This window comes from Halichoerus grypus, chromosome 3 (assembly GCF_964656455.1).
Source record: "Halichoerus grypus chromosome 3, mHalGry1.hap1.1, whole genome shotgun sequence".
NCBI lineage: Eukaryota > Metazoa > Chordata > Mammalia > Carnivora > Phocidae > Halichoerus > Halichoerus grypus.
Window position 1 is genome coordinate 116,095,076 of NC_135714.1, and position 144,179 is coordinate 116,239,254.

Genomic DNA, 144,179 nt, shown 5'->3' on the forward strand with positions numbered 1-144,179 from the left:
ATAGTTTAGTTTTTTTCTTCATAGAGTAATGTGCATTTTCTTACATATGCTCTATAAATGGATATATGCCTTCTATTTTTGCAAGAATGTAGAAAACAAATTAAACAGCACAGATTGGGAGAGAGTAGTTACTAGTACACTACAGAAGTTAAAAGCAAGACTATTAAACCGTCACAGAAGTTCTGCAGAAGCTAGATGGCATTTGAAGAGATCCTTACCTATCCATCCCATGTTACAATAGCAATCTTGAAAAAGTTACATTTTGTGTCTTCTCCTCTTTTCATGCCTTCTCTTCCTTCATCTTAACAGCAAATTCAAAATGAGAGTAATGACTCATTTAGATAAAGGCAATGTCTGAAACAAAGATGTAAAATTTCTATAAAGACTGGACTGAGCAATTGTGAGCAAAAGCTAAAGCAAAAACTAAAGGTAATATTTATTTTAGTGCATGAGATAAATGTTAGACAAGACAGGCACTGTATTTTGATTATAATAAGTACTGATATGTGGTAGAGAGAGCCTTCCATGTTGTTTATTTCCTTCAAATGAGTTATTTATTTCTTTATTTTTTTAAGATTTTATTTATTTATTTATTTATTTAATTATTTACTTATTTACTTTGAGAGAGAGAGAGAATGATATAAAGTATGGTGATTAACATAACATAATAAAAACATTAAAAACATAATTTAATCACCAGTTATATTCCATGGCATTTATAAAAATTGATTTAAATATCTGTTTATGCAGTTTAGCTTATTTGGAGTATTCTTGTGTGTGTGTGTGTGTGTATGTGTATGTGTGTGATTTAAATTGAAAGAAGTTGGCATTTTGTATATCTGTATGGTTAGCAAATTTACAATAATTTTTGGACATGTTATAAATGGATTTCTTAGAGCAGAACTGTCTAATACTATTTTATATCTGTTAGTGATATAAACCTGCTACATAATTCTTTTTCATTCAATTAGATACAAGCTGTGAATTCAATGTTCCGTCCATATGTGTAAATTATATATGGAGTGTATTTTTTCAATTAAATAATTACTATTTACTGGAAGAACATGAGTAAATGGTAAATGATGACGTGCATAAAATATAAAAACTAATTTAATGGGGCACCTGGGTGGCTCAGTTGATTAAGCGACTGCCTTTGGCTCAGGTCATGATCCTGGAGTGCCTGGATCGAGTCCCGCATCGGGCTCCCTGCTCGGCGAGGATCCTGCTTCTTCCTCCAACACTCGCCCCTCTCATGTACTCTCTCTCTCTCTCTCTCATTCTCACTCTCTCAAATAAATAAATAAATCTTTAAAAAAATGGTAAAAAGGATAAATTTCTGTAGTGCACTTGGATCATCTGTGCTTATGTGGATACTAGTGTGAATTTATTTATTTTATATTACCTAATATCTTCCAGTTGAGTCTCACTCATTTCCCTTAGTTACTGAGCAGCAACCTCTTTCCTCACTGACTCTGTTACTGAAGGTCTGAGTACTGAAGGTCTAGTGTACTTCATGTTCAGTCCTTTTAGCGCTGTCAAGCCCTGGTGCTCTTCAATCCGCTTTGACCCAAAAGAGTGCTGACCTGGAGTAAACAGACTCACTAGTAACCCTCTCTCCATTTCAGTCACATCTTCCATTTGATCCCTGCTCTAGGCTCTATGTCTCATAACCTATGTTGTGCCATCACCGTCTCCTTACCACAGAAACTCCATGGCCAGTCCAGTGATTATTAAATCTCAGTGATATTCTGTATCTGTGACCAGAGAACAACTGGGAAATTCCTTTCATTTTTTTTTACTGGAATTGATCTCTCTGAGACATGAGGTGCCATTTCCTGTCATTTAATTGATCACATTGCCAACATCTGCTTCCTCGAGCTAAAGTGGTCTATCAAACTCTGTAAGCTGGTGTTCCGGAGTCTTTCTTAAAGAGGGGACAGAGCAAAATTTTTCTCTTTCTTTGACTTTCAGTTATATCATCTGAGATTTTTCTTTTCTCCTTTCTACCATGTTTCAATCCACTTAGGAACTTATACATCTTTGTGTATAATAGAAAGCTATTAAATCTCACAAATATATTAAATATGTATCAGAAATATTCAAATGGTATTTATTTAATGTTATTATTCAATAATCATGTTTCTTTTATTAAATTGGGAATTTAGAAAAATCATGTTTGAAAATGTGTATTTAATATTCTCATAAAGAGATTAGTCATATTTATATATTTGTTTCATGATTATTTTATATTTTACACACAAATTTTACTAAACATTTATTTGTTAATATTACAGTTTATTGAAATTTATTGGATGAATACATTTAATTATCGCACATTTAGGAGAGAAAATTTTCAAAACAAGGGGAAACCCACTAAAAGAAAAAATAAAAGGTGCTTATTGGAAAGGAAAAAATGTTGATCAATTAATACAAAGGCAAGTTCTTCATGAGACTTTGACTTTAATCTATGGTAATGTACTCCCTTTCTAGAATTCAAGAAATGCTTATTTAAATTAAGTGAATAAATCAAGTTTTAATGCCAAACACAGCTAGTTTGGGGATTATTTAAATTTCTGGGTTATTCAGTTGCTATTTCTTTTATTAATGTAGATAAAATTAGATTATTCTCTAATTCCTTATTTGAATACTGAATATGGTATTAAGTAGCTATAGAACAGCTTTGAAACACGTTTTAGAAAATCTTCCCCATTTGGAATCAGATTAACTGTTATTTGGACCCATTTAAAGATTGCCATTAAAGAAGCTGTGTGATGACTGTGTGTGTGTGTGTGTATATGTATATGTATATAAATGTATATGTATATAAATGTGTATGTATATATGTGTGTGTGTGTGTATATATATATATATATGGAGGAACTGTGTATAAATGTATGTGGGTATTTATTTTCAGCCTTTGCATTAAACACTTAAGCAACCACTAGGCTTAATCCACAAAGATGTCTCCTGAAATTTTTAGTATCATTTTGTTTATGACAATCAACCTCAATGCTTTATTTTGGGTTGCAAAGGCCAGTTTAAAGTTATTTCTCGCAGCTTGACACAAACCACACATAGATTCATCCTCTCCAATGATTAGACAGTCCTATCTATGGCAGCAAAGTCCTCTCATGAAACACCTATTGCCTGAAAAATGGAATCCAACCAGGAAGCATGCTCAACTTGGGCTTTCCACAATGCCCTAATACAAACATATATATATATATGTTATATGTTATACAAACATATATATATGTGTGTGTGTGTGTGTGTATATATATATATATATATATATATATATATATATATATATGGGATATTGTCTTAATTTCCTCAACTAAGGGCATGCATTTATTTTTAATTGAGTGACTGCCTAGACCAGAATTTTTTGTTTATTTGTCTTATTTATGATAAGCCCTTAGAGAAGCATTAATATGCAGCTTTTGTGACTTGAGTTTAGAAATGTTATGCTTACGAACTAAGTGACAGCATCAATTGTCACACACAGTGACCATATATCAAGGAATTACACTAGCATTAGGTAGAACAGCAGGTCCATTTGTTCAAATGCTCACTGAACATATGAGTGATTTTCTCTAACAAGGTCCCTAGGGAACCAACTTGCATCCATCACCGCCTGCATCCTGACTGGAAGATAACTATTTTAAACTCCTGCTAAAATATGTGATGTTTTAAGATTGAAATAAAGTATATGTCAGGAGCCAGAGAGAAATACACTGTTGGAATGCCTACCAGAGAAAATTTGATAAAAACCAGCAACCGCTCATCTAATCAGATTTTCATTGTTGTTCTTATGTTTTATATATTATAAATATATATTGATAAAAATAAGAAACAGAGACCTATAAGATTATTCTCACAGAAAATTAGACACCTGGGGTTTCCAAAAGTGTGCATACAATTTTTAATGTTCAAATGGATATAAAACACACACATGTATTACAATATCTAAAACTCTCAGTATTTTCTTGAATTCATTTATTTCTTCAACAAACTACTTTTCTTTCTTCATGGAACTTACACTCTAGTTAAGAAGAAAACCTTTAGTAGATGTATCTTATGGTAGCTACCTGAAGGTGACCCCCAGTGATTCACCCTTGTAAAACCCCCTCCCTTTGAATGTGGGGGCATCTGTGACTTGAGTCTAAATAATAGACTATGACAAAGGTGATGGGAGATCATCTTTGATTAGGTTGCATTATGTGAAAATTTATGTTAACATCCTGGAGCACAAAAGATTCTCCTTGCTGGCTTTAAAGAAGCAAACCACTGTGTTATGAAATATGGGGACTGTGGAGAGGACTCCATGCCAGGGGCTGCCCCTGCATCATCAAGGAAAACCGGATCTAATGCAGGTATCTGTATTGGATACAGTATTTGAAGTATTTGAAGGGACCTTTCAAAAACTTGAGATAGCAAATGCATGTTTTCTAAGCCACAGGGTTTGTGATACTTTGTTATTCAGCACAAAAACTAATGCAAGATGAATTTATTCACCTAGGATTAATGTTTGTGTATTGGTTTGAGCACCTTGGAGTGGCATTAATGTTCTGCCAGTTTGGCTATAAAACTTGGACTTGATGGCAGTCTATGGGGTTGAAAGGTTAAGACTTTTTTGAGATAATATAAAGGAGAGAGTTCAAAGATTTAAGGAGATGGCAAGTAGAATGTTCAAAATGCTCAGTTGTCCCTTAATCATAACTCTGAGAGTTACAGCTGGACACTTCCTTCATGGGGTATTGATGTATGTGTAGTTGAACATCCTTGGAAACCTCTGTGCTGGTTGCCTTCATAGGGAGATCATGGCAAAGGATGTTGCCATGGAAATAGGTGTACTTTTCTGAATGGGATTAGTGGGATTCAAGTATTACAGATGTTGGTGGTGGTGCTTAATATTCAGGGCTAATATGGAATCATTACCACAAAAATCAAATAAAGTATTTAGTAAATAAAGTATTTGGATGGATGGGCAACTTATTAAGAAATTTCTTGGCATATATTGATGGATACATTTTAGGCTTGATGATCAGATACTTAATATAAGTCGCTACAGAAAAGACATGGCTACTTGTTCCAAATGCAAACCTGTTTACATTCCCTGAATGTAATGTTTACATTCCCCGAGCCCCTCAATTAAAGGGAAATCTTAGTCTCTTTTGCAATGCAGCCACTAGTCTGTACTCAGACTCTCCCCCAAGCTTCCTCCAAAGTACTTGTAGCCATTTTACAGGTAACTGTTTTAGAGAAGATGCAATTTGATCCTTTATTGGGATTATTAGATACTGGCCCTGAATTGATACTAATCTCTAGTGATTAACATGTCACCACAATCTAGCAGTCATGGTGGTGAATTATGGAGGTGATGTGATAAAGGTGTTTTGATAATCTATTGCTGTATAACTCCAAAATATGGTGGCTTACAACAATAATAAGCACGGATTTTATTCACAGATCTTCAGTTTGGGCAAGGCCCAGCAGTATGTCATGTCTCCGTTTCATGCAGCATTAGCATGATAGGTAATGCAGCTCTACTGTGGCTGGAATGAACACTTCCAAGATTAGTCACTAACAAGGCTGGTAAACTGGTAGTGGCTGTCAACTAAGAGCTCAGAATGGGCAATCACCATAGGCCTCCATCCCTTTCCATGAGTCTCTCCACAGGGTTGCTTGGGCTTCCTCCCAGTATGGTGGCCGTGTTCTGTGACCCAGTATTATAAGATGATCTAAGAGAAGGAGATCGGAGATCACACTTTTCTGTCTACAGTGGATACAGGGAGAGTTCAGATCCATCCTTGACAGCTTCCCCATTTCAGAATTATATAGGAATAGTAATGAGTAGTAACCGACAGAATGCCTACCTTAGTCTCCTGAACCATTTTGGAATGATGAGTTAAGTGGAAAAAAAAAAAAAAAACACAACTCAATTTCTGCTCCTTTTACGTCCAAGCAAAAATGGTAAGCAAAAAAGAAATGTAACATCCCAAGAAGAATTATGGAAATTAGTGTCATAATCCAAGACTTTATGCAGGGACTATTATTTTTACAATATCCTCATTTTATAGTTTATTGCTTTAGATTCTGAGCAAGTAAACTGTGTCATAAAGAATATTTTGAGGTGTTCATATTTAAATCAGAAATAAATATTGGAAATTCAAGAATATTTTATGTTCAGCAGTGGGGATCTAGATTTATAAATGGAAAACACTTCCTATCTTAGTCTGTTTGGGCTGCTATAACAAAATACCACAGACTAAATAGCTTAAAAATAACAAAAATTTATTTCTCACAGTTCTGGAGGCTAGGAAGTCCAAGATCAAGGCACCAGGATGGTCACATTTTGGTGAGAGTTCTATTTCTGGTTCATAGCTGGCACCTTCTTGCTGGTCCTCACATGGTGAAAGGGGTTAAGGATCTCTCCTTTAAAGGTACTAAGCCCATTCATAGGAGCCCCACCATTGTAACCTGAGCACCTCACAAAGGCCCTGCCTCCTAATACCATCACATCAGGTATTAAGATTTTAACATGAATTTTGGTGGGACATAAACATTCAGACCATAGCACTTGCTAAACAAAATCTAAGACTGACAAAATAAGGGTTTATGTCAAACTCTTATGTAAAATATCTGACCCATATATTAACATAAGGGAATTAATTAATTATTTAATTCAGAAATGGTTATTCCTTGCATACATTGTGCTAGAAATACTGTGCAGAGCAAGAGAGAAAAATTCTTTGCCCTTGAGGAGTTTTTATTGTAGCTGGAAAGATAAAAAGTAAATACTCATTGCTAAATATTACATATTCTACCTGGCATCCTATTTTTAAAACACAATTCTCTAATTAAATAGCTTTTATTCTTTTAGATCTTTTGATTCAGTGGGGGGCGGGGGCATTGGAATAACATAAAAAATGGACCCAACTTATTTTAACACAAACAAAATAACTGTCCTACATGTAATTGGTTCAGAAATAAAATGTTATGGCCTGTTGACATTGTTCTTTATTAAAATACAGATACGTTGGGGCTCCTGGGTGACTCAGTCATTAAGCGTCTGCCTTCAGCTCAGGTCATGATCCGAGGGTCCTGGGATCAAGCCCCGCATTGGGCTCCCTGCTTGGTGGAAAGCCTGCTTCTCCCTCTTCCACTCCCCGCTTCTTGTGTCCCCTCTCTCGCTGTGTGTCTCTCTCATCATATAAATAAATAAAATCTTTTAAAAAATTTAAAAAAATACAGATACCTGCATTAGATCCGGTTTTCCTTGATGATATGCATTGGTTTTACTTGAATACTACTTACGATGGAATCAGCTAGAGGGTTACAAGACTTGTGCCTCAGGAGGCTAAAGATAGAAAAAATTAAGAGACTAAGCAAATAAATCCCTTAGCAAAATGGAAGCTGACCACACTCTTTCAAGGCATGCAGAATGAAACCTTTCTGAGCATGAGCTATAATTTGATGACACAGAATAGTACTATAATGTTCAACAGGGTTCTTCTGCACAAAAGTCATCAGATTGGTTTTTTATTTCCTCAGTTCTAGGATTACTAAAATCTTTCAAATTCAGATTTTCAAAGACTTGTTGTCTTTGAAAATGTATAGAAACAGTACTACCCCCCTCTAAAAACACCTTTCAGGTAGTTTATACATTATGAACAGTGCACTTATTAAAATAATGTCATAAATAGGACTAATCATTCTTATTACTTAGTTCATATCAATTTATTACACATGACTGACACTTAATAAAAGCAAGCATAAATATTAATGTTTACTTTATCCTTTCTCAAACTCCTTTTTTATTTAAATGTTTAATAATACATATGAGGTTTTTAAAATAGGAGAATGATTTTGAAACAAATTTTGGTATATATGGAAACAAACAATATAATAACAAATATCCTAATTAGTAGTTCAATGAATTGGTTTTTCATGTATATTTAGATTAATATGATTTTTTTTCAAAATCTGTCCTTTAAACATTCTTAATAACCATGTAAATACAATTTGATGGGCAACAATACAAATTTTAAACAATTTTTATACACACAGGAAAAATTTGAAATATATTCATACTTATCACTGATTGCATACAAATCTTCTAATACATCTTGCATTCTTCCTTGCTTTGAAAATAAAGTAATGGTGAATTACAATTATTATAGTGACTACTTTTCTTATATTTAAAAGCAGAATTCTAAATCAATGACAAGGCCTCAAATTGGTTAGTTTACATAATGTGCAGAAGTATAGAATGAAAAATCTGCAGCATAATTACTGGCAGTGGAATAATGAATAATTTGTGCATGTTCAAACAAGTCCATTAATGTGACACATAAATTCATGAACATTTATGAGCAATTAATATTCTGAAAGTTAGTGGAAATGGGTATCTTATATTATCTTCCCCGAAGTAGAGCTATTTATATACTTTGACCAAGTTAACTATTCCTGTCTTCACACCTTTGATTTTCCTAATTAATATGATTTTTATATTTTAAGTCATAAATGAACTTAGCATCCATAAGTTGAGATATTTCATTTTTGTTTGAAACCACAGGCAGTTGTTCATCAAGATTTAGTGCATCTCTATTACCCATTATACTACCAATGTTTTCCTACTAATGATTCTTAATATCTCCAAGGAAAATATTTAATCCGATTCTCAAGGTAAATAGTAATATATATATATATATATATATATATATATATATATATATATATATATATTTTTTTTTTTTTTTTTTTTTTTTTTTTTTTTTTAATACCATCTCAGGGCGCCTGGGTGGCTCAGTGGGTTAATCGTCTGCCTTCAGCTCATGTCATGATCCCAGGGTCCTGGGATGGAGCCCTGCTTCTGGCTCCCTGCTCAACAGGGAGTTTGCTTCTCCTTCTCCCTTTGCCGCTCCCCTTGCTGTTGCTCTCTCTCTCTCTCAAATAAATAAAATCTTTATAAAAATAAAAAATGCCATATCAAAGAATGTATACACTGAATTGTAGCAATAACAAAGTAAAATATGAAAAACCTTCGTCATTGCTTTAATTCACTGTGTCATTTCTTTAAGATAAAGTTTTTAAACAAAAATATTATTACAAAAGTTTCAGAATCTAGTATGCCTTGTTTGACAACCCTTAATTTTCATGCTTGCTTCTGTAAAATGCAATCATTTTTAAAATGAAGATTTGGAATTGAAAACATGCTTAGAATTGCTCTGATTCAATTTCAAAATAGTTTTCAAAAATATTTTTAATTATGTCATACATGGATTTAGGTGAAGAGCCCTCTAGGGTTTATAAGATTTCAAATGTATATGGATATCTAAAAGAATTTTAAGAGATTGGTTCCACTCTTTGACTAAACATGACAAAATTTGTATATAATAGATATAATTTCTTTGAAACCAATGATTAATCTTACTTCAAGATCCGTATGAGTTTTAATGTGAAAACTATCAGTTTACTGGAAATGACTTCTTCTATAATAAAATTTTCCATCATCATCTAGTTGTAGCAAAGTTACTTCCACTATGGAATGAAAGGCATTGGCTATACCACAGAATTTTTGTTTAAATTTCTAATTAAAAGTTGAGAAAGGTCTCAGTTGAAAAAAATTAGAAATCTCAATATAAAGTCATACTTTGTTTAGGAGAAAATAAGCTTATTTATTACAGAATATATGGATTTGCCCCTTGCTTTGTTCTGATAACAAAAGCACACAAACATACACACACATGAAGTATAGATGATTTTCATGAGCTCACATTTGTTGATGGAGTGGAGAGATAGGGATAGTAGAGACATAGGGTAAAATCTATAACATGGAATCACTATATAATATATCAAGGCCACATATGTTTTAAACAATAAACATGATATTTAAAAAGTTAATTTGGGAAATAAAAAGGAAAGCAGGAGACATTTTGTTGCAGGAATTGACACAGAACAATTCCTAAAGAGATGAAATATTATTTACGGTGTTTGTTTGCTGACTGTCTGGGTGGCTGGATGGATAAAGTGTACAAAAGGACAGAGAACATTCAAGATGAAGGACTGGTGACAGTATGAACCAAGGTAACAACAAAGAAATTTGACTGGTATAAGAGGTAACTAAAATGGCCTGACTAGAGAGGATAATCCTGTTCAAGAATTAAAAAAGAAAATTAGATTATATAAATTAAGGAGAATAATTTGTAAAGAACCATGGATATTCAAATAATAATAATAATAATTATAAAAGTTGACCCTTGTTCTGCATTGATGCCATATAGAGCAAAGATTTTTGAAGCAAAACTCAATAGATATATGAGGAACAAGACAAATGGCATTTGAAAATTTGGGAAATATGATTGAGATAATCAAGAAATAGAGTGAGATTGTAGTTTCGTCATGCCATTGAGCAAAGAAAAGAGTAGGAAAAGGTAAAATCTAATTCAGAGGATGAAGCAATAGATAAAAAGTAAAAGAAAACCAAATAAATGGAAAATGGAAGTTTTTAAATATTACAAGCACTAATGTAATATTTTAGACTATTAGACAACTTTTTGAATGCAAGAGGAAACACAGATGAACCATAAAAAATCAAGGAATCTTAGGGTGCGTGGCTAGCTCATTCGGTAGAACATGTGACTCTTGATCTTGGGATAGTGGGTTTGAGCCCATGTTGGAGGGTAGATTGTACTTAAAATAAGATTTTTTAAAAAAAGGAATCTTAAGTCACTGTTATCAATTCAATATCAAGGCATGTACTATTGGAGAGAAAGAGTAACATGATTGGAAAATATTAGGAATCTCTCAAAGTAAGGAAATATCCATAATGGAATAGCACTCACAAAATAAAATAAAAGCACTTTAGAATTAGATTGATCTTAAACATATTAAAGAAAGAAAAAAAAACTATTAAAACTATTAAAAATCCACCTCAAAGCTTGAAAGCAGAAATCCAAACAACATAAAAATTCTCTGCAGCTTGTCAAATCAGCCTCTATAAAAGAACATGGGGGGCGCCTGGGTGGCTCAGTCGTTAAGCGTCTGCCTTCGGCTCAGGTCATGATCCCAGGGTCCTGGGATCGAGCCCCGCATCGGGCTCCCGGCTCCGCGGGAAGCCTGCTTCTCCCTCTCCCATTCCCCCTGCTTGTGTTCCCTCTCTCGCTGTGTCTCTCTCTGTCAAATAAATAAATAAAATCTTTAAAAATAAATAAATAAATAAATAAATAAATAAATAAAAATAAAAGAACATGGCCTCTTGAAGAGCATGGCTTTTATAGCTATAAAAACATGTACTGAGGTAATAGACTGGGTAGATTTGTCCTTCCCATCTAGCTTATAACTTAAAAGCTTGTGAAAAATCCTGAATAACAATATCATCAATCTTGTGAGTATGAGCTGCTGAGTGCCGCTGAATATCCTATCAACGGAAAGACAGTTGAATAGGTGGCTGTCAAGCCAGCAGTATTTAGTGAGGGACAGGAACATAAGTTCTCATAGGAAATTATAGACAAGTTGGGAAAGTCAATTAAAGATGTATTTTTTCATTAAAAAAATATATATATTTACACTTGCATGAACATGTATGTCATTTATGAGTTTACCTTTTATTACATATCATACTAAATGTTTAAACTTAATGCAAAATGTTTATCAAGATTATTCTGTGTGTATGTGAATATTCACATTTGAAATAAATATTTGTCATATCTCTTTCATAATAGCTTGACATAAGATCTTATAATCATCAGTTACCTTTGTAGTTTTTTCTAGGGCCTCTGGGGAATATATATATATATATATATATATATATATATATATACACACACATACATATATATATTAAGTATCATAAATGTATATACACACACACACATATATATTAAGTATCATAAACATTTATGAGCTGCAATACTGCGACTGCCTGCTATAAGTGACAGAATGTTCTACACAGGTAACTTAAGTTATAATAGTTAAAGAATGTGACATTACTCAAATGGCTTCAAAAAATATTTTTTTCCACAAGATAATAATGATTTCGTGTATTTATTTTGTTGCCAGTAGGAGAAAACATTCTGTTTTAAAAAGGTAATTATGATATTAGGCTCATCCAGATAATCTCTTTTTCTTAAAGTCAGTTCTTCCATATAACATAACCTAATCACAAGAGTGATATCTCATCATATTCAGAAGTTCACCCACACCCAAAACATAGGGGATTATACAAGGTCAAGGTTAACTGGGAGGGAGGTTGGGGGGGTTATTTTAGATTTCTGCCTACCTGAGTCACTATTAATTAAACCTTTTAAGATGATATGATATATGCAATCAGGTATCTGGTTATTGAAGGAGAGCTCTCAACATCTGTAGATCATTTACAATGCAGATAATTCATGCATTAATAAACAAGTTTATGTGAAATAAGTGTGTTCTGTATCTGCACTAGAACTACCACAACAAAGTAACATATTGCATGAAACAAAGCCACTGGGGCTGTGACATTTTAAGTGTTTTTCTAACACAATAAATGGCATATGATTTATCTTTGAATGTATTATTGCAGTGGTGTGGGAGTGTTAAAGATTTCCTCTTTATATCCAGCCTTTTTATTTTTAAAAATTTATATAATGTTTTTAATTAAAATGTCAGATTATGGCTTTTAGAAACGTTGAAATATATACATCTTTGTAATTGTGTGGGCTTCCCACATACACTTCCCTGATTACATCCTTAGCAAGTTCAGAAGGTAGGGTTAATCATTGCCTTTGCCTCTTTACTGAGAACTCCACAATTCAGCATCTGTTGATGTAACTGATTTTTACAAGCACAGAATATAATTGACATTTTTGTCAAAATCAATGACAAAAAGTTTAGAAAAGTCTGTAATGATTTGCAGAGAAAAAATACAAAAAGGCAATTTTTTGGAGAGTTAAGGAGAATTTACTGTCTTATTTATTTATTAATATATTCTGTTTATGGTAATCAAATTTGAAGAACACATATTTAAATATTTTCACCTTTGTGCAAAGCCTTTTGGGACAGACTATAATATTCTAATACTTTTTTTCATTAAGAACAGTTTTTATAACCAATATTATATATTTAAAAGAAACTTAACTAGTAACTGTCTCATTAAAATAAGAAGAGATTTTTTTTGAAGTAAATGATTTCCTAAAAACTACTAGCCTATGATTTACAATTATTGACTCTATGTTATTTCTTCAATTCTAGATATATCCCTCAAAATAATTTAAAGATTTTATTTTATTTATTTATTTTAGAGAGAGAGAATGAGCGGTGGGGAGGGGCAGAGGGAGAAGGAGAAGCAGACTCCCCGCTGAGCAGGGAACGTGATGCGGGGCTCCATCCCAGCACCCTGAGATGGTGACCTGAGCGGAAGGCAGACACTTAATTGACTGAGCCACTCAGGCGCCTCTCAAAATAATTTAAAATAAAGTTTTAGATGTGATAATTTTCTCTGTTTTTTAAAACAAATCAAAGTGGGGCACCTGGGCGGCTCAGTCAGTTAAGCGGCTCAGGTCATGATCCCAGGGTCCTGGGATTGAGCCCCGCATTGGGCTCCTTGCTCTGCAGGAAGCCTGCTTCTCCCTCTCCCACTCCCCCTGCTTGTGTTCCCTCTCTCGCTGTGTCTCTCTCTGTCAAATAAATAAATAAAATATTTTAAAAATAAATAAATAAATAAAATAAAACAAATCAAAGCTAGGAAGATGGTATCTTACTCTGCAACATTCTGCGTTATTGAAAAGTAGTACCAACATGGCAGAATGGCAGAATTGTTAAAACACTGAACAGAACAGATATATGATATCATATAATAATAAATAATAATTTAGGAGGAAAGAAAGATTAACTTGGTATTGGTAGCCTGCAGATTTGAAAACCTCCTATTACTTTCAACAGAATATTCCAATGAGCAGCCATTCATTAGATCCGAAAGAAATAAACTTGAAAGAAAAAAATCAATATATTGCAAAACAATTTCAAATTAAAAGCAAAATTTTATTTTATTTTTAAAAGTAAAATTGTAAAAGGGTACAAAGATACAAATGTACTAAATCTATTTTATCCAGGGATATAGAAGTATCAGAGCTTCTATACCCTTTACATGGAAATTCAAGAAAGATTTTCATTTATATTTTCACACACACAGAGGAATGGTACTTCACTGAAGAGACTCATTGTTTCCCTGTAGCATCTAAGTGATATTACATAAAAATTCCAATGTGCTCTACTCAATAAACTACTTGATTTATAATTATTTGATTTTAAAATGAAACACAAGATATCCTAGTTAAGTGTTTTATTCATTTATCTTAATAAACTATAACAATAAAAATAAATGCAAGCACAGCACATTATATATTTCATGATTTCCCTTATTTTGCTTTGACAAATACAAAGAAATATTAGGAAACAGCCCATATTTGCAGCTGTAAATCAATTTCTTTTTTTAATGCAGGCAGCAAAACTTACATACAAGCTATCTTGCTTTTCGTGGAAGATTAGATTAAAAATAATAAGGTTTATTGTCTATTTCCATTTTTTTTTTTAAATCCTGATAATAAAGTTGGGAAGAAAATCCTTTATGTCTGATGGCAATTAAATTAGCATCTACAAAACTGTGTCTTTATGGTGGGGTCAGGATGTGTACATGTGTGTATTTCATAATGAGGTCTGAGATTCTTAACTTACAAGGAAGAGGAATTTAAACTGATAAGGAGTGGATAAAGAAACACTACTGATCCTTTTCAGGAAACTGTTAAAAGGGAAAAAAAAAAAAATCTTTTTTTTTTTTTTTTAAATCAGATAGCTTATTAATTCTCCCACATTCTAAAGAATTTATTTTTAGATTATCTCTTTCAGTACCTGGAAGTAGTTCAGAGTATCTGAATGTTTAAACTGTGATAACTCCTAACGGTAAGTGAGTTCTAAAAGTTTACCACCACCATGTAAATTTGCTTAACTACTGCTGAGGCTTATTTGCTCTGGATTTGTGGATAATAGAACCCACATTTTACTATGTGAAATGATTACATGGCAAGGTACAGGATGGCTGCACACATGAAATTTAAATAGCAAAACATAAAATATCATGAATTTCATATTCCCGATCAATAAGGGGAATTGCTTTTCAGTTAAGATTCAGTCAAGAAGTTGCTTTCTTATACACTGGAGATACTCACAATCTTACTCTGCAATTCAGCATGGGGAAAACCCAAAATCACTAGGGAGACATAGTTATATAGCCAAGCTGATCCTACAAAAAATAATAAAATCTGAAAGTCAAATAATAAAAGCTTAAATCACATATTATCAAAAGAAAGAAATATCTCTTTGGTGGTACTATTAATAATTGTTCTACTTGTAGAGATTGAAATAATATTCTTTTCTTTATACAAGTAAAGTAGTAGTTCTGTCTCAAGGAAACAAAAATCCAAAATAGGTTGATATAATGAAAATAGTATGGGATACCTAGGAGGAAAACTGCCAAGTGTGGACAAAGAAGGGTGAGTTTAGGTTGCACCAGAGTAGAACCAATCAAACCATTTCTTTTTGGCAGGGCATTGGAAATCAATATCAGAAATACATTATATATTATTCATAGTCATTTTGTAGAACCATGCTTAATTAACTGCTTGATGAAATGTATATATACATTTATCATCGATTTTGACCCCTGTCCTGTGCCCCAGAAACCTATCTTCAAACGCCAAATTAATATCTCTGCTTGAAGGCTCAATATACTTCTCACACAGTTTCAAACAGAACTTGTGCCATTTTTCTAGTTAGAAAGCCCTACTTTTCCTGCACCTACAACCAAAGGAGTGATGCCATGCTATATAATGGCAAACCTTTCCCCAATCTCTTCTTGCTACTGCCTTTATTTATGGTTGACTCTGCTGCCCACCAAGTACCTGTCATTGTCTGAAATTATTTTATCTCTTTACACATTAGTTATGCATATAATATTCATTCCCTTCTGAATCATATGTTCTTTTTTTTAAGAGTTTATTTATTTATTTGAGAGAGAGAGCATACGTGTGCATGAGAGAGAGAAAGAGAGAGAAAGAGAGAGAGAGCGCACAAGCGGGGGGAGTGACAGTCAGAGGGAGAGGGAGAAGCAGACTCCCCGCTGAGCAGGAAGCCCAGTGTGAGGATCGATCCCAAGACCGACCCTGGGATCATGACCTGAGCTGAAGGCAGACACTTAACTGAATGAGCCACCCAGGCGCCCCTGAATCATATGTTCTGCATTTATATTGCTTCCTTCACTGCGGCTCCTTTTTCTTGCAATTTGAGTGTTTTGGTGAAGACTTGCAACTTCTATTGGTGACAGAAGTTATTACAGTGACAGTGCTGACACTTAGAGAAAGGACAAAGGAGAAGCTAGTGCTGTGTGATAAAGTGCCATGTTTACTGTAGCTTTACGTGCTTTCAAAAATACGGTTAAGGAAAGAGGATAAAAATCAGCAGTTGATTACAGATGGGTAGGGTCATTTGTCAACATGAAAATCACAATAAAGTCTGGACAACAAATATAAGAATGGCATGGGAGAAATGGCTGGAGAATTCACGCAATTTGAAGAAGGAGGGACATTTACGAATATGGGGTCCTAGGAATGTGTCTGTATCAGCCAAATAGGAGAAAAAAATCACAGCATTTATTTGAATGAACAAAATGTATTCTACTAATGCACTGTTGACTAGGAAGAAACTAATGAGTATAAGACGAAAAAACAAACAAACACTAAAGTTATACTGCTGGCCGAGCTACCATCCCTACCTAAGGTTGAGGAAAGAAGAGACTAGGTTTAAATCATTAAAATTAAAATCATTAAATTATTAAATTTTAAATAGTTAAGATTTAAAGGGAGCGCCTATGGAGCTTGGCGTCAGAGCTCTGAGGAAAGGGCACTGCTCATCTGGAGCTGAAGTCTCTGAGCAGGGAGGGGAAGGCTTTTGTAGGGCCAAGACCCCATCTCTGAACAGGAGTGCTGGTTCCGCAAGTGTTGGGAAAATTGAAAACTATATGCTCTTGCCGCTCTTAAAAAGAACGCTTCTTCTGGAGCAAAGAAGTGTGGCTGGGTGGTAATCATAGGACCTGCAAGCAGAAATAAACCAGTAGGAAGCCACTGGGGAGGAACAGATCCCTTCTTACTCTTCCATTCTGCAGTGTCCCTCTAGCACCCCGTACTGGCAAAGTCTGACGTAGAACAACTGCCAAAGGAGAAAAGCGGATTGCAGAGTATCTGCCAGCATTACAAAGTTGAGTGTAGAAGCGTGGGTTTCAGTTACAGGGTCAGTGAAATAATAGTGGTACAACTCTGTCTGGAGGGACCTCGTATGCCGATCCACTTTCAGCTTGCATTTTTAGAATCTCCATTCCATGCTAAGTATGTATGTCACCACACCAATTATTTCCTGGTTGTTTTCTGTGGCCTAGATAGTTCGGTTACATGAACTTATTTACTCTGAAGATTTGACAGAGTTTAAAAAAAAAAAAAAAATGTCACTTGTTCCTTGAGAAAATAGAATGGAAAGGTGAAAGATTGGAGATAATACATTGATAAAGACAATTCTTCATTGTCGCTGTTCCTTATAAGGTAAGTTAAGGTATTTTTAGGGCTTTTTTTTTTCCCCCAAATGATGCACTTGGCAATTCCTTTTTTTCTTTTTCTTTTTTTTTTTTTACTTTGCGCTTTTTTTCTCCCAGACTTTTTACACTAAAAAACCACATAACTTTTTTATCGGAAAAGATAAATTTGTACAAGAAAGAGAGAACACAGCTAAAAGATAAATGACAGTTGGAAAATATTTATAATACATATAAAAGATGAACAGTATTCATAATAATATTTCGAGCCCATTTAAATAAAAAATGAGAAAGGAGACTATCTCAATATGAAAATATGCAAAGGACATAAGTAGGCAAGTTACCAGACACAAATGGTTGATCAAACATAAAAACTGACTTAGTCTCATGAGTAATTAAGGAATTGAAAACTCAAAAAAGATTCTGATTTTTATCCTTTCATTTCTCACTGGGTTCACAAATTATGTAATTATATAAACAGTCCTGAGTGTTCTACTAATGTGTGTGTATTATGTATTTCTGTGTAATCAGCTACTTGTGCAGCCTTAACATTAGAAGCAATATGTTAGGATGTTTTTTTTCACTTTTCTTTAATGGATGTTGTGTTTCTTACTACTCAGTTTTATAGCTAGAGAAAAATACTGACATGTGAAATACCTCCTACAGTTCTTTATAAGCAAGTGGTAAACAAAAAGATCAGTTCCCACCTTTAAAATTTTTAGTCCCTTATATGGACATGGAGGCAACTATTGATATAGAATGAGTACAAAAAATAAGAGAAAAATTATATACCTTCCAGGTTTTTAAGACCATGGCAATAAGGGGCATAAATGGTGAGACAGAGCCATAAGAAGAGACCAATAAATTACACTTTAAGTAAAATAATATAAAAATGATGATCACAATTATACTACTATATCACACAATACCATATACTATGTCACTGGAACAATAAATCATTCTTAGTTAAACCTATATTTTGCTCCACAACTGAAGTAAAAAAAAAATTGTCAGCTTATTCTCTCTTGCTGATTAACATTAAATAAATGGCAATAAAGGGCATATTTATTCAACATAAAGATGCCCAAGAGGTTTGATACATTTAGTCACTGACTTACTTAGAATTTAAGAAAGTGTTAACTAAAAAAAAAAAAAAAAGAAAATAAAAGAAAGTGTTAACTAGATTTTGAGGGGAAATTTCTTTTTTTTTTTTCTTTATTCATGAGAAACTGAGAGAGAGGTAGAGGCAGAGGGAAAGCAGGCTCCTCTTGGAGCAGGCAGCCTGCTGTGGGACCGATCCCAGGACCCTGGGATCAAGACCTGAGCCAAAGGCAGGCGCTCAACCAACTGAGCCACTCAGGCGCCCCAATTGAGGGGCAATTTCACACTAAAATAACATAGAATGTTGTTTCCCTTATCCCATTATATAAAATATATAAACTTATTATCATTTTAACATTCCATAGGAAATATATATTATTTTTTAAGAAAAAGACATTGGCTCTTTCTTATTAATCTAATACACCAAACTATTTTAAACTTAATAAAGATATTTGTGGTAAATAATTGGGAAAAATCACAACAAATTATGTATTTATGTATGTCTTCCTCCAGAAGTATATACATGACATTAATAATGCAGTGTCTTATCAAGACTTATTAATAAATTGGTAAAAGAAGAAAATCAGTATAAATTACCATCTTTCTAATTTTCATAAAATGAAAACAGAAAGTCCCAGATAATCAGTAGTCTATAAGCAATTACTACCCCCCGCCCCCACCATCCAGATGATTAATTTGAACTCTGATTTTTCCTTCTTAAAGCTGCTTCTGTGACAGCCAACTGCAACTTTCTTCCTCCAGATGTGATAATCGGCCATCTACACTAATCTACACATACATAAGATTGATGATTTTGTGTAGTTTTCATTCTGCATTCTGCCTCTCTCTTACACTTTCATGATATATTTTGAGATAAGAGCCTACCTTTGTACTTCTCCTCTTTTCACAGATAAATTGACAAGATGTGAAGGACAGGATGGACCAACAGGGACAAGACCTTCTCTTCTGAGATTAATTTGGTGGTAGCAAGTGTTTTTTTGTTACTGTGTCCATTGAACAAATGCTTCCCTTTTCAGAAACCTCAAATCTGAAAACCATTATCTTGAAATGTGCTTATCACAGACCTGAAGTATCATTTTCTTTATCTAACATCAACAGTTTTGCATTTTCTTAATTGGTCTGTAACCAGTGTGAAGAACGTATTTTATGGTAGTTCTGTTGAGATCAGAACAGATTAATTTTTCCTTAACAGTCTGGTTACAAAAGTTTTCATATAATTTCAAGGTCTTATTTCCTTTGCCATGCAGTCTGTCGCTTACATTGTTGACTTATTTATTTATTATTTTTTTTTTTTTGGCATTCTTATGGTCACACTAGCCTTGAAAAAGCAATGATTTGTAAAAATAAAAATCAAATAAAAATACTGTATATAGCCAGTCCAAATGTAATTAAATCCAAAAGTACAATTCCAGAATTACAAAATTATTCCAAAAGTTAGAGAGCGAATGTTCTCTTCATAAAATGATTTCTAGGCACACAGTAGACTCTATATAGTCTACACTTACAATATGATCCATTAGAAGATAACATCATTGGACTAATCAAAGTTAGGAATTCATATCATTGCATGGTCTTCTGTTTTGTTTATCTCATGCCCTTGACATCCTGTTTTATATCCTTTGCTCTCAGACTATTCAACAATGCCAACTGTGGAATACTCCATATCTGAAGTTTTCTAGGCTACTTCACCTGATATTTATTCATCCCCATTCCCAACATTCCACCAACTAGTCTCAGTATACACCAGTCATATTTACTTAATTTCTGAGGGCTGTGTATTAGGTTTAATAATAGCAAACAGGGTGCCGGGGTGGTTCAGTCAGTTAAGCGTCCAACTCTTGATTTTGGCTGAGGTCATGATCTCAGGGTTATGGGATCTAGTCCCGTATCCGGCTCTGCACTGGGCTTGGAGCCTGCTTGGGATTCTCTCTCTCTCCTTCTCCCTTCCCCTCCCCACCCTAATTAATTAAATAATGGCAAACAAATCAATAAAATAATCCATACAAATGTGTTTATTAATAAGCACTAACACTTTTCATCATGATAATGTTTTTATGCCATAGAAGTTGTTTGAATGGTTGAAAGTCTACTACACCTATTTTATCCCCTCTATTTCCAACTAGCTGACCTTACAGATTTGTTTGGAAGCCTCATCTGACCTCGTAAAGTGAATAAATCTCTGGGTATTCACTCTGTCACCCAGAGTGGACAATGGCATGGTTGGACATGTGAAAAACACCTTTATTCGCATATTTAAGCCAACAATGTGATGTTTCTATCTTTGTGATTTCAGATAGTTAAGTGCGCCTGAATCCACAGTCTCAAAAGCCTTTGTTGCATCTCAGTTTGAGCTGCAATCATAGAGTCCTTTTTTATTATATTCTTTTTAAGGTGCTCCCAGTGCACTCCAATGTGAATTTACTTACATGATATAAACTATACTTTAAGTCAGACTATCTCAGAATGCACTTTGAATTTTGGGAATTCCATTTTGCTAATTTACATCACTGACTGAATAAATCAGAGGGTGAAGTACTACATTTGTTTCAGAGAATATATTCTCATAAAGTTCCTGTGTCATAGAAAAGGAAACATAACACCACCACTAAAAAAAAGACAGGGTAGCAATACCATCATCAAATAATTTCACATACTGCCTTTTCTTTTCCCTAACCTAATTTGCTTGCTTGTTCTGTACACTTAACTTTTCCTCTTAAAGTTAAAATAATTGAATTTTGTTGGTAGTTTTAAAACAGTATAATAATCTTTGTGTTCTAATGTAATCTGTAACCCATTTGCATTTGATATAAAATTGATATATATAGTTTTTCAAATACTGTCTTAAAACCTGGTCTCCATTTTCCCCAGCCATTCTATGTTTTTTTATTCTTTCCTTTTTTGCTCTCATTTTCATAATTTTATTATTCAACTTTTCATTTTTCTGGCTTGGTAACCATATACTTGTCCTATTCTTTAAATGATTAACTAGAGATTAAAACATTCAATTTTACTTTATCAAAATCTAATAAAACTTGAATTTATTGCTATTTATCATCCTCTTGATTTTATATTGTTCAAATGAATTTTAATTCACTGTCTATTCTAAATGCAAAATATGGCATTTTAATATAGTCAAAAATGATTTAAATTTATTCATGTATTTGCGCTTCCTATAGCTGTATTTCTTCCTGCACTTTCAAGATGCTATCTAGAATTTTTTTTTTTTTTTTGCTTGAAGTCTATCCTTTAATGTTTCCTAAAGGAACACCACTTTTGTTGATACATTCAATAACTTTTTTGTCAGAAATATTTTTTTAATTTTCATTTTTGAAGGAAATTTTTATTGGATAGAGAGTGGTAAATTGGCATGAATTTCATTCATTTATTGGTTAAAGTGTGATATTTTACTTTAATTCTTATTGTTTTGAAGGTAATAATTTTTGATCTGTGTGTTTTAGAAAACTTATTTTAGATTTGAATTTTAACAGTTTTACCTTGGGCACCTCGGTATGAATTTCTGTTTTCATTGTTTTTAGGGGTTGTAAGAGTTTCTTCAATCTGTTGATTATTAAATGCTTCCCACTTGGGATATTTATTAGTCATTATATATTCAAATATTGCTTCTTCCCCACTCTTCTTTCATCTATGTTAGGGACTTTAGGCCTTCCAACTATATCTCTGTTTTTCTTACTTTTTTATTTTATATCTCTTTGTCTCTCTATGAGTCAATCTGTATGTTTTCTTCTGACTCATATTTCAAATCGCTAATTCCCTCTTAACTTGTTTAATCCGATATTAAGCTATCTTTTAAGATCTTAATTTATTTACTGTATTTTAATTTTAAAATATCCATTGTCAACTTTCATAGTTTATGGTTTTTGTTTTTGTTTTTGTTTTTTTTAAAGATTTTATTCATTTGAGACACAGAGATACAGAGAGAGAGAGCATGAGCTGGGGAGAGACAGAGGGAGAGGGAGAAGCAGGCTCCCCGCTGAGCTAGGAGCCCGACATGGGGCTCAATCCCAGGACCCCAGGATCACGACCCGAGCCGAAGGCAGACGCCCAACCATCTGAGCCACCCAGGTGCCCCAGTTTACAGTTTTTGTATAAAAAATTTAATCTTGTATTTCATCTCAGGTAGAGTGAGCTTGTTATTTTGCAATCTATGCCTGATAATTCCATCCATCACCTGGGTATCCTGTGGGCTTGTCTCTATTATTTGCTATTTTTTGTTTTATAATTACATTATTTATTTTCATTTATGACTAATAAGATTTTGAGTTTGGGATTTGGTGTGATCAATGTAATATAAAATTAGAGGTCTAAGATTATGTTGTTTCACTCCCAAGACAACCTATGTTTACTTCTGTTCTTTGATGTGTCCCCTTTGTCCCATGAAAAGTACTGCTTAGCTAGCCAACTTCTCAGAAATCCCTCCTCAGGGCGCCTGGGTGGCTCAGTTGGTTAAGCGACTGCCTTCGGCTCAGGTCATGATCCTGGAGTCCCTGGATCGAGTCCCGCATCGGGCTTCCTGCTCGGCAGGGAGTCTGCTTCATCCTCTGACCCTCCCCCCTCTCAGGTGTTCTCTCTCTCTCATTCTCTCTCTCTCAAATAAATAAATAAAATCTTAAAAAAAAAAAAAAAAAAAAGAAATCCCTCCTCAGCAGTCACCAGCAGGAGAGTGGTTCCAAATACTAGCCTTAACCTCGCTCATTTTTCTTCTCTTTTTAGGTAATCATTTTATTTTCTCCCCCAGTGCATTAAAAAAAATAAATAATAGCTCTTAACAACACAAGTCTTGCTTCCAGCAGATAATTTTCATATTTTGTCTAACTTTTATAGTTTTTATTCACTAGGAGAATTTATCCAAATTACCTTTAATGTAAATGACACCTTGATTTTATAAAAAAATGTATATATTTATGCATTTCATGGCCTTTTTAAAAATTAGCATATAGTATGACAACAGAATTAAATAAGCACCTAATTTATTGTGTTTACATTTAAATTAAATTAAATTAAATTAAAATTAAATGTGCATAGTTGTATGTGAGTTGTAGTGAAGAGAAAATTCAGTATCAAAACAAATAAAACCAAAAATGTTATTTGTGGTTTAGACTACTTGGAAATAGAAAAAATTAATAATGGTATTAACTTATTCTTGTTTTGTATTCTATTTGATTAGGGATGATAATGAATTTATATATTTGTCAAAACATATCAGAGCTATATTTTGTGGCCTTAATGGTGTTGGTAATCCAAAGATTCAAACTATCTAATGAAACAGTCAGTATTTTGTTTTTGAGGACTTACTGAAGAGGAATAAATACCTTATTTGAAGTGTGACAACCCCTAAAATATGAATGCATAGATTAATTTAATTTAATTTTATTATTTTTTTTAATTTTTTTTTTGAGAGCATCAAACACAGAAAGCTTTATTCATCCACACCATTCCAGAGAAAGGCAGGCTCCCTTTAGTATGCTGTCGTCTTGGGCTTCTGCCAGTTCTCTCTCAATCCGCTTCCGTTCATCCTGCTTCTTTTTCTCCTCGGCGGCTATCCTCCTCTCCTCTTCTGCCCGAGGTTTCAGGTAACTGTGGCGCTTGGCTCCATACGCCACGCTGAGGAACAGGGCGGAGTAGCGGCCGAGCTTGATGAGCGGGGAGACTGGCACCGGCGGCCCCGTCTTGACCGTAACCTTCACGCCGGAAGCACAATCTCCATAGATTAATTTTAAATCATTTATTTATCTTAATTATAAACATACAGTTAATCAATATTATTTATTTCAGAGGTCATAAATTAAAAAAGCACAAAAATTAAATTTTGACAATTTAAAGGAAATATAATGCTGATAAAGTAAACTGATTGAAATATAAAATAAAATAAAATATGCTGAGGCTATTTGTGAAAATGGGTAAACTAACTGTAATATTCTGTTTCCACTAATGAATTATGATTCCTATAATTAACATTTATTCCCCAAACCTAAAAGGATATTTTATCTTTAGTATACCTTAATATTTGAGTCTCTGATTGTGAGATTTTGCCCACTGAAAAAATTATAGCAATGCCAACTTTGGGAATAAATAAATTGGAATCAGTCATGAAAAAATAGGATAATGAACACTGACATAAAGACCGAGATGAGGCTTACTAATCACATCACTTAGCAACAGCTAATGAGGAGGCCATCATGCCAATTTATCCCCCAAATTATATAATTCAGCTGAAGCATCATAAGCAAATTAGAAATTTTAATGATTATCTGAAGAATAACACAGCAATGTAAAACGACCCAGTCCATCTTTGAATTGTAGTTTGGTTTAAAAAAAAAAAAAGACCCTAAAATTTTAAATGTTGGTAGCAAAATATTATCATATAAAGCTAGTCTGAAGACTTAAAGGGAATCAGGAGTCATGTGAACTCAATTTTTTTTTTTTTTTTTGGTCTTGTAAACACAAGTCCCCATAAATGACTGTTTTTCTCTGGTATATTTTAAAAAATTGTCTAGTATCTATAACATTATCCTTGTTAAAATCTTGGCTATACAATGTAATTTAGTAGTTTTTGCTAATATCCTGTCAAATTTAGTAGCTGTTGAGGAAGGAATTCTTAAACATTTTAAGGAACAATATTATGTATCCTTTCCTCTCACCTATTACATAAAGATCAAAAACATTTGTATATGTGTGTCTTTAAGGACATTAAAGCTCAGAACGTAAACCAAAAAGACACTTTTAAAGAAAAATTTTTCATCCATGTTACTGACCAACATTAAAAGTACATTTAGCCATTAAGTGCTAATGATGAATAAATTGGTATCACAACACATACTTTGAATTAGTGTAAGCGTAGAAATTAAAAAAAAAAAAAATGGGAGTAAATTTACATTTTCTTTTAATTATGTCCATGGAATTCATATTTACACTTTTGAAAAGTAAATAAGTAGCAGCAAATAAATTAAGTTTTTATGCCCTTAGAATATTTAATGTAACTTTGTGTCTATTTAGAAATAATGATCTACACACAGTGTAAGTGAATTTACATGTGTTGATTTACTTAAGATTAAGGTGCCAACTATTACCTAACTGATATTAAATTATATTATAATTTAAAATCTTCTTTTTTTTTTTTTAGAGATGGGAGAGAGATAGGGGAAGGGCAGAGGAAGAGGGAGAGAGAATTTTAAGCAGGCTCCACGCCCAGCACAGAGCCTGATGCAGGGCTCAATCTCACAACTCTGAGATCATGACCTGAGGTGAAATCAAGAGTTGGATACTTGGGGTGCCTGGGTGGCTCAGTCGTTAAGCGTCTGCCTTTGGCTCAGGTCATGATCCTGGGGTCCTGGGATCGAGCCCCGCATCGGGCTCCCTGCTCAGCGAGAAGCCTGCTTCTCCCTCTCCCACTCCCCCTGCTTGTGTTCCCTCTCTCGCTGTGTCTCTGTCAAATAAATAAATAAAATCTTAAAAAAAGAGTTGGATACTTAACCAACTGAGCCACCCAGGCACCCCTAATTTAAAATCTTATACGGAATTAACATTCAAACTGATGTGTATTGATAGAAATAGACCACTTTTGAAATTCTAAGAAAAAAGGCAAAAAACTAATGGAAGTCCACCCACTGAACCATAGTTTCAGGTTTTTATTTTTTTTAAACTTGTTTAATGATATATTTACACTGGAGAATAATTGTTTCCCAAAACACATGCTGGGTTTTAAACATAAGATTCTCATTAAATGTATACTATGCAAACTTTGAGGTCCACAGCAATAAAGTATTGATGATTCTACAGTTTTATAGGATATAAATGTTATTTTTGTATTTAGACATCTATTCTACATTTACATTTTTCTGCTTTTTAGCAAATCACTTTTCAGAAAAAAATAATGGGCACATGTACATTTTAAATTGCATTTTATTGTGAATGTTTCTTGTATAGAAATGTGATTATGATACAAAACTAAAGGGTGAGAAGAAATCAATATTGATAATAGACTGGATGTTAAAAATAATATTAATATGAAAATAGGAAGAGAGTGAGAAAGAGGATCAGGTAGTGTATAATACAGCTAAGAATATTAGAAAAAGTCAAATTGGGCAATCAGAAAAAGACAAATCAGCAAGAATCAGCATTTCATAGTTAACTGATTTTTTTAAAAGATTTTATTTATTTATTTATTTATTTATTTATGTATTTATTTATTTGAGAGAGAGCAAGCAAGAGATCATGAGCAAGGGAGAGGGGCAGAGGCAGAGGGAGAAGCAGACTCCCCACCGAGCAGGGAGCCCAATGCAGGGACTCATTCCCAGGACCCAGGGATCATGCTGAGCTGAAGGCAGACGCTTAACTGACTGAGCCACTAGGTGCCCATATTTAACTGATATTCTTGTCAAAATAAAAGAAGTTGTGGTTGAAGACATACTTTACTTTCACTGAACACTACATGTTGCATGACTAAAAAAGTGCCATTTTCCCCAAAGAGAAACAAATAATAGAAATGAAATATCTCTTCATATATATTATATATGATATAGTATATATGCATCATATATATAATATATATATACATATGAGATATATGTGTGTCTTTGTGTATCTATTTATGCCTCAATGAATATTTAGACATAGAAACTACATATTCCTTATGTGGAATATGCACATGATATGAGAGAGAATATGTGTAAGGGAGAAAGAGAGAGACAGAAAGAGAGAGGGTATGTTAGCAACTATTATCTCAATATACTAAACTAGAGAGAAGGAAAAGCTAATGTTTAAAACCCACTTCATAAAAGCACTTTACCCTATTTACATAAGTTCTTCTGCAAATTTCACTGGCCAGTTCTTCCCTGAAACACTGTACTGAAAAGGGCCACTATAGAATTCTGAGTAAAGTTCAGTTGTTGTGTTTTGTTTTTTTTTTTTTTTTTCCTGATTCAAAATCCATTAATTTCCTTTTTGCTCTGTGGGTTCTGCTGACCTTTATAATAATGTGAAAAGTATACCAATAATGAAGGGTAAAGAAAAAATGAGGTTCTAACCTAGAAAGAATGTCAACCAGCTTTTCTCAAGTGAAATCAAAGGACAGGGTTTAGGTGCCAATTAAATGCTTTTAAGAAGGGGTGTAACTCACAGGAATGACAATACTTTTTGCACCAAGTGTTTTTATCATTTTTATCATTACTTCAATTAAATTCAAATGAATCTTTAATTACATTCAAGTGAAACAAAAATTGTATGTGTATTATTTACTCATTTATTTACATATGCAATTGGCATTAACATATATTATAGTAATCATGGAAGTTATTATATTAGCAATATTATATAGATGAGGAAACTGAGAACCAAAAAATCTAAATCTAATGATTTCACCACAATATGACAATGAATCCTTAAATCAATATTCTTTGACTCCTACCTAATCAGTCTTCCCAAGGATAGTGATTCCTAAGATTTTCATCACATTTTGTATTTTATTGTGATATATCAGTCTGAATATAACTCATTGATCTAAAGTTAATTTATATGCGAATTTGAAAGATTGAATTGGATGAATTGAAAGATCCTAACTTACTAGTAATAGGCTAACATTAGAAAGCTATTTCTATGTATTAGACCTATTCAGACATTATATCTTTTAAAAATATCAATCACAATGTTAAGTACTTTATTCTTTCCCAAAGGATGAGGTGGAGGCTACGAGAACAGAAGTAATTTGCCTAAATTCACACATGGAGTCAAAGCCCTGTGTATTTGACCTCGGAGGACTTATTCTCTCAACTAAATAATAATAAATGACTAAAAAATTATACTAGCATAACATCCCATCAGATGGCTAGCAAAACTTCCTTTTATTCAAAAGAAGTTAGATGGGGGTGCCTGGGTGGCTCAGTCGTTAAGCATCTGCCTTCGGCTCAGGTCATGATCCCAGGGTCCTGGGATTGAGTCCCGCATCAGGCTCCCTGCTCCGCGGGAAGCCTGCTTCTCCCTCTCCCATTCGCCCTGTTTGTGTTCCTGCTCTCGCTGTCTCTCTCTCTGTCAAATAAAGAAATAAAATATTAAAAAAAAAGTTAGGTGGAAAACTTTAATACATAATGGCCACTTTCAATCTTGGGTACAAATAATGAAAATCACTTGTGCTTACTTGTGCTTAAACCATTAAAAACATTGCAGATAAATACTTCTTGAAGGTGGAAACATTTTTTAAAAAAAATAAAAAACTACCTAAGGGCACCAGTCTGTCTCAGTCCATAGAGCATGTGACTCTTGATTACAGGGTCATGTGTTCAGGGCCCACATTGGGCATATAACCTACTGAAGAAGAAGGAGGAGGAGGAGGAGAGAAAAAAATGTACCCATACCTATTAATCACAAGTAGAAATTACTGTGTTTTCTCAAAAATAAGAACTTCCTAAATTTTTTTCTAAAAACAACCTTAAGAACAAGCCTAATGTGTCCATCACGGTCTGAAACTCAATGTTGTAGATGAACTAGTGTTCCAAATATATCTTTCAATATGCTGTCAATCGGTTTCAGGGAAAAAAAAAAAATTACTGTATATGCAACAGCTGATCACTGATGAAAATTAACATATAAAATAATTTCAAATTTACTCTATGATTTAGTTGCTTTTAGAATAACCTGAATTATTTTAAGACAGGAATATGAGCTTAGCTATAACTAGATTTGACCTCTTTACCAAATGACCAAGTCCTTTCAAATGCATTGGCTTCACGGGAGTCTGCTTTGTTGTCATGTTGGATGAACTATTATAAGACTTACTGCTGAGAATCAAAGTAAACTACATTTGGACCTTTAAGTTGTACCAGTAACACTGTGCTACTTATCCTGAAGTTATTTTGGATCAGGGAGATATGTTACAATGTGCATTGAACCCTTATGAAGGCTCATTTTTCTACCCTTCATTCTTTTATCTCAGAGGTAATTGTGTAAGTTTCACTGTAGAAGTTCTTGAAAAGACATTTTACAAGTTTACTTTGGGCCATCTCAAAATTTATTAATGTTTGTTGTTTATTATTATTTTATTTTTTTAATAAGCCAACCAAACAGGTCATCGTGTGTAAGAGCATACACTCTCAAGATGTTTCTTGAGTTCAGAATTTGGGATCTACTAATTACTATGTAACCCAAGAAACTTAAATGTTCTCCTTATGCTTGTGTATATATGTATTTTTTTAATAAAATTAGTATAATGATAGAACAGATCTCCAAGAATTATTGAAGTGATTAGATTGGATTCTATGTGTAAATTACTCACGTGGCTAGCCAAAAAATGATATTCATAATAATATGTGTAATTATTATGCAAATTATATAAATTGAGAAACACAATATCATTGACAGTTCTATTGAGAGTTTATTCAATAATTATTTATATGTATATTGTTTATGAGTCAGACAATAGTACCAAACCAATGAGATTAAAGTCAAATGAGATTCAGTATCTACCTTTTTAAAAAATTCATTTTTATATTTAGTAATGGAAAAATTACAAAAAGGTTGATAATATTTTGACTGAGATAAGTTTTTTTTGAGTTAAGTTTATAAAGTACTATGTGAGTGCATTTGAGTATTTTCTTAGAAATAGAAAAATGTTTATTCAGGTTCTTTGCTCGTTTTTTAAATTGGAGTATTTGAGGTTTTATGTTATTGAGTTATATGAGTTCTTTATATATTGAGGATATTAATATCTTTCAGATATGTGATTTGCACATATCTTTTCCCACTCCATAGATTGCCTTTTCATTTGGTCAATATTTTCTTTGCTGTGTAGAAGCTTTTTAGTTTGATGTAGTTTGTTGATTTTGTAAATTTAATTCCTTGTGCTTTAGGTGCTGTATCTAAAAAATTATTGCCAAGACCCATGTCAAGAAGCTTTTTCCTTATGTTTTCTTCTAAGAGTTTTATGGTTTCAGATATTAGAGACGTTTACAATAGCCAAGATATGCATACAACCTAAGTGCGCACTGAAACAGATGAATGGAGAAAGAAAATGTGATATCTATATACCTATATAATTACATAGATATATATCATGTAACATATGTAATAAATGTGATATCATACACACACACACATACTATACAGCCATAAAAAAGAAGGAAGTCCTGCCATTTGTAGAAATGTAGATGAACCTTGAGGGCATTATGCAAATGAAATATGTCAGACAGAGAAAGACAAATACAGCATGATCTCATTTATATGTGAAATATTAAAAACAAAAAACAAAAAACAAAAACACAGAAAAGGAGATCAGACTTATGATTTCCGAAGATGGGAGGTGAAGTTGGGGAGTGAGGGAATTGGGGGAAGGTCGTCAAAAGGTACACACTTCCATTTATAAGATAAATAAGTACTAGGATGTAATGTATAGCATGGTAACTATAGTTAACACTGTTGTGTGGTACATTTGAAAGTTGCTAAGAGAATAGATTCTAAAAGTTCACATCAAAAGGAAAATAATTGTAACTATATGAGGTGATGGATATTAACTACACTCGCTATGGTAATCATTTCACTATATATATATGTCAAGTCATTATTATACCTTAAATGTATATAGTGTTGTATGTCTATTATATCTCAATAAAACTAGAATAAAATAAAAAGTAAAATAAAACTAATGGTAGTAACCAAAGTAAAAAATTAAGTACTATATAAATGCATAACAAAGTAACTAAGCTCCCATTCAGATGGAACAATTTAAAGATGTTTGTTACTCCCAACAGGGAACAATCATTGAAGGAAGTATAACAGGCAAATGACAGGTGAAGGGCAGAAACATTCTGAATATAATCAGGAGCCTCCTCAAAGACCATAAGCAAGGGACAAAGATGTGATGTAATGACTGAACAATGTGAAGCAGGTCAGCATTTATATGTATAATCAGGCATTGACTAATAAAGAATTTTGAGATTGATTACATCTGAAAATTGAAACTTATACTAATAACTTAGAAAATATTTTAAAGGAAAAATGACATGATCAGAATTGCCTTATAGAAATATTTCTGACCTCACTGTAAATAACAGTGTGGAATGGGAGAAAGTTAGAGCAGGTGAGCATTAAGATGCTGTTAGAATTATGGAAGGGAAATGCGGATGGGCCGAACCTGTAACATGGTTGATGGATTGTTAAGATATGAGTAATATTAAATTTAAAGTGGACTTCAATAATAATATTAGACCTAAAGTGGACTTTTAGTCAATAATAATATTCAGTTCTCTCGTTTTATACATAAGCAGACTGTCAGGGACATTCAGTGATTTCACCAAAGTTATATCAAATTAATGGCTAAGATAGCAGGATTGCAACCAAATGTTCTAATGTTGACATTAATGTTAAATTGCCTAATTTATCTGCAACTTCAACACAACAGAAATATGAAATAGCTACTGGATTTTAGAAGGTGAACCAGGACCTGAATTCTCTCAGGATCTCAGGGGAGATAAGGAAAATCAGTTTTACCTTGTGTTATTCAATGAGAGCAATTGAAAAGGCTTCTGTCAACTTGCACCCTGGAATTCAGACCGCTTTTCTTAGTTCTCTAATGCAGCGTGTTACAGGAACCCACAAAGGATCCTCTAAGAGGGGCTGCCCTGTAATAGGTGTGTAGATCTTGGAGAGTTTCCTGATTCTGATAAACCCAGAAAACTGGAGAGAGATTAACCTGTGTACCAAATTGTTCTTAGTTCATATATTTGAAAGAAAACTGCTTGGCTTGTGTCCATGGAGGCCTATGGACATAGAGGTGGCTAAAGACAGAGTTTGCAAAGTTAATCCATGCATACTCACAAGAGTAAAAATGATGTGTCCTCTACCATTTGCTTGTTAACCACTGCCCCCAAAGTCCAACAGTCTGATTTGTTTAAATAACAAGCAATGCTATTTATTTTCAGTATTTGCAAAGAACAATGAAAATTAAATAGTGACACTGCAGAATTTAAGGCCAATACATTAATTCATTTATAAAGGAGGTTTATATTAACTTTGGGAAAATTTAATGATCAACTGAGAAAGGTGCCATGGTTCTTCAGTATTATTAGAAGGAAATGATTAAATAAAGAAGTTGCTGTTATCACAACCTAGTTGTTCGGAAAACAGAGTGTACTGAACTTCTCCCCACTCTTATCTACAATACCATTCAAATTTCCACTCCCATTCTGAAACAACTGAACTTCGACAGAGACCATCTTCTGATTCTGACTCAAATCTGTTTTGCTACCATTTGCTAGTATAAAAAGGTAGAATTTTTTTTCTTGTGAAAAAGTGTCAGATTTTCCAAAGGAATGAAAAAGGAAAATCTAATTATAGCAGTTAAAATAGCTTACTGCATAGGAACAGGTGGGAGACTATGAACTGATTTCAGGAGAAGAGAGAATTTCCATGTGGCATTTTGTTCTTCTGAAAGTTCAAGTCTTTTTTTTCTCTGGTCTAGTACTAAAAAATGAGGAAGTTAAATATGACTCTCTAGGATGGGTGATTCCTTTGTGGAGGCAACTGTCTTATAACAGTTTTCGGGTGAATTTAGCCATGTCATTGGAAATGGATTAAGAAATGCACTTGGCATGAAAGAGTCACCAAGAAGAAAAGAGGCATATGGTCGCCAGTTCTTTCATTATCCCACTGAGCAGCATGGCAATGCATGTGCAGTCTGTTGGACATACAGTGGGTTTTCCATTCCTATAGATGAATAATGTTTTTCTTTTTACTTCCTTCATCTATATGTATGAGAGCAATCCCAGTAACAGGAAAAAAAAAAAAAAAAAAAAAAAAGCTTCTTGAGTACCAGGCATTTGGAGCTTAAGTCCCAACTGTATATAAAAGATGTCTGAAAAACAGTTTCTCATCATCTAGATAGTTGTGATTTCTCTAGCCAGGGGTGTGAAATCTTCCTGTGATATAATTTAGGTGTGGTCTCTTTCTAAGTTGAAGGAATAAACCTCTGATTCCTTGGTAATGCATAATCATTCTTTAAAATGCTGTTTGTCATATCACAAAAGAGTAACTTCTGACCTTCCTATAAGATAATATCTATAAGAACATATTATCTTTCCATACACACACACCTACACACACACACACATATATCTTATACACACACACATACACATACTCCTTTGGGTATTGTACCCTTTAACTTAGCATCAATGTACCTCACAGAGTTGTTTTGGAAAAATGCAATACTGAATATAAACACATTTGAAAATCTATGAAAGGATGTAATAAATAACAGGTGTTTTAAGTTTATATGACTTGATCTTTTAGAAACCTACATCTATCTTCTCTCTCCAGATTTTACCTTTTCTTATAAAAGTTGATGCCAATAAATAGCAACAGGAGAAAGAAGATGACCAAATTCATCAGAACCCTGAAGGTGCTTGTCTATGAGTTAAACAACTGGATGGTGTTCTTGCCCTAGACGCATATCAAGAATGTTTAATATAAAACTAATTTATAAAATCTCTATCTTGCAATACTGAAGCATCTAACTTGGAAAAGTTAATATATACTTTCGTATGTTCTACAATAAAATATGAAGAGAAAATTCTAAAGTAGGTAACGTTGGCTGGAGGGCAGGAGACATCTACCTAGATAGTACTCATCTGATCGTTAATTCTCTCATCTCTAAAACCTGGGACAAGCCTGGCTCAATTATTTCCAATGTGATTGACCAAAATTCATTAAACAAGCTCTCAAAAAATTTCAATTCCCTAGTCCCAAATTGAAACTAACTGAGCTATGATGTCTAAGAAGTGGCCTGTGATATCTATCTTTTCATGAAGATTTTCCATTGAATCCGATGTTTATTCATGAGTGGAAATGGCTGAGTGAGATCACTGAAGATTTCTCCCATTTCTAAGAAATATCTCTGAATCAGTATATGTTGTTCTGCAAGCCAAATGAATCACATAGTTGGCTTCTTTTTGCCAACATTAGAGACTTTTTTCAAATGAAATTACACTCAGTATCTCATGTTATTAAAAATATATAAGAGGAGATTTTTCTGGTTAAAGGGGGAAAGTGGAGGCCTCACCCCACTGTTAATTTGCATCTCCAAAGCACTCACAGAGAAAAGGGCACATAACTAGAAAACCCAGAGCAAAGCCCAATTTTAAATCTTTTTTCTAAGATCTAACTGTGTAATCAAAGGGAAAGAAAGATTAGGTTAATGAGGGAAGGATTTCTTTTTTTTTTTTCTTTTTTAATTCAGGGGAAAATACAGGTGTCCACTCACATTTCATTCTCACAATTAAATTATATTATTTTCAGATCCATATATCCTTCAAAATGGCACTTTAAATATTTAAATATTCTTAATATGTCACAGGATATTGTATTAAATTTAATTTTTAAGTAAATGTACTTGTAAAAAAATAAATAAAATAAAATAAATGTACTTGTGATTTGGTATTTTCTATTACCATGATGCACTAATTATAAATAACATTCACAACACACTCCAGTCCAACCTTCTTTTTAGCATTTATTTTCATGGTTTTGGTATAACATTTGAAAGAAATATACAATGTACTAAAAAATGTACTAAAAGTGTCATCATATAAGTATTTAGTGATATAATTGTTTATGTCATAGAGAAATCCCCCATATTTCCCTCATGTATTATGAGAAATAATACACTAAAATACATTCTAAACAGAATTTTTACATTTCAAAAATCCTTTAATATTTGGGACAGAAGGAAACATTCAAAGGACAGAAAACTAAGTCCTAAAATTATCTGGGAACTATTAAAATTGCTAAATGAAAAATGATCATTATTTAAAAACTACATATTAAGAGAATGTTTAACTGAGTTAAAAAATTCCAAATTTGGTACTGCTAAGTTTCCAAAGACCAGGAAAGAGACTGATGACCTTCAATCTGGTAATGTAGTTTATTCCCATTCATATAAAATCTGAAATCCAATAATTTCTAATCTGAAAACATAATGAAATATCTCTTTACATTAAATTAGAATACAAGCAGCAAAGTAATTTTATTATAAGTAAGAAGTCTTCATTTTTCTTTCAAATATTTTATGTTGGATTCAGGCAGTATTCTATTTTAGTCATTTAATCAAAAGTTCTGTAATTGAATAATATTGCCTATGTGTGGAAACAAAAGATAAATGAATATTCTGTCTTTTTTCTGTAGCAGTGTTGTATTGAAAGAAATTCACATAACCTTGAATTGAAAGAGATATATCTAACTATTACTCTTAAGTCAAATTCAGTAAGGTCATTTTAAATGACATTTTATGATGGTTTTTCTTGGTTAATAATTAATACCTAAATCTATGCTCATTTTAATAATCTTCAAATGATATCACTTGTTTGTTCCCATAGTCATTTTTATGACAAAAATAGGTAAAATTTCAAGGATAGCCATTAGAATTTCACATTTATTCACAGTAAACTTAGGAAAACCTAAAACAGAGTCTCTTGTTCATTGTACTACTTGGCTGTCATTTTTTGAGGGATGATAAACCTCATCTAACAGGTCCTTTCCTGCCTTGTGTAACTCTTAAGAATAACCAAAAATTATTAGAAAACACTATAGACTTGTATTCAATTTGACATTGCTCAAGCAGTATACATTTCACTGCTCAGGTGTCTCTCCATCTTGTGGTGACACACTGGCAGAACTACCAAATTTTAGTTGAGCTAATACTACTTAATTGTTTTACCTTGAAACTCTGTAGTTGGGACATTAATGTTGTGGATCTTACAGTTTATTTGGCTCCTTTACTTTCCACATTACCATTCCCTTTATAGGAAGTCTGGCTCCAGTCCCCAAGGACTGATGAGAAGTTCTTGTTTTCCACTAGCCTGTGTCTCATGGTGTCCCTATTGAAGTCTGCCTTCCTGTCTTCTTTGCTCTCCTAACCATTGCTTTCTGAGGTTACTCTGTGATAGGCTGCCCAGATTTTCCTTCAGGTATGAAAGACTTATTTATCCAAGTGTTATTGGCAGACAGAATTCAGTCATCAGCCTGCTTTGGGGTTTGCCTCGACTGAAGAGAATTATCTAGCCCAAACTCATGTTCCCTTTCTGGGGCAGCCCAAATTCAATAACCATGGATTCTAGGGAATTAAGAGGTGAGTATGGTTATGAAGGCTTCACCTCCTGCCTCAATTTTGGATAGCTTTCAAGGGTCATTCCAGCTCCCAAGTCCTGTGTTAGGTCAGTCACTGACATGGCATCACACATCAACTTCTTTCTCTAACCAATCCATTTTTAACCACAGGTGTTGACTCAAAGAGCATTCCCTAATAAGCATTCTAAATCCTAACATGTCACTATTTGCTGCCAGTTGAGTCTAACCTGTGATACTCTCCAAGATTCAAAGTGTAGTGTTTTTTGCCCCTCCATTCCATGGTATAAACCTGGTATCTAGAGAACTGGTCATAAATGTGTCTTCTTACAACTGCTCCAATATAGTCTAGAGGCTCTTATATCAATCGCATCTAAAGGGTATGTATGCAGACTATGACCCACCATAAATGTGAGGTAAATTAATGTGGAGCAATATCCCCCTTACATATGGTAAGACAGAGGTGTTGTACAAGTTTCAACTCTGTAATGCAATGCATTTTCCATTAAGTACTAAAAAACACCTCTTTCCCAATAGAATTCCTATATGCAAAAACATAGTGCAATAATTTTTTTTCCTGTACGTCCTCAACTTAAATATTTGTGTTCTGATATGACTATAGTTCAGTTAATTGAAAACTAAGAAATTTTGTATCTAAATAAAGCATAACTAAAAGTAGAAGCTGAGGTTTATGTAAAAGTTTTACGAGAGGGAGATGGGTGTGGGATGCAGTGGCTACCAGTGACAAGTTACTTGGGGTGTTCTGTAGACACACTGCTGGTTTTCATGTACTGAATTCCCACAATACATGAAACCTCTACATAGGGGAAAACTGCTTAACCTCTCTGGGCTTTACTTTTCTAATTTGTAAAATAGTCATAGTAGTACCTATCTCATAAGGTTATAGTGAGAAATACATATCAACCATATATAAAAATATATTTTTAAATTCTTAGGTGAGTCCTAGCCTAGATTGAATTTTCAGGCATTGCTATATTTTTTTTTAATTTCATTTCTGTAGAAAATTATCATCTTCCCACTGATGATTTCTCCAAAAGAGTTGGCGAGGGATATCCAGAGAGAGAAACCTGTGTTCTTCTAGGACACATTTCTTCATGTAATAAGAAATAGCACTTGTTCTTCTGCCTTTTCGACTTCTGACAAAGAGTTCCCATTATGTTTGAATTTTTTTTTTTAATTAGTCAAGATCCCTTGGAGGATGATAAGGAGTAGTTCACATATTTTAAATTCTTAATTTTTTACCTCATTAGGCAAACCTCAAAAATGTCCCCTTAATAGGACTAGATCCCAGCAGATAATCCATAAATAGACTACAACATTTTCCATATCACCTCTTCCACAATGGAAGCTTTCAGATTTCAGTTGAGATGTGTGCCTGAGTTCAGTGAGTTAAATAGTTTGATCCATCATTAGGTTTCAAGATTCTGTTATTTTAAACTTAGAGGTTATGGATAAATAGAAAAATGCAAGCTAGGTAGGTATTAGTTATTAAGGATGTAAATGACTTAAATTGCCCATTTTTATGAGCAATGTTTGCTTTTTTTTGCTTTAGATACAAGTATTTAATTTATTTGTTTGTTTTTTACCTTCTGTGCATTATTATATTTAGCCAGAAGAACTACTCCTAATTAAACTAATATCTGTTTCCTTCCCTGCATCCGGACTTATTATACAATTTATATGGAACTATGTGTTTGTATTTTGATTACATTACTACCTGTTATATAAGCTGTTTGTGGGGTACTGTAGCTGCACCAATTAATGAATAATGATTTGTTGTCATTTTTAGGGCAAAAATGATAAAATTAGCTCATTGTAGCCATAAAGATAGCCATAATTTTTTCACCAATCTCATGTGCTTTTCTTTTCTTTTTAACAACGTGATTTTCCCCTTTTTACATCAAAACTTGAAATCCAATTCCCTCCCCTTGGCAGGTCTTGTGACTTTGACCAATAGAGTATGGCTGAAGTGATGGCCTGAGACTCCAAGTCTAGGTTAGAGAAGGCCACTACTGCTTCCATTTGGTTCTCTAAGCGTGTTTGCTCTGGGGGAAGGTAGCTGCCATGATAAAGTCTAACTCTCCTAAGACTAAAATATTGGATGAGCCACTTATAGCAGTCAGTAGCCATAATCAAATTCCTGCCATGCGAGTGAGCCAAATTGGATATCCAGTTCCTCTCCAGTCTGCTAATGATTAGATCCCTGCTGAGATCTTTTTAAATCCTCATCCACAAAATCATTAGCAATATAAATGACTGTTTTAAGCACTTATTTTTAGGAAAATTCTTTTATACAGCAACAGTAACCAGAATAGCCTTGCTATCAGGCTTCAAGTAATGAATTACATATTTTTATTGGAAGTTTCTTAAATATACCACTAATATAATGGTAACAGTCTGCCAAATCTGCTCTATTTTGTTTAATGTTAATTCAGGGGTGAATTAAAAAGATTAACATTGAGTTGTCAGATCACCAATGTTCTTAAAATTTACATATAGGCTTGACACCACTGTTTCTAAACAAATGAAAGAGTCATGGTCTTTGAGCCACTGTTGGCACTGTAGGCTATGGCCATGAGCTTGCTGGTATAAAGTTTTAGAACAGTCATGAGTAATATTGCAGAGTTCTGGGAGCACCTGGGTAGTCAGTTAAGCGCCCAATTCTTGATTTCAGCTCAGATCATGATCTTAGGGTTTTGAGATCAAGCCGCAAGCTGGGCTCCATGCTCAGTGTAGAGTTTGCTTGTCCTTCTCCCTCTGCTCCTCCCCTACTCACTCTCTCTCTCTCTCTCTCTCAAATAAATATATAAATAAAATCTCTAAAAAAATATTGCAGAGAGTTCTGACAATAATAGAGTAGTCATTGACAAACTGCTGAAAGTATACTCTTCAACCCCAAATATACTTAGTTCCCTAAATTTTGTAGGATAGAGCAAGTGAAGGAAGGTAGGAATCCAGATCGGGCTCAGTCTTTGCTGTGACATCACTTTCCCATCAAATTTACTGAAGTGCTGCAGAACTGACACTTGTCAAATGAATATTTCATTCTGGTTTCATAAGGTGCTCTAGAAACCTAAGGAATCATCTGTTATATTTTTCAGTACCTTCCCTCAACAGAGTTTGAGTGCCTAAATACACAGAATTTTCAAATAGTTCATAATCTTGGTTACTGTCTTCTTCAACTGAGAGAGATGCAGACTAAGATGTCTCTTAATAACTGAGTTTGTAGGGTACTCATAAAGGCCTTACCTCAGAAGTCAGAAATAATTAGTCCTAGAATGTTCTGTGTAAAAAATCTTAAAAGCAAGACACAGACCTAATGGTTACTGAGCACCTTAAGTGTGTACCAGAAGGATGTTAAGAATATCTATAGGAATACAAAAATATCCAACAGCCCACAGGGTAAAATTCACATGTCTGGAACCACATTAGTGATTATCAAGATTGCAAAAAAGCAGGGATATACAACCTGTAATAAAAAGAAAAATCAATCAATCAAAACCAACCCTGACATTTATCAAGATAGATCATACCCTGGAACATAAAAATGTCTCAAAAAATTTAAAAGATTTTAAGTAATACAAAATATGTTCTCTGACCACAATGAAATTAAATTACAAGTCATTAAGAGAAATAGCAAATACTTGGAAAACTCATATGCTTTTATGAGTAAGATGTAGAACGAAGAAAAATTCAAACAGAAACTGAACTGAATGCTCAACATATATAAATTTGTGAGATGCCACTAAAACAATATTTGGGGTAATTACATAGACTTATATGTGTATATTAAAAAAGGGAAAAGGAAACAAATCAAGAAATCAGAAAAAGAAGAGCAAGTTAAACACAAAGTAGTCAGAAGAAAGGAACTAATAAAGACCAAAGCAGAAATCAATTGAAAAAAAAAATAGTGAAAATCAATGAAATCAAAAGCTAATTCTTTGAGAAAAAGAGTATTGTTAAACTCCTAGCACTTATGAGAAAAAAATAGAAGACTCAAAGGACTAATATTAGGACATCACTACAGATTATGTAGATAATAAAAGATAAGTAAATATTATGAACACCTTTATGTCAATAAACTCAAAAATTTAGATGAAATATATAAATTCCTTGAAAAACACAAATTACTATATTTCACTCAAGGAAAAAAACAAGCAACAAACAAACAAAAAAAAACAGACTACCTGAATAGCACAATAAATATGAAAGAACTTGAGTTTTAGTTAAAAAACTTTCAACAAAGAAAACTCCAGGAACAGATGGCTTCCCTGGTAAGTTTTAACACACATTTAAAGAAGAAATATTACCAATTCTACACAAAATGATCCAGAAAGTCAAAGAGAATAGAATACTTTCCAATTCATTCTAAGAAACCAACATTATCATGATGCGCAAAACAGAAAAGGCCATTCCCAGAAAAGAAAACAATAAGCATTGTGACGCCTGGGTGGCTCAGTTGATTAAGCGTCTGCCTTCAGATGAGGTCACAGTCCTGGGATCGGATCCCGTATGGGGCTCCTTGTTTGGAAGGGAGCCTGCTTCTCCCTCTGCCTGCTGCTCCCCTGCTCGTGCTCACACTCTCTCTCTCTCTGACAAATAAATAAATAAAATCTTGAAAAAAAAGAAAACAATAAGCACATATCTCTTATGAGTGTAGATACAAAAATAATATTATCATTTATTTATAATTGTTATACTGTAAATACTGTATCATTTATAATATTAATGATTTTAAAATGCTAATAATGAGGTTGTTCTTAAGCATTTATAGCATTTTGATTCAATCGAGAGATTGGACTATAATATATAGTTTGGATTTAAGGGAAAGAATGGGATAAAGAAATGGAAGAGATACTATGTACGATGGTTAATTTTATGTATCAACTTGGCTAGGCTATGGTGCCCGTTGTTTGGTCAAAGTCTAGTCTAGATGTTTCAGTGAAGTTATTTTATAGATAGATGGACTTTTGTAATCAGTAGGTTTTAAGTAAAGCAGACTACCTTTCATAATGTGGATGAGTATCTTCTAATTACTTGAAGGCCTTAAGAGCATCAACTCTTATTTGGTTTTTCACATGGCTGTGCTGCCACACAGATTTTGGACTTAACAGCTTCCACAATTGTGTGAGACATTTCTTTAAATAATTATCTATTTATTATTTATCTATCTATCATTTATCTATCTATATCTATCATCTATCTAATCTATCATCTATCTATCATCTATCATCTATCATCTATCTATTTATCATCATCTATCTATATCTATCTATCTATCTATCTATCATCTGTCTATTTATCTATCCATCCATCCATCCATCCATCCATCTACTTTTCTACCTCCTATTTCTGTTTTTTTCTGGAGAATCCTGACTGATACACTATGTTTCTTTCTTTGTGAGCTCTGCATCTCAATTAAACCAGATTCTTGATTTTTTTCCAACGGCCTCTGTATAATAATAGTTCATTAAAATAATCGCTATCAGGGCACCTGTGTGGCTCAGTCATTAAGCATCTGCTTTTGGCTCAGGTCATGATCCCGGGGTCCTGGGATGCCCCACATCAGGCTCCCTGCTCAGTGGGAAGCCTGCTTCACCCTCTCTTACTCCCCTTGCTTGTGTTCCTTCTCCTGCTGTGTGTCTCTCTGTCAAATAAATAAATAAAATCTTTAAAAAAATAAAATAAATAAAAATAAATAAAATAAAATAATTGTTATAATCCCTGGCACAGATTAGGAAAGATAAGTTATTCTTACCACATGTGGACTATTGTTGACATATATAATGATCTGTGTTGAGTCAATGCTTAGATACATTGGTGAAGCTATGACCATGGGAACTCTGACCCAAACTAAGAGCTGATATTTTGAAGGAAGTCTAATGCCACAGTAAATCTGAACTAGAACTGTGGTTGTTGGAATAGGCAAAATTATGTTGTCATAATAAACAATCCCCAAATATTGGTGATTTAAAAAATGTTTATGACTTATTTATACAAAGTCCACTGTGGGTTCAAAGGTACTCCATGTGATGACTCAACATTGGACCTCCTTATTAAAATGTTTCTTCACCATCAGAGACACAAAGGAAGAGTTGGTGAAGAGTTGGGCACTGGCAGTTATGTTTTCACTTGGAAGAGACACATATCATTCCAGCATATGTTTGGTTGTCCAAAGCAAGTCATATTGTCATGCTTAACCTCAAGTCAGTGGGGGCTATTTATCATTTCATATTCCGAATAATAGATTGGAAATGGGTATTAATGAATGTGAACAGTGGTAATATTTGCCACAAAGTAAGCAAAACAACAACAAGAAAGTTAAGGGTTGTCCAACTCTTCCAGAAAAAAACAAACAGACATGAGCCTCTTTTATGCAAGACCCTTTACATATAGTTCTTCTCAATCTCATGTCCCCAGTATAGTAAACCATCTTAAGATTCATGTAAATATATTATATCCAGAGCTCTTTATGGATGGTTAACTTCTCAACTTTCAAATTTTAGTTTACTCAGCATCTCTTGATATTGGAAACTGTTTTTGATGCTTCATTGTGATTAGGTGCTCCTTCTACATGAACTGTAACACATTGTACACTCAGTAATCACCTACTACTAGGGTCATGAAATGATTAGATGAAGGGCTCTGCAACCAGACTACATGGTTTAGAATCTTGCCTCTGACCATTTTATGTGACAAGAGCAAATTTCCTCATCAGTATAGTGCTCTTGTGAAGAGCAAATTAGTTAATACATGTAAGTTTCTCAAGAATATTCAGTGAATATTAGTTATTATGTTTATCATGTTTCCTTTCAGGATAAAGATAAAGATTTCTTACCCTTCTATCGGTGGTACAGAATGCATTACTGATATATAAAATATTTTAATACATTTTTAATAAATGCACAAAAGAATGAAGATACAATGTTTTTAATAAAGAACTTAAATTTAACCTGCTTTCTATAAGTAAGGGGAAAAATGAGATTTTGTTCCATTTTCCTCCCATTTTTTATTAGATTCTTCATGTTAGAATCTCAAGTAACCACTTGAAAGTCTCAATCACACTTAAAATAAATGACACAAAATATTTTATTGTTTTACCTTTATCAGGATATACAATGAATTTTGCATTTTTATTTCTTTAAGTTGCACTGTTTTGTGATATATATAAAGTTATCTGGTTCTCTTCAATAGGAAATAAATCAAATATGAGACACTAAAAGTTGCTTCATTCTTTTTTTTTATTATGTTATGTTAATCACCATACATTACATCATTAGTTTTTGATGTAGTGTTCCATGATTCATTGTTTGCATATAACACCCAGTGCTCCACGCAGTACATGCCCTTTTTAATACCCATCACCAGACTAACCCATCTCCCCCACCCCCTCCCCTCTAGAACCCTCAGTTTGTTTCTCAGAGTCCATAGTCGCTCATGGTTCACCTCCCCCTCCGATTCCACCCCCCTTCATTCTTCCCTTCCTGCTATCTTCTTCTTCTTCTTTTTTTTTTTAAACATATAATGTATTATTTGTTTCAGAGGTACAGGTCTGTGATTCAACAGTCTTACACAATTCACAGTTGCTTCATTCTTTTTTTTTTTTTTTTTAAAGATTTTATTTATTTATTTGACAGAGAGAGACACAGCAAGAGAGGAAACACAAGCAGGGGGAGTGGGAGAGGGACAGTTGCTTCATTCTTAAAAGGGAGTAGTGATAATCCATTTTGATGCATCGAAAGTAGACACTGGTGAGAATGGGAAATATGTTTAACTATTAATGAAAAAATGTATGCAATTATTAACTTTGGATGTCTACAAGAGAAGTTGTTAAGCTTGGAAGGAACAATTAAGTGAAAGAAGAGTTTGTGGCTATGACTCCAAGTTATGAATTAGACAAGACTCAGTTTTCTTAACCACTTTTGGTCAAGGACATGACTCTCTATGGAAACATGGGGAAAAATTGCTTAAAACAATCAACATCACTGCCCATGACAACTGTCTATGTGAACCAGCACCTCAACTGAATCTGCAGTTTACCAAAGCCAGCTACCAATCAGTGATGAGTGTTTTTGCTCCATTACTGCAGAAGACACTACAAATCAATTCTCATGGCATCTATGTGAGTCTGGGACTAAAGGCCTCAGCAACGCTAGTCAGAGATTAAGTAAGACCATTGCTGCACCAAGAAGTGGGGTAGAAGAGAGTAGAGCCACATCTCCAAAAATCCAGTTTAAACCAAAGTAATGCATATTAGAAAGGAGTGTATAAGGACGATGAGGAAAGGAAAAGAAGTAAAAAGGAATTTTTTTGTGTGTGTGGGATCAGAAAATATCCCCTACAAAACTGAAATCATACTGTGTATCACAATATACACACAAGCCTGATTCTATTGAAAACTATACTAAGATAATAATAAAATTAAAATTGTTAGGCTTTGGGACGCCTGGGTGGCTCAGTCGGTTGAGCGTCTGCCTTCGGCTCAGGTCATGATCCCAGGGTCCTGGGATCGAGTCCCGCATCAGGCTCCCTGCTCCGCGGGGAGCCTGCTTCTCCCTCTGCCTCTGTCTCTCTCTCTGTCTCTCATGAATAAATAAATAAAATCTTAAAAAAAAAAAATAAATAAATAAATAAATAAAATTGTTAGGCTTCTTTAAGTATCACTGTTCTCATAAAATACTATATAACATACTCTAAATTCAACAGAATATATTTTTGTTCAATTTTAAATCCATATTCTTAGTGATCTGTAATCATCATAAAGAAGGTATTAAAGTATTTTTCAAGTTATCAAAAACTTGCAATGGGGGCGCCTGGGTGGCTTAGTTGGTTGGGCGACTGCCTTCGGCTCAGGTAGTGATCCCAGAGTCCCAGGATCAAGTCCCACATTGGGCTCCCTCTTCAGCGGGGAGTCTGCTTCTCCTTCTGACCCTACCTCCTCTCTCTCTCTCAAATAAATAAAATAAAATCTTAAAAAAAAAAAAAAAACTTGCAATGAATTTAGGCTATTAGTGCTATGGTAATAGTGAGGGGTTATCGTTGTTTTTTTGTGTTTTTTTTTTTTAAGATTTTATTTATTTATTTGACACAGAGAGACACAGCGAGAGAGGGAGCACAAGCGGGGGGAGTGGGAGATGGAGGAGCAGCTTCCCGCGGAGGAGGGAGCCCGATGCGGAGCTCGATGCGGAGCTTGATCCCAGGACCCTGAGATCATGACCTGAGCCAAAGGCAGACACTTAACGACTGAGCCACCCAGGCGCCCCAAGGGGTTATCACTGTTAATGTGCTATTAAATCAATAGCTATTGTGAATAAGTAAACTCATGCTATACCTTGACATTGGCCTGAATAAATTGTGTTGGGTTTGTTTTATATTTTATAACTAACTTAACTACTATATTATATAATCCCTCTTAAACTTGTTTTAGTTTAAATATAAATTTTACTTAAAGCAGGAATAGTATTTTCTACTAATAAAAAAAAAGTGATATACATCACCTTTCTTTATCTGAAAAACAATAACAACAAAGTATACCACCATACTGGATTAATTAATTCATTGCATTTATAGAATTCATATTTTCCTTAATCGTAATACTGGAAATAATCATTTTGCTATCTTATCATACTACATTTATGTGGGAAAGATTGGGTCATTATTTAGTGTACTATTTTCTCTGGACAAATTCCAATTCAAGTGAATTTCCAGCTGCTAGGATAATGATTTTCTGACATCTTGCTCAATAGGAGTGCAGCTCTTACTAATAAACAAATATCACCTATATACAAGAAAAACACCTTGTTAAATGGAAAATACAATAAGCTTGGGTTAGCATCGTTTCTTTCCTCACACTCATTTTGTGTTTAAAAATGTATGTTACCTAATTATTCCTAACTAATTGCTTCTAATTGAAAACTTTTACATTAAGTAGAATAGTGTACACAATAGCTCCTTTGTCCCTGTGACAAACCAATATTTATGCTGCCAAGTAAAATTTGAGGGACCTGGTTTCTATTTCTGGTCCCATTACAAACCATGAGCATGACCTTGGACAAGATATCATTTGCTTCGGTGAAGACTTCATAAATAGTATATATAAATAGAAGGTGGGAAAAGGCAATGGAGTGTGAGAGTGTAAAAGTATTATGATTGCTTAATTTAAATTCAGCCATTGAGTACACTTGATCACTCTTGATATTCTTCAGTGAAACATTCTCTGACTTCCTAAAGAAGTGTTAATTACTATTCCTTTGTGCTTTATAAAAACATTATCCTGTATTGTAATTATGCCACCCCTCCACAAACACACACCATTGAACTATTCTCAAGAGTTGAGACTGTATGGAAAAGAATATGAGGAGGGGAGAGAAGGGAAGAAAATAAGGATAGCTTTCTTGGGAATTATTTTTTTATTTCTATTGGTAAATCCAAAATCATATGAAGAAAACATTAAAAGAACTGAATAATGAGTTCTGGTCTCCATATAAATTGGCACTGATTTTATCAATGTTTTCTAGCCAACAAGTATAAATTAGCTATATCTCCTTTCCCAGAGACACATAATTATCTGTCATCCATATCCATGATTTACCTTATTCTATTTTCAAGCTTTTCCCCATGACTGTAGTGTTTTCCTACTTAATATCTTTTATAAAATTGTTTTTGGAAATGCCACTTCCATTAAGCATGTGCAAGTAACACATTACCAATTATGGAAATACTAACTCATAAATCAAGAAAAAGTGAATCCTCCTATCCATATGCAGGTCTAACTTTAAATTGTTATTGTTTATATTTGGTCAATATTTGTATTGCTACTATTCCCCAGATAGGCCACTTTAACATTTATTGGTCAATCAATTAAAAAAAATTCCTAATGTATGAATTTAAAAACAACTAACAGGGTTGATATGATGGATGAGTTGGTTAGTATTCCACAAATATTCTTGCAGATTTCTTTCTCAAAATAAAGGCTTATTTTTCTCAAACTTGACACTAATTCTCCTAAAACATTTTTTGTATTCAATTAGCTTTTTTTGTGTGTATTAGTGCTGGGGATGGGGTTAACACAATTTTTAGTGTAGATACAAAAGTTAAGATCACTTTTTTCTACATTCTAATGGCTTATCAAAGAGTACGTATGTGAAAGGGAGTGGGATGGAGTGGGAAGAGCATTTGAGATTCATTTTAATAGATATGTTCCAAATGTTCCCTTTGCCAATGAATTACATTTTCCATATGTATGTGTGAATGTTCCAGAATCTCAAATGGGGGTGGTCAGGTGGATCCTGAGATTGTTTTGAAATATCCACTTCATCTTAATGCCCTTCGCCCACCAAACATCAGTGCACCAGTTGGCAAATTTTATCTCATACAGAACTTCATTCAAAATTGCAAATGAGAAACAACTGAGGGTTCTAGAGGGGAGAGGGGGGTGGGTTAGCCTGGTGATGGGTATTAAAGAGGGCACATACTGAATGGAGCACTGGGTGTTATACGCAAACATTGAATCATGGAACACTACATCAAAAACTAATGATGTAATGTATGGTGATTAACATAACATAATAAAAAATTGCAAATGAATGGGGTATATATAAATGCAGGGGCTTGACAAGCTTTCTACAATTTCTTTCATCAGTGTTTTATAGCTTTCAGAGTACAGATCTTTTACCTCTTTGATCAGGTTTATTCCTAGGTATCTTACAGTTTTGGTGCAATTGTAAATAGGATCAATTCCTTGATTTCTCTTTCTGCTGCTTCATTATTGGTGTATAGAAATGCAACAGATTTTTGTACATTGATCCTGTGCTTTTACTGAATTCATCTATTAGTTCTAGCAACTTTTTGTGAAGTCTTTTTGATATCTACATAGAGTATCACATCATCTGCAAATAGTGAAAGTTTTACTTCTTTCTTGATGATTTGGATGCCTTTTATTTCTTTTTGTTGTCTGATTGCTGAGGCTAGGACTTCCAGAAGGAGGTCAAATAACAGGGTGAGGGGCGCCTGGGTGGCTTAGTCATTAAGCGTCTGCCTTCGTCTCAGGTCATGATCCCAGGGTCCTGGGATCGAGCCCTGCATCGGGCTCCCTGCTTGGCAGGAAGCCTGCTTCTCCCTCTCCCACTCCCCCTGCTTGTGTTCCCTCTCTCGCTGTCTCTCTCTCTGTCAAATAAATAAATAAAATCTTTAAAAAAAAAATAAAAATAAAAAAATAACAGTGGTGAGAGTGGACATCCCTACCTTGTTCCTGACCTTAAAGGAAAAGCTCTGTTTTTCTCTATTAAGGATAATATTAGATGTGGATTTTCTGTATATGGCCTTTATTATGTTGAGGTATTTTCCCTCTATCCCTACTTTGTTGAGGGTTTTTAGCATGAATGAATATTGTGCTTTGTCAAATGCTTTTTTCTGCATCTATTGAAAGGATCATATGGTTCTTATCCTTTTTTTTTTTTTTATTAATGTGGTGTATCATGTTGACTGATTTGCAAATATCAAACAGCCCTTGCAACTGAGGAATAAAACCTATTTGAATAAAACCTATATAATCCTTTTAATGTGCAGTTGGATACGAATTGCTAATATTCTGTGACAATTTTTGAATCCATGTTCATCAGGAATATTGGTCAATAGTTATTTTTTTAGTGGAATCTTTGTCTGGTTTTAGAATCAGGGAAATGCTGGCCACATAGAATGAATTTGGAAGTTTTCCTTCTGTTTCTATTTTTTGGAATAGTTTGAGAAGAATAGGTATTAACTTTTCTTTAAATGTTTATCACAATTCCCCTGTGAAGCCATCTGGCCCTGGACTTTTGTTTGTTGGGACATTTTTGATTACTGATTCAATTTCTTTGCTGGTTATGGGTCTGTTCAAGTTTTTTATTTCTTCCTGTTTCAGTTTTGATAGTTCATATATTTCTAGGAATTTATAAATCTCTTCCAGGTTTTCCAATTTGTTGGCATAAAATTTTTCATATTTTCTTATAATAATGTGTATTTCTGTGGTGTTGATTGTTATTTCTCCTCTCTCATTTGTCATTTTATTTATTTGGATCCTTTCTCTTTTCTTTTTGATAAGTCTGGCTAGGGGGTTATCAATTTTATTTATTTATTTATTTTTTCAAAAAAACAGTTCTTGGTTTCATTGATCTGTTCTACTGTTATTTTAGTTTCTATATCATTTATTTCTGCTCTAATCTTTACTATTTCCCATCGTCTGCTAGCTTGAGACTTCCTTTGTTGTTCTTTTTCTAGCTCCTTTAGGTGTAAGGTTATGTTGTATATTTGAAATTTTTCTTGCTTCTTGGGGTAGGCCTGTATTGTTATATACTTCCCTCTTAAGACAACTTTTGCTGCATCCCAAAGGTTTTGGCCCATCGTGTTTTCATTTACTTCCAAGTATTTTTTTTTAATTTCTTCTTTGATTTCCTGGCTGATCTATTCATCCTTTAGTAGCATGTTGTTTAACCTCCAGGTATTTGAGGTCTTTAAAGTTTTTTTTTTTTCTTGTGATGGACTTCAAGTTTCATACTGCTGTGGCCAAAAATATGCATGGTATGATCTCAATCTTTTTGTATATGTTGAGGCCTGATTTTTGATACATAGTATGTGATCTGTTCTGGAGAACGTCCAATGTGTACTTGAAAATAATGTGTATTCTGCTGTTTTAGGATGAAAAGTTCTGAATATATCTGTTAAGTCCATCTGGTCCAATGTGTCACTCAAAGCCATTATTTCCTGTTGATTTTCTGCTTAGATAACTTGTCCATTGAAGCAAGTGGGGAGTTAAATCCCCTACTGTTATTGTATTATTATCAATGAGTTCATTTATGTTTGTTATTAATTGTTTTATATATTTGGGTGCTCCCAAGTTGGGGGCATAAATATTTTACAATTGTTAGATCTTCTTGATGGATAGACCCCTTAATTATGATATAGTACCCTTCTTCATCTCTTGTGACAGTCTTTGGTTTAAAATCTAGTTTGTCTGATATAAGTATTATGACTCTGGCTTTCTTTTGGCTTTCATTTGCATGATAAATGTTTCTCCATCCCCTCACTTTCAAACTGCAGATGTCTTCAGGTCTAAAATGAGTCTCTTGTAGGCAGCATATAGATAGGTCTTGTTTTCCCATCCATTCTGGCACCCTATCTACATTTATTATTTGTTTTGTCGTTGTTTCTGGAGATTTTCTCTGTTCCTTTCTAGTCTTTGTCACATTTGGTCCTTCCTTCCCCCTCAAAGAGTCCCCTTTAATATTTCTTGCAGGGCTGGTTTAGTGGTCATGAACACCTTTAGTTTTTGTTTGTCTGGAAAACTCCTTACCTATCCTTCTATTCCGAATGATAGCCTTGCTGGGTAGATATTCTTGGCTGCATATTTTTCCAGTTTAGCATATAGAATGTATCATTTCACGCTCATCAGGCTTGCCAAGTTTCTATAGAGAGATCTACTGCTAACATTATTGGTTTTCCCTTGTAAGTTAGGGACGTCTTTTGTCTTGCTGCTTTTAGTATTTTTTTATCACTATATTTTGAAAACTTAACTAAAATATGTCTTGGTGTTGGCCTGTTTTGTTTGTTTGTCTGTTTTTTGATGGGAGTTCTCTGTGCCTCCTGGATCTGGATGTCTATTTCCTTCCCCAGATTAGGGAAGTTTTCTGGTATTATTTCTTAAAATATTCTGCCCCCTTTCCTCTCTCTTCTTCTTCTGGGATTCCTGATACAAATGTTATTACATTTGATGGAGCCACTGAGTTCCCTAAATCTATTCTCATGATCTGTAGTTTTTCCTTCTCTTTTTTGTTAAGCTTCCTTATTTTCCATAATTCTATCTTCTATATCACTTATTCTTTCCTCTACTTCTTCCATCCTTGTGGTCATAACACCCAGTTTGTTTCGAATTTCAGCTATTATATTTTTCATTTCCACTTTCTTTTTTTCAACTCTTTTATCTCTGTGGTAAGGGTTTCCCTGATGTCTTCCATGCTTTTCTCAAGCCCAGCCACTATCCTTATGATCGTTGCTTTAAATTTTCCATCAGGCATATCACTTATATCTGTTTCACTCAGATCTCTGGCCTAGCACTTCAGGGAGTGTCTCTGGTGTGTGTTGCATGCACTCTGCTCCTGTGTTTTGGCTGCTTTATCCCTCAGGTCAGTCCTTTACAGAGGCTTTCCCTGCCTGCAGTGCTATGTTTGGACCTTAGCCAGAGTGTGGCAAGTTTTAACTAAGCATGCTCTGGTCTGCTTGTTCAATGAGACCTAATGCTACTTTCACTATAATTGAAGGCTTGCAGAACTCTATGGTCAGTAGATGTGGTGTGTGAAGATGTTTCTATTGGCCTTCTGGGAAGGGACCCATTGCACTGGTCCTTAGGCACACTTGCTAGAGAAGAGCAGCACCAACAAAGCACAGGGGGGCAGGCTTTGGTGTAAGCAGGTTAGGCAAGTGTGAGTACTATGCTGTTTACCAAAGGTGGTTCTGTGCTTATGCTGAGGGGTGGGAGAGGGAAATGGTGCCAGCCATTTCCTTTGTCCCAGAATGGGGTCTCAGTGCTGGTTGTTCTCACAGAAGCACTCCCAGAAGAGCAAGTAGTTCCGTGAGTCCCACACGCTTTCCTGATTGCTGTTTTCATGTTACCTCTCTCTGGTTGCTTACCTGCCAGGAGCAGTGCAGTGCACTTTGGGCCCTTCCCCAGCTGCGTGTGGACTTTTAAAACTGGGTGGCTCAGTTGGTTAAGCATCTACCTTTGGTTCAGGTCATGATCCCAGGGTCTGGGATTGAATCCCTCATCAGGCTCCTTGCTCAGTGGGGAGCCTGTTTCTCCCTCTGCCTGCCACTCCCTCTGCTTGTGCTCTCTCTTCCTCTCTATCTCTGACAAATAAATAAATACAATCTTAAAAAAATAAAAAAAAATAAAATGGCATGTAAAATTGATACTGTTATTAATTCTTAAAATTATCTGAATCATTTTACATTTGTCCAAAAAGACAAGACTTATTTAAAAGAATAAAGGATTTGGAAATAAATGGCTTGTGTTTGAATTCTGGCTCTGTCATTTACTAATTCCAGGAAATAAGTAAAACAATTTAAGCCTCTCAGTGTTGGTTTCCTCATCTGTATTATGATAATAATGTAGTCTCATATAATTCAAAAGGGACAGATAAAATATATTAGTACTAGCATTTTTAAGTAAACACTGTAGTTATGTTAGTGACTATCATTTTATATGCTACAGACCTGAGTGTGGTTGAAGAATTATATCCCCACTGGTATTATAATCCTTCTGGTATCTTTGGCCTTCATGCATCCAAGCCACTTACTGTATTGCTATAAATCAACGATGTCCTCAACGTTAGTTTTCTAAATTTCTGAACTGTAGGGTGATGGTTCCAGACCATGAATCGCAAAATGGGAAGATCTAACTCAACTCTCCTGCCACTGAGTGAGATTGTCCCTCAGAGAGAAGCATGTTATTGCATTCCTGCCCTTAGCTTTATTTTTTTAAATTTTATTTTATTATGTTATGTTAGTCACCATACAATACCTCATTAGTTTTTGATGTGGTGATCCACGCTTCATTGTTTTCATATAACACCCAGTACTCCATGCAGTACGTGCCCTCCTTAATACCCATCACCAGGCTAACCCATCCCCCCACCTCCCTCCCCTCTAACATCCTCAGTTTGTTTCTCAGAGTCCATAGTCTCTCATGGTTCTTCTTTCCCTCCGATTCCCCTCCTTCATTTTTCCTTTCCTTATCCTAATGACCTCCATGCTAATCCTTATGTTCCACAAGTAAATGAAACCATATGATAATTGACTTTCTCTGCTTGACTTATTTCACTTAACATAATCTCCTCCAGTCCCATCCATGTTGATGTAAAGGTTGGGTATTCATCCTTTCTGATGGCTGAGTAATATTCCATTGTATATATGGACCACATCTTCTTTATCCATTCATCTGTTGAAGGGCATCTAAGCTCTTTCCACAGTTTGGCTATTGTGGACATTGCTGCTATGAACATTGGGGTGCATATGGCTCTTCTTTTCACTACATCTGTATCTTTGGGGTAAATACCCAGTAGTGCAATTGCTGAGTCATAGGGTAGCTCTATTTTTAATTTTTTGAGGCACCTTAGTGTTAGAGCTATGGCTCAGAGATTTTGCCTGGGGAGAGTAGCAGGTCATTAAAGAGAAAACTTAAAATCTTTTCCCAAAGGAAGTGATTTTATTTACCATAGAGTGGAGCAGTTCAAACCTAATGGTTGTCTACAAAATACTGAAGGTTGTGGTGAAAGGCAACGGAGAAGAAATTGATAGATGTATTGATGATATAGGCTAAACTGGAGGTCATCTGGTTTGCAGAAGAGAACCAGTGAAATAGACAGCTAGGAGGAGATCTACTAGTGTTGAGAAAAAATCTCAGGAACTGACCCAAGGAACTACTTCTTCAAAGGAATCTGAGTTTTATCGGATTTGGTTGTAGAGCAATTTGTGCCCCAAAGTATTGTTAAAATCAATAAAGCAATCTGCCACCAATTTGTGGAGTTTAACAGCTGGTTGTGGTCAGGAAAAGAAAGAGTCAAGGTAAGGTCTTCCAAAACCACTTTCCTCCCAGGCTGACTGTAACACCTGAAGAGCAACATCAGAGGCTTAATACTCCCGGGAAATGGTGGGATAGATAAACCTCACTAATAATTCAGAAAGTAGATAAAAATAAACAAGCAAGTAAGAATAACAAGCCTTTGAGGTAGAGGTTCCAAGAGTTGCAACAATACATTATCTAAAACGTCTAACGGGGGCTGGGCGGGGGGGCGGGCGGGCAGGGAGGCGCCTGACTGGCTCAGTCAGTAGAGCATGCGACCTTTGATCTTGGAGTTGGGGGAGTTTAAGTCCCACATTGGGCATAAAGATTACTTTAAAATAAAATCTTAAAAAAGATTTTTTTTTTTTAAATGTCTAATGAAAAATCCTGAGACATTTAACAGAATGTTAAATGAGACATTAACAGAAAAGAGTTACCCATATACAGGGAAAAAAGCAGACAACAGACACTACCTGTGACAGTGACCAGATATCAAAGTTAACACACAGACTTCAAAGTAGCCATTATAAATATGTTCAAATAATTAAAGGAAACCCTGATTAAAGAGGTAAAGGAGAGTATGAGAACAATGGCACTTCAAAATAGAAAATATCAATAAAGAGAAAAAAGTTATGAAAAAGTGGAAAATCTACAGTTAAAACTAAAGGGGAAATTCACTAGAAGTGTTCAGCAATAGATGTAAACTGGCAAAAGAAAGAACTCGCAAACTTGAAAACAGATTAATAGAGATTATAGAATCTGAAGAACAATGAGATAAAAGAATTAAAAAAAGATAAATGAACAGAACTTCAGAGAAACAAGAGATACCATTAAACACACCAACATATATATGAGAGTACAGAGGAAGAAGAGAATGAAAGGAGAAAAGAAATTCAGAGAAAACACCCACATTTAATGAAAAACATTTATCTGTACATCCAGAAAGTTTGATGAACCCCAAGTAGGATAAAGACAAAGAGGTTCACAAAGAAACACATCATAGTAAAAATGCTGAAAGCCAACGAAAAGGAGAAATCTTGATAGCAAGAAAAAGAATCTACTATCATTATAAGGGAATCCCAATAATATTAATAACCAACTTCTCAGCAGAAATAATGGAAGTTGGTTGAGGGTCTGACTCTTGGTTTTAGCTCAGGTTGTGATTCCATGGTTGTGGGATCAAGTCTTTTTTGGAGTCTGCTTAAGATTCTCTCTCCCTCTCCTTCTGCCCCTCCTACTCATGCTCTCTCTTTCTCTCTCTCCTTCTTTTTAAAATAAATAAACCTTTAAAAAAATAAAATAAGACAAACTGACAAAATAAAAAACTATCAACCTAGAATCTAAATCCAGCCTTGTTATCTTTCAAAACTGAAGCTAAAATAAAGGCCCAGATTAACAAAAATTGAGTAAGAATTTGTTGCCAGCACACCCAACTACAAAAATACTACATACATTTCTTCAGACTGGAAACAAGTGACTCCAGACAGTAATTTGAATTCCCACACAAAACAAACAGCATCAGTAAAGGTAATTATATAATTATAAACACAATTAAATACATATTTCTTCTCCTTTTTTCTCTCAACTGATTTAAAAAGCAATTATATAAAACAAAACACAATTAAATACATATTTCTTCTCCTTTTTTCTTTCAAATGATTTAAAAAGCAATCATATAAAACAACTTGTATGTAACTTATTGTTGGGCCTATAACATATAGATATATATTTGCCAAAAATTACAAAAAAGAGGTGGGTGAGAGCAAAGCCATAATATTTCCTCAAAATATTAAAACTAGAAATACCATATGCTCCAATAATTCCACTACTGGAGATTTATCCAAAGAAAATGAAAACACTAATTCAGAAAGATATATGCACCCCTATATTTATTGCAGTATTATTTACAATAGTCAAGTCATGAAAGCAACTCATTGATAGATGATTGGATAAAGAAGCTGTCACACACACACACACACACACACACACACACACACACACAATGGAATATTATGCAGTCCTAAAAATGAATGGGGTTTATGCTATTTGTGACAACATAAATGGACCTAGAAGCTATTGCATTAAATAAAATATAAGTCAGACTGAGAAAGACAAATACCATATGGTTTTGCTTATATGTGGAATCTAAAGAACAAAATGAATAAACAAAGAAAAAGCAGAATCAGACCTATAATACAGAGATCACACTGAAGGTTGTCAGAGAGTAGAGGCATAGGGAATGGGCAAAATGGGTGAAGAGGAGTGAGAAGAGTGTCTAGTTATCAAATGAATAAATCATGGGAATAAAAGTCACAGCATAAGGAATATAATCAATGACATTGTAACAGCATTGTATAATGACAGATGATAGCTACATTTGTGGGGAGCATGTCATAACATATAAAGAAGTTGAAACACTATGTTCTACACCCAAAACTAATGTAACATTATGTGTCAACTCTACTCAAATTAATTTTTTTTTTTAAAGTGTGACTACATCAAACTAAAATCTTCTGCACAGCAAAAGAAACCATCAACCAAGTGAAAAACAACCTACACAATGGGGAAAAAAAATCTTCAAACCATGATCTGATAATGGTTTAATATTGAGAATATATAAAGAATTTATAGAGCTCAATAGCAAAAAACCCAAATAATCCAATTAAAAATGGGAAAAGGACCTGAAAAGACATTTCTCCAAAGAAGAGATACGAGTGCCTGAGTGACTCATTTGGCTAAGCATCTGACTCTTGGTTTCAGCTCAGGTCATGGTCTCATGGGTCATGAGATCGAGCCCTGCATCAGGCTCCACACTCAGTGGAGAGTCTGCTTGAGATTCTCTCCTTCTCCCTCTGCCCCCCAACCCCTGCTCTCTCTGTCACTCTCTCTAAAATAAATAAATCCTAAAAAAAAGGAAGAGATACAAAAGGCCAACTAAAAATAGGCTCAATATCCCTAGTCATTAGGGAAATGCAAATGAAAACCACAATGAAATATCCTCATACCTGTTAGAATGACCATCATCAAAAAGACAAGGTATAACAAATGCTGACATGGATGTAGAGAAATTTTTTGTTACTTATCTTTCTTATAAGAGTTTACGTATACTGAAGACAGAAGAACATGCCAGATGAAAAATACCTACGTATACCAGAGGACACTGCTCTCTATATAGCAGGTCCTGAATATATATTTTATTAAAGAAGTTATAAAAAACGACCCCTCAGGAATATATATCTTTATCATTATTTCTCCTATAATCACATTTCACAGCTAAAATTTGCTACCACTTAGAATTTTGGTGCTTTAAATATAATTTTATTAGTAAAATCCCTATGTGTGTGAACATCACTCTAACTTAGAAATGAATTGACATGCCAGAATTCCTAACCCAGTGCAAGCTGAAAATAAGAGTTCTGGCTTTTAATTAGTTAGTTATTTTATCAGTCTGGGAAATTGGTGAGCCTTTAATTTAAGATTCATTTTGTACTTTTAAATTATTTTAATTATTGCAAAGTATTCAGGTGCAATATGGTAGTCATTTATAAATAAATAAATAAAATTAAATAAAATACAAGATCATTATCATTATGTGTAATGTACTAATTACACAGAGCTCTATTCAGGCCAAATTTGATTACTGTGATTCTTCATTGCTATTTCCCTAGTTTTAAAAGCCAAGCATTATTACAACCAATTTCTTTTAATTTTATGATGGACTCCTTTTGTTTTACTCGTTCTCTCTGTTGCATGAAAAAACACAAAATTGTACCGTGAATAAAACTACATTTTTCTCCTACTTTGAGATAACTAGGAAGTGTCCTTGTTTGTCTTTGAATTTAAAATGTATAATCCAAAGTCTTGATGTGAAAAGTGAATGCCTAATACTACAGTATCAGCTTGTATAAGGCATCTTGTGGGAAGGAAGCATTATTTTGTATATGTAGTCCTGTTAACTGTAGAGTACAGAATGAAAATAATATTAAATATTTAAAGGAGAAAAAATGCTAAAGATTTAAAGATGGAAGTAACCAGCTAGATCGAGTATCAGAACCCAGAATAAACAATCCACATAAATTTAAAATAGCCTTGTATAGTACTGGTCTGTTTTGAAAGACCCAACATGGGTTAATAGTGGAAACTTAGTTAAATCCTCAGGGTATATTTAATACTGAGCTTATATAAACTTTATATGACAGTCTGAAAATTGTTTTTACTTTTAAAAAATAAGATAAAAACAATTGCTATCTGTTGACACATGCTATATGATAGCTTTTAACATTAGTTGATTTATATGTACTATCATCTAAATCTTACAACAACCCTCTGGGTACACATCAGTATCCCAGTTGGAGAAGAGAAAGCAGAAATATATATATAGTTTAAAGCAGTTTCTGAAGGTAGCAATGAACATGACAGGGCTTGGGTTTGAACCACAGCTACCTAACTACAAAGCCTAATTTCTCTCTATGAAAAGATTGTGAGCCAAAAGGTAGAATACAGGATGAGTTCTATTTAAGGATGTCTGGCTGGAATCTGTGGGAAAAGAAATAAGGATGGTCATAAAATTTTAGGGTATAAGATTAATGAGTTAACGTCACTTTTAAAGTGCATCCCCATCTAAGTCCTGTAATATAAAGACCGTAATATGATACCAGAACAAAATATCCTTCACCCTCTAATAGTAACAAAAGAATAACCTGATGGTCCAAACATGTTTGGAAACTTTTCATGAACACACAGTAATAGTAGTCCAGACAACTATCAAATTACTTTTCTTGAAGCCAAACGGAGAAAGAATTTTCATCCATAGGAAAAAAATAATATACCATTGAAAAGCATAGATAATTTAAAGGGGCAAATATTTCAATAATTTCTAATTGTTTTCAATTATTTCATTCGGGTACTTAGTAGCCCAATTATCCCTACTGTGTGTATAGTACAATTGTGATTCACTTTAAGAGATAATGTCCCTTTACATTTTTTTAATTTTTAATTTTATGCAAAGGGGTGATTTACATTTAAAATATTAAAGTCTTTAAAATTTCTCCTTCTAAATGTATAGTTAGTGTTGATCTTACCTTGATGAATGAAAATGTGGGCAGCAAATTAACCAGTATTCTCAAGTGTCGGTGCTGCTTTTTTGTGAAAGGCAAAGAAAACTAGTGTTTGTTAGCAATCATTAACCACAAATATGTATATTTATCCCCATGATGCTATAGATTCCTTTGGTGAAGGGGTCAAAACAGATAAGTCAATGAGAAGTAAAACGCAGCTTTTGACAACAGATATTGATCTCTTGATATGGACTGGTTCTGAAACATCTGGTACCAAAACTTTCTACTGGATTACACTTGCACCAGGGATCCAGGACGCTCAGGCTACAATCTATAGCGAGGCCTGCCAGAACACCCACAGCCACCATTTTTAGGTGCTTAGCATTATTATTGAATATCTTTCTTGGGAATTAGCCTCAAGGGGAATGAGGATGGAATGGGAAATTCTTTAGCATCACTTTAAACTTACTGGAACTACTAGCTAAGGTGTTTCAACAAATGGGTTTATTTACCCAAAGTTGTAGAGAACGTTCACCGTGCTAAGACTTTGCTGGTAATAGAGATTAAGAATAATTTATCTAGTAAATTCATTCAGTGGAATTTATCAAGCACCTGCTCTGTGTTGGTTGCTGGGGATATAGTCGTCAAAATGATAGACGCAATTTTTGCCCTGATAGAGTATACATGCTGGTTGTGGAGACATATAAACAAGTAACACAAGCATATATTTATATGATTGCCCGTTCTGAAGTGAATGTGCAGGAAATGTGTGAAGGAAAAGGACAAAATTGTGTGAGAAAGAACAGTGGGAGATATTTATAAATAAGGATTTAATAAGATCAGATTTACATTTCTGCAAAACTGATATGGCTGAATGAAAAGGATTGCAGAGGGACCAGAGTGACAGTGGGGACCAAGTAATAAAACTAATGTGGAAGTCTAGATGACATATGAGCATCTTCTGATTTAGTGTGGCAACAAGCAATAAAAACAAAAGTGGATGATAAACTATCACCAATGTTATATCAATAAGACCACCTTATGAATTTAATCATATGAGCTAAATTTTAATCTATAGAGAAAAGAAAAATATAATACAGAAGAGAGTCTAGTTTGGACAGTAGTTAAATGACCACTAAGAACCTTGTGCACCTAGAGCCACTTGGAGTCACATGCATGGTCTGTATTTTTATAGAGACCAAGCTATATTCTACCATGACTACCTACTAGAATATTTTGCTTAAACTAAAGCTGTGTCCCCAGAGTTAGATACCAACTCTTAATAATTTACTGCTGTTATATAACTCAGGATTATCCAAAACAAATATCTTTTAAAATCTATCCTTTCCATTTAATGGTATTCAGCAAATATTTATTAACTACCACAATTTATCAGGCACTGTGCTAAATGTTGGAAATCAATGATGATAAAATGAAAGCACATATTATCTTTATATCTCTCTCAGTTTAATGGTGAAACCAGACAAACAATACTAATAAAATGTAATGTGCATTGTTATTACTTAATCTGTAATGATACTTGGCGGAATAAAATAGTTTCAGGTAGCATAGGAAAGATGAAGAAAACGTAGACATGTAGAAGGCATGACAACTATCTCAAGTTGACAGGAAGTGTGAAAACAAGAGTAGCGATCTTCCATGGAGATGGAACAGAACTTAAAAAGATTCTAAGTGGACAGATAAATATGAAATGTTGGAGGAACTGAAAGTGATTCAGTAATGTCTGCAGCAAAATATGGTAGGTGGTTGGGAATGAATGAAGATTTTAAACAATGAAAGAGGTTATAGAACAGTGAAAGAGAGAGTCTAGTTAATTAAAAGCCACAGAAGCCACAATAGAGAGTTTGGGCCTGACCTAAAGGGAAAAAAAAAAAATACTACTGAAATATTTTAGAGAGAAATATCAGTACTTGCATTTCAGAAATATAACTGAAGCTCTAATGATGATAATAGACATTAGAAGATCAAAGTTGGAATCAGTAAAACTGATTAAGAGGCTGTTAGAAAAAAAAAAAAACATACAAAAGATGGTAGGTGTTATCCATTAGGATGTACAAAATTGGATGATGTTTAGAAAGATTTAAAGTAAAATCAAGAAGCCTTGATAAGAGGTTTGACTCCTTGGGTTGGTTGAACTACTGGGAGGGAAGAAAGTAATTCTCAGTCAAACATACCCCACAGTTTCTGCCATCTACTCTGTGGAGAGATGTGGATATGACAGTGGACTTGATTGGCTAGGGAGAAATAACATGAAGCAAATCAATGTATATTAAATACTTGATGTGTACCTTTTTTACACCCAACATATGAAAGATCATGATTTAGGCAGAATCAGACCTAAAAGACTACAAAACAGTATTCCTTCCAGCACACCAAACATTGATTCAACCAAATACTAGACGGCTATTTTTCAAGGGTGTTGTTTCATATTGGAGGATTTGATTATCAAAGGATATGATATTTATAGGAAGTTCACAGGAAGAGGGAAAAAAATATCAAGGAATTAGGAGTAAAATTGACTGCTAATAAAAACTGAAGATGAATGCTAAAATGTAGTTTTGAGTACTAGGGCAATTATGCAAATATAAGCAGTTCATAAAAGCTGATTACATTTAACTGCAAAATAAATTAAAGAATGCCAAATAGGTCAGGATTATTAATCTATCATCTTTTCAACCTCATGAAGTAACAAAGGTGAAAAGTTGAGGCTAAATCATTAAGTTCTAAATCTTAAAAGAGGAATTAATTAACAATATTGAGATTATTGTTTCTTTACTGAGTACAATGAAAACACTGAAGCCATTCTTTTTTTCATTTACCCATTAATTCACTAAAACATCTACAAGGTTAAACATATAAAATCTTTAAAATATGGATTGAGCATCAAGTAAGAATTAGTAAATTTAGTTTCTAACTTCATCTCCTGGATATTTGTGTGCTTAGGTCATCTGATTTAAGCCAGAAGGATATTAAAACCAAAGCTCAACAGGCAAGTGGTAGCACAAAAGAAAATCAAAGGAAAGAAATACTTAGAAATCATAGAGAAGGTGTAAAAAAGTTTCAGATCAAACAGGAAAAATTGCCTAAAATTTATACCTTTTGGTGGAGCCAGCAAAATCAAATCTTGTTGGAGGAAATTCCAGAGAAATGACATGCTTGAACTTCAAGATGCAGCAAAACACACCATTAATCATATTTTTAATTTTTTTTCAGTTCAAGTAGGTGCTAAAACAACTAAAAAGGATGATAAAGTGCATAAAGGCTGGAAATGAAACATATTTAGAGTAAGGTATTTAGATGAGTTTTTAGAAGAATGAGTAGCATCCATGGATGGGGTATGGGACCATTTATTCTCACCTTTAGCCCTCACATGTGCTTGCAGCTCTTCCAGAGTGCTTACTTACTATCTTATGCCTAAAGTTTTCCTCTTCTTTCCTAAAGACCTCTCTTACTTTCAGTCAACAGCTGGTCCAGTGTTCCGCTTCTTACATATTGTTATATGATATTGACACAGAAGAAATCAAGGTTATGTTCCAAAGTAATATCCTATTTTATCTGTTGGTACCACTGGTATATGGGTCCAGATACTATTTAGCGTGTTTTTAGGATCCTCATGCATTTGAAAACAATTAGAAAGTACCAGCATAATTATAACCATATGGCAAGAATTAGTTAATATTTTTCACCTCTAGATTAATATTCATATTCATATTTACTGAAGTGAATCATTTGGTGTGTCCTCAATTAGTTTAGCAAGGTCAATTACTTTAGATTTTCCTCATCAAAACTTATCCTTAATCAACTTATTCATTTTCTGTTTTTTTTTTTTCAATATACCTGAGATATCTGTGTTATGACTATAGGAGATTCTGTGCAGATAGTTTGCCAAATTCCAAATTTTCCACTTAATTTATGAAATACAGTAAGCTGAAAATAAACTATCAAAGCTCACTTTTCCTTTTTTTTTGAGAAGAGAAAAGAGAAGGGACAATTAATAAAACTGAATACACAGCTTTGCCTACATTGTGGAGATCACCAACTAATTTTATAATACTACATTACATAATTTTCTCCCTGAAAAATTAGTTATGTACAAAGTTTAGTGTACTTACCTAATGATTTTTTTTTAAAGATTTTATTTATTTATTTGACAGATAGAGACATAACGAGAGAGGGAACACAAGCAGGGGGCGCGGGAGTGGGAGAAGCAGGCTTCCAGCAGAGCAGGGAGCCCGATGTGGGGCTCCATCCCAGGACCCTGGGACCATGACCTGAGCCAAAGGCAGACGCTCAATGACTGAGCCACCCAGGCGCCCCTTGCCTAGTGATGTTTTACTATGATCTTTACAATGAACATTTAATTGGACAGAGAATTCTTACAATTCATATTATAGTGTTATTCACTGAATTGCAAAGTGCAAAGATAATAATTTTCCACTTCAAGAAAATTATTAAATGTAAGAATTTCTTATTTATTTAATGAAATTAACGTGATTGGGAATTTTGACCTCTTTGAGGAAACTAATTGATTATACTGTAATTAAATATCAAATAACAGCAAAGTTTGATTAACTGCTGTTTAAGATTTTTGTCCTCTATTGACTTGGTACCAAAAAAGTCTCATCTCTATCCCCTCAATGTTTTATTGTACAGTTTGCCTTTTTTTATGGATTTTTGAGAATTCTCTCTATATTTCAAATTTATTATGTATCAAGAATATCCATTGCAAATATATTATCTAAACTTGTGACTTGATTTTTTTACTTGATTTGCCTTTTGATAAACATGTTTTTAATCTTAACAAAGTCAATTTGATCAAATTTTATTTACACTTGTGTTTTTTTTTGTGTCTTGCTTAAGAAATCCTTTCCTATAGTAAGGTCAGAAGGGAGGGAAATCTGAAGGGGGAGAAATCAGAGAGGGAGAAGAACCTTGAAAGACTATGGACTCCGGGAAAAAAAAAACTGAGGGTTTCAGAGGGGATGGGGTTGGGGGGATGGGGTAGCAGGGTGATGGGTATTAAGGAGGGCACGTGTTGTGATGAGCACTGGGTGTTATATGCAGCTAATGAATCACTGAGCACTACATCAAAAACTAATGATGTGCTATACAGTGGCTAAATGAACATAATAATTAAAAAAAAGAAAGTATTTTTTTCTAAATTTCCTTTCACATTTTTTATAGTTTTGCCTTTCATAATTAAATCTTTAAAACATCTGGAATGAATTTTGGATATGAGAGTCCATGATGAAATATCATTTCTGCCAGAGTTAAGCAATCATTTTTCCATTATTCATTTAATGATTCCTCTTTTCCCAGCTAATGTGAAATGTCTACTCTGACAGAAACTGAGGATCCATTTTTTTTTTTTGGAATTTCTAGGCTATTTTCTTTTATTGATCCATTAACTTATTCTTCTGTGACTAAACTAAAATTATCACTTTAGTATTAATCCCACATTGATTTTATGATTTGGGCAAATCCATCTACCTCCAAATCATTTCTTGGTAATATTGCCTTAGCTAGACTTGGTTCTTTGAATGTCCAATTCAAATTTTGTTAATCAAATAATATGGGAAAAGATGATAACAGCTTTGTAATATAGCTTGATGTCTGGAATTGTAATGCCACCAGCTTTGGTTTTCTTTTTCAACTTTCCTTTGGCTATTCAGGGTCTTTTCTGGTTCCATACAAATTTTAGGATTATTTGTTCCAACAATCTGAAAAAAGTTGATGGTATTTTGATAGGAATTGTTTTGAATGTATAGATTGCTCTAGGTAGCATAAATATTTTAACAATATTTGTTCTTCCAATCTATGAGCATGGAACATTTTTCCATTTCTTTGTGGCTTCCTCAGTTTCTTTCATGAGTGCTCTATAGTTTTCTGAGTCCAGATCCTTTGCCTCTTTGAATAGGTTTATTCCTAGGTATCTTACGGTTTTTGGTACAATTGTAAATGGGATAGACTCCTTAATTTCTCTTTCTTCTGTCTCATTGTTAGTGTATAGCAATGCAACTGATTTCTGTGCATTGATTTTATATCCTGCCACTTTGCTGAATTCCTGGATGAGTGCTAGCAATTTTGGGTTGGAGTCTTTTGGGATTTCAACATAGAGTATCATGTCATCTGTGAAGAGGGGGAGTTTTGCTTCTTCTTTGCTAATTTGGATGCCTTTTATTTCTTTTTGTTGTCTGACTGCTGAGGCTAGGACTTCCAGTATTATGTTTTTTTTTTTAATTTTTTATTGTTATGTTAATCCCCATACATTACATCATTAGTTTTAGATATAGTGTTCCATGATTCATTGTTTGTGCATAACACCCAGTGCTCCATGCAGAACGTGCCCTCCTCAATACCCATCACCAGGCTAACCCATCCTCCCACCCCCCTCCCCTCTAGAACCCTCAGTTTGTTTTTCAGAGTCCATCGTCTCTCATGGTTCGTCTCCCCCTCCGATTTCCACCCCTTCATTCATTTTTGGGATGGGAGAAAAATAAGATGATTTATTTAAGATGGTCAAATGATATTTGTATTCTAAAAGGAATGATATAGTAAAAGGGAAAAATTATGATGTAAGAGAAAGAGATGGGGAGACAACCTAAAGAAATGTCCTTTAGCAATTAGCAGGAATGTGACCCTGTGAATAGCTGTTGGGGTTGGTCTTAACTAAGAACATAGAAGCTAATCCATTTGGAATGGGAGAAAAATGTGGAGCATTTGGGAGCAGAAATGGGAAATGATTTGATATAGTATTACAAGTTAATCTGTTATCCTCTGCTTGCTTCTATTTTCTCAATGAAATAGAAAGTAAAGTGGGAATTGGGAGTGTGGATTTTGAAGGAAGAATCAAAAAATGAAGAGGAGAAATGACAGGGGACAAAGATATGAAACAATTGTCTGGGTCCCTAGGGAAATGGAAAAGATAATGGGTTAGGAGAGTCTAAAATGTTATGTTGAGCTGCATGGGTGTAGCCACAGACCAAGTATTCAAGGGATGTCCCATAAAACTCTTACTTAAGGGTGCCTGGATGGCTCAGATGGTTAAGTGTCTGCCTTCAGCTTCAGGTCATGATCTCCGCGTCCGGGGATCAAGCCTCACATCTGGCTCCTCCTGCTCGGTGGGGAGTCTGCTTCTCCCTCTGCCTCTACCCGCAGCTCGTGCTCTCTCTCTCTTACAAATGAATAAATAAAATCTTTTAAAAAAATAAAAAAATAAATTTAAAAAACCTTCTTACTTTAAAAATGAAAGTCTGTACTTCAGAGAATGGGATAGATCCCTCCATGGTATTACTGTCAAGTAGAAATAAAACAAGATTACATCTATATTACTTCAGAAAGTCTCCCTTTTCCCAATAAATGCCAACATCTGCCAAGATCCAGCTAAGGGGGCGGAGCAAGTAAAATGTTTGTGAAACTTACTCCAATTCCCAGGTAGAATTAAATTCCCTTCCAAAGCAGCCCCATATCACTTTGTAGGGATTTCAAAATTGGCACTTATCGCATTAAATAAAAATAAATAAATAAATGGCTAATCAACTCTATCATTTTGTCTGACTCATTGGACAAAAGAATATTATAGAAGGAATGAGTTTTATTCATTGACACTAGAGAATAAACCAAAGAATAGGTCATGCTCATTCCCATTCAGAAAATGTGAAAGATGGAATGTTACATGACCTTTGGAAGTTCCTGGCAGCCATATGATTTTACATTTATATTTTGTAGAAAAATATACAGAATAGATTTCAAACTGTTTTTGAAATGGGTTGATAGATCTTTTTGTGGATTATTTTGAATGTTGCTCCAGTGGGCAGAATATATTAGCTTTCATCTTGGAAAGGAAATGGCAGCATATCTATTTCTGTAATTCCAATGAATGTAATCAGTTCATTGGGAGGAATAACAAGCTAAGACTTCAAACAAGCTTAACTTAAACTGCCTAGCCTCATGTTTAGTTGAAAAATTACCTAAAATGGTTTGTTCGGTTCCTGCTTAGAGATTTTACTCTGAAAAATAAATGTCTTGCTAACTTTTGCATTGAGTGCTGTTTTGTAACCCATTTCAAGACCAAATTTAGAGGGGTCAGTCGGTAGAGCATATGACTCCTTATTTTAGGGTCATAATTTTGAGCTCTATGCTGGTTATAGAGATTACTTAATAAAAAAAAAAAAAAAAGACCAAATTCAGAGACAGGTTTGCTTAATAGAGAGAGAAAGGAGAAGCATTTTATTTTCTTTATATAACTACTGTCCTCTCCATTTGTGAAAAAAGCTACCTATGCCTGCCAGTTATTTGCTGTTTACACATTTTGGATGACCCCCACTGGGATCCAAAATTTTTCACCTGCATACATTTTATTCATTTTCTCCAGAAACTACCATAACTTTACTCTCCAGAGACCTGGACAACAATCAGTTTCTGTAAAAGCCTATTTATATTGCTCCCTTACTCTGTCATAGGTATAAAACACTATAACGTACACTTTTAACCAAGGGCAAACATGTTCAGTTTGATTAACAGCAAATTCTTTTTTTTTTTTTTTATTTTAAGATTTTTTATTTATTTGACAGAGAGACACAGCGAGAAAGGGAACACAAGCAGGGGGAATGGGAGAGGGAGAAGCAGGCTTCCCACGGAGCAGGGAGCCCGATGTAGGGCTCGATCCCAGGACCCTGGGATCATGACCTGAGCTGAAGGCAGACGCTTAACGACTGAGCCACCCAGGTGCCCCTTAACAGCAAATTCTGACTGAAGAATTTATTGACAAGAATGCCACATATTCAGATCTCTCTTGCTCAAATTTTCAGTAATAAATATATCCATTATTATTTTCAGTATGATTCTGAAAACTTTTATGTTTTTCTTCCTGCTCAAAGAGTCATGCTTCTAAACAGGATATGTGTAAATCCCTGTTCTGGTTATTGTTAAGTTCACTGCAGATTGTACAAAAGGGAAGGCTTAAAAAATGATCTGATGATAATTGTTCTATGAAAGATAATATATTAAATTATTTTAATATCTCTATTCATAAGCATAAAAGTAATTTGAATATATCATTTCCATCACTTAATTACTTCTATAACAGAAATGCAGCAAAAGGAAATAAATAACAAATGCATGCTTATTTGAAGATATGTTTATCTAGTTTCTTAGATATTCACTATTGTAAATACAGGAAGTGAATCTCCACTGATCTTTTTCTTCTTCTAAACATTAATGGATTTAAAGCAGGTGAAGTTTAGAGTAGCTAAGTCAATATTTTTTTTTTTAAAGATTATCCTTAGTCTTTCTCATTTTCTAATAAAATATAAATCTGTAAAATTTTAATTTATTGACAATAAACAGAATATCATTAGAATAACAATGAGCACTTTTGTCCGTAGGAAGGACAAATAATTGATATGCATATCTGGGGAATATATGCTAGAGAACTCTCAAATTTCTTAATTTGAAAAAAATTGAGTCTCTCATTTTAGGATTAATATCTGATTGTAACAGGTAAGCATTTTTGCAGTGAAATCATAGATCTGGGGATTTTTGAGAAATGTTAAAAAGAGATGACAGTGATAATTCTTCCTCAATTGACATTCAGTAAGCATCAACAAGTGCTCCACTCTATTGAAATTGGCAAATAACTACAGGCATATGCTATTTCACTTTTATGTAGTCTTACATTATGATGAAGTTAAAAGCATCAGTAAAATGAAAAAGAAATGAAAAGAACAAGCAAAAGGAGGAGCAAAGGAATTGAAAAATCTGCAGCCTAGACAATTGACATGTGATAAAGATTTGTCTATTCCCTACCCTTACTGTTTATTAACTTCAAATAAGAACTCTTTCTTTATATCTGATAAATTTGAAGATTCGAGCATCAGTTTCTTGATATCACTGCTGATATGTAAAACACAAATTTTTAACACATAAAACTAATGTATCATGTGCTAACACAGGAAGAATCAGTACAATACTTCATAAATGTAAAATGCTTAAGTCGAATGAATCCCTAGTGTCCTTTGAACACTCAATTATCTGCTTAATCCAAATATATTGCTCAAGAATGTTCATAATAAGCAAAGTTATCCACTGTTATACTGAGATAATAAGTTGAGTAAAAATTGTGTATGTGTGTGAACTTTCCAATGATGGATCTCAACACCAGATATTCATATGCCTTTTGCTCATATTGCTAAGTTATATTAATGAATGAAATGCACATTTGCTGAGATAGATGTATACCACTCAAAGTTTGGCTACAGTTTTTGAGTAGTTGGATTTCTTAATAAACCCCAAAACTTTTCAATAAAGGAAAATGCCTCAATATATTTTTATCAAGATGTATATACATGCCTATCTGTGTGTACATACTGACATTCACACACACACACATATTTATATCCACTCAATTTAAAATGAATCTAACTTACTGATTTCTCTGTCAAATGATCAAATATATTATTGCTGGACACATAAAACTTTCCTTTTTCATTTTATTTCATAATCTATGAGTAAATTTTTCATTGTATATATATCATCTGTCATATTTATACCAAAGCCAAACTTCCTAGTGACTTTAAGTGACACTTTCCTTTTGTTAAAAATTGCATGACAGTTGTTCCTCCAAATCATGTATATTGCATTTTATTAGTGAACACTTTGCTGGGATTTAGATAGTAGATTTATGTTAAAGTTTCCATGAATATTATGTAATTGAATTTCAATCAAGGTGATTGATAGAATACCAGTTAGGACTAAACCAACCACATACTTAAATTTATTAAGCATTTATTAATTGAAAACCATTTGCATGGAAGAATGAGTTTAAAATACCCTGAATATTTTATGTTAAGAATGTAGTGATCCACTGATGAAAGAAATTGAAGATGACACAATGAAATGGAAAAACATTCCATGCTCATGGATTGGAAGAACAGATATTGTTAAAATGTCAATATTACCAAAAGTAATCTACACATTTAATGCAATCTCTATCAAAATTCCAATGGCATTTTTCACAGAGCTAAAACAATCTTAAAATTTGTATGGAACCAGAAAAGACCCAGAATAGCCAAAGCAATCTTGAAAAAGAAAATCAAAGCTGGAGGCATCATAATTCTGGACTTCAACCTGTACTACAAAGCTGTAGTGATCAAGACAGTATGGTACTGGACCAAAAACAGACACATGGATCAATGGAACAGAGTAGAAAACTCAGAAATGAACCCACAACTACATAGTCAACTAATCTCTGACGAGTAGGAAAGAATATCCAATGGAGAAAAGACAGTCTCTTCAACAAATGGTTTTGGGAAGATTGGACAGCAACATGCAGAAGAATGAAACTGGACCCCTTTCTTACACCATACACAAAAATAAATTCAAAATGAAGTAAAGACCTAAAGGAGAGACAGGAATCCATCAAAATCCTACAGAAGAACACAGACAGTAACCTCTTTGACCTCAACTGTAACAACTTCTTACTAGACATGTCACTGAAGACAAGGAAAACAAAAGCAGAAACGAACTATTGGGACTTCATCCAAATAAAAAGCTTCTGCACAGAGAAAGAAACAATCAAAAAACTAAAAAGTAGCCTACAGAATGGGAGAAGATATTTGCAAATGACATATCTGACAAAGGGTTAGTATCCAAAATTTATAAAAAACTTATCAAACTCAACACCCAAAAAACAAATAATCCAGTATAGAAATGGGCAAAAGACATGAATAGACATTTTTCCAAAGAAGGCCTACAGATGGCCAACAGACACATGAAAAAATGCTCAACATAATTTATCATCAGGGAAATACAAATCAAAACCACAATGAGATTACACCTCATATCTGTCAGAATGGCTAAAGTTAACTACACAGGAAACAACAGATGTTGGTGAGGATGTGAAGAGAGGGGAACCCTCCTACACTGTTGGTGGGAATGCAAACTGGTGCAGCCACTCTTGAGAACAGTATGGAGGTTCCTCAAAAAGTTGAAAATAGAACTACCCTATGACCCAGTAATGGACTGCTAGGTATTTACCCAAAGAATACAAAAATACTGATTTGAAGGGATACATGCACCCTGCTGTTTACAACAACATTACCAACAATAGCCCGAATTATGGAAAGAGCCCAACTGTCCATGGACTGATGAATGGATAAGGAAGAGGTGGCGTGTGTGTGTGTGTGTGCGTGTGTGTGTGTGTGCATTACACCATATAATGGAATATTATTCAGCCATAAAAAATGAAATCTTGCCATTTGCAACTACATGGATGGAGCTGGAGATTATTATGCTAAGTGAAATAAGTCAGAGGAAGAAAAATACCATATTATTTCACTCACATATGGAATTTAAGAAACAAAACAAATGAACATGGGGGATAAAAGAGAGGCTCACCAAGAAACAGACTATGAATATCACCCAGTATCTACCTCTTTACCCACAATTAGAATATCAACTAATTCAACTGATTAATGTATAATTTTAAGAACTGGAAATCTGTAAAATAATACTTTATCAATCATGGAAAGACATCTACTTTTTTACATTAACATCATAGAAATAATCACAGATACTAAAAGAGTTGGAATCTTTATTTCCATTAAGAATATTATTTCAAACAACATAAAACTAACTGACAAATTAAAGCTTTCAAAGGAATAAGAGGACTCTGAAATCAGAAATATTCTTCCCTTTTATTTCCATTTGTAGTTACCTTGACCAACACCTACTCTGAGTTCCCTGCTCTCAGGTCTAAAACCACTCTATCTATCTATCTATCTATCTATCTATCTATCTATCTATCTATCTATCATTATCTATCTATCATCTATCATCTATCTATCATCTATCTATCTCTGTCTCTTGAGATTATATTTATACATTGCTCTATCTTCAGTGGAATACTCTGAAATTTATCAAAATGAAAGAACAAGTAGGTGAATGAAGTATATTTATAACTGTTACATTCTTCAAGCTGTTCTGAAAAGGGTATATATTTGTAACAATAAACTTTTGTCTCTCAATCTCTATCCTCTGTGAAGATGAGTTATTAAAATACCTCCTAGTCAGAATTAGTAAGGGCAAAGAAATGTGATTGAAGAGACACATTTTAAGCTCTGGAATAAAGGACTAAATATATATATATATTACTCACGATTCATTCTATATTTTGCTTTTATTCATAATAGTTTGTATATTTACATACAATTTACTTCAAGCAATGAATTGAAAATAGAATAAAATATTGAAATACAGTGGTCAGTTATTCTTTGCATAATTTACCTAAATACCTTCTATTTATTGCCAAATCAAAGCAAAATGTCAGGAAGTTACCTTACATTTCACTGTTAATTAAAGGTGTACACAGAGCTAGCCTCAGGATCTCCTGATTTTTAATGACACCAACAGTTCTTGAAAGGGATAAGGAAGCATATTGTATTCTCAGTGTACTCAGGGTTATTATTCACAGTACACGTTATACAATATGCTCTGCTTTTATAGTGCTCTTTACATTAGCTCTTTCTGTGCTTTGGAACTCCTTTTTCACATCTATTTCACTATTTGTTTTATGTCCTAGAACAATCTGTAGTTCTTCTGAGTGAGCTAAGAAGGGATTATTTTTAAACCTATTTTGACTACCAGGAAAAGCAGAAAGAAATCAGTGTTAAAGAAAAAAAATCTGCATTTATTTATTGCTTTACATACATATGGAAGACAGTTTAAGAGACTATACATTTAATGAAGACTGTGATTTTTTTTCAGTATCATCTATCATGAATACTAAGTGTTCAATTCTGTGTCCAGTCTTTCTGAGAACCAGCAAGGTGCTACAAAAGTAACCAAGATGTGTGCCATACTTTTAAGGGATTATTTTAAATTAGAACTTTAGGAAGATTTAAAGTTACTTGAAGTGAAGAAACGAACAAAAACTTGTAAAGAATAAAAATTACCAATTACGAAGCATAATGTACCATGATGTATATTTTGCAAGTCTTGTGTTAACTATAATTCTTTAAGACCTCAACTAGGACAGAAATATTTAAAATTTTGGTCCTAGATAATTTCTTTTGTTTAACCACACCGCACATGTTGCTTATCCATTCTATGTTGGGAGCCAGTATTGAATTTTGACTATCTATAAAAGTTAGCACTATGAATGAACTTCACTGACACAGACTACCACAACATAAAAGCTCAAGAGCTAATCTCAGTCCTGCTTTAGTTCAGAAGAATGTCATCTATTTGGGAATAGCCTGGATGGGGAATGGAGAAGAGTATTATAAAAAATGCGTATGGTGTAGAATACCAACCTCCACAAACTCAGAAAATCTTCTTTCTGAGTTATTTTCCTGTGCTCTTCTAACAACTAGTTACCATAACAAACTACCACAAATTGGGTGGCTGGACATGAATTTTGGGGTACACTATTTAACCCTCTATAATTCACCCTCTGTTCCTCCACGATTCATATTCATTCCACATGCAAAACAAGTTCACTCCACCCCAACATTCTCAAAAGTCTTAATTCATTCCAGCATCAACTCTAAGTTCAAAATCTCATCTGAATATCATCAACTCAAAAAGTCTTGAAACACATCATCTAAATCAGTTATGGGTGAGATTCTAGGTATAATCCATTTGCAGTGTTTCTCTGGCTTGACATTCTTGAGAACTTGCCTGTTGCCCATATTTCTCAAGAGGATCCATGCCATTAGACACAAGGGTTCTCCACGGATCCTTTCTGGGCAACTTCATCTCTATTTCTGTCTCTGCTGAGATGATTTATTGGATCCATAAGTCACATAACTAATATCTCCAACAACAGATTGTCCTCCTCACTCTTGGCATCCTCTCCAAAATATGCTTTAGCATTTTTTAAAAGTAAAAATAAGCTGAGAATTTTCCGCAACATCAATTTCTGGTTCCATTTTGCTTAACAGATTCTTCCTTATTTGATCTCTTTCTACTCACATTTTACTATAACATCAAGGAGAAACCAGGCTACAACTTCAACACTTGGTTTGGAAATGTCCTCAGCTAAATATTCAAGTTCATTGCTTTTATGTTCTGCTTTCTGCCCAACAGTAGTATACCGTTCAGCCAAGATTTTTGCTGTTTTTTTTTTTTTCATAACAGATTGCTTTTTCACCAGTGTCCAATAGTGTGTTCTCCTTTACTTCATTTTTTTTTTCTCCTTTACTTCTGAGACCGCAACAGAAGCACCTTTTATGTCCATATTTCCACCAGTAGTCTCTTTAAGGAAACCTAGACTTTTTATATCATAAGCTTTAATATTTGCAGTCTACTCATTATTCAGTTTCAAAGAAACTTGCATATTTTTAAATATTTGATACAAAACCACCCCACTTCTGAGTAGCAAAATCTACATTAGTTTTCTAGACCTGCCATAACAGTGTATCACAAGTTAGGTGGCCTAAAACAACAAAAATTTATTCTCTCATGATTCTGTAGGATAAAATTCTGAAATCCAGGTGTCAGCAAAACAATGTTCCTTTTGAAGACTCTAGGAAGGAATCCTTTTTTGCCTCTTCCAGCTTCTGCAGCCCCAGGTAGTTTCTAGATTGTGGTAGCATAAGTCCAATCTCTGCCTACTTCTATCTTAAAATGACCTCTTCTCTGCATGTCTGTGTTCTCTCCTCTCTTATAAGGACTCAGTCATTGCACTCAGTATTCATGCTGAATCCAGTGTGATAGCATCTCAACTAAATATATCTTCAGGGCGCCTGGGTGGCTCAGTTGGTTAAGCGACTGCCTTCGGCTCAGGTCATGATCCTAGAGTCCCAGGATCGAGTCCCACATCGGGCTCCCTGCTCAGCAGGGAGTCTGCTTCTCCCTCTGACCCTCCCCCCTCTCATGTGCTCTCTCTCTCTCATTCTCTCTCTCAAATAAATAAATAAAATCTTAAAATATATATATATATATATATATATATATATATATCTTCAAAGACTCTATTTCTAAATAAAGTCACATCTCAAAGGGGAGTAGGAAGTACAAGCTTTCAGTTATGGAATGAATAAGTCACAGGAATGATGGGTATGGCATAGGGAATATAGTCAACTATAAGAGCAGTGTATGGTGATGGATGGTAGCTACACTTGTGATGCACATAGCGTAATGTACAGAGTTGCTGCATCACTATATTGTACATCTGAAACTAATATAATTCTGTGTGTCAATTATACTCCAAACAAATTAAAAACAGAACTATCATATAATCTGGCAATTCTACTTGTAGGTATTTTTTTAAATTTTATTATGTTATGTTAATCACCATACATTACATCATTAGTTTTTGATGTAGTGTTCCATGATTCATTGTTTGCATCTACTTGTAGGTATTTATTCAAAGAAAGTGAAAACACTAATTTGAAAAGACATATGTACCTCTGTGTTCATCACAGCATTATTTGCAATAGCCAAGGCATAGGAGCAATCCAAATGTCCATCAGTAAATAAATGGACGAAAAAGAGTATATATATATTGAATATCATTCAGCCATAAAAAAGAATAGAATCTTGCCATTTGTGACAACATGGATAGACCTAGAGGTACTATGTTAAGTTAAATAAGTCAGACAAAGACAAAGACTATATGATTTCACTTATATGTGGAATCTGAAAAACAAACAAAACATAAAACAGATTCATAAATATAGAGAAAAAGTTGATGGTTGCCAGAGGGAGGAGGTGTGAGGAGATGGACAAAATAGGTGAAAGGGTATTTAGAGGTACAGTCTTCCAGTTATAAAATCAATAAGGCACAGGGATGTAATGTACAGCACAGGGAATCTAGTCAATAATATTTTGACAACTTTGTATGGTGACAAACAGTAACAAGACTTATTGTGGTGACCATTTCATAATGTCTATGAATATCGAATCACTATGATGTACACCTGAAGCTAATACTCCCCGAGTGGCGGGCCCTCCCCTTCCCCCAGCCCCTGGCGGGGCGCGGGGCCGCCGTAGCCGCGGAACGTGGGCTCGCGCCCCGCCTTTGTCTCCCGGGTGCGAGCCGCCGCAGCCCTGCGCCCGTTGCTCGCTGCCAGAGCCGCTTTGTGCCGCCGCGCGGGGGACCCGGGCGTGGAGCCGGCGGGCACAGCCTCAGCATGGACGTGACCGTCTCGGAGCTCATGGAGCTCTTCCTGCAGAGCCCGCTGGTGACCTGGGTGAAAACTTTTGGCTCATTCGGCAGCGGCAACCAGGACAACCTGACAAGGTACATGGATTTAGCGGACGGCATCTTTTTGAACCAAATCATGTTGCAAATAGACCCCAGGCCAACAAATCAGCGCATCAACAAGCACGTTAACAACGATGTGAACCTCCGCATTCAGAACTTGACCATCTTGGTGAGAAACATTAAGACCTACTACCAGGACAAGAGAACGCTGCATATGGCAGAGATGGGAGAAGGTGTGTTGGGACGCTGGTTGGATGACATTTATTGGATGCACCAGTGCGCCGGGGTCTGAAGCCGTGGCTTTCCAGAAGGCCTTCCCTCACACGGGCTGCCGCCCTGGTCTTCATAATGGAAACGGAGGATGCTGCCGTTCTGCAGGCTTCACGGTGTCACCTGTTACTGGAGGAGGTGACGCACACGGACGGAGACATTTGTTTCTGTCTCCCCGGGAGAAAAACGGATCTCCTGTAGTTTGAGGTGATCACATTTCGGGGGTACCTCCTCTCCACGGGTGGCCCCCGCTCCCTGTCCTAGCATGCAGCTGACAATAAAGTGGTTCATGACCCGCGGGGGAAAAAAAAAAAATATAATAGAATGTTGTATGTCAATTATTCTTCAATAAAAAAAGAATAAAGCCTAAAAAAAAAAAAAGTCACAGCTGAGGTTCCAGCTGGATGAGGAGGGAAGGAAAGGAAGAACTAGCCAAAATACTATACCCTCTTCTCTAATGACAGTAATATTAAATAAAGTCAGATTCTGTTGGATTTGCCATGAAAACGCAATCTTCCAGTGTTCTTTTTCTGTTTTAATCCAATATGCACATTACTGCCTCTACACACCTGCAAGGACTGATAACTGGCAACCATCTAGAGAGGGACAGACTCAGAAGGCTCTAAAAAGTCATGGCATGTGTGGTGATGAGCACTGGGTGTTATACGCAACTAATGAATCGGTGAACACTACATCAAAAACTAAGGATGTACTATATGTTGGCTAACTGAACATAAAAATAAAAAAATAAAAAATAAATAAAAGTTGCGGCTTTGGATTTGGTCTCTTCTGAACGGAGTTGAGTTATTTTGAAGTATCACGTAAATATACGTTTCTACCCCAAATCAGCCTTTCCTTTTTCCTATTAGATATGAACCTTTATCTCCAGCACTAATTAAAAACATTTACTTAAAATTATTACATAGTTTAAGAATATTTGCACTGAGGCTAGAAAATCTAGTTTTGTCTAAAACCAGAAAGTACCTGTACAATTTTAAAATCATCAGACCTTAAACAGTTGTAGGAAATTAAAACATACACACACACAACATACATATATACTTTCTTCTAAGTTATACAACTTATACAAAGATGGTTGTGAAAACAATGTGAGCCTCTCCAAGTGAATTCCAAATGAGTGATTTACAAAAGCAGAAATTGTTTTATAAAGCTGGAAAGGAGGCTAGAAATGTTCTATTTCGACCCTATAGTTCAAGAAAATGAGAACAAAGATACTGAATTTCCCCAAATCACATTGCTAATTAGTGGCAAGGCTGGAGTTGTAAATACTTGGTTTTATAAACTAAATCACCTGATTTTTTTTCATTTGCCGAATAGGCGCTTTACTTGCTTCTGATAGTCTCATAAAAATGACAAGGACTTTAGCATTCTCGGCTTCTCTGCAATGTTCATGCTGGAGTCCTGTGAGACATAGGCTGATCTGCCTTTCTCCCTGAAAATCTCACTTCTGCAGCATAGTGAAAATCCTGCACAATGTGAGTCGATGCTGAGGTTCAGATTGTTCAACCAGACCCATCTATTAAAGAGATATGTAGATAAGAATGATCAACTCATTTCTTTGCCAAGGAAAACCAAACCATTATTTCTAAGTCCAATATTAAGGGACTATTTAATTATATACAAGAAGGGTAGCAGCAATAATAATATCAATTTTAATATATAGTTTTAAGGATAAAGTGCATCAACATATATGAAATTGCCTAACACATAGTAGGAAATCAGTGAATCTTAATGTACTCCTTACTTTTCAACAGATTATATAGACCACACAAAAAATGAAGTAACACAGGTGTTGAGCCTAAAAGATAATCAGGAATAAAGAGTAACTAAGAAATTATGAACTATTGATAGTATTCAGGCAAAAAAAAGAGAGAGAAATCTAAGACTTACAACATTAACACTTTCTCAAATATGTCCTATTTGGCACACTGGGTGCATAACTAATTTGATATTCACTGAAATTTATAGCTGGAATGAACCTTAATATGTACATCCTGTTGACATTTTGGCCTGGGTCATTTTTGTTGCTGTGGTGCTGTCCTTGCCCTGCAAATTGTTTAGCTGCAACTCTGGCCTCTACTCACTAGAGATCAGTAGCATTCCCACACGCTAAGGTGTGTTAACCAAAGATGTTGCCAAATGTGCCCTTGGGGGCGAAAGTACAATCAGTTGAGAACCACTAGTCTGAATTTGGCTGGTGTCTTCTACCTAGGCTATGCAGTGAGATGGAGAAGAGATTCCAGTGAACTAATGAATCACGTAGATTTAGCTTTGGTTTTTCCTCTGCTCTGTCTCTTCCTTTCTGTGTGACTTGGAATGAGTCATTTATCTACTATAGTCACACTTTCTTTATTTAAAATAGGAAAAAAAAATTAACCCACAGTAATCACTGAATTGTAGGTGGATAAAATAAGGTGGTGATTTTAAAGTTTGGAGGCAATCCACCTCCACACATACACGCATGTGTACACAGATACACTTGTGTATTACTGTCCTCTCTATTCTTAGTTAGGAGCTAGATTTCAAATCCAGTTGCCTTCATATTTAATTTGATCCATAGAAACAACACTCAAAGCTGTCAAAAGATGTTTCAGCCACCACCTCCCCAGGAATAACCTGGCAGTTCTTGCTAAAATGCAGATACTTAGGTCCATAGTCAGTTAATATAATTTCAAAGTCTGGAGTAGACTTTCAAGTATTATACTTCTTCAATTCAAAATTCTACACATCTCTTACCTGCCAAAGAATCTAATTGACATATAGTTTTTTACTAAGTCACTCTCCACTAAATTCCTTCAACATGTCTTTCTCCTCTACAGTATAAAATGCAAACCCTCTACCATGATAGAAGATCCTTCTATGATCTGTTCCCTTTTCTACTGATCAAGGGCATCTCCTCTATCTTTCTTTTCTTCATCTCCCTCTCCCTTTCTGACTTTCATCCTGCCATTCATAGATCACCCACCTGGAATATATATCCCGGTACTCAAACTTGACGCTCCTTTACAATATTAAACTATCTGTAATTCCCACACAGGTGATTCTCACAAATGCCATGCTTGGCAAATGTTGGTCTTCTATTGTCCACAACATAAAATCCTATCCATCTCTCTAATCTTACTTGAAGCACTCCACAGCTGGATACCCTTATCTGACTTCCATAGGGTTATCCCCATACACATTCCCCAATACTCCCGCTCCTCTTAAATACATTAGATATTGGTAGTGTAGAGTGTGCGTGTGTGTGTGTGTGTGTGTGTGTGTGTGTGCATGCGTGCGCACATCCCCATGGAACACAGGACAGCAGAATCAGTGTATTTCCACTCAATTGTAATTTGGTATATAGCACCATAATTGGCACATAGCAAAGATTTGATAAATATTTTTTGAAAGAATGAACGGTGCTGTAAGCAATAAAATACAACTGAGACAAGGTCATAGCTCAAAAAGCTTACAAAGTAGTAAATGAAATGACTATACCATAGACGAATCTGAAGTAGAATGTAATGAGTACTCCACCATCCCAATAGTATGTATGCAATATTATGGGAGCACAGAAATAGGACAGGTCACTTTTGTTCATTCATATTCCTGTTTCTGTTTCCAAATAGATCCAAAAGAGTTCTTTGTAAAGTAATTGTATTACCTCATTAATCTGTGAATGGCTGTTTTCTGAAGATGTGTTGCAAATCAACTGCCATTATAATATATTTTTATTTTTTTAAAGATTTTATTTATTTATTTGACAGAGAGAGACACAGCAGGGGGAGTGGGAGAGGGAGAAGCAGGCTTCCCACGGAGGAAGGAGCCCAATGTGGGGCCCGATTCCAGGACCCTGGGATCATGACCTGAGCCGAAGGCAGACGCTTAACGACTGAGCCACCCAGGCGCCCCTATAATATATTTTTAAAATACTGAGATCAGGATTATCTCAGCCACAGGAGTGGCCTTTTCCTAAAAGAGTTATTTTTTATACTTCTCCTACCACTGAAGTTTATTTTATATTGTGATAATATTGTGTCTTCTTGCTGTAATGGTCTGAATTATTCTTATTCCAAACTTTAACCTCTCTTACCTGAATACTACATAATCACAGCATAATCACAGCAGAACTAATCTTACATTTTCCCTAAAGCAAAAGCACTATATAAATCTGATCTCCCTCTTAGGCCAGTGCAACTTTTAATTAACAAGATTTACTTACCACCTACTCTCTGTTGAACAATGAGTTGATATAAAAGTAATTAGAGAGACAGCTTTTGAACAATTAGAGTGTATACCTATGCATAAGTTCTTCAAATGAAAGAAAATTACCTCCAGACTGATGTGGTTAATATCTCTAATTATCTCCATTTCAGATATGTTTTCAATTCTTATGCAAGTTTCCTTTTTCTGGTCTTTACTCAACTGAATCACCAGTTCTCTAGAGCAATCCTAATGTCTTCTAATCACATTTAAGAAACAACTCTTACCTGTTCTATATGAAGTTGAATGCTACAGAAATAAATGTGTGTTACTATTTACATAATGTAAATAAATGGGAAACACATTAAATTTATTTAAATAGCCTATACTATAATTTTATTTAATATATTCACCTAGCAGACTTTTTTTTATTTTCCTTAATGGATGATAGGCTTTGTTAAAGATGAATCATTCATCTTTATTCACTTATCAGAAAGTTACACATGACCCTTTTCAAATATTCCCAAGCAAAATAAGTGCCTCAAAAAAAAAAAAAAAAGAAGAAGAAGTAAGAAAAATAGTAGGTGTTTTGTTTCTGGCTGATATTCAAAAAGGAAAAATAACCATTTTATTGTATTTAATATAGTTATTGAGAAGCAACAAGGAGCATTCGCACTCACAGAAAGAGCTTTTAAGTGCTTGCTTCAAACTTTTTTTTTTTTTTTTTTTAAATCAAAGATGCTGGTCAATACTTTATAGCTTTTCTGAGCTTATGCATTCCGATCAAACTTTGGAATATAAAAGATTAAACTTCTCAGCTAATTACATGCCTGAAGGCACATTAACAATGCAAGTGTCAATGCTCTGTTAAAAATTCATTTTGCATTTTTAACACAGTCCTGATAGCAAAACTTTGAAGGCAACAAAGTGGAAAGAATTATATTCTTATTTTAAAAGATAGCCTAGGAACCTTGAGAAATTGGAACTTCATTATTTTGTATTATGGAAAATATCAGAGGTGGTATGAAATCAAAATGAATTTTTACATATTTAAAAATTTCATGGATCATTGAACTTTAGTGAGAAGGACCTTAAGAGTCTCTTGGTCCCACCTTTTCATTTCGCTATTGAGATTATCAAAGCATAGAAAGATTTTGACTTGTACAAGAGTAGACAGGGATAGGTCTAATACTCAGAACTATTAACTCTTAAACCAGAGGGCTTTCCACAGTATCGTTGCTTCATCGCACTGCAGAACCTATTCCTTAATATGTTTGAAATATATGCTGCCTGTTAGGGCTGAACTGTGTTCCCTGCAAAATTTATACGCTGAAGCTCTAACCCCCAATATCTCAGAATGTGACTGTAATCAGAAACAGGGCATTGGAAGAGGTGATTATATTAAAATGAGGTCTCTGAGTAGGGCCTAATCCAAACTCACTGGTGCCCTTATAGAAAAGTTTACACACAAGGAGATACGAGGGGTGCGGGCGCGCAGAGAGACCTTGTAAGGACAGATAAGGAAGTCATCTGCCAGCCAAGGAGGAGGACAGCCTCAGAAGAAACCAAACCTTGATCTCTGACTTCTAGTCTCCAGAACTATGAGAAAATAAGTATGTGTTGTTTAAGCCACCGACCCAGTCTGTAGTACTTTTTTAGGGCAGCCCTAGCAAACTGATTCACTCCCTAAATTATACAAAATAGAGTCTACATTATAAGATAGAATTCTACACACTAAGTTTTTTAAGTTCAACCTCTCCACAGAATTCTAAATTTGACTCAGCACATTCAAGCTGACCTGAATGGAGTTTACTGTCTTAGAAAAAAGGAAAGTATAGGTATACCTCATTTTATTTTGCCAGCTTTACTGTGCTTCCCAGATACTGTGCTTTTTACAAGCAAAGTTTCTAGCATCCCTGCACCAAGTCAGTCAACACTGTCTTTCCAACACCATTTGCTCATTTCATATCTCTGTGTCACATTCTGGTAATTCTCACACTATTTCAGACTTTTTTTTGTATTACTATTATATTTGTTTTTGTGATTTGTAATCCATGATTATGACTCGCTGAAAGTTGACATGATGGCTGGCATTTTTAGCAGTAAAGTATTTCGTAATTACTTTCTTTAGCCAAAATGCTAGTGCACACTTAATAGACTACAGTATAGTGTAAACATACCATCTTATATGCGCTGGGAAACCAAAAAAAAATGCATTGTGTGGGGAAACCTGGTCAGGTGGCAGCTGGCGGCAGGGGCGGTGAAAGAATTCACCCAAAGCAGAACAAAGGAGATTGAAGACAATTGAATACCCTGCAAGGGAGGGGCAGGAAGGACTGCAAGGGAGAGACTGTCAGACTGTTGGGGAGCCATAGTTATGGGGAAGAAGGAGGACGAATGGGAGCATATGGGATTTTCCTTCTTTTGGGACCTGTGCCTGGTTGCAAGTAGCCCTATTGGTCAGCTAGGGCCTTTGGATATTTTGAGGCAGGTCGCCTAATTTGCATTCAGCCTGGTGGTTGCTGCGGGCCCTTTTACCTTACTCGGTTCTCACTGCTCATGCCTGTTTGCCTAAAAACATTTGGCTTGGTTTACTGTGATATTTGCTTTGGTCTGGAACCACACCCCCAAGATGTCCTGTAGTTTCCAGTTTACATGGAAGAATGCTGTACATAAAAGAACCAACAAAATAAAACTTTATTTAGTGTGTGGGGAAGATCAAACTTGAAAACTACAAATACAGTTGCATATGAATCATAACTGACTACGTGACAAAAGTAGAAATCATCACGAGATAAAAATGATAAAATGAACTCCACCTATTTTCAACATCTTTGAATAATATCCAACTTTAAAAAATGTATGGTTTATCCAACTTTAAGAATGACTGATGCATATTTCTAAATTTCATATTGACATTGAACAAAGACGATGTTATCTAAGTTTTAGATTTTTTCAATAAAAATCCTTAAGGAGTATGACAGTTTTATTTTTTATGAAATTATGAAAGGAGCTAATAGAATAAAAGGAAATTTAGGCTTAAAGTCAGGAACCTATTGTTATCCTAGCCCTTAATTAGTATGATCATGAGCACTTGGCTTACTTTCTCTGAGCCTCAATTGCCATATATCTAAAAGAAGGATTATTCTAATCGATCTCAATATTTATTTTTTGTCATAAAATTCATTCTGTGCTGAAGATAACTGCGTCATTAGAAAAGCTGATTGTTCTGACTGGTTGAATAAAACAAAATCCATTAGTCCACCTTGGGAAAAAAAGAATCTTAGAAGAAAAAAGTAAACCTCTTTAAGTTCTATACTCCGTAATCTTCTTATGAATCAGAAAGAGAAAGGCTGAGAAATTGGCATGTGTTTAATTCTTTAAGACCTTTGCACTAATAATTTTTTCAAGACATTTCACGAGTTTGCTGTGACAGAGCCCAAGTGCACCTCAGCACTGTCTAGTCAGACTGCTGTTCACCAAACTGAGAAACGTATTTTGCACCTTTTTCCCCCCTACAGTTTCCTACAGATGTGACAGCAAGTGAAGGAAGACTTATAAACAGTTGCTGTAGAAAATCGCTGAGGGATAAAACAAAAGTAAATGTTTTCTTAAGCAGTTTCTCTGTACGCACTTAACTCCCCTAGCTAAAGTTTTACTTGGTCAAAATACTCGTAGTTATAAATAGATGTTGGTCTGGCACAGAGAAGTTGAGGAGAAAGCAACTGATTCTCAGTGGACGTAATTCAAAATGAGGAGAGATTTGGCCTAAGAGGCAGGAACCATGTCTTCATTTTGCAAGTAATTTAATAACCAGGAGTCCTTTAATTGATAGGAGCTGCAATTCAATATGTGTAAAGTAAGTAGTCCATTCTATTGTTCTGTAAATGATTGTTGAGGACACAGAGGAGCCACACACTTGTACTAGTTTCCTGAGATTACAAAAATGAAAGAAAGCTGCAATTCAGTAAAGTTTTATAATAGCGTGAGGACAGAGGCCATTGCAAGCCGTGGGAAGGACTGTTATGACAGAGGTAAGCATACTATGCTGCGGAAGTAAGTGGCAAGCATCTAACCCAGCCTGGAAGAAAATTATTTTTTTTTTTCCAGTGTCATTGGCTTTTTCACTGAATCTAGAACTATATGAATGGCCTATCTGAAAGAAACATCAGAGGAAAGCAGATCAGTGTGCACAAAAGCACTGCACAGAGTAACGGCTGGGAAAGACTGAGGTGATGCTGGGATTCGTATTTGTGTCCTCTAAGGTTTCATCCAAATCTAACATGGTATTTTAAACATTACCAAATATGTATTTAAAGCAAAGAAACAAAACCCCAGAAGTATTTAGTCTACGAATCCTTACTTAAAAGAAAGGAGAGGAGTTTGAGCAAAAGATGTCCCCAGCTACACGTTTAGAAAGCATGCGTTTTCTAGCCCCGGGCCCTTCTCAGGGGGAATACCCTGACTGCGCCAAATCTGTGTTCTGTGTTTACTTCCAACCGTTAAATATGGTTTAAATTTCCTGGTGAGGTAAATGGAAATAAATACTAGAAAGTACAGAAATCTCCCAGTCTTCTCTGATGTTCTACCAAGCCTCTGTCTGCGCCATGCTGCCCACACCTTGATCTTCTCTACTCTGCCTGCTTCGGTTGTCCCCACATAAACACTGGATGCGACCGTCCACACTTGGGAAGATTACAAAAACAACAGAATGTTCTAGTGCCGTGGAGAGTAGTATTTCTCAGTGAGGAAGTGAGTGAAGAGCACAGTTGAAGTGGTTGCCACTTACTTTGAGGCATGGATGACAACAGCACAAGGAAAGGGTATCTGGGAAGGCTAAGCCAACTCCATCAGAGCAGGTGTGACATGAAACCACCCATGCTTCTGCCTCAGTAGTTTTGCCAACACCTCATGACTTTCTGAGAGAGATTTGAGTTTGAGTTTGGAGAATACATCTACTTTTACAAGGATAGAGTATTAATTGTTTGTAAAACATGAGAAGTATTACTGGATGGGGTCCCCAGCTGAGAGGCACATTTTGTAAGGGGGGGAGGGGCAGAAGGAGCAGGAGAGAGAATCTCAAGCAGGCTCCCCGCTGAGCACAGACCCCCATGAGGGGCTCAATCCCATGACCCTGAGATCATGACCTTAGCAGAAATCAATAACCGACTGAACCACCCACCCAGGTGCCCCTGAGAGACACATATTTTAACGAGGCTTCTAACCTGGCATAAATGGAGGGAAGTTGTCCTGTTCAGATTCTCAACAGAAAGATTGAGTAGACAGATCGGGGAGAATTTTCTTACCTGTGTTTGCACATAAGGTCAACTAAACAAGTGTTTATTTCAAATGAAAACCATTATCAACGGTTAAACCTAATTGATACAGATGAAGGGTGCCTTCTTTCTGTGTCATGTGTGTGGGGTGAGGGGAGGGGGAGAGGGAGGAGGAACAGTCAAGTAGATGGCTGATTTTTAAATTATTAGCCAATTATCTCCCTCCCCAACTTATATATCCATGTCCCATTATAAAGATTCCTCCTAATTCTAAGTCCTAAATTAGGCTTTAATTCAAATCATTCTAAAAGTACTCATGCTTGATTTTGAAATAAGCATTTAAAATAATTTCCATGTAATGCTATTACTTTTCCTTTGTATAGTATATTAAAATTGTTTTTATTCTTAATTCAAATTTCTGATCACAGCGATTCAGTTACATAGTAAACATTGAATATATTATTTGGACGTCACATGTATGTTATTTTCCTTAAAAATCAGGGTGTGACTGACTCGCTATCTATACAGACAATAAAATAAGGATTATTATAAAGAAGGGGAACTATATTACTTGATTAATTTGAACATGATAACCATACAATAGGTCCACTGTGAATATAGCAAATATGTTTTCTTAAGCCCAGAATTATTTTCCTCTTCTGAAATTTATTTTGTCTCCTTAAACAGAAGGATAATGCATCACAGAGAATTTTAGATGTCCTTGGAACAAGACTGTTTTCTCAAATATTAACTTGTCTGCTTTACAAGAAGTTATTCTGTATGTACATTTGAGAATAACAGTGACCTTTTTCACAGTGGTACTTTACTACCCCTTCCTAGTTAATTCATTACCACCCCTTGCCTTTCTCTGATTCCTGTTTTTTTAAAAGGTTTCCACCCTTTAATTTGAAACCATGTCTTTTTGTTTAAGAAATTGTCTGAAGCACTGATCCACATTAACTTTTCAGCAGGTATGTGACTTCCAGTCTGAATTTGCTGTGTTCCTGATACTTGGGGGAAAAAAAAACAAAAACAAAGCAATAAATTTGACTAGAAATAATTTCCAATGTCGGCATAAACTTCTGAATTCTCAAGAGGTCAGAGTCATTTGTTTCACATAATATCCAGGTACATAATTCAACAAATGTTTCTAGAGCCCGTTATGTAGTGAGCTATTGTTTTGTTGTAAAGCACATATCCTACAAAGACGTGGCGCAAATACAATAGAATTATTTTTATTGGTCTCTTACACAGCACGTCGCGATGGCAGTTAGTCAAGGTGGATGCTTCCACACCAGATACCACACCTGTTGTCCTTACACAGGTGCGCTGGAGATGCTGCCCCCACTGTCCTAATTACACACCTGTCTGAAAAGGGAAAGGAAGGAAGTAGAAGGCAAACGATATCCTTATCGTTTGTTCTGTATCGTACGTTCTGTTTGTTCTGTATCTGTTTGTTCTGTATCATACGTTCTGTTTGTTCTGTATCGTACGTTCTGGGAGTATATACATCACGGTCATTTTCATTTTCTTTGTTATATTCATTTCTTTGTTATATTCATTTTCTTTGTTATAATTAGTAGCATGGCCACATCGAACTACAAAGAGACTTAGAAATAAAGCCTTCAACATCATCGCTCCATGCCCAGCTACAAAGAAGAAGTGGAATGAGTAATTGTGGAGCGCTGTCAGTCTCTGTTGCAGCACATAATCTCGTGTGGCCCAGTGATTATAGGCTTTGTAAAGAATTGCTAGAAACTTGAAAACAAGCTGAATTTTTAAGCTACCATTCTGAGTCTACTCGGGCTGCCATAAGAGGGTGCCATGGACTGGGTGGCTTATAAACAATGGAAATTCATTTCTCAGAGTTCTGGAGGCTGGGATGTCCAAAATCAAGGAGACAACATATCTGGTGTCTGATGACAACCTGCTTCCTGGCTCATACATGGCCTCCTTTGCCCTGTAACCTCACATGATGGAAGGGGTAAGAGCGCTCTCTTGGGCTTCCAATATGAGGGCACTAATCCCATTTATTAGGGCTCTATCTTCATGATTTAATCACCTGCCAAAGACCCCACTTCCTCATACCATCACCCTGGGGGTTAGGTTTCAATATATGAATTTTGCAGGTACACAAATATCCCATCCATAGCACTAGGAGAGCAGATTTTGATTAGTTGTTTACAGTGGAAGTTTCCAAATAGTCAACGTTAGTTAAATTAAAATATCACTAAAATAAAAATTAGCAGAAATAATCTTGAAATAATGTTTAATTTCTATGGACTGTATTGCTAAGATGTAATTGGAAAATTCGTGTAACTACAAGTCAAAATGTGGCTAAATCTTGAAATAGTATTTTTGTTCACTTATTTGAAAAAAAAAGTTTGTTTTGCTATATGCATTATTTCTATCTCATTTTTTCTTTTAGTAATGAATATTTTCTCATGAAGAAACAAGAAAGGAAATTATAGAATATATTAATTTTTCTCTGTATTTACCTTCAAACAAAAAAGAAGCTTGTACTTTTTTCTTTGTTTTTTTAAAGATTTTATTTATTTATTTGACAGAGAGAGACACAGCGAGGGAGGGAACACAAGCAAGGGGAGTGGGAGAGGGAGAAGCAGGCTTCCCACGGAGCAGGGAGCCCGATGCGGGACTCGATCCCAAGAGCCTGGGATCATGACCTGAGCCGAAGGCAAGACACTTAACCGACTGAGCCACCCATGGCATCCCGAAGCTTGTACTTTTTCAATTAAAAATGCTTTTTCTTAAAAAAATGTTTTTCTTGCAAACTGTACCAATATATAAGAAATATCTGATTATTTATTGATAATAAGCCTATCCTCACAGCAACACCAAAGATAGGAATAAGTTAAATGCATTTTTTCTCTAGAAAAATTACAGTTCAAAAATGAAATAATTATAATAAAATGTGTTTTAAGCAAGAATAGAGTTGAACCATAAGCAATAACTAACTATTAACTGCTCAGTCTTTTTCCTTTCCCTATATTTAACACAGGAAAAGGCTTCCTTCTCTGGTTTAATGCCAAGGTGTCAGGCAAGTAACTGGGACTGAACACATAGGCTTTCAACAAAAATTAAACAGAATTGTATTACTTTCCCAGGCCTGCTATAACACACACACACACACACACACACACACACACACACACACACACTTTGCATGACATAAAATAAATGTATTCTCTCATAGTTCTGGAAGCCAGAATTTCAAACCCAAATTGTTGGCAGCTCTGGTTCTTTCTGGAGACTCTGAGGCAGAATCTGTGTTCTGTTTTTCTCTTAGCAGCTGGCTGCCGACAACCCTTGGCATTCTTTGGCTTGTAGCTGCATGGCAGCCCTCACTGTCCTCATCTTCACATGGCTTTCCCTTCTGTGTCTTCTCCTTTTCTGGCTCTTATAAGGATACCCTTCATTGGACATCCTAATCCAGGATGGTCGCATTTAGGGATCCTTCCTTAATTACATCTGCAAAGATTCTCTCTCTAAATAATCTTACAATTCACAGGGACCAAAGGTTAAGACTTCGTCATATCTTTTCAGGGGACACTATTCAACCCACTACAGAGGGCAAGTTTAATTAAAATGAGATACCTCGAGTTTTTATCCTACCCTTATAAACCTAGCTGCAACACGTCTACCCTTATTAATTTAAAAGAATGGATGCAAAATTTCCCCAAGTTTTAATGCATACCGAGATTTAGGTTGACATCCATCTGAAAACCAGATTTAACTATCCACAGCCTCTCCCACATTTACCGTCTCTATTCCCTCAGGCTTTGCCTTTAATTCCTCACTTTGACATAAATAAACAAACTATGCTCTCAGAATACACTTTGGCCTATCATTTTTTCCCCCTCATCCCTTTGTACTTACACTTCCAAGGATTTCACATATCATTGGCACTTCCTTAAATTCTCATGTGTCTCTCAGTCCATCCACTGAGACTTTCACCTCGCCATTTCACTTAAGCTACTACTGCCAAAATTAGCAGTGTCCTTCAAATTGCCCAATCCATGGATTACTTTAAGTGCTGATTTTACTTGACCCACTGATGCTTATGACCTCCTTCTCTAATCTTTCCTTTCTTGGTTTCAAGGATACTACTCTTCTGGTTTCTTCATGTTTTCCTCCTCAGTCTCTCTGTGGATTTCCTTCCTCTTTTCCCTTCTTACCTGCTATTCTCCACTAACAGTTTTTTTTGCACTCAGCTTTTGTTATTTATACTCATGGCTACCACTACCACTCATATGCTGTCCATTTACAAATATTTAGCTCCAGCCCAATCTTATAGTCTAAGATTCAGGTCTACTGTTGACCTTTCCCTGGATAAATTCCAGGCAACTGAAAACACTCTGTTAAAAACTGTACTCAATAATTATCCTCTGCTAACCAATCCTCCTCTTACATTTACTATCTAGTTAATAATTATATCATTCCAGGTATGAACAGGAAAGCAACCCAGTTAGGGTACATATACATAAAAAATAAGTATTTTATCTCTTTATATATCTACATCTTTCTATCTATCTCTCTATATTACCCATTATCTATATCTGTATCTATCAACTTATCTTTTTATCTGTAATTTATTATAAGAAACATATATATGGGGGGCATCTAGGTGGCTCAGTCAGTTAAGCATCTTCATTTCGTCTCAAGTCATGATCTTACAGTTGTAGGCTGGTGCCCTGTATGGAGCACTAATCTTGCTTGAGATTCTCTCTCCCTCTCCCTCTGCCCCCGCCCCCGCTTGTGCATTCTCTGTCTCTCAAAATAAATAAATAAAAATCTCAAAAAAAGATATACGTATACATACTTATAGATATACATATATATGTATGTATAAGTTATCATTAGGATTTGACCTTACATAATTGTAGGAATATGCAGTCCTTGTGAGATTTTGTTTTGGTTTCTGGTGGTAGAGACTGAGGTCCAAAGGACAAGCAGTCAGGAAAAGGAAATCTAGGTAAAGTGAGGGAAACAAAGATAAACAGAAAACTGGGAATCTGAGCTACAAACCATGAGGATGTACTGGAACCTAGTCTGCTTTATCACCACTTCCAAATCTCCAGCTGGAAGATGTATGGCCTGCGGGAGAAGCTGTCATACTTCATCATGGAGCTAAATGCATGCCTAGCTCAGAGAAACTAAAAGAAGAGCTTCGGGAACTGCTGTGGGCCCACGTAGGTGAGCCGACAGATGAATGTCAGCATGCATGAGCTGCAGCAGTGACTTGTCTACTGCAGTTTTAGAGCACAAGGAGATAGTTGCTACTTCATTTATTCCTTCAAGATTTTATGCAAAATATCTCTCATGGTTCATGCTAAACTAGAAGGAGGAAGGAAGCTCTAAGAAATATAGTTTCACCCTAGCTAAACTGACTTGATACAATCCTACCACAATACTATCAGTCTAATCCAGAAAACTAGAAAGGCCCTTGGATTGCTCTTATTCTCTCCTTCCACATTCCAACTCTTAGTAAACCATGTCCTTTCACCTTACAAACTATCATTCAGCACTGTGAATGAATCCTCACCTATACTCTCTCTTCCTTAGTTCATGTATTTATTACATTTTTTCTGACTCTTAAAAAAAATCCCCCAATTTTCTTAACAAAGCCTCATTAATTTCCAAATTCATCTTCCACAGATTTATCTTTTATTAAAAAAATGTTTAAATAGGCTTCAAACTTCTTGATATGTAATGTCACACGGGATAAACTCCATGTTAGACCAAAAGAACAAAGAATCCAATCAAGAAATGGGCAGAAGACATGAACAGACATTTTTCCAAAGAAGACATCCAAATGGCCAACAGACACATGAAAAAGTGCTCAACATCGCTCGGCATCAGGGAAATCCAAATCAAAACCTCAATGAGATACCACCTCACACCAGTCAGAATGGCTAAAATTAACAAGTCAGGAAATGACAGATGTTGGCGGGGATGCGGAGAAAGGGGAACCCTCCTACACTGTTGGTGGGAATGCAAGCTGGTGAAGCCACTCTGGAAAACAGTATGGAGGTTCCTCAAAAAGTTGAAAATAGAGCTACCGTATGATCCAGCAATTGCACTCCTGGGTATTTACCCCAAAGATACAAAAGTAGGGACCCGAAAGGCTACGTGCACCCCGATGTTTATAGCAGCAATGTCCACAATAGCCAAACTGTGGAAAGAGCCAAGATGTCCATCAACAGATGAATGGATAAAGAAGAGGTGGTATATATATACAATGGAATATTATGCAGCCATCAAAAGGAATGAGATCTTGCCATTTGCAACGACGTGGATGGAACTGGAGGGTATTATGCTGAGCGAAATAAGTCAAACAGAGAAAGACATGTATCATATGACCTCACTGATATGAGGAATTCTTTTTTTTTTTTTTTTTTTTAAGATTTTATTTATTTATTTGACAGAGAGAGACACAGTGAGAGAGGGAACACAAGCAGGGGGAGCGGGAGAGGGAGAAGCAGGCTTCCCGCTGAGCAGGGAGCCTGATGCGGGGCTCGATCCCAGGACCCTGGGATCATGACCTGAGCCGAAGGCAGACGCTTAACGACTGAGCCACCCAGGCGCCCAAGGAATTCTTAATCTCAGGAAACAAACTGAGGGTTGCTGGAGTGGGGGGTGGGGTGGGAGGGATGGGGTGACTGGGTGATGGACACTGGGGTGGGTATGTGTTCTGGTAAGCGCTGTGAATTGTGCAAGACTGTTGAATCTCAGATCTGTACCTCTGAAACAAATAATGCAATATATGTTAAGAAAGAAAAAAAGAAGAAGAAGAATGTAGCAGGAGGGGAAGAATGAAGGGGGGGAAATCGGAGGGGGAGAAGAACCATGAGAGACAATGGACTCTGAAAAACAAACTGAGGGTTCTAGAGGGGAGGGGGTTGGGAGGATGGGTTAGCCTGGTGATGGGTATTGAGGAGGGCACGTTCTGCATGGAGCACTGGGTGTTATGCACAAACAATGAATCATGGAACACTATATCTAAAACTAATGATGTAATGTATGGGGATTAACATAACAATAAAAAAATTAAAAAAAAAAAAAAAACTCCATGTTAGATTATAGTGGTTCTCCCCTATTATGGTCCTTTGTCCACCTGTTGAATGCTCTGCCGTCCTGGAACACCAAACTCACCATGAGATTTAAATATGTTAATTATTACGTGGTAGTTATATTTTCATTATACTTGTTATTTTAGATGTGGGTTAAATATTTAGTTGTTAACACTAAAAGGTACTGTCAAAGGCTGGTCCCACATTAAAAGGATGGGATAAAATCTAAAGAAGTCCTTTAAATCTGGCCCCTCTTTTGGAGTATGCATAAAGTCATACTACTTAAAAGGTTATATACCCTGATAATTTGAAAGAAGAGCTACAATATTGCTTGGGAGACATTTGTGAATTCTTTGAAATATTTAACCTCAACAAGATCAAGAGAAGTACCATATATGGGAGAGAAGATGGTTTGAAAGATAGCAGATTATGAGGACTATGGAGTTAGCATTCCCTCTATAATCCAGCCCTAAGAAAGAACACTTGTTCTACTGAGATTTGCTTATTGTATAATCTCCACTAATGTTTTCCTGCTTGCTTTTCAATATTATTATTATTATTTTTATATATAACATAAAACAAATTTAACTTGTAAGAGAAGGTGGCCTCACATGAATAAATTCCCCTGGCTTATCTATAATTGAATTGTTATAGCCAGAATATCTGGTTCTTTATTTTGCAGGAATCTTTGACAACTATAATTCATAATCAAAATACTGGAAGAAAAGAAAAAAGATAACTACCAGAGGAAGTAGTTACATTAATGACTTCTAAAAATCCTAGTAGTTATGAGCTTATATAGTTCCCTCCCACAATGCCTCAGTCCATATGACTCAGTTTAGCCAATAGGACATCAGCCAAACAGACATAAACAGAAACTCTTTAAACGTTTGTATATTGAGGTTTGGCTTCCTCAAAACTAGCTGCCACCTAAGGAAACCCAAGCTAGTTATGGGAAGGCCATGTGTAAGAAAATGAGGTAATCTGACTGACAACTCCAAAAAACTTACAGTCACATGACTGGTTATCCAGGACCAGCTAGCGTCCCAAAAATCAACTAAAAACAAAAACATAAGGGAGGAGAGACTACATAAAGCAGAGATGAGCTGTCTCAGTGCTGAAGCTGACAACCTACAGAAGAGCAAGCATATAAATGGTTGCTATTTTAAGCCACTAAGTATTAGATGATTTGTTTAGTAGCAATAGGTATAAATGCAAAAATTGGTACTGGATTTGGGGAGCTACTAAGATAAAAACATAAAATGTGTAACATTGGCTTCAAAATCAGATGCAGGTGTTAATTGAAATGTATGAGAAGGCAGTTAATGTCTAGGTAAGACTAGAAAGTAAGTATAAAACTATTATTGCAAGATAAAAAAAAGGAGACTCATGCTACATGGTAGCAGAAAAACCAGCTAAGAGTATTACTTCAGTAACTTGGAAGATTTTTAAAAAACAATCCTAAAGATTTTGCAAACCTGGCTAAGTAAATTTCTATAAAATGTTGAAAATATTAGTTATGTATATTACGTGCATAGGATAAGAGTTTCCATTCAAAAGTTAAAGTAAGTCTTTGCAAGCAGAATTTAGAAGACATATAGAAAACTTGGGACATGGTAAGTTGAAAAATAAAATTTTACATATCTATTACCCAGTTTTTCCATTAGGCAAGATATTCTTGAAGTAAGAAATGACCTCAGGGGTGTGATGATAAGACCCTTTGATAAGACCTTGGAAAATTTCCAGTTGATGTTTGAAACCCCTCTCATTTTATAAAAGTATTTATAAGAATCTAAGTACATAGTCCCTCAACAGACTGACAAGTAGAGAAAAGATCTTAAAAAGAATCGTGGAAGTGTTTTTTGAATTGTAGATATCAATAAGATTCATGGGTAATAACCAAAGAATTTAAGAGAATTGCATTTCAAAAGAGCATCTGGACTGTAAGAAACTGACATGATTCAAAATGGAAACAAATTTTGACAGTACTCTGTTTTTCCAGCTTTCTATAATACGGCAACGTCTTCAGAGCTGTTCAATTGCAAACACAGGTCATTACTTATAGAAGAGGAAGGATCTCTGAGGGCAGAACCGACAGCCTAGATGACAGATCCAAGCACCATGGAAAATAATTGAATAGGGAGTTTCACCAAAGGACTGGAACTGGGCCCTAACTAAAGAAAATTTACTGACCCTAGAGTAGGGAGTCTGACAATCTGTCTGGCTGAATTATAGAATTGCTGTGAACCAGTGTTCCTATATGTTGTCCATCACTTCTAAGTTTTGAATAAAGATGTAAAAATCCATTATCTTGTCTCTGTCTTAGCTTTGCATGTGGAATGTCTGGGATTAACATCTTTTAATTTTAATTCTAAAACTTAATTTAATTTTATGTATGAAGAGGAGAAATACTCAAGGAACTATATCCAAGGAGCTTCCTCTGCATTCTGCTGTAATCCAAATCCTAAAATCATCAGATTTGGGCTTGATGCATCACTGTTTGAGATTTGAAGTATCTTGGGAATGACTAAGAGTATTTTCCATGAAGTAAGGTTGTGAAACATTAGGGCTATATTCTATGGTAGGTTCTTGCATTAATATCATCAATAAATTATACCTCTCAGTTTTCATGACCCTTGTGTATCTCTTCTCACACTGAGTCTAAGCTTGATCATGTAGCTTGTTTTGACCAATGAGACATTAGAAAATATGACACATGTAGAGTCTTAATAAGCCCTCATGCTTATCAAGACCTGTCCTTTTGGAATTCAGTGACCTCATGAGGAATCCTAAGTTTAGCTTCTGGAGGGGACATATAGAAAATACATAGATACTTCAACTAACAGTTTCAGTCAGATGATACACATATGAAAAAGGAAATCTGGGATCAGACAGCCATCAACCAACCTACCATCCTACTGCAAACATAAGAATAAGCCTTGCCAACATTACCTGGAGCAGAGACAAGCCCTCTCAGCTGACTTCTGTAAATTCCCAAGCCACAAAATTATGATTTTAAAAAAAAAAGTTGTGTTCTGGCCATTAAGTTTGGAATTGTTGGCTAAGCAATAATATATAAATGATGCAACTACTAAAGAAGATTTATTAATGTCCTAATGTAAAGTATTTGCTTACTACTATGGTCAAAATGAAAACTATATTCTAACACATTTTAAGAATACTTTAATATATTCACTTGAAACAAGAATAAAAGCCAAGTGATGAAACATGTCTGCAATCTATATATTAGCAAAAAGATACTCCACTTATATCTATATGGACTCACACAACAGTGTAAAATGAATTGTCAGAGAACAATTCATTTTCATAATGCATGTCTAGTATATTGGCATATATTGATGATCAATACATTAGAAGAACATAAGTATATATTTCTCAGCCTAAGAAATTTCAATATTTTCATAAGTCAAAATAAGACTATCATCTATCTATCAATCATCTCCATCATCTCCAAATGGACAGCATTGATATGCATTATTAATGGAAAAAGACACAAATAGTTTTTAAGGAACACGAAAAACACTAAGAAATTTCAGATCCATTTTGCCTTATCACGGTGCCTATAGTGTTCAGTAACATTTCAATAAATATTAGTTATCTTTATTACCAAGACTATCATTCTACTAAAAAAATTTCCACACATGCTATAAACTATTTAAGTCAATTTCATCTGTACTTAATTCCAACTCTATTCCAAATATAACAGATTCTTTTATTTATTTTACTCGTTCTTTGACAATCAGAATATGTGTCTGATGATGATCCTTAGAAACATGACTATTTTTGTAAAAGCACTCTGCAAAGTAAAGAAAACTCATTGACAATAATAACTTCATAATGGTGCTTTCATTATAATTAATTTGCAACTCAGAAATGCTTTAAAGACAGCTTTTTAGTGATAAATCTCAAAGCATGGCAGGCAAGCTTACAATGCAGTTTCTGTGCTCATCAAATAAAAACTGAGTAGATTATTGTGATGGTAGTTTTGAAATATAGTACACCTGTGTGAAGCGCTAAAATAATGGTCTATATCCAATTTGCATAATACCAATCATTTAGCATTCAATGGAATGTATTTATTTTAAATTAAAATATGTTTCTCAAACTTTAAAATAAGTAAGGTTGTGATTAAACTAGTGTTTCCTGATCTGCAGAGCCCTTTTTATTCTTTTCAAAAGTCACTCATGCACATACTTGCTTCACACATTTAATGTTAGGGATGTGATCATAAAAGGACACTTTTATTTGAAATGTAGGTAAACACAATGTTATGTTTCATATGAGGAGGTTAAATCAACAATTTCTTCTTCTGATTTAACAGTCACAATTTTAACAATATTAAACTTATGCTGTTATTTGATCATTGTCCCTTCCACGGTGACCCACTTTGTTTCTATTCAAACTCTGCTAAACTTTTGCCATGTTGGCTATAGGCTTTGCCGATTGTGGGTATGGGATAACAAGATAAATTCAGCAAAGTTACAGAAGATAATGGGAGAAAAATAGAGCTTATATTATAGAAGCATTATTATTGCTAAATTCAAAGAAAGGCTTGGAGGGGTGCCTGGATGGCTCAGTCATTAAGCTTCTGCCTTCGGCTCAGGTCATGATCCCAGGGTCCTGGGATCGAGCCCCACATCAGGCTCCCTGCTTGGTGGGAAGCCTGCTTCTCCCTCTCTCACTCCCCCTGCTTGTATTCCTGCTCTCATGCTCTCTCTCTCTGTCAGATAAATAAATAAAATCTTAAAAAAAGAAAGACTTGGCTATAAGCATAGCATGTGTCCTATTGGAAGATACTGATATTTAAGCAAATTCATAAGAGAGGCCCTAATTAAAAAAATAAAATAAAGGTAATCTAACCCAAACTGCTAAGAAGCATTAGGATTATTAGTAAAATTTGGAAAAGACAAGGAGAAGAGAACATATGACCACTGCTGTATAGAAACTGTTCTGCTGGTTACATCTAAGAAACTGTTTCCACTAGTTCATCTCTCCAGTCCTCAAATGTATTTCCATCTACACAATAGTTTGTTTCATGTTGAGAGTGGATAAATAAGACGTAATTCCCATCTTCAAAGCTGTTGTAGTCAAAAACATTATGATCACAGTTCAAAATAATGATGGCTCATAACAAATATATGAATGGGTGCTATGGATTCATAGAGGAAAAGATGCTTTTTCTGACTCTGAGATTAGGTTAGCTTTCTAGAGAAGGTAATGCCTGGACTGCAGTTTTAAAGAATTGGTAAAATAATTGAAGGGGAGTAAAACATCTCAGGCAGGGTTGACTCAGTAGCACTGTGAATGCATGAAGTTATCCAGTTGACCCTAGTGAGGACTTCCTCTATGTGAAACCAAAGGTGTTTAAGGAGATGGAACACAATATTTGTATTACTCATGTTATTCTTGCATATCTTTTGCAGTTTTTATTTCAGTATATGTGATTAAATGTATTGAAATTGAGAGAGAAGAAAACATGTTACTTATTTCGTCACATTAATAATCAGTGATGACAAAAGAAATAAATTATGTAAATTGATACAGGGTGAGAAGACACGATTTGATAGGGGGTGTGGAGAGAATTCTGAAGGATAAGGAGAAAATGGGCATATCATGGGGTCACATTGTTTGAAATGTGATTCTACTTTTGTTCAGTTGTGTCACCAGGGGGATTTCGCTGTCTTTAACACTCTGCATATGTTTCTTGATTGAGCGGACATCCAGACAAAAGAATTCACACTATCTAATATTTTATATTTTAATAGTGCCTCATTTTTCACCCAAGTAATCTGTTTCCATTTGGTTGGCATCTGTGATTATTTCCCCAAACCAGCAGGTTCCTTCCATAAAGTGGGTTGCCTTATTTAAGGAATTACATTTGTCCTCCCGGTATATATCCCGTGTGAGTCTTCTCTTTCTGACTGCTTCAGGAACTTTACAGATGTTCAGAGAGTGACAAATACAGTTAAGAAAATTCATTACTGTGAGTTCCTTTAATAAGCCTTTTTTTTTTCTCTATATGCTCTATATTCTACATGATAGGGGTAACATATCAGGTCTTATGTAATTATAAGAGATTAATGATATTTAGTAGCTTGATGCAATTTTATAAGGTTCAAAACCAAGCAAAACTAAACAAGTAGACAAATACAGATATGGTAAGCAATTAAAAAAAAACTGTTAGTAAAATTCAGGATAATGAAGATGTTTATCAGGGAGGAAGGGGGTAACTTCAATATTATTGAACACATTCTTTTTAAAATTCGGTTGTGAATCGCTGGTATTCATTTTCAATTTATTATGATAATTCAGAAACCGCATATATGTTACATACTTTCTCTTAATTGTTTCAATATAACATCATTTGAAAGTACTAAATTGGGAGTTAAAAGCCCTAATTTCTGGTTTCAATTCATCCATTAGCCAATTCTGTGATATTTGACATGGAACTGCATATTTTCGGGCTCACAGTCCTCATATATAAAGCAGCAGCTAAGCTTCCTAATACATCCTACTGTGTCTTCTGCATAAAAATTCTGACTACGTATTAAACTTAAAACATAATAAAAATGCTATTTCATTAATAATGAGCTCCTAGAAGAACAATGCAATGTTTAAAATAAGGATTCTGAAGTCAGAGAGACAAAATTTTAGCCATGTTATCTTTTACCTCTGTGGCAATGAACAAATAACATAATTATACAAAACCTTGGCTTTGTATCTGATATTAAGGGATAACGTTTATTGAGACCTAGGCGTATACCATATATTATGCTAAATGTGTTGATTCTTGGGTCATCTGGGTAGCTCAGTCAGTTAAGTCACCGACTCTTGATTTCGGCTCAGGTTATGATCTCAGGGTCTTGAGATTGAGCCCTGCACTGGGCTCCATGCTGGGTGTTGAGCCTGCTTAAGATTCTTTCTCCCTCTCCTTCTGCCCCTCCCCACCCTGCTCGTGATCTCTCTCTCTCTCCCTCTCTAAAAATAAATAAATAAATAAATGCATATATTCTGTTTTTCTTTTAAATATCACAAGACAGATAAATAAATACCATCACAAGGCTATGGAATATGTGCTGCCATAATCTCCATATGAAAATAAAAACTTAGAATGTTAAGCTCCCATCAGGAGGAGCAATTCAAACCCAAATTTTTCTTCCTCCAGAAGCCTGAATTAATATAACAGTTCTTTCTCAATAATAGTAGAATGCTTAGAAAAGTGTGTGGCACACAGCACTCAGCAATATTTGATATTGGGCTTGCCAGTTCTTCTGACTGTAATCGAAGAGAAGCATTGTCAGCAGACAGCAGCACCAGAGGTCGTCATAGTAGTGGCCACGGGAATATGGTACCATCCTGCGTATCTCACCCACGCATGCAATTACTGTGCGTTCGGCCAAATAAACAATTATATGTCAAGATATGCTTAGGAAACTAAAAACAAGGCGGGCAGAAAAGGGAGCAACAAATTAGCATTGTAGTGGACATTACCTATTTCGTTTTCCCAGGTTAGTATTTTCCCACTTTGGGAGTAAGATTGTTTCTATGTTTCGATGGAGTTTACCCTGACTGGCCCCTTGGTTTCAGCTGTGCGCACATGCTGCAATGGGGCCATTCACTGTACTCCACGACTCGGGGGACTGCATGTGAGCCAAACTTGTCTAGGCATATTTCGCAGAGCCACTTGACATTTGAAACAGTCTGTTTCATCACCAGAGTATGCATAAAACTCCTTTCATAAGATAGAACAAATGAATAAACAAACACAAAGCACAATCAGACCTATAAATACAGAGAACAAACTGATGGATGCCAGAGGGGATGAGGTGGGGCAGTGGGCAAAATGAATGAAGAGAAGAGAGAGATAACAGGTTTCCAGTTATGGAATCAATAAGTCATGGGAACAAAAGGCATAGCATAAGGAATACAGTCCTTGATATTGTAATAGCAATGTAATGGGACAGATAGTAGTTAAACTTGGGGTGAACATAGCATAATGTATAAACTTGTCAAATCACTAAGTTGTATACCTGAAACTAATGTAACATTGTATGTCAATTATACTCAAAAAAATAAATATAAATAGGAGATAGATGGTAGATAGATATAGATAAAATGGTATTTAGGAATTCCTAGTTGTTGTTTTTTTTTAACTTATGTTAGTGTCTCTAAAATTGCCCACACAGTCAAAAGACTGGACCAACAAATTGGGCTTAAAGAATACAGTTGATCCTTGAACAACGCAGGGATTAGGGGCGCCAAACCCTGTGCAGTCAAAAATCCACATATAAATTTTAACTCCCCTAAAACTTGACTACTAATAGCCTACTGTTGACTGGAAATGTTAAAAATCTGCATATAAGTGGGCCTGCACAGTTCAAGCCCAAGTTGTTCAAGGGTCAACTGTAATTAAATTTAACTGCAAATAATGATACTAAGGATAAGTAGCCATCAATCAGAGCACACCTCTCAGAAATGCTACAGAACTAAACGTCCATTTTATTTAATACAGAACTAAACTTCCATTTTATTTAATCGTCAGAATTTAGGGTACACATTACCAGCCTTAGAAATGTGAACTTACATGGCCGTTCATATTTGCAAAGACTTAAAATTATACTGAGAGATAACATTTACTATCGTGTATATGAAACATGATAAATCTATTGCTTTTCCAATCTTAAGTGACCTGATGGGATTCACCTAAGTATTGAAAGACTTTTATAAAATCTTCACCTGCTTTCTTTTTAGCCATTCGCATTCAAAAATCAAAATTGCTTTAACACAAAACAACAATAAATAAACGAGAGGAACAAAATATCTTTTCAAAGTCATTTTGTGGCCAATATCTATCTTCTCTTTACTCCAGTAATGACATCTGGAAATTCTGGAAATTCAATGTTAGTTTTCTACTAATAGATCCCAATCCGTAGAGATTTCTCCAACAGACATGAAATATCAAACTTTGTCAAGTAAGTTGCACCCTTGCCTGAGAGTTATGGGTGATGTGGTGAGGAGGGTGGGCACCTACCAGTATGTACTTTTTAATTATATGACCCTTTGTTACAAGTGCCTGCAATGAAGAGCACCCCTGACTCCTGCTATCTTTCCTTCAGCTATGGTTGACTCATTATATTTCTTTCCTACATGGCTATTGGCAGCAGCAGACATAATATTTTAACATGCATTGAGCCTGCTTCAAGCATTTTAATTGGTTTAAAACTGTTGGTAGCATCTTTTACTGTATCAATTTATTGCTTCAGCTTCAGTCAACTGAAACCTTTGGCAGATGGTAATGCAGCCACTGCATACAGAACAGAAGAGTGAAGGTATTTATATGAGGCAAATACCTCTTTTTCATTAAGTATTCATGAACTTTCTCTTAATGATTACATTGTAAAAGTCCCACAAAGGTTGAGATTCATGCCTTGGGAAAATTAATAGTCTAATTTTGCAAAATGACAGTTTTGTTCAAATATGATGGAAGACATAGCTTTTGAGCAGATACCAACAATTATGAAGAAAGAAGATCACTTCAGTGGTGGTGTTTTGTTCGGATTCAGTGAAATACAAAAGTGGCAGCCCCTCATAATGATGCCCCTCATAGCACAGATTAAGAGACTATAGTGTTTGTTTATGCCATTACTTTAAAGAATTGCATGTTTATTTATTCAGTTTTGGTAAACACCCTGTGTAGTGGTTACATAATAGCTGGTGTGTTTCACAACAGTATTAGCTTCAAATTGTTCACATAAAAACGTAAGTTATTCTCAGGTAGAATCTGATACTCTAAAATCACGCATGCACATGCATACCCACACACACACAAAGGGCACCAAAATAACAGTAGCGCTATTTTCAATTTCAATCAATCAAAATCTTGTAGCTTTTAGAACCTATTGCTCAAGACTACATATGCAACTTAAATGCAAATTTTACTGGCAGCCCTTAAGGGAAGCAGAATGCGTACTTTTGAATACCTTTCCTGCTGAAAACAGATCTACCTAGCATCACAAAGGCAAAAATATGTATTCAAAACTGATCTATATACATATTTATATACTGTACCCAGATGGCTAGGGTCAAAATACTCCTGGCTAGAACTCTACCTATATACTGCAAACATTCGTGTATCCATCAGTTCTTATTGTCTAGCAATATGCGTCTTTATGATATGGTCCATTAACTGCACATAGGGCAACGGTGCCTGGCTCTCTGCCTAGAAGCAGAAACGTATCGCAAGATACTTGCTTACAGGTACTTCTACCTATAAGCCTTGCCTTGTCAGGGAGAAAAATAGGACAAAATCCTTAGTAATAGAAATTAACTTCCAAGGACCAAAAGAAACAAGAAAAATTATAATTTGTAACAATGGATCGTTTTTCATTTAAAAATAATAGCAGCACGTCGTATATGAAATGCATTAAAATGAGAACATAGGACAATCCAACTTATTGATAAGGATTTATGCTATTAATAAAAAGAGGAAGAAAGAGAGGGAGAAAGAGAGCAAAAGAAGGAGAAGGAGATACATCTGAGGGAAGATGTTTCACAAAATTCATAATTTTCACAGGGACAATATTTCAAGCTAAACTTGAGCTTTTTGCTAGAGACTTCGCTTATTCTTAGTCAAGCATGACATGTTTTGAAGTAAAAAGCTTGTCTGGCTTTCTCTTATTACTCCAAAGTCCTAGTCATTCTTATTAATATTATTTGTATGTTTTCAAATCCAAAGTGATTTATAAAGCAAAGATAAAGCCTATTAATCTATGTATCTCCCTGTTTCTTCTGCCTCTGCTTTCTGCCAACAGTGGCAATCCTAAGAGCCTCAAGCCTCCAAAACTCTTCCATCAATTACAATATGTGAAAATAATTTTTAAAGTGTTTATGAACGATAAAGTGTGCAAAAGCTTTTGTTTCCCTACTAGCATTCATTGTTTTCAAGCTTCCCAATTTCTTTAGGTTTTGTAAGATCACTTTGGGCTACTTTGTGACAAAGAATTACAGCTCTATACTGCACAAAGTCTAAGTTTTTTAGGATTATTTTTGTCTTTTTTGTAATCAATTCATTGAGTATGATTTTCATAAAATAAAGTGCACAGATTTGAAGTTTGCAGATTGATAGGTACTGACAGGTATAAGCCTAATTTGTTTAAGCACCACCTCAACAAGATACATATTCCATCATCCCCAAAAGTTTCTTATACCCATCGAATTCTCTCTCTCTGCCCCTCAACCCCGGGCAACCACTGACTTGATATTTTTCTTCAAATCTTAGTTCTGCCGGTTGAGAATTTAATATATTCTTTAAAGAATTTATTTATTTATTTGACATGGGGCGGGGGGGGGGGGAGGCGGTTGGTATAAGCAGAGGGAGTGGCAGGAAAAGGGAGAGGGAGAAGCAGAATCTCCGCTGAGCAAGGAGCCCGATGCTGGACTCCATCCCAGGACCCTGGGACCATGACCTGAGCTGAAGGCAGACACTTAACCAACTGAGCCACTCAGGCACCCTGAGAACTTAATATATATTAACTGTAAATATGTAGGGCACATTTTAGTGTGTGTCAGGTTTCTTTTACTCAATCAAATTATACTCTTTCTTCATGCTTTTATCTTTTTAAAGATTTTATTTATTTATTTATTTATTTGCGAGAGAGAGAGAGAGAGAGAGAGAGCAAGAGAGAGAGAGAGAGAGAAAGAAACAGCATGAGAGGGGAGAGGGTCAGAGGGAGAAGCAGACTCCCCGCTGAGCAGGGAGCCTGATGTGGGACTCGATCCCAGGACTCCAGGATCATGACCCGAGCCGAAGGCAGTCACTTAACCAACTGAGCCACCCAGCGCCCCTTTCTTCATCCTTTTAGAAAAGCAGTACTTTGCTCCTTTTAATTGCTAGGTGATATTCCATTATATAAATGAATATCCATTTACCTGAAGATGGACAGTCTTTCATCAATTTTTGTTTATTATGATTAAAGCTTCTGTGAACATTTCTGTACATGTTTTTTTTTTTTTTTTCATTTCATTTAGGTAAATACTTAGGAATGGAACTACTGGATTATGTTGCAGGTATATATTTAACTTTATGAGGAAATGTCAAACTATTTTCCAAATTTTTATGATTTCATACTCTTACATCCTCTAAGACACTTGGTATTATCAATCCCTTTGATTTTAAACATCCTTGGGGGTGTGAAGTATAATCTCATTGTGGTTTTAATTTTAATTTCCCTCTAGACTAATTATATCAAGTGTCTTTTCATTGGCCATTTATATATTTTCTTTTTTGAAGTCTTTCTTTTTCCAAGTAATCCTCTGTGATATTGGATTGTAATTTTATTGATGATTTTCAAGATATCTATGTCTGTAGATATAGGTATAGATCTATCTATATCTATATCATCTATATATATCTATATAGATATTTTATTCTGGATCTATATATTATTAGGGATACAAGTTTTAATTAGATACTTATATGGTAAATATCATCCTATACCCTAGTATACGGCTTTTCTTTTCTTTTTATTAACAGTGACTTTTAAAAAAAATGTTTAGTTTTGATGAGGTTTGATGCGTTATTTCTGTTTCTATTGTTTGTGCTTTTTGTATCGTATCTAAGATATTGCCTTTTAGTTTCTTGTGGGACCTTTATAATTTACATTTAGCTGTATGATCCATCTGAACTTAATTTTTGGCATAATATGGAATACTTGTCCATAATCTTTTTTTTTTTTTAACATATGGTAGATGTCTAGTTTACCCATCACCACTTGATGGAAAGTCTGTCCTTTCCCCATTAAGTTAGCTTACCACATTTGTTTTTTAAAAATGACCATTTTTGAGTGAGTTTATTTTGAGTGTCCTTATGTTCCATTAGTAGATCTGTCAGTCCTTTCACCATTAGAAAACTGTAGCTTCACAGAAAGTCTTGAAATCTGGTAGCATAATCCTTCAACTGTATTATTTTTCAAACTGTTCTTAGCTATCATTTTCATATGTGTTTTAGAATCACTTTGTCAAATTCTAAAAAAGAAAAAGCCTGCTGAGGGTTTTGACTGAGAGATGGGAGGAAACAAATCTGTCCCTGGGGCATGCTGGCTCAAAAATTGAAGGAGGTTCAACTGAACATGCTCAGTCCATTAACATATATATATATATATAGAAATGTATTAGATGTCACTCTTCTCACCATGCTTTTTCATTGAAACCTGTCAAAAACAAATAGAATCCCTGGAATTTCTTTAGGTCAGACTACTTTTTAGTCTTTTAGTGGCTCTGAGCTCTTTGGCACCTTCTGACTTTCCTCCCTTTTTTGATCCCACACATTCATTCTCATTTTATCTTTATAGGGAAATGAATAACACATTTCTGGACTTGCTACCTCGGCTCCACTTCAGATTATGATCCTCATCTCTATGTTCATGCACTTCAAGGGTAGGAAAGTAGTCTTTAATTCTGTTCTTAACCCCTGCTCTAACTCCATGACATTTTCTAATATAGTTGATTATTTAAATATTTTACACTGGCCATTATAAAACCATTTTTGATTCTGTATGTATTCCAAAATATGTATCACTATTATTCTGTTGCAACTTGTTTACACCTAAATATCTTAGTGGGAGAATAGTGGGAGTCAGGAGTGAATGTCATATTTTAGTGAAATACGTGTGCTTATTTTTGATGCCCAGTTGAGTCAAGCATTTTCTTTTTTCACTTTCTGCCTGGTTCACTTTTCATCTGTTCTACAAGTCTCAGTGTACTGTCAATGTTTCATATAAAGTATCAAATATTCATAAACATTTTCTTAAAAATAACATGTTCTTCACAAAATTCTGACAGCACCAGCAACTGAGATACACAGTATTTTCAATTACATTATTTTCCTTTTTCTTTTTCTTTCTCATCTGTATCTTCCCAGCTCTTTACAGAAAAAAAAAAAAAAAAAAAAAAATCCCATTGTCCAAGCAGGTGCTCAAGGATTTTAGCTGTAACACTGCAACCAAATCTCAACCATAATTTGTCCCAATTTCATGGCTTACTTTGTCTCTCTGATTGAGAAAAAGATACAAAATATCCAGCATATATCATCACAACAATCACTTCTCAACGACCTCCTTATAAAAACAGCACACAGTTGGTTAGGCAGAATTAACTTCATATTCATTTTCAGGAACCCCAGTCACTTGGATTCTGAGCCAATCAAATTATTAAGGTAACCAGACCAATCTAATTATCACATATCATTCCACAGATAAAAGGCATTGAATGAATAGTTTGGGAAGCACAAAGCCTCAAAACTTCTTTCCATGTTAGTGAGGATAGATGTTTTCTCTAGTCATCTTCATCTATAAGGGATCCAGATTGAACATGAAACCAATATCCAAACAGAGGCAGATACATGAGAATTGGAGAAAAACAAAGCCAGATTCCGATCAAACCAAGTCTGTTTTCTGAACTAGATCTAGCTCTTTAGTTGAATGACCCAATAAGTATTCATTGTTTCAGATGATTTACTTGCATTTTCTGTTAGTTACAACTAAAAGCAATCTAATTGGCAATAAACTGTAAATCAAAACATAGATAGTATTGGGGAGCCTGGGTGGCTCAGTCGGTTAAGTGGCTGCCTTCGGCCCAGGTCATGATCCCAGGGTCCTGGGATCGAGTCCCACATCGGCCTCCTTGCTCAGCAGGGAGCCTGCTTCTCCCTCTCTCTCCCTCTGCTTGTGCTCTCTGTAAAATAAATAAAATCTTTAAAAAAAAAAAAAAAACATAGATAGTATTGCTTAGCCCCCTATATCTCCTGTAGGAGGAAATGTAACTATTCGTTTGTCTTGTTTTATCTATAAACATCAAATTGCTTCAGCACTATTTGCTGAAAAAATTTTTCTTTCTCCTCTACTGAACTGTGCTTTAGGACCTTTGTCAGAAAATACTTGGGCTTATTTGTGAGGCTCTACTCTGGGTTCTCTTCTCTTCCATTGAACTATAAATAAATGAAGTAATAAGAGTATGGAATAACTATACAAATATTCCTCAAAGCTATCCTTTGGAATTTCTTCCAGATACCAAACGTTTAATATTCTAAGATCATTGGTCTCAGTATCATTTTTGTTTGTATTCAGAATTGTGCTCTACCATGTTCCAGATACTACGCCTATAATTTGCTATTTCCTCAGAAGAAAGAACATCAAAGGAGTTGGCAAATACATTTAAAGGTTATAAATTTTGTCACACAAATTGTTGTTAGAAACCTATTTTAATTTTATAATTATTGGTTTCCATACCTATGTGTTCTTGAAGTCTTATCACTCATGTGAATTTCAAGAGACTGAAAGCTGAAGATCAAGGGAGAGAGCCAAGAAAGAAAACAATATGTCTCACCTGGAACAAAAATAATTTCATTTCTTCTTCTTTTTTTTTAATTCACACACAAATTTTTATATCTGATCCATTTACTCATAAGTTATACTTGATGTATGTGTGTAAAATTAAATTCAAAAGGAGTTGGAAACTATTTTAATCCTTTTCTTAATTGTACCTTATAAATCTAATACATCAAATTCTCTTGGGACTTTAGTGATTATATTCTCTTGGATAAAATTTAAGATTTGCATATATGATACTAAATTTCAATCTATATTGAGCAGTATCACAATGGTGAAATTCTTTGTTTTAAAATTTGGTGCATATCTTCATTATTATAATTTATTATCAACATATCTTTTGAATTTTTTTAAGATTTTATTTATTTGACACAGAGAGAGAGCACAAGCAGGCTGAGCTGCAGGCAGAAGGAAAAGCAGGCTCCCCAGTGAGCAGAGAGCCCGATGCAGGGCTCAGTTCCAGGACCCTGGGATCATGACCTGAGCTAAAGGCAGACGCCTAACAGCCTGAGCCAGCCAGGAGCCCCTCTTTTGAATTTCACTATTGAAATATGTAAATGGTTTCCTATAGCTTCATGACAGAACTTGCACTGAGCAATTTTGAACAACTACACTAGATGAAATCAGAGATAAAAAAAATAAAAAAGAAAATGAATTTGAAGACATTGGTACAGAGTATACTTAGAAGATATAATTAATCTTTTCTAGTATTTTAAAGCTTTCTGACTGCAGAAATTAAAAGGTTCACCTGTAATGGGAGAATTATCACTACCTGACCTCAAGTTGTGCTATAAATCTACAATAATCATGAGTGTGGTACTGTTTAGAGGACCCACACAGAGATTAATAGAATAGAGTTAGAAAGTTCAAAGATAGACTCAAATAGAATATGGGAAATTATGTTCTTTTAATTGATACATTTGTCTTGATTGTACAATGAAATAATATTTGGGCCATTGGATTAAATATTAATTTCATGTTTTACTTTCTTTTTTCAACTTTTCTTTTTAAAATAATTGTAGATACACAGGAAGTTTCAGAGACCCTGTGTACTCTTCATCCAGTTTCCCCCAGTTGGGGAAACTAACTATAGCAAACTATCAAAATATCAAAATATCAAAACCAGGAAATTGACATTGGTATAATGTGTATGAATAGTTCCAAGTCATTTTATCAGATGTGTAAATTAATGTTACCAACACTGCAATCAAAATGCAGAATAATTTCATCAACACAAAGATCTCTTTCATGATATCCTTCACAGTCATATCTATCCTCTTACCCTACTATATCTGAACACTGACATTTACTAATTTGTTCTTCACCTCTATAATTTTGTCATTTGGAAAATGTTACATGAATGAATTCATACAGTATTTTTTTCTTTTAATCTTTTCTCCTTGAAAGATAATTTAGGACTTTAAGTTTTCTATGTTTGCAAGACAATATTTTTCAGCAGCAGCTCACATTTCCAACCCAGTTTTATTGAGAAATAATTGATATACATCACTATACAAGTTTAAGTTGCACAGCACGATGATTTGATTTACATATATTGTGAAATGATCACATGATAGGTTCAGTTAGCATCCATCATCTCATACAGATAAAATAAAAGAAATTTTAAAAATTTTCCTTGTGATGAGAACTCTTAAGATCTACTCTCTTAACAACTTTCCCATGTACCATACAGTAATGTTAACCATAGTCATCATATTGTACATTATATTCCTAGCACTTATTTAACTTATACCTGGAAGTTTGTACCTTCCTCCAGTTCTGCCTGAAGGCCAGGTTTGCCGGGGGTGGGGTGGGGGTACTGGATGATATTCCCTTGTATATATATGTATACCACACCTTCTCTATCTTTTCATCTCTCAATACATACTTAGGTTGTTTCCATCTCTTGGTCATTGTAAATAATGCTGCTATGAACATGGGATTGCAGATATCTTTTCCTAGTTAGCTGTTGTTTCCTTTGGATATATTCCTAGAAATAGGATTGCCGGATCATATGGTGGTTCTATTTTTAATTTTTTGAGGAACTTTCGACACTGGCTTTTTATACTCAGTATAAAATTCCCTTGAGATACATCCAAGTTGCTGCATGTAGCAATACTTCATTCTTCATTATTGCTGAGTAGTATTCCATGGGCGGAATGTACCAGTTTGTTTAAGAGGTAGATTTTGTATCCACTCCAATCCTACACATGCACAGCTTCCTTCACTTCAATATCTCCCACAACAGTAGTACTTTTGTTATAAACAATAAATCTACATTGATACATCATTATAATTCAAAGTCAATAGTTTACATTAAGGTTCACTCTTGATGTTGTATATTCTATGGGTTTTGACAAATGCATAATGACATGTATCTATTTTTTAAAATCTTATACAACAGTTTCACTGCCCTAAAACTCCTCTGTGCTCCACCCAACTTATTTTTGACAAAAATGCAAAAGAATTAAACTCAGAAAGCAGAGCCTTTAAAACAAATGGTATTAGAGCAATTGGATATCCACAGGCAAAAAAAAGGGACTTGACCTAAATCTCACACCAAAAAAATTACCTCAGAATGAATTGTAGAATTATGTGTAAGATAAAAATTTTAAAACTTTTAAAAGAAAACAAAAAAAATGTTTGGGACCTAAGGCTTAGAGAACAATTCTTACACTTGATACCAAAAGCAAGATCCTTTAAAAAAAAAATCAATATATTGGATCTTATTAAAAACAAAACAAAAGTTTGTTCTGCAAAATATTCTGTTAAGAGAATGAAAAACCTAGTTACATACTGGGAGAAAATATTTATAAAGCACATACTTGACAAGGGACTCATATCTAGAATATATAAAGAACTCTCAAAACTCAAAAGTAAAAAACAACAAAAAAATCCAAGTTAAAAAATGGACAAAGACATGAAGAGACATTTTTTTTTTCCCCAAAGAAGATATGTGGATGGCAAAAAAGCACATGAAAATATGCTCAAAATCACTGTCTATTAAGGGAAATACAAATCAAAACAACAGGGAAATATCACTACAGTCCTATTAAAACAGCTAAAAAACAAAACAAAACAGTGGCAATTTCAAATGTTGTCAAGAATGTGGAGAAACTGGATCTCTCATACTGTGGTGTTGGGAATATAAAATGATACAGTCATTCTGGAAAATATTTTGGTAGTTTCTTGAAAAAAATATATAACATGCACATACCAGAAAGCACAACCTTCCCTTTTTTTTTGCAGTCTAGAAAAATGAAAATTTATGCCTACAGAAAATGTGTAAATGATTGTTATGTAAGTTTTATTTGTAATGGCCCCAAACTGGAAACTATCAAAATGTCATACTATAGAAATGTTAAACAGTCTATCTGTTAAACAATCTATCTGTTAAACAATCTATTTCTGGATTCTCTATTCTGTTCTATCGATCCATGTGTCTATTTCATTGGCAAAAGGACATAATCTAAATTACTGTAGATATATAATAAATCTCAGAATCTTAAATCTTGTTAAGATATAGTCAACACTTTCACCAAAATGTTTAATGGACATTATGTCTAGCAACTTTATAACTATCCAAAATAATCTACCTGGGTGCCTGGGTGGCTCAGTTGGTTAAGCGACTGCCTTCAGCTCAGGTCATGATCCTGGAGTCCCAGGATCGAGTCCCACATCGGGCTCCCTGCTCAGCGGGGGGTCTGCTTCTCCCTCTGGCCCTCTCCCCGCTCGTGCTCTCTCTCATTCTCTCTCTCTCAAATAAATAAATAAAATCTTAAAAAAAAAAAAAAAAAAAAAACAAAATAATCTACCTAAACAGTGCATAAATAAAGACAACATGGTATTGCCAGGTCTAATATTAATCAATATTGTCAGCATATTTCATGTCATGTCATTTGACATTTTATTACCCACAAGTAATAAAATACCCAAATTTTAAGGTGGGCTTTTTGTAACTTAATTATAAGAAAAATTACAACTTTATGAGCAATATAATAAAAATGTCTCATATAATCAAATCTCATTAAAACATAAGACTCTTGACTTCATCATAAAACTTTATTTCCTCTGTAAGAGAAAACTACCTATCAGGATATTTACCGAATACCCAATATTCTCATTAAATACTCCAAATTGCCAGCTTCCCAATTTGCGTTCATTATTCCTATTGTTTCAAGCATCCAGCCATTTTTAGCTCACATCTCCCAATGATATAGTTTCCTCTGGCCAATATTTACAATGTTGCTGATTAGTGTTATATTTTACCAGAGAAATGCAGCTGAATTATTATGGGGAATCTCTTAAAGACAGTTGTTCTCTCCAGGAACTTTTTGGCATAAATCTGATCATAATTTGGCAATAAAAGTACTCTTGTGTCAATTTATTTTCTATACCAAGTATTTATTTACCACTTCATTACAACTGCTTTACTGACGTTACTCTCCAATGTTATCAGCCATGTTTTGTCATTTTGTACCCAGTGCCCAGCTATGAGCAAACACTCTTCAAAGGTTTATTAAGTAAAGAAACAAAGATACCGAGGTACGGACAAGGAAGGATTTGATTCATTATGTACATTATTGACTTCTAAAGGTGCTTTTTTTTTTTTTTAGATTTGTCAACTGTATCAGTTTTCTCAAAATAAAATACTAGATAGAAAAATAATATTTATTAATTAACATACTATATTTGTATATAGGATAACACCATAAGAAATGTCTCAAATAATATTTTCAAGATTAAAGCAATTTCTGTGGAACCTTTGCACAAGTTACTTCCTTTGATTCCCCACCAAGTTTAAACCACATTACATACAAGTTCCTCTCTGGGCTCTCGCAAGTTCATGAACATTTTTTTCTGTTCTCACATGTCATTACATGATGCCTTGTGAAGTCTACTTAACATCGATATATAAGGCATAATAGTTTTTCAAGGTGCCCCCATCACTACCAGCTGCTAATACTATGCTAGGCAGCCAGTCAGTCGTGCTACATTCTCTGGTCTTATCAATGTACTGAAATACGCTGTCTTGCCTTTCTCATACTGGGTCACTCTCAGGAGCTTGAGCACTAATCCATCACAGTACACTGTTCTGATAACAATGATACTTCCTTACACTTCTACCTGTAGCCCTCTCTGTTTAGAAGAGAAAAAGATTAAGAGTATAGTTTGGCCCATATAAGTACATCGTGAAACAACACACTCCCCAAACACCTTTGAATCTTTTCTGTTTCTTTTCTTATAAACATTGTCTTCTTCCCTCATATTCTATTTGGCATAAAAGCTGTTTATCCGAGGGAAATTGGGTTACAATGAGGAAATATTGTGGTACCACTGTGTTTTATTTTAGGATCTTTGTCAGAGCTGGGTTAGGAACATCTATCAGAGAGATTCATAATTTAATATCAGGATGATTTGAGAGGTCGACTGAAGCTTAGTCATTAGAAAATACCACAGGCTTTCCTGCTTATGTTCTTTATTCTGATTCCAGCACCATTACTTAAAATGAGATTACATGAATAAAGCCAAGAGCAGCTCCTTAGTTCATCCTTTTATTGTAGCACCTAATAATAATCCTCATTTTCTTTTTATGACAAAAAGCTTTTCTAGGTTGAAAGAAAATACATATGTTATATAATGTTCATAATGTGTTTTTTTTAAAAAACACAACTCCAGTGAGAGGCCAAACATTTTCATGTGCTTTTATCAAGAATAAAATGGTAATAAAACAAGATGTCCCAAACCTGTTTTTAAAATTATTGCAATTGCAAGAAGGTAAGAAGCCTCCCCTACAGATACTCCCACCCAATTCACTGTTAGAAATTTATAACCAATATAGATCCTTTAAAAAAGAGGAAATTGAATTCAATACTTTTTTTTTTTTTTATCCTTAACTCTAGCAAAAAAGTAAAAGGGAAGTCCACTAGCCACCTATGGAAACCATTATATGTATGTTTATTCTGTTTCATTCATGATATTTTAACTTCTGAAATTAAGACCTCAAGGTATGAGATAAATTTATGTTTTTGTGGTGATTTAGTTTTACCCAGAGTTAAGTTTCCCTTTTTCCCCAATGTGATGACACAATGAGCAGCACACTTTTTTTCCTTTTTTCTTTGTGGCCTTTCTCTCACATAAACATCCTTCCTTTTAGAGTCTTTTGTTTGTTTGTTTGTTTGTTTTTAAATAGTGGAGAGAGTGCACCCCACAGGCAGAAGACACTCAATGCTGGCTGACAGGAAACAATTTAGTTACATGTTTGTTGAAGGATATAGAAAACAGCTCAGTAGAGCTGAAGACTTATTTCGGTTTAATCAGAAGCAGAGGAAAAAAGACAAATTCTTCAATTTTGTCTTCTAAACACATCTGTTATCACATCACTTTTAGCTAACCAGCTGAAATTATTAAATTGGCATATTAGCTGTTCTTTGGTAAGAAAATCATTTACTGATATCTATCAAAAATAGCATTATATTTTATATAACTTTAACAAACCAACTCCACATTTAGGCCATATTTAGAGTTTCCTTTTTACAATATTGCAATGATGTAAGTCATGCTGACTCTCTAAGTGGTTCAGAACAATAAATGTAAAGGATATAATGAATCTTTTGGTTTGTGTACATTACATTTCCATTGCACATGTCCATTTCACATGTCAGATGAGCAGATTTTCTGATCACAATATATGCTTGTTAAGTTAATCACTTGCATATGCTTGCTGAGGTTGTTTAATGGAAAGAGGCAGAAGCAGTTTCAAGTAGTTTTAAAGGATTAAAAACTAATCAAAAAGACTACTTTCAAATTCCCTTGGTAATAAATATTGAAAATTAATCAGGATTATACTAGGCACCAAGCAAATTATGTAGATTATCATAATACTGTTGTGAACTAGTGCCATTATTATCTCCATTATACAGATGGAACAGCTGTAGCTTGAAGAAGCTAAGTAAACAGTACAAGGTCACACAATTCCTCAAAGTTACTAGGATTTGAACCTAAGTAGTCTAAATGGACCTCCCAGTAAGAGTGTGCCCATGTATCTCTTTTTAATTAAAAAATAACAGCCTTTAAAATAATGAATGAAGAACATTATAAACAAATATTTTTAAAGGGCCTTTTGATTATTTGAACCAACTGGTATGTTCACTGTGGTTTTAATTTTCATTTCCTGATGGCATATGTCAAGCATCTTTTCAAATGCTCATTTACCACCTGTATATCTTCCTCAGTGAGGTGTCTGTTAAGGTGTTTAGTGCATTGTTTAATTGGGTTTTTGTTTTCTTATCATTGATTTTTAAGAGTTCTTTGTATATTTTGAATAACAATCTTTTATCAAATGTACTTTTTTTTTTTTTAAGATTTTATTTATTTGCGAGAGAGAGAATGAGAGACAGAGAGCATGAGAGGGAGGAGGGTCAGAGGGAGAAGCAGACTCCCTGCTGAGCAGGGAGCCTGATGCGGGACTCGATCCCAGGACTCCAGGATCATGACCTGAGCCGAAGGCAGTCGCTTAACCAACTGAGCCACCCAGGTGCCCTCAAATGTACTTTTTTGCAAATGTTTTCTCCCAGTCTGTGGTTTGTCTTATTCTCTTGATAATGTCTTTCACAGAATTGAGGGGTTTTGTTGTTGTTGTTGTTGTTGTTTTAATTTTAGTGAACTCTAGCTAATGATTATTTCTTCCATAGGTCATGTCTTTGGTGCTGTGACTAAAAACTCATTGTTATATCCAAGGTTATCTAGGCGTTCTCCTGTTATCTTCTAGTTCTATAATTTTGCATTTATATTAAATCTATGATCTATTTTGAGTTAATATTTATGAGGGATATAAGGTCTTTGTCTAGATTCACTTTTTTCATGTGGATGTCCAGTTGTTCCAGCACCATTTGTTGAAGAGATTATCTTTGCTCCATTGTATTGCTTTTGCTCCTTTATCCAAGCTCAATTGACTATATTTATGTGGGAATATTTTTGGGTTCTCTATTCTGTTCTAATGATCTATTCATTTATTCTTTCACCAATACCACACTGACTTGATTACCATAACTTTATAGCAAGTCTTGAGGTTGGGTAACATTACTCTTCCAACTTTGTTCTTCTTCAATATCTTGTTGGCTATTCTGGGTCTTTTGTTTTTCCACTTAAACTTTAGAATCAGTTTGTCAATATCCATAACATACAAATAACCTTTCTTGAAATTTAAATTAAAAAAATCTTCCTCAGATAAGTTTTACAAAAATCCTTTTATTTTGGGGCGCCTGGATGGCTCAGTCAGTTAGGTGTCTGCCTTCGGCTCAGGTCATGACCCTAGGGTCCTGGGATTGAGTCCCTCATTGGGCTCCCTGCACAGTAGGGAGTCTGCTTCTCCCTTTCTCTCTGCCACCCCCCCTTGATTGTGCTCTCTCACTCTCTCTCTAATAAATAAATAAAATCTTTATTTTTTTTAAAAAAATCCTTTTATTTTAAACCACATTGAGTTTCACAAGAGTTATGAGAGGTTTATTATGAAATCAAGACTGTAAACCAGGATCCATAGATAAATACAGTCCTGCTTTTAAGACACAAAGACTACTTGATTAGGACTGGGATATAAGTATTAAATTAATAAGAAAAAAAACAGTGACTATAGGGAAACATAAACGATTTAAGGTGATCCAAAGTAATTTACATTTGTGAAAAATTATGGGTATATTTAATTTATTTTCACTGTATATTGTTATTCCAACTACAATTCTGCAATGGGATCATTGTACCCAGTGGCCCAAGACATGTGTGGTAGGCTAAATAGACTCCCAAATATGTCTTCAATCTAATCCCTACAACCCGTGAATGTTATATGGCAAAAAGGACTTTGTAGCTATAATTAAGTCAATGATGGTGGAGATGGGGAGATTTTCCTGGATTGTCCAGGTAAGCTAATGTAATGACAACAATTCTTATAAAAGTGACATAAAAAAAGTCACAGAGAAAAAATCAAAATGCTCACACAAGCAAGAGATTAGAGTGTTTCACAAGAGTTATGTATATGTATGTATATATTAATATGGAAGATGGAGAAAGGGGCCACAGTCAAAGAATATATAGGCCCACTAGAAGTTGAAAAAGGCAAAAAAAAAAAAAAAAAAAAAAAAAAAGGATTCTTTCCAGAGTCTCCAATAGAAACCAGCCCTACTGACACCTTGACTTCACTTTGAACTTCTATCTTCCAGATCTGTAACAGAATAAATTTGTTTTAAGTCACTAGGTTTGTGGTAATTTATTATAGCAGCAAGAGGAAACTAATACAACATATATTAAATTTGTTTCCTAACTTATGATATAAATATTTTGTACATATTTTTGTTAGGGCTATTTTGGTTAAATGTTTGACTATGCCTATATTAAATAAGGGGAGTTTGTGGTAATTTTTTATCATTAATTTTATACATGATTCAAACTACCACTGGTTTTTAGTATATTATCTTCAGTTAACTAAGAATATATCATTTTGTACAAATTCTATTTATTCAACAATTAAGTTTTTGGAATTGCAAGAAATAAGCATTGTCTTATTTAGGATATCAGGTAATTGAATACTATAAAAATAAAATAGATAATCTATAACTGAAAAATATTATGACTCAAATTAAAATACAATAGAAGCAATTAGTAGCATATTAAACATAGGAAAAAAGGAAGTGGGCAAGGGGTACCTGGGTTACTCAGTCAGTTAAACATCCGTCTCTTGGTTTCAGCCCAGGTCCTGGTCTCATGGGTTGTGGGATCAAGCCCCACATAGGGCTCTGTACTCAGCAGAGAATCTGCTTGAAGATTCTCTCCCTCTGCCCTTCCACCTACTCACTCTCTGTCTCTTTCTCTCTCAAGTAAATAAATAAATCTTTAAAAAAGGAGAGAGAGAGAGAGAGAAAATTTGGCAATTTGGATGATAGGTCAGAAAATTTTTACAGAGAAATTCACAGAGAAATAAAAGTTTTAAAAATTCCCAAAAGATGGAAAGAGATAAGAGTATAGTAAAATATCAAACATATTTTGCTTCCAGAGATGATGAGAGTAAACAGATTAAAATCAATATTTTACAAGTTAATTCCAAAGAATTTTCCAAACTGAAGAAATAATGAGCTATATATATATAAACAAAAACAAAAACAAAACAAACAATCCCTCCTCCAAACACTATGAATCCCTACTGGGAGTTCTATTCCTATTCAAAATCTAACTTTAGAATAAGATCATTGTACCCAGTGCACTATTACATATTTTATAGATGCTTTCTTATGTATGAAGGAAGTACTTGGTGAATTAACTTCTAGAATTATTTAGGTTAAATACTTTATCATATTTATATCAAGTACTTCATTTTAGCAGTTATTTTTTTTCCTCAATATTGTATATTGACTTCTGCTTCTACATTTAGCCTCTCATGTGAAACTCCTAAAAACTTTATAAATAAACCAACTATTTCATGGCCATCAAGCAGTGAAAATTAGTGATTCCTAAGAGGCAGGAAACAAACTAAATGAGCTCTACAATTGCCGAAGCCTACACCATGAGTTTTTAAGCCAGTTTCTAGAATAGGTAACTGAGGCAGAACTAGTAGGTAGATTCTCTGGGATGAGGAAGTGGAGATGAGAATTAGAGGAGATCAAGGTGGCTAGAGATCACATAGAAGAGTATAGAAAGGTATTAGAGAAGACAGAGATGTACAGAGAACTGGCTAGCTCTAGATCTAAATGGATGAGTAAAGATAATTTGAAAAGATATATGCACTTCTATGTTTATTGCAGTATAATTTATAGTAGCCAAGATATGGAAACAGACCAAGTGTCCATCAGTAGATGAATGGATAAAGAAGATATGGTATGTATACACAATGGAATATTATTTAGCCATAAAAAAGAATGAAACCTTGCCACTTGCAATGACATGGATGAATCTAGAGGGTATTACATTAAGTGAAATAAGCCAGTTGGAAAAAGACGAATACCATATGATTTCACTCACATGTGGAATTTAGGAAACAAAACAAACAAAGACAGAAAACAAAAACAAAAACAAAAAACCCAGACTATTAAATATAGAGAACAAATTGATGGTTACCAGAGGGAGATGGTGGAGAAATGGGTGAAATGGATGGAGGGATTAGGAATACACAGTACCCTTGTCATGATGAGTACTGAGTAATGTATGCAATCATTGAATCATTATATTATATAGCTGAAACTAATATAACTCTGTATGTTAATTGTACTTGAATAATAAATAAATAAATAAAGAGATGAATAAACCATATCCTGAACTTATACAGGATAGGAGTAGTGCCTACTGCCACCAGCCAGACTGGAAAAACTGAATCACATATACAGTACTCAAAAGTCTTGTCTCCCTATTGAGGAACAATTAACTCTAGAATAAACATTGCCCAGTCTGCCTACAAACCTCAAAACAAGATCCAAAAGGATCAAACTGTTTCCAAGTTTATTTAATTTCATCTCAGAACAAAATTAAAGAATATAGGAATATATAAACTATCCAGTACTAAACAATGAAACATTAGCAATCACAGAATCCAATAAAAATTACCAGGAAGGCAAAGAAGCAGGAAAATATGCCCATAATGGAGGGAAAAATCAATAATTTAAAACCAACCTGGAACTGATACTAATGTTACAATTAACAGACAAGTACAGTAAAATTATTGTAACTGAATCGCATATGCTGATAAATCTAGAGGAAGATCAAATATATTAAATACAGACAGAAAATATTAAAAACATTTCATGGTCAAACTTTTAGAAATGGAAATTACAATGTCTCTATACAGGGAATGGAAGTAACAATCAGACATTGATGAAAAAAACTGGTGAACCTGGAGACATAACAATAGAAACTATGAAAGAACAAAGACCCCCCCAGAAAAGAATTTTAACCGAGTTTCAATAAACTGCGAAATGACCCCAAGCAAATTATGTATATAGGTAATTTGAGTACCTAAGAGAGAAAGAAGGGCAAAAATATGGAGAGAAATAGTGCTTAAGATTTTTCCTAATTTGATTAAAACTATAAACCCAGAGATCCAAGAATCTCAACAATCTTAAGCACTAGAAACACACACAAAAAAACTACATCAAGCCATAACATAACTATAACCAAGTTGCACAAAGTTAGTGATAAAAAAATCGTAAAAGCAGCCACAGAATAAAAACAATGAGGTATTCAAAAATAAATATAAAGATGACAGTATATTTCTTGTCAGGAACAATGCAAGTGAAAAGACAGAGACACAATATCTTTAAAATACTGAAAGAAAAAATCAAACTGTAATTCTATATCCAGAAAAAATATCTTTCAAAAATGATAAAATAAATAAAACTCCATTTCTAATAAACATTAAGCAAACTAGAAAAATATTTTATTCTGATGCCATGATATATGTGTGGACTTCTCTAAAGAGCCTGAAATTTTCCCAAGTTCTGTCCTGAAAAAAAGTGCAGTTCTCATTGACTATAGTAAAATCCACAAATCTTTAGTGTAGTGGTTGATGAATTTTTACATGCACATACATTCATGTAACAGATCAAGTTATAGAATATTTATATCCCCTGGATGTCTCCTTTACATACATTAGTGTTAGCCCTTAGTAAACACTCAACTATCATCATAGATCAGTATGGCCTATTTCCAACTCCTTATAGCTAGAATTATACAGAATACATTCTCATGTGTTTAATTTCTTTAACTACAATATTATGAATGTGAGATTCCTGTATGGTTGTATAGTATTCCTGTGTGAAAGAAAGAAAGGGAAGGAAGGAAGGAAGGAAGGAAGGAAGGAAGGAAGGAAGGAAGGAAGGAAGGGAGGGAGGGAGGGAGGGAGGGTGGGAGGGAAGGAAGGAAGGAAGGAAGGAAGGAAGGACGGAAGGAAAAATAGAGGAAGAAAGAGGGGAAGAGAGAAAGAAGAAGAGAAAGGAGGGAGGGAGGCAAGGAACAGGAAAGGAAAGGAAAGAAAAGGAAAGGAAAAAGAAAGGAAAGGAAAGGAAAGGAAAGGAAAGGAAAGGAAAGGAAAGGGAAGGAAAGGGAAGGAAAGGGAAGGAAAGGGAAGAAAAGGGAAGGAAAGGGAAGGAAAAAGATTACCCATCTTAAGGTTGATAGATTTGGGGCTGTTTGTCAAATAATCATCTATGAACATTTTGTACATCGTTTTGGTAGACATAAGAACTTCCTTTTATTTTGGTTGCATTCCTTTTTTTTTTTTTTTAAGTTATATGTCAAGAAGCAGGTCAGTTAGTTCATAAATATAACAATCTTTAGTTTTTTTAAGTACTGCCAAACATTTGTTCCAAAGTGATTATGTCAAATTATGCTTTTAACACCAATGTCACAGAACCCTAGTAGTTTCATATCCTTGATATAAAACTGCATAAGTTTATTTTAAAATTTTCCAAAGAGATAGAGACATTGAGAGACACAGAGACACAGAGAGAGACAGAAAGGGGTGAGTACTGTGAATTGTGTAAGACTGTTGAATCACAGACCTGTACCTCTGAAACAAATAATACATTATATGTTAAAAAAAAAAAAAGAAGAAGAAGAAGAAGATAGCAGGAAGGGAAGAATGAAGGAGGGGAAATCTGAGGGGGAGACGAACCATGAGAGACTATGGACTCTGAGAAACAAACTGAGGGTTTTAGAGGAGGGGGGGGAGGGGGATGGGTTAGCCTGGTGATGGGTATTAAAGAGGGCACGTATTGAATGGAGCACTGGGTGTTATACACAAACAACGAATCATGTAACACTACATCAAAAACTAATGATGTAATGTATGGCGATTAACATAACATAATAAAATAAAATTAAAGAAAAAGAAGAATTAAAAAAAGAAAGAAAGGGGTTGAGAGAGAGATTTTAAAAAAAAAACTTATTTGTTAATCTTACAATCTATGTAAGACACAGAGTTCTATAAAGCTTGGACTAAGATAAGAAAACATGTTATCAAGCTTATACATATTGTTTCATGCATGGCGAAAAACAGATTTCCTACAAAATAAGGCAAGAATTCCACAAACCAACCTCAGCGTTTTTTTTGTTTGTTTTATTACGTTATGTTAAGCACCATACATTACATCATTAGTTTTTGATATAGTGATCCATGATTCATTGTTTGCGTATAACACCCAGTGCTCCATGCAGTACGTGCCCTCTTCAATACCCATCACCAGGCTAACCCATCCCCCCAACCCCCTCCCCTCTAGAACCCTCAGTTTGTTTCTCAGAATCCATAGTCTCTCATGGTTCATTTCCCCCTCCGATTTCCCCCCCTTCATTCTTCCCTTCCTGCTATCTTCTTCTTCTTCTTCTTCTTTTTTTTTTTTTTTAACATATAATGTATTATTTGTTTCAGAGGTACAGGTCTGTGATTCAACAGCCTTACACAATTCACAGCGCTCACCATAGCACATACCCTCCCCAATGTCTATCACCCAGCCACCCCATCCCTCCCACCCCACCACTCCAGCAATCCTCAGTTTGTTTCCTGAGATTAAGAATTCCTCATGTCAGTGAGGTCATATGATGCAAGTCTTTCTCTGATTGACTTATTTCGCTCACCATAATACCCTCCAGTTCCATCCACCTCATTGCAAATGGCAAGATTTCATTCCTTTTGATGGCAACCTCAGCGTTTTTTTATATGCATTAATCCCTTTTCCTCCATTTTGACTGCCATCCAATACTCTTTAAGTCAGATTTTTGCATTTTTTTCTCACTTTTTTTAGCTTATCCCAAGAACAATCAGATAGATTATCATTAATATATTCCCTATCTTTGTATTCCCTAAGCTAATGTTTTCCTTATAGCCAATAAAAATTATTTTTAATGATGAAAACCCTTATACTATAAAAAACATTGGCTCCCTCTGGTAACAAAAACACTTTGTATGGTGGAATAAACAGATCTCAGTAAATAGACACACAAGAAACACTAAGAAAAGCAATTTCCAAAATTATACTTTGAGGAATATGGGAGTGGGAAGGTGCACATGTTGATCCAGATTATAGTTGAGTGTTGAAGAACCTGCACAAATAATGAAAAGCTGAATAAAAATTCTTGTCCCAAATCTATTTAATGAAATAATTTTAAGATAGTATTGTTTAATTTCATTTAATTTCCCCATACTTTTCTCACATTATATAGCAAAAATAAATAAGCAATTACCAACTACTGCCACAAGCAAAAACGATTGAAAATAAAGTGAGCATGACCTCATCAGTTCTAACCTTTGCTTAGCCAATAATAACCATATGCTGTCTATTTTTGTATCTGTATTTGTATTATGAAAGTATTAAAAAGGTCTTCATCTTGTGTCATTTCTAAGCAATAGTCTTTTAAAATTCCTGGGGATAACTAAGATGCAGTTCTCTATACTTAGAATAATTTTGAGATCCACGTAGCAAATTGGAGGGGAGATAGCAAACTTAATTTTTTTAAAAAATGCATTTATTTATTTGAGAGAGAGAGAGAGAGAGAGAGAGAGCACGCAAGTGGGGGGAGGGGCAGAGGGAGAGAATCTTCAGGCTGAATCCCTGCTGAACAGAAGAGCATCCGCCCCCTCCCCACCACCGACCTTGATCTCAAGACCCATGAGATCATGACCTGAGCTGAAACCAAGAGTCAGATGCTTAACCAACTGAGCCACCCATGAAACCCAGCAAACTTAATTTTAAGTAAGTCCTTTTAGTATGTAGCATTATAATCTAGCAAGTAATTCTTCTAAGCATGTGGCTTAATAGCAAGAGATATTAAAGAAAGATAAAATTATGGCTAAAATGTACCACATCCCATTGTTTTATTTCTAAAAAAGTAATATTTCTATATTTGCAATCTTAATTTTGTTTCCATAGTTTCTAACAAGATGTCCTTTATCACCTTTCCTTAAAAAGATGTATTATAATTTATTACCTATTAAGAAATTATAAATTAAAACCCATATTGTCATAAATATGTGTACATTATCAGTTTTTTTTTAAATCATACTTTTTCCTCTCAAAAGAAAAATAAATTATTTCTTCTTATTCTGGAACTGGGAATGATGATCAATGAATGAAATATTAATTTCAAATAGATTGAGATTTATAATTTTTGAAATTCATTAAATTAAGCAATTGTTATCTATTGGTACTATACAATGCATATAATTTTTATATCATATAAAACTATAATGATGGCCAAAAACAGTAATTATTTTTTGAAAAAAACAAACACAGTCTTTTAATGTTTAAATTTTCACTGTTCTCTTTATTTTTGAAACTGTAAGATTTTCTGTGATTTACTTTCCGTCTAGTAAATATTAAGATGATATGAAAAACCCTGTTCAGAAAACGCATAAATAGAAAATTATTCCTAAATAAGTCAACTGTGAATTTCCAATTTGCACCTGATCCTATCCTGTTTCCACAAAAAGCTACAATAAATATGAGAATGATTACTGGAAATAGTAAATTTGCAAATAAAGTAAAATGAAATTATATAAATTCCTTTTATGTAAAGATTTATTTGACAGATTAGAAATTTATTAATTTCAGCACATTTGAGGTACTCTCTCCAAGATAATATTTCATAATATTTATATATAGATCTCCCCACCATTCTATACATGTCCCATGAGGAAAGGGGCTAAACTAGTACAATACTTTTCAACTTGAAGGAAATTAATGAAATTATTTTAATTTATAAATGTATTAATACATGGGATATCAATTACTGTATTTTTACATTATACAATTAATTTTACTATTATTTTTTATTATTTTACTATTATTTTTTATTATTTTACTATTATGTTTGCTTTTGTCCTCCCAACACTATCTGATAAAGTTGACTACTCTACCATCTCACTAGATTTTCAGGACTCCATGCTTTGTGAACACCTGAATAGGTTCATTCCTTGGCCCTCTGTTGACATTTCTTTATAGTAAGTCCCTTAGAGAATTTGTGCACTCTGAGTACACACCTACCAAGAGACAACCCCAAAACCTGCCTCCAGCGCAGATGTCCTCCTGTCACAATTTTATATTCAGTTCCATCTGTGACTTACCTAAAAAGTAAACTCGCCATTTTCACTCCAAAATATGCTTCTTTCTCTTTTTCTTGCCTACCACATTAATACCTCAAATATGACAAGAACTTTTGTCCTCACAAATTTCTTTTCAACTTAAAGGTTCCATTTCTAGAGCCAATCATTCTTGGCAGAAAGTAATCTTCTCATGCCTGGCAATCACAGTAGAGTTCTTTGTAGTGTTTCTGTTGCTCTTGTTTCTAGTATAGTCCCCACCAATCAGAATTTCTCAAATATGATTTATACAAATATCACTAAATGCTATATCTCATAAAGTATAAAACATAAAAATTGGATTTCTTACATTTAAGCTTTTCTGTAGTTCTCTTTCATTATCCGGATCCCCACACATGTTCGGCTTGTCTTTTTCCACATTCCTATCTTGGTTTTGTTTAATAAACCAGTCATTTCACACAATCCATTATATTTGTTTTTCTTTCAAGAAATTTTGTTCATTCAATTTTCCCATATGCAAATGTCTCCTAGGTTTTGCATTTTTGCCTAGCATTTCTATTAGAATTTGTGCTGGTTATTTTGCTTTTTGGAATGATTATGTGACCATCTCTGCAGTACTCTGAACCTATGAAACTGATCCCTACAGTGGCTTCAAATGGGCCATCTTCCCCTCAGGTAAAAGAAAGCCGTGGAAGGAAATCAGTTGTCAACATGGGAGAGGTCAAGGTTTTAGTGTCCCCCACTTTCTCTCTGCCATGTTGTAGAGTGGGCGTTGGTTGTGTTCTTTTTGCTCACAGACACTACTCTTGTCAGAAAGCTCTCTTCACACAAATACAGATTTTGCCAGTTTCTAACCGTACCACTCTCTCCATTGGCACCTAGAGTGGGGGTAGTGACTCTCACTGGGTCGTCCTTTACTACTTCTTGCCATCTTTTACTGCTGAGGAGTCACAGTTTAAATAAAAACCTACCTTCTCATTGTACCTTTTAGCTTCTTTTTGTAATAGTCACTTTCTTTTTCCCTGTCTGTGTTTACGTAGTTTGTAAGAACTTTGAGTTCTGTCATTTAAACTTGACACTACGTCACATCACACACCCAAACCAACGTCAGGTGAACATGGGAATTAAATGATGATAATGTGGGAGAATGAATATCTTCATCACTCTGGGTAGGGAGAATTCTTAAACAGACCCTAAGAAACAAAATGAAAAGAAAAATGACTGTAATAAAAGAATATGTGCTATATATTCCATTTATTTAAAATTCAAGAACAGGTGAAACTACGCTGGAGTGATAGGACTTAGGAAAGCAGTTGCCTTTGGGAAAGAGGAGTGAAGAGTGATGGGGGGCTCTGACAGGCTGACAGTGTTCAATCTCATTATCTGTCAATGCAATTGTTACCTTTGTGTTAATCTCAATGGTTCACAAATACCTTTCTTGTGCTTTTCTATTTTTTTATGCCTCGACTGAAGGAAAAATTTAAAATCTATCTATTATAATTACTGATAGGACAGAAGGGATGATAAAAGCAGGCCCTTGGAAATGGAAAAGAGAATGCAGTCAAAGCAAGAATAGAGAAAACAAACAGATAAACAAACTGGCTATAAATACAGAGGGATGTATTTTTGGAGGCAGGAGGAGTAAGATCTTTAAAGAGTCCCCATGTGGTAACTACTTTCTCTAAATTAGGAGTAAGTTGAAAGTTCAGATAAAGGATAGTGAAACTGGTAAAGAATGGGAAAGTTCTGACCATTATGGGAAATAAAAAAATCAAGCAGATAGTAGCAAGTAATAATAGTAGATGTAATAAAGTCTGACTCATTTTTGATGTTTGACCACTGACACTTTGAAGCCACACTCGTCCCTCTTTCCCTTCTGCTCCACATCTACCAATCTAATAAGGAATCCCGAGTACTTCCTCCTTTGACTTTGTGGGGAAGTTTAATCATGCAAGTTCTGTCTAAAGTGCATATAGAAGTGCAGAAGTGTCACCCTGGACCTCTTTAGCCACCATGAAAACCTCAAACCAGTTTCCTTTCCCTGACTTCCTGAGACATTTTCAGACCAGCTTCAGAGGCCTGCTCTGCTCTCTCCCAGGGAGCAGCATTTTGTGAGTAATGAAACTTTCGTACTCTCTTGGTGCCTGTCTGGCCTCATCCACTTCAACATCCAAACCAACTTTTGGATGTGGGTGTGGGAATTGATCCCATCTCTGTGGGGTGGTTATTACAATAGGATCGATGGGTAGCACTGACAGCCTATGTAACATACAACCATACAGTGACAGTGGTCCCAGTGGTGCCAATTTACTGCATGGAACAAAAGTCATCTGTCTAGATCTGGTTAGGAAGGCAGTTGGGTTCACCTAAAGTTAAGAATTTATGAGACCGGCATGCCTAAAGGACAAGTAGCCTTCTGGAAGGTTAACCTAAACTTATATTTAATAATATCTAAAGATTGAGTAAAGTGAGTATAGAAACTGACTGAGGAGGCACCTGGGTGGCTCAGTCTGTTAAACACCCTACTCTTGATTTTGGTTCGGGTCCTGAGATTGAGCACCAAGTTAGGCTCCTCACTGAGTGTGGAGCCTGCTTGAGATTCTCATTCTCCATTTCCCTCGGCTCATCACCCCACTCATGTACACTCTCTCTCTCTCTCAAAAAAAAAAAAAAAAAAAAAAAAAGAAATTGACTGATGAACACAGAGAAAGTAGAGCATCAGTGGAATGGAAACCCCATGAGTCAGAAGGCTGAATACTGGAGTATGTGCTACAGCTAACGACTTCAAATAATATGCTATCATCCTGAAATATTTCACCTCTAAAATGTTAAATTTAGACATCTGAATGTACATTGGGAAAACGAGATGACTTAATAGTCTACGGATGAAATATTTGTAGATATTGGTAGCTACAGTAGCACAGAAGAAGTCATAGTTGACGAGAAAGAAGAAGCTGAGAGATGAGAATTTAGGTAGATCATTACTTTGGACTTTGATGTCATATGGCATGATAACATATTTAGGGTAGAAAACAGATCCTCAAGTCTTTCCATATATGAAATGAGCAATCAAAAATTTGGCACATGAGAGTGGCCCACTTGAAGAACAAAGGTCTCGAAGCAGCAGGTTATGTGACAATGGTGAGGAGAGGTCTTAAAGGAGAGTGAAGGAAGAAGGGACTGGTGAATGAACTGATACATGTGTAGCATGGGAGATGAAAAACCTACCTTTGGAAAAGATACATGTGAAGCCGAAATTTGGGGAAAAGAGTTTTCATTTGTGCTTAGGAATATTACAGAAGATTTTAAGAAGTGTTGAGAAAATAGGGGAGCTATTAGTTGATGATTGGTCATTATAGAGGGCATTAAAAAGGATTTGGGAAGGTAAAAATGATCTGAAGGATAGTCGCAGGTGTGAGAAACCCAAAACAGTTTGGGAATGGCTTGTTAACTAATTACAGAGGCTTATATGTGAAAGTAGATTGAAGAATCCAGGCATGTAAGCCATGAAAGGTTTAAGTGGAGAGTTACAGTATGATTTAAATAAGTAATCATGTTTCCTAGGGGATAGGAACTTGAGTGCTATTGAGAATTCTAGAATGGCCACGCAATGAGCTCTGCAATGCGACACAGTGGTGGCGTGAGCTGGCATTCCTAATAGCCAACAGAATGAATGTCCTCAGAGAGCCAGGGCATATGCCATTATTTCCTAGATTGTATCAGGAACAAACTTCACCCTATTTGAAGGGATTATCAGTAGCATGTAGAGGAACTTCAGCCTAGAGCTTTACTGTAAAGCTCAGACTCATTTTTTTAGTTTGCAGGATGGGCTCCTTGCCACGTGATGTTGAGACAGGCTGGGAGCACAATAGATCCATCGGAGGTAAAGATGAGGCTTGACTGATCTTTGTATTGCCAGAACCCAGCACAGGTCCATTTGGTAAACAAATGATTTGAGAATTCTAAGACACTTACAGATTAAAGAAATAAAGAAAGAAATGTGGATGTCAGCTTACTTTTGTTATGTTATAACAGGAAAGCTTTATCTGTATTTCAGGTTTGAAAAAAAAACTGTCAAATACTTTTTAAATTTGTAAACTTCAGTAGAAAGAAGAAAAGGGAGTGGACTGTAGTCTCAAACAGCAAGTATTACGCTAAGATTTATTTTTATTTTATATATACACATGAGAACGTATATGTATGTATGTGTGCATATGCTTGCACACACATCTATGCATATGGCTCAGAAAATGATAAAAACACAATCTCTGAACAGTTTAACATATATTCTATGACCAATGTCTTTGAACTCCAAACTGTGCCTCAATCAGATCTTATTCCTCTCACTTTTCTATTCTGAATAACGTGTGAATGATTCCAGCTTGGCTCTAGCTAGCATCTTAGTTTTACATGAAAAAGTAGCAGCTGTGCCTTTGGGAGAAACTTGTCCCCCACTAAACTGCCTGAAGCAAAGCTCATGACTCAGTAAGATTTCTCCTAAATGCCTGGTCCTGGTTATCTGGAAAATTGAATTTTGAATGTGTCCACCAGACTGCTGTGGCCAGCTATGCAGATCTGAAAGGTATGTGGTTGCTCAGCTCTGTGGGCATAATTCAAGGACATTGTCATAGCACTGACCTATGTTCCCCTTGAGGAATCTGGTGATAGTTTTATCGGATCTTGAAATGTTGCCAGTAGGCTAGCTGGCTATTTAGTCTGCTATTTGGAAAACAACAGAGTAGTGATTAAAGACATTCTTTTTTTGGAGCGCATGAACTGCGAGGGAAAAAAATCGACAGATACTGATTGAACTACAGAGTCTTTCATGTAGATGATCACAGCATGGACCTTTCCTATGAAAGCATCAGCTGGAATCAAGCTGTTGATGGAAACTGCGTGACTCACATTGCCACCATGGCAGCCTGAATCCATCTTTGTAAGAGACATGGCAACACATCTACTCTCAGAGACTGGGCACAGAGTAAAGGACTCTTGGTTTCAAATGTATAGGCTACCACCACGTGCCAGACTTAGGATTCCTGCCAAAGTTGACCTGGGTGTCCTGCAGTGAGGGAGGCTTCATTGCACAGGGTCTTATCCTTGCCTGCTTCTGGCCGATTGACCTTTGATCATTTCTCAGAACTATCAATAGCATGTCACTGCTGTGACAGCTTTTCTGATTAGTGTTGCTGTTCGAGTCTGATTAGTCAGATTGATAGGGAATACTTACAAGAATGATTTTTGGTAGGTATTATTTTGGATAAATTTTATCAGTGATAACTTCCCTTCTAGTCCAGGTACACTAAAGGTAGAAGGTCTCCTTCATATTGATCTGTGTTGCCAGTTATACTAAGTCTCAGTCCGCAGAAGGAAAGATATGAACAAGGACTATGGGTACAACCAAGAAACACAAGTTTTACTCTACATATATTAAAAAACTTCATTAACTTTTAATGTGTAATTTTATTTTTGCCTTTAATTTTATTCCATGTAAGCAAGAGGCCATATTTCAGGTGCTTTCTCCTCTATTTGGAAAAAAGCTCTGTTGGAATGGAGTGCTCATGGGTCTTCATTTCAATGCCAACTCATGAAAGTTCTCCTTTGTGCTAAGCTAAATCAGCAAATAGTAACGTCCTACTATCTGACTTTATAAGGACGAAATTCAGACTCAAAATCCTGATTTTGACTGCTACTAACCTGGGGTCATAAAAGTGGCTCCAAGTAGAATGATCTTCTTTAACAGCTATCTCTTACTAAAATAATGATGCAAATCAAATCACCATTAAGTCTTACTGACATAAAACAATAAAAGGTTATTTAGCTCATGAGTCAGTAAGATTCAGTAGATCTGGGTTAGACTTCTCTAATCTGATCTGTGCTTTCCCATAATTAGCAATAGTCCATTAAGGCAGATACGCTGATATTAACTGAGTCTACTCACATATGTAAAGCCAACTATCTCTTGCTTGACATAGGATGGCTTTGACTGTAACATTTCTACTCCACATGTTTTCATCCTTCACCAAGATAGCTCATACATGTTATCATGGAAAAGGCAGAAAGCTCAAGTGAAAGCAAATCCAATCACTGAAGTGCTTGTGTAAAAATCTACTAATATCCTATTGACCAAAGCAATTCCTAAATAGCAATATTCCTAAAACTGGAGTCAGAATTGTAGGCACTACAAAATTACACTGCAAAAGATGTGAATACAGATAGTGGTAAAGTATCAGAGCTACTTCTGAACTCCATTACACTACCATAACTGTATATTCTTCAGAATCTGTGTTTAAAATTGATTGACCAACTACATATGCATTTATTTACTCATTCACTCAGTGAGCATTTATTGAGCTACTAGCAGCTACTAGACATCTTTCCAGGAAATATATATACAGTAATGAACAATAGATTTTTAAAAACCAAAAACATTATAGTACATAAATTTTATTAGAGTTGTCACAGATAATAAATATACTATGAGAAAAATAAAATAGAACAAAAAGTTTGTGTGGGAGAATTGTAACTAAAATAGTGCCGGTTTTTCTTACCTAAGTAAAGTAATATAGAAAATGAAGAAGTGAAAATTGGATTTGGCAGAATGAAAATGTTATTTACTGAAATGTGAAAAACTTGACAAGAAGGAGGTTGTCCATTCTTCTAATGGTCACAGCATCCCGATTTCAGTCTGATAATACCAAGGGTTAGTGACAGCAAATTTTATATATTGCATGTAAGCATGCATATTTGTATAAAAACTTTGGAAATATTTTGACATCTGTCAAAGCTGAAATGGTTCATAACCGACAACGTATTAAGTTCATTCCTGGGTTAATCCCAGGAGATATCTTGTATATGTGTCCTAGGAGCAGGGCCAGCTTCTGTTGGTTCACAATCTGTGGAGTTCTCTGACTTACATATGAAATTGGCCTCCACACACAGAGGGCAAGAAGAGAATGAAGAAAGAGGCAGTCCACTCTGGATAAGAGAGAGAAAAGAAGGGAGGAGAAGGAAAGGGAAAGGAGAAAATAAAAGAAAGGAAAAGACCTTAAGCCAAAGTGGAAAATGGAGTATCTCCTAAAACCAGCTTCCATCCCTCTTTAGTCCAGTTTGCATTTCTGCCTTCATTCTTGTCTACTCACTGCCCCCTTCCCATCTGCTGGGCCAAGGTCCATCAACTGTGGACTATATCGTAGCATTTTATACTGATACACTAGTGCTAAGAGTAACATCATACAGCACTTTCCCTTGGAATTTACAGCAAACTCCAGCATTCAAAGCTTTTATGAGTAGGCTCCTCAATCAAATTGTTGCTAGTTGATTTAGAAATCAGAGTGCTGCCATTTAATATGAATATTATTCTGCAACTTTAGCTTTCTAAAAAACACAGTTTCCATTTCTCTGAACTGAGTACAGTAAAAATCTCTTCACAGGTTTGTTCTAAGAACTAAAGACAATGAACCTTTTTTCCTTGAAAATTCTAAGGTAATAAGTAAATACAGTGAGTATCTATGGGAATTTTGTGGATGTGGATGTACATGTAGGTTATATGTGGATGATGCAAGCATGTGGAGTACATGAGTATGATGTGGGATGAGAACTTTACTGTGAATTTGTAGATATATATTTCATAAAGTTATAAACATGGAAATTCACAGAGATGTTTTTGGGTGACCTGAAATTTTTTTATCATCATTTGGAAGCCCTTTGGAGAAATATAGGATTAGAGAACTCAGTAAAAAGCAATACATAAATGCTAAAACTGAGACAAGATTTAACTTTAATAGTATTTGGGTGGTATAAAAATAATGACTTTGTCTTATGAAAATATTTCATGGAGAGTCAGATCCCCAACTTACAGTTCAACTGTTTATTCTGAAGTCAGTGTGTAAAAGTGTTACCACCTTAACCAACCCTTTAGGCAGAAAAGTTGTTGTTTTGCTCTTTCATCTTTAATTTCTCTCATAAACATACCTTAGAAAGGTTTTACAGAACTTAGGTACCTTAAAAATTAGTGTTATTTTTTGGGGGAGGGCATATCAGTATTCCAGCAGACATTAAATACTAAAAATGTAACTCATAATCCTAAAGAAAAGGCCAAAACAAAACAAACAAGCACACAAAATCTACTTCTCTTTTTGTGCAAGTGACATATTATTAATTTGTACTTAGTATCATTATTTGTTTTTCCCCCTGATTATCCCAACTTATAAACAATCTAGTCTATTTTACTGATATTGGCCTTTAGCAGAAAAATCTTGCTAATGCATTACCATCTGTAGGTACATATGCTTTCAGACATTTCTTTCAGACTACAGAAGGTTAATATATACTGCTAGGAAAAAAATTGCCTTAATTTTTTTTTTTTCATTTTCAGTGAAGACAGGCAGATAAACACCTACAGGCATATCTCTACCTGCAAGCATGAATTTGTTTTAAGAGAAAATCTCTTAAGTTTTGCAAGATGCTTTCAGAAGGAATTCTTTAGTGTGTTAGCTAATTGCAACTCTGCTCTGAAAAAATGTTTACTTTGAATATTCTTGGAGTTTTTCCAATTCCTTTACTGTATTGCAGTCTGTTTGCTCACATTTTCAGGAGATAAAAGAAATAAATACAAAGTATATTTTAAAAACATTATTCTAAGCTTTTATTAAAAACAGTATCTTTACTCCTGTTTTTAAATTTCAGTTGATGGTTGGAATAAATATGAGTTTGTTAAATCTCAGTGCAATCTGTTCAAAATAATGATTGAATACAAAGTAACAACATGGCATTTATTTCAGAATTTTTTAAAAAATTGTTATTGAGGAAATAAATATTTACAGTAAAACTAGTTTATTTTGACTCATATGGAAAATCACAGAAATCATGAAGAAAAAAACTGAGTCTTACCATTAGTCCAAAATATTGTTATTATCAAGACTCAACTGTTTTTAAATAATTCAAACTAATAAAAAATGATAGATAAATTCGAGGTAGGCAAATATACATCTACATTTAAAAATTATAATTGTATTTTCATTCTTTGATTATCTGATGATTTAAATTTAGAGAAAAAATAAGTAATTCATTTCTAATATTATGATTCTATTCAGCCTTAAAATACGACTCTGATCCGTATTCTCTGACTCTCAGTCTAAGAGTGATTTACAATGGATTAAAATATACAAGTATTTTACTTATTTTTTCACTTGAATATGACTCTTATTTTGAATACTTAGATTGGTTGGATTTTTCATTTGTAATGTAGCATCCCCCCCCCAAGCTATTCCTATCAAGAATCAGAATGTTCTAATACTCTTTAAATACATTGTATTTTGATTTAGAATGTTGTTACAATTTTAAAAAGTAACGCTTTCAACTATTTTTGTAAGTAATTAACATACATAATGGTATTGTCAGCCTTGGTCAGGAAACTTAACTAGCTCAGAAAGAATACCTTGTGACTACTGTATGTCTTTGGGAAAACTATTTCCTCTTATTTTTGAAGCAAACCATTAATATGTATTGAGCTTTTATTCATCTATAATATCTCAGGGACATTAGGAACATTTTCACTATGGCTGTGGCACACAAAGTATGATATGTCTTAGTACATTCAGGCTTCTATAATAAAATAGCACAACGTAAAATATTTATGTTTCTAAAAATAATAGAAATTTATTGCTCACAGTTCAGGAGGCTGGAAGTCTGAGATCAGGATATCAGCGTGGTTGAGTGAGGACCCTCTTGTGGGTCACATATTTCTCATTGTATCTTCACATGACACAAGAGCTTAGGAATCTCATTGGAGCCTGCTTTATAAGGCATTAACTAACCACGTTCTACCTTCATAATTTAAGCATGTCTCAAAGGCCCCACCTCCTATTACCGTAACCTTTGAAAGTTAGGATTTTGCCATATGAATTCTGAGGAGACACATTCAGACCATAACAGTGATATGAACTGCGGAGTAAGAGGTTGCAAAAGTGCAAAAGTTGAAGGATTCTCCAAAATCTCTAGACAACTTTGTACTAAATGACCTTACAGTAAAGGACCTCTCAGTGAGTCAAACAGAGTACTAAATGCTAAATTCTAAACATTGTTGAGTTTTGTTTTTTAAGTAGAGATCGGGTGGGTAGTACTGTATAAATTCATAAGTACTTACCTATTTATATATGGAAATAGGAGACCCCAGATAAGAAAACCCTGACCATATGCTATTAGGATGGAGAAGTAAGATTTGTACTACTGGGGCCACGAGTAGATGAAAATAGTGCCAATAAAACCAATCTGCTCTAAAAATAATTGAATGTAACTAAGTCATCTCTTCCCAGCTTTTTATTTATTTATATATTTGGTTTGTTTTTCACATATTAATCTTGCTAAGGTCTCAACTAAAGAACAATAACAATAAAAACACACTTTGGCGGCATAGTGAAGAGTTGGCCAAGATCCTAGAAGTACTTCAAGTGAGATGATAGCAAACGAATACAAGTTATAATAGCAGATTCATAGGTTCTTTAGAAACAGAGTAAAGGTACTTCCCTGGTATCCCACCAAGCAAGAAGTAGTTGTCATTCAAGGAGATATCAGTGCACCAAAAATGACGGTTCAGTATGAATTATTATCATTATTCCAGTGCATTTGCAGGAAGATTGTGCTATGAAAAAATACTTAAGATCAGAATCTAGAAGACTTTAAGCACTATTAAGAAAAAGGAGAGGGTGGAAGGGAGAAAGAAAGGAGGGAGAGTGAAAGAAAAAGAGAAAGAAAAGCTCAAACATAGAATGTCCCAACATAGACTTTCCCTCAGAATCTCTGTGGATTTAAGGTGACATAGGAGAAACAAATTTAAAAAAATAAGGTGGATCTTGGTAATCCTTAGATGATTGGTAATGAGACTATTTTCAGCTCAATCTCTGGTGAATAAATGATGCAATTATATTTGCAAAGAGTAAAGGATTGGGCTGTAGTGACTTAAGATACAGAGCCCATGGATCCTTTAAGGTGAATTTATTGGGAGTTATCTGGGGAGGTTTTAGGATCATGAAAAAGGCAGACATCTGTCCAGAACTTGGTAGTATGTCACTAATAAGAACGAATTCTAGTCTTTTAAAAGTTCTAGGCCACTACTGTCTACTACTATAATGCAACACATACCTAGTATCCAAGAATACCAGTGAACACCAGTGAGAGGGTTTAAGGAGTCGTAATGAGCATAGAACAAGTGGAAGACTAAACCCTATTCACAGGATTAGAGAATGCTTCCCTTCCCTCACCCCCACATCACTATCACTATCAATAAGCCTCTCCTATGACAAAAGGAATGACAGCTAAAAGAACTTCAAGCCCCAAATCCTATTTAAGGAGTATCCAAGGACAACTAAAAACAACGGTAAGGATAGGGGAGACAAAGACACTAGAGGAAATTTTAGCCTTTGACACCACAGCAACAGCAAACAGTAACCACAGTGGAATTCCTAGCCCAGTAAACATAAAACATCACACTAAAGGCCTATCTACCTAATCTATGTCTGGCTTTCAACAAAAAATTATAAGACATGCTAAAAGGCAATAATCATAGTCTGAGGAGACAAACCAAGTATCAACACCAGACGCAGATATGACAAAAATTCTGGAATTATCAGACCAGGAACTTAAAAGAACTGTGATTAATATTCTACAGGCTCTAATGGATAAAGTAGACAATATACAAGAACATATGGGTAAGGTAAACAGAAGGATGGAAATGTAAAAAAAAAAAAAAAAAAAGGAAATACCAGAAATAAAAAACGCTGTAGTAGAAATGAAGAATGCTTTTGATGGGTTCATCAGTATACTGGACATGGCAGAATAAAGAATCAGTGAGCACTAAGATATATTAATAGAGACTTCCATAACTAAAATGCAAAGAGAAAAAATAATGAAAAAGACATAATATCCAAGAATTGTGGGAAATTATGAAAAGGTTATAAATACAGGTGATAGAATAGCAAAAAGAGAAGAAAGACAAGACAGGAATATGATAGACAGCAAACCATAGAATTAGGAAGCTCAGAAAGCACCAAGCAAAATATCTACAGCTAGGCAAATATATTTAAATGTATTTAAATTGCAAAAAAAAAAAATCAAAGACAGGGAAAATTTTGAAAGAAATAAAACATCTTTTCTTTATAGGAACAAGGATAAGAATTACATCGATTTCTTTTCAGAAAACATGCAAGAAGTGAGCACAATGAAATATTGATAGAGTTTACAGGAAAAAAAAAAAAACAACCAAAAATTTCACCAACCTAGAACTCTATTCAGTAGAGTTATCCTTCAAAACTGAAGAAATAAGGACTTTCAGACAAGCAAAAATTGAGGGAATTTGTTACCATTAAATTCCCTGGCAAGAAATATTTAAAAACGTTTTACAGAGAGAAAGAAAATGATAAAGGTCTGAAACACAGATCTATATTAAGAAAGGAAGAGCTATAGGGGCGCCTGGGTGGCTCAGTCGTTAAGCGTCTGCCTTCGGCTCAGGTCATGATCCCAGGGTCCTGGGATCGAGCCCCGCATCGGGCTCCCCGCTCTGCGGGAAGCCTGCTTCTCCCTCTCCCACACCCTCGCTTGTGTTCCTGCTCTCGCTAACTCTCTCTCTGTGTCAAATAAATAAATAAAATCTTTAAAAAAAAAAAAAAAAAAGAAAGAAAGGAAGAGCTATAGACAGGATAAATAAAATCCTTTATTTTTCTGAAAATTAATTGAAGAGATAGCGGTTTGTTCAAAAATAATAGTATCAATGTATTTGACAATTATAGCTTATGGACAAGTGAAATAAATAACAGCAAGGTTGTAAGGGATGAGAGAGAGAAATTTGACATACTCTAAGACATCTGCACTACTTGTGAATTGGTATGGTCTTATTCAAAAGTGGACTTGGATTAGTCAAAAATGTATATTGCAAATGTTAGGACAACCATTATCTTTTTTTTTAAAGAAGTATAATAGATATGTTAAGAGAAGAGGAAAATGGAATGATATAAAATATTCAGTTAAAAGTGAATGAAAGAACAACAACAAAAGAAACAAAAATAAAGGCAATTAATTTAAAAATATGTTTTTTTCTTGTCTCTATTGAGAGAGTAAAAGGATCAGTTTTCAGGAGTTGTGGGGGAAGGAAAAAGGATGAATAGGTGAAGCACAGAGGATTTTCAGGCCAGTGGAAACTCTTCTGTGTGAATCTCTAATGGTGGATACATGACATTATGCATTCAGCAAACCCACAGAACTGTACAACACAAAGAGTGAATTTTAATATAATCTTGAAACTTTATTTAATAATTATGTATCAGTATTAGTTCATTAGGTGTAACAAATGTTACATACTTCTGCATAATGTTAATAGGGGAAATGAGTAGTGGAAGAGGATAGTGATTATATGGGAACTGTATTTTATGCTTAATATTTCTGTAAACCTGCAACTTTGCTAAAAAATAAAATATAATATTTTTAAGTGTGAAAAAAATGTATAACAGACTATTTATATATCTCTAGAACTTCCTTTTTTTTTTTTTTAAAGATTTTATTTATTTATTTGATAGAGACACAGCGAGAGAGGGAACACAATCAGGGGGAGTGGGAGAGGGAGAAGCAGGCTTCCCGCTGAGCAGGGATCCCGATGTGGGGCTCGATCCCAGGACCCTGGGACCATAACCTGAGCCGAAGGCAGACGCTTAACGACTGAGCCACCCAGGCGCCCCTAGAACTTCCTTTTTAATGTCTCAGTTTCTCTTGCTAAATTGAAAGTCATAAAACTGTCATAAACTGACAATTTACATGTATTATCTTGAATTTTGCCTATTTTTGATTATTTTATATGAAGAAAAAAGTGTTCTTTACCATGGTTCTATTTAACATAAGTTAAGTTAGTTTTATTTTGAAATATAATTACTGGCAGGTTTTTCTATAAACACAATTAATATAAAAAAGTAAAAAACTCAAAATAAGTCCACCAAGTCTAATAATTTATATGAGACTAGTCAAATTCACAGATGCATCATGATTTTTTTCCTCAAGTAATTTTGGTTTAATTCTACTTACATCTTCAAAACATACAAATGTGGTTGCTAGTTATTCACTTAACTTTAATGGGTTTAACTAAAATTTTAATAATCAACTATAAAAATAAGCTGAATATGTCATTTTTCATGGTTTAGTAATAAGTTTCTAAATCAAATCCTAGCTCCGAACAATTGTGTGATTTGTAGAAACTAGTAAGTGAATGTCATTTTCTTTTCTTTTTTTTTTTTAAGATTTTATTTGTTTATCTGACAGAGAGATAGAGAGAGAGCACAAGTAGGCAGAGTGGCAGGCAGAGGGAGAGGGAGAAGAAGGCTTAAAGGTTTACTGAAATGGTTCCAAAGATTAGATCTGGAAATACATATCTTAAAATTTAATAGTCCACTGTATGATGATTATTTGCCTAAGTAGTTTCTAAGGTTATGTGCATTCATCTTGATGCTTTCAAAAATCACATTCAGCTCCAAAATTCTATTAAATATCAATAAACTTGGTTTTTGAAAGATGACTAGTAACAGTGTTAGTAAAAATAATAAGATGTGTCATAAAAAATCACATGCTATTTTTAGCTAATAACTTTTAAGAGCCAATATAACACAGTAAACTGTCCACTAGAAGTCCATAACTTTGACATTGAGATTAGGTGTCACCACCATCAGTAATTAATTTGCTGATTGGCTCTCAGATGGTTCATCTGTTACAAAATGATTACAACACAGAACTATTTTTAAAAAGTCAGTTTATTTATGGAAATTGAAGACTTCACATTAATTTTTTGAAGGTGTCTGTCCATTCAAGCTGCTATAACAAAAATACCATAAACAAAGTAACTCTTAAGGAATTTATTTCTTATAGTTCTGGAGGCTGGAAAACCCAAGATCTTGACACTGACTGATTAGGTGTCTGGTGAGAGACTGTCTCCTGGTTCTTAAATGGCTATCTTCTCACCACTGTGTCCTCACACGTCCAAATGAGTGAGAGAGCTCTCTGGAGTCTCTTCTTATAAGGACACTAATCCCATTCATGAGGGCTCCAATGTCAACCTCATTATATCCCAAAGGCCCCATCTTCTTCTACTGTCACATTGGAGGTTAGAATTTCAACATATGAATTTGATGGGGGGTAGATGTACAAAAAATCAGTCCATACCATGGACTGCCATAAATTTTTAGGAAATAATTTTGATTTTATTTTTTCCTGTCCTCATTATATGTTCCTTATACTGAGAAACACCAAGAGACACATAGGAATTGAATGTCATGTTTCACCTAAGGATGGGTTATTATTTCAGCTTACCATCTGATGTGCTTGCCAGTAGTTTTTCCTGGAACTATAAACTTCCTCTCAAAAGAAGGGAGAAACTGGGGATAATAAAGAATTTGGAAGAACAATCACATAAATATGTAAAGGTGTTTTCTTTATTTCCATAGGCTATAATAAGGGTAGAGTCAGCAGTGACAAAGGATCAGGAAAAAATTTTAGCTATGTAGAATTAGAAATAATTAATTTTGATTAAACATGATTAATATTAATTAATAAGAGATTAATAATTGATAAGATAGGCAATGCTTATTCTACTTAGTCTATTTGTGTGTCAATCTTCACTCCTTATCCCATTTTTCAACATGACTTTTTCTCGATTATTTTTTCAAACCATGCATAACATCCTCAATATTCCCATGATAAAATCTGATTTTTAGTATCACTCAATATGAGCAAAAAAAAAAAAAAATCTAAAATATCTTTTAACATATTTCCCTTTTTTGAGTTATAATTGAAATATAACATTATATTAGTTTCAGGTATATAATAGAATGACTTGATATTTGTATACACTGCAAAACGATCACCACAATAAGTCTAATTACCATCTGTTACCATACAGAGTTACAGTTTTTTTTTTTCTTGTGATGAGAACTTTTAAGATTTACCCTTTGGCCATTTTCAAATATGAACTACAGTATTATTGACTAGAGTCAGCATGCTGTACATTATATTTCTATGAGTAATTTATTTTATAACTGGAAGTTTGTACCTCTTGACCACTTTCACTCATTTTTACCAACTCCCCAACCTTCCTCCCCACTGGCAACCACCACTTTATTCTCTGTACCTATGTTTGTTTTGTTTTAGTTTGTTCATTTGTTTTGTTTTGTTTTAAGATCCCACATATAAGTGAGATCATATGGTATTTGTCTTTCTCTGTCTGATTTATTTCACTTAAATAATATCATCAAGGTCCATCCTTGTTGTTGCAAATGCCAAGGTTCCATTCTTTTTTTATGGCTGAGTAATATTCTATTATATAGATATGTGATAGATAGATAGATAGATATAGATAGATGATAGATAGATACATTGACAATAGCTATGCTAACAGGTGGTATCTTGTTGTGATTTTGATTTGCACTTCCCTTGTGATTAAGGAATTTGAGTATGTATTCATGTGCTTGTTGGCCACCTGTATATCTTCTATGGAACAATGTCTATTTATATTTTTTTAATTTAAATTTTAATAGTTAACATACAGTGCAATATTCATTTCTGGAGTAGAATTCAGTGATTCATCACTTACATACAACACCCAGTGCTCATCATAACAAGTGCCTCCTTAATACTCATCACCCATTTAGCCCAATGCCCACCTACCTCCCCTCCAGCAACCCTGTTTGTTCTCTATCATTAACAGTCTCTTATGGTTTGTTTCCCTCTCTCCTTTTTTTGTCTTTTCCCCCTTCCCATATGTTCATCTGTTTTCTTTCTTAAATTCCACATATGAGTGAGATCATATGGTATTTATTTTTCTCTAACTTATTTCACTCAGCATAATACACTCCAACTCCATCCATTCATTACAAATGGCAAGATTCATTCTTTTTGATGGCTAGTAATATGCCATTGTATATGTATATATACATATACCACATCTTCTTTATCCATTCATCAATCAATGGACATTTGGGCTCTCTCCATAGTTTGGCTATTATTGATAATAGTGTTATAAACATTGGGGTGCATGTATCCCTCTGAATCTGTATTTCTGTGTCCTGTGGGTAAATACCTAGTAGTAAAATTGCTAGGTCATAAGGTAGCTTTATTTTTAACTTTTTGAGGAACCTCCATACTGTTTTCCAGAGTGGCTGCCCCAGTTTGCATTCCCACCTACGGTGCAAAAGGATTTCCCTTTCTCTGTATCTTTGCCAACACCTGTTGTTTCTTGTGTTGTTAATTTTAGCCATCCTGACGTGTGAGATGGTATCTCATCATGGTTTTGATTTGTATATCCCTGATGATAAGGAATGTTGAGCATCTTTTCATGTGTCTGTTAGCCATCTGGATGTCTTTTCTGGGGTCTATTCGTGTCTTCTTTCCAGTACCTTATGGACATTGGGGAGGGTATGTGTTGTAATGAACACTGGGTATTATATAAGACTGATGAATCACAGACCTGTACCCCTGAAACAAATAATACATTATATGTTAATTAATTGAATTTAAATTTAAAAAAATGAATAGTAAAAAAAAAAAAGAATTATTCACCATGATCAAGTGAGATTTATTCCTGGGCTACAAGGGTGGCTCAATATTCACAAATCAATCAATGTGATACACCATATTAATAAAAGAAAGGATAAGAACTACATGATCCTGCCAATAGATGTAGAAAAAACATTTGATAAAATACAGCATTCTTTCCTAAAAAAAAACCTCAACAAAGTAGGGATAGATGGAACACACCTCAACATCATAAAGGCCATATACAAAAGATCCACAGCTAATATCATCCTCAATGGGGTAAAACTGAGAGCCTTTTCCCTAAGATCAAGAACACGACAAGAAGGTCCACTCTCACCACTACTATTTAACATAGTGCTGGAAGTCTTAGTCTCAACAATCAGATCACAAAAAGAAATAAAATGCATCCAAATTGGCAAGGAAGATGTCAAACTTTCACTATTTGCAGACAACATGACACTCTATGTAGAAAACCTGAAAGACTCCACCAAAAAATTGCTGTAACTCATACATAAATTCAGCAAAGTTGCAGG

The 144,179-nt window shown here is 34.7% G+C and overlaps 1 protein-coding gene across 1 annotated transcript; it reads right to left on the reverse strand.

The window, feature by feature from the left end:
- Window positions 1-24,165: 24,165 nt before the first annotated feature.
- Window positions 24,166-24,468, reverse strand: ATP5ME (ATP synthase membrane subunit e; the record flags this gene model as incomplete). Its single annotated transcript, XM_036092675.2, has 1 exon — window positions 24,166-24,468. A coding segment is annotated over one exon (285 nt), but the record flags the coding sequence as incomplete, so codon positions are not given.
- Between the last annotated feature and the right edge of the window lie 119,711 nt (window positions 24,469-144,179).